The sequence below is a fragment of the Natator depressus genome, chromosome 3 (assembly GCF_965152275.1).
Source record: "Natator depressus isolate rNatDep1 chromosome 3, rNatDep2.hap1, whole genome shotgun sequence".
Classification (NCBI taxonomy): domain Eukaryota; kingdom Metazoa; phylum Chordata; order Testudines; family Cheloniidae; genus Natator; species Natator depressus.
Window position 1 is genome coordinate 4,103,864 of NC_134236.1, and position 141,879 is coordinate 4,245,742.

A 141,879-nucleotide genomic window follows, 5' to 3' on the forward strand; every position below is an offset into this window, starting at 1 on the left:
AGAGTCAGAATGGGGATAACACCCGAGCAGTCTCGTCGGAGGTTCAGAGCCCTAAGGTGGAAACCAGACGTGTCATTTACCCGACATGCCTACCACATTGTGAAACATTGGGATGCCTGGATATCCGGAGCAAGTGTTGAATCTCCAGTAGATTTGCCCTTCCTAATGCAAATGGAACAATTCTTAGAGGGTGTTCCTGAGGAAATAGAAAGATACATCCTAGATGGGAAGCCCAAAACTGTAATCGAGGCAGGAGAGATTGGAGCCAGATGGGTGGAGGTGGCAGAGAAGAAGAAAACTGGTCGCAGTTGGAGCGGAGACCAGAAGGGACAACCCCAGACCACACCCTATTACCAGGGGCCGCCCAAAGCCCCACCTACCTCCCAAAGAACCCTCCAGACCCCTTATCGTCCCACCACCCCGTTCTCCAGCAACCCTCCTCGCCCCAGTGACCCGTCAGCTGGACGATGTTTTAAATGTAACGAGCTGGGGCATGTAAAGGCCAACTGCCCCAAGAACCCCAACAGATTACAGTTCATTGCACCGGAATCGCACCAGAGGTCCACAGGCCCAGATACCTCCCAGATACCCTTGGAGCGGAGGGAAACTGTGAGTGTGGGCGGGAAGAAGGTCACCGCGTGGAGGGACACCGGAGCACAAGTGTCAGCTATCCATGCTTCCTTAGTGGACCCCAATTTAATCAACCCAGAGATCCAAGTGACGATTCAACCCTTCAAGTCCAACTCTTTCGATTTGCCTACAGCCAAGTTGCCTGTCCAGTACAAGGGCTGGTCAGGAATGTGGACTTTTGCAGTCTATGATGATTATCCCATCCCCATGCTGTTGGGGGAAGACTTGGCCAATCATGTGAAGCAGGCCAAGAGGGTGGGAACGGTCACCCGCAGCCAGGCTAAACAAGCCGTGAGGCCTAGCTCTGTTCCGGAAACTTCTATCAGGACCCGGTCAGAGGTGATGGACCCGGACCCCAGGCCAATGTCTGCAACAGCAGTAGTGGATCCAGTCCCAGAGACCCAGATGGAACCAGTCCCAGAACCGGAACCAGCCGAACAACCAACACCAGACCCATTGTCAGCACTGAATCCAGTACTTGCAACCTCAACACCAGAGGGCCCCACCGAACCTGAACTGGCAGCAGCCGGTAACCCGACACAAGAGGCTCAGCCGGAGCCTGAATCCCAACATAGTGCACCAGCGGAGAGCGGTTCACAGTCAACAGAAACAGCTCCATCCCCTATATCGCTTCCAGAGGGACCAAGCCTAGGTCCACAATCCAATGAGGAACTGATGTCTCCAGCATCGAGGGAACAGTTCCAGACCGAACAGGAAGCAGATGAAAGCCTCCAGAGAGCTTGGACGGCGGCACGGAGCAACCCACCGCCTCTCAGCTCTTCTAATCGATCCAGGTTTGTTGTAGAAAGAGGACTTTTATACAAGGAAACTCTTTCTGGTGGACACCAGGAAGACTGGCATCCTCAGAGACAGTTGGTAGTTCCAACTAAATACCGGGCCAAGCTCTTGAGCTTAGCCCATGATCACCCTAGTGGTCATGCTGGGGTGAACCGGACCAAAGACCGTTTGGGGGGGTCATTCCACTGGGAGGGAATGGGCAAGGATGTTTCTACCTATGTCCAGTCTTGTGAGGTGTGCCAAAGAGTGGGAAAGCCCCAAGACCAGGTCAAAGCCCCTCTCCAGCCACTCCCCATCATTGAAGTTCCATTTCAGCGAGTAGCTGTGGATATTCTGGGTCCTTTTCCGAAAAAGACACCCAGAGGAAAGCGGTACATACTGACTTTCATGGATTTTGCCACCCGATGGCCGGAAGCAGTAGCTCTAAGCAACACCAGGGCTAACAGTGTGTGCCAGGCACTAGCAGACATTTTTGCCAGGGTAGGTTGGCCCTCCGACATCCTCACAGATGCAGGGACTAATTTCCTGGCAGGAACTATGAAAAACCTTTGGGAAGCTCATGGGGTAAATCACTTGGTTGCCACTCCTTACCACCATCAAACAAATGGCATGGTGGAGAAGTTTAATGGAACTTTGGGGGCCATGATACGTAAATTCGTAAATGAGCACTCCAATGATTGGGACCTAGTGTTGCAGCAGTTGCTCTTTGCCTACAGAGCTGTACCACACCCCAGTTTAGGGTTTTCCCCATTTGAACTTGTATATGGCCGTGAGGTTAAGGGGCCATTGCAGTTGGTGAAGCAGCAATGGGAGGGATTTACACCTTCTCCAGGAACTAACATTCTGGACTTTGTAACCAACCTACAAAACACCCTCCGAACCTCTTTAGCCCTTGCTAAAGAAAACTTACAGGATGCTCAAAAAGAGCAAAAAGCCTGGTATGATAAACATGCCAGAGAGCGTTCCTTCAAAGTAGGGGACCAGGTCATGGTCTTAAAGGCGCTCCAGGCCCATAAAATGGAAGCATCGTGGGAAGGGCCATTCACGGTCCAGGAGCGCCTGGGAGCTGTTAATTATCTCATAGCATTCCCCACCTTCAACCGAAAGCCTAAGGTGTACCATATTAATTCTCTAAAGCCCTTTTATTCCAGAGAATTAAAGGTTTGTCAGTTTACAGCCCAGGGAGGAGACGACGCTGAGTGGCCTGAAGGTGTCTACTACGAAGGGAAATGTGCTGGTGGTGTGGAAGAGGTGAACCTCTCCATGACCCTTGGGCGTATGCAGCGACAGCAGATCCAGGAGCTGTGCACTAGCTACGCGCCAACGTTCTCAGCCACCCCAGGACTGACTGAACGGGCATACCACTCCATTGACACAGGTAATGCTCGCCCAATTAGAGTCCAACCTTACCGAGTGTCTCCTCAAGCTAAAACTGCTATAGAACGGGAGATCCAGGATATGTTACAGATGGGTGTAATCCGCCCCTCTGAAAGTGCATGGGCATCTCCAGTGGTTCTAGTTCCCAAACCAGATGGGGAAATACGTTTTTGCGTGGACTACCGTAAGCTAAATGCTGTAACTCGCCCAGACAACTATCCAATGCCACGCACAGATGAACTATTAGAGAAACTGGGACGGGCCCAGTTCATCTCTACCTTGGACTTAACCAAGGGGTACTGGCAGGTACCGCTAGATGAATCTGCCAAGGAAAGGTCAGCCTTCACCACACATCTCGGGCTGTATGAATTTAATGTACTCCCTTTCGGGCTGCGAAATGCACCCGCCACCTTCCAAAGACTTGTAGATGGTCTCCTAGCGGGATTAGGAGAATATGCAGTCGCCTACCTTGACGATGTGGCCATATTTTCGGATTCCTGGGCAGACCACCTGGAACATCTACAAAAAGTCCTTGAGCGCATAAGGAAGGCAGGACTAACTGTTAAGGCTAAGAAGTGTCAAATAGGCCTAAACAGAGTGACTTACCTTGGACACCAGGTGGGTCAAGGAACTATCAGCCCCCTACAGGCCAAAGTGGATGCTATCCAAAAGTGGCCTGTCCCAAAGTCAAAGAAACAGGTTCAATCCTTTTTAGGCTTGGCCGGTTATTACAGACGATTTGTACCGCACTACAGCCAAATTGCCGCCCCACTGACAGACCTAACCAAAAAGAAACAGCCAAATGCTGTGCAGTGGACCGAAAAGTGTCAGAAGGCCTTTAACAAGCTTAAAGCGACACTCATGTCTGACCCTGTACTAAGGGCCCCAGACTTTGACAAACCGTTCCTAGTAACCACAGATGCGTCCGAGCGTGGTGTGGGAGCAGTTTTAATGCAGAAAGGACCTGATCAAGAATTCCACCCTGTAGTGTTTCTCAGCAAAAAACTGTCTGAGAGGGAAAGCAACTGGTCAATCACTGAAAAAGAATGTTACGCCATTGTCTACGCTCTGGAAAAGCTACGCCCATATGTTTGGGGACGGCGTTTCCACCTGCAAACCGACCATGCTGCACTGAAGTGGCTTCACACCGTCAAAGAAACTAACAAAAAACTTCTTCGGTGGAGTTTAGCTCTCCAAGATTTTGATTTCGACATCCAACACATCTCAGGAGCTTCTAACAAAGTGGCTGATGCACTCTCACGTGAAAGTTTCCCAGAATCAACTGGTTAAAATCGTCCTTGAGATGTGGAAAATATTGTTAGTCTTTATGTACTTGGTAGTATATTTAGAGATGCATGTGTCTTATTAACTCTGTTTTCCTAGAGCTCCAGGAAGAAATCCCAGCCAGTGTTTCACCCTAGCTGAGATTTGGGGGGCGTGTCATAAATAGAAAGGGAAGGGTAAACCCCTTTAAAATCCCTCCTGGCCAGAGGAAATCTCCTCTCACCTGTAAAGGGTTAAGAAGCTAAAGGTAACCTCGCTGGCACCTGACCAAAATGACCAATGAGGAGACAAGATACTTTCAAAACCTGGGAGGAGGGAGAGAAACAAAGGGTTTGTGTGTCTGTCTACATTTTGTCTTTGCCGGAGATAGACCAGGAATGAAGCCTTAGAACTTTTAGTAAGTAATCTAGCTAGGTATGTGTTAGATTATGATTTCTTTAAATGGCTGAGAAAAGAATTGTGCTGAATAGAATAACTATTTCTGTCTGTGTATCTTTTTTGTAACTTAAGGTTTTTGCCTAGAGGGGTTCTCTATGTTTTGAATCTAATTACCCTGTAAGGTATTTACCATCCTGATTTTACAGGGGGGATTTCTTATTTCTAATTACTTCTATTTTTATTAAAAGTCTTCTTGTAAGAAAACTGAATGCTTTTTCATTGTTCTCAGATCCAGGGGTTTGGGTCTGTGGTCACCTATGCAAATTGGTGAGGCTTTTTATCCAACATTTCCCAGGAAAGGGAGGGTGCAAGTGTTGGGAGGATTGTTCATTGTTCTTAAGATCCAAGGGTCTGGGTCTGTAGTCACCTAGGCAAATTGGTGAGGCTTTTTACCAAACCTTGTCCAGGAAGTGGGGTGCAAGGTTTTGGGAAGTATTTTGGGGGGAAAGACGTGTCCAAACAGCTCTTCCCCAGTAACCAGTATTTGTTTGGTGGTGGTAGCGGCCAATCCAAGGACAAAAGGGTGGAATATTTTGTACCTTGGGGAAGTTTTGACCTAAGCTGGTAAAGATAAGCTTAGGAGGTTTTTCATGCAGGTCCCCACATCTGTACCCTAGAGTTCAGAGTGGGGGAGGAACCTTGACACACCCCTTTATGCCAACAGGCAAGGGGGTGCTGGAATCTCCTGAGTCTGCTGTGTGCATTCTGGTGCACCAAGGAATGTCTTGTGACACCTCTAATGAAAGCCGGTGTCACACTGGTCATCAATACTATTGTGAAAGATACGCACAGATACTATGTAAGGAGTTGCGAAAATATTCTTGAAGTCTGCATCAAGGTCAGCAGCAGAGGTGACAAACAGGTTTTCTGTCACACGGGAGATGTCCATCCATCTACCTGTTTACATGTAAATTGACTATTGTCTGGTTCGTAGTGGGGCCCCTTATCACCAGCTTGAACTGACTGCAAATAAAGGAGCGTGAGGACTTCAGAAAGAAACTAACAGGATGAGAAAAGCAGCTGGGGGGGGAAGCCCTACGTGGAGGGTACATCAACGGTTTGCTTGAGTATATTTGGGGGGACAAAAGGGAGACCCAGGCAGCCTTCACTGAGGAAGTAAAAGGGCAGTAATTTTGCTTAATGAGAAAGGGGTCTCAGCCAGGCTTGGTTGAGAACACTGGAGAGAACTTTGGGTGCGATAAGCTTCTTTAGACAAGAGCGTGACTTGTTAGTTAAGTCTGGTGTCTAGAAAGCATGGTCTGATTTTGTTTCACATGTAGCCATTTGTTTCCAATATCCTTATTCACTATTCCTTGGATCTCCAGTCTTTGATAATAAACCTGTTCTTCTTTTCACTATCCGTCTATCTCAGTGCTGTGGTGTGAGGCAAGGTGCTGGTGCTGACTTGGACCTTAGAAGCTGGTGTGTCCTATGCCGTTGGGAACAGCAGGCCTGGCAGTTCTGTGAGTGTCCAGTGGAGAAAGGACAGAGACGCTCCAAGGACTTGGGGGCTGGTGGGGGCCTGTTGCTGCCCGCACAGAGAACGAGGCAAAGCTTATGCTGCCAGAGGCTGCGGTTTCAGAGAGATGGTCCACAGCAGGCACAGACAAGCCTGCTTCACACTAAGGGAGGTGACCTCAGGGGAGCGTCACAACCCCTTTAACCAGTGGGGACTGTGTGCCTTCAGTGGAAGGTGGAGCCAGCTCTGCCCGGCTTTTCCCCTCTCCAGCCAGCATCACTTCGGTCTTGCCTGGCCCATCGGCTCTCCAGCCACTAGCCAGGCTCCCCGGGGCAGTCTGACATTTGAGGAGCGGCGGAGAATGAGCCGTCGAGTTGAGTGTCATCAGCATCCCGTTGGCAGCTAAGCCCTTGGCTTCTCAGGATCTCTCCCTGTGGTGTCACATAGACATTGAAGAGAAGCAGGGTAGCATGGAGCCATGTGGGGCCTGGTGAGAGCCTTGGGCAAGGAGGAGCAGTTACCCATCGTCACTCACTGAGTTCTGCTGGAGGGGCATGATTAAAGCCCCTGTCACACTGGGCCACCTACTCCTGCTGTGCCATGCAGGCGGGTTAGCTGGGCCTTGTTGTATATCCTCAACGGCTGTGTCATAACTCTAAAGGGAAGGGTAACCACCTTTCTGTATACAGTGCTATAAAATCCCTCCTGGCCAGAGGCAAAACCCTTTCACCTGTAAAAGGGTGAAGAAGCTAGGATAACCTCGCTGGCACCTGACCAAAATAACCAATGAGACAAGATACTTTCAAATCTGGAGGTGGGGAACAAAGGGTTCGTCTGTCTGTGGCATGGTTTTGCTGGGAACAGATCAGGAATGCAGCCTTACAACTGTTAGTAAATAATCTAGCTAGAAATGCATTTGATTTCCTTTTCTTTCATGGCTGGTAAAATAAGCTGTGGTGGATGGAATGTATATTCCTGTTTTTGTGTCTTTTTGTAACTTAAGGTTTTGCCTAGAGGGATTCTCTATGTTTTGAATCTGATTACCCTGTAAGGTATTTACCATCCTGATTTTACAGAGCTGATTCTTTTACCTTTTCTTTAATTAAAATTCTTCTTTTAAAAACTTGATTGATTTTTCATTGTTCTTAAGATCCAAGGGTTTGGGTGTGTGTTCACCTGAACAGATTGGTGAGGATTCTTATCAAGCCTTCCCCAGGAAAGAGGGTGTAGGGCTTGGGGGGATATTTTGGGGGAAGACATCTCCAAGTGGGCTCTTTCCCTGGTCTTTGTGTAAGACGCTTGGTGGTGGCAGCATACGGTTCAAGGACAAGGCAAAGTTTGTACCTTGGGGAAGTTTTAACCTAAGCTGGTAAGAATAAGCTTAGGGGGTCTTTCATGCAGGTCCCCACATCTGTACCCTAGAGTTCAGAGTGGGGAAGGAACCTTGACAGGCTGCAGAGAAGCCCAGCAGTGGGAGCATGGAGATCTCAGCTGTGTCCATGGCTCTGAGGAGTTCGGGTTTTAGTGCCACCAGGGTGGTCTCTGTGCTGTGCCTGGTCTGGACCCTGGTTGTGAGGCATCCAGGATGTTGGCTGCTGTCATGTGTTGTTGGCGCTTAATGGTTGCTACTTTCTCAAAAAAAGAAAAGGAGGACTTGTGGCACCTTAGAGACTAAAATTTATTTGAGCATAAGCTTTCGTGAGCTACAGCTCAGTTATTTTGCACAGGAGTAAGAGGCTGGAGATGGGCCAGTAGTCGGAGAGGTCTTCAGGGAGATCTGGGTTTGATTCCTGGCTCTGCCACAGACTTCCTGGGTGACCTTGGGCGAGTCACTTAATCTCTCTAGGCCTCATTTCCCGGTCTGTAATACAGTGATAATTCTTCCCTACCTCACAGCAGTTGTGCGAGTTGCTCAGATACTAAGGTGACTGGGGCCACATAGGTACCTAGAGAGGAGGCCAGAGCTGGGAGAGGAAACACTTCGTCTATCTTGCCACTCAGATTTCTCTCCGGGGTCTTGCTCCTCAGTTACTGCTGATGGTGCCAGCTGTGCCCAGGTGGAACGGTGCCACTCTGGAGCCAGCTGTGCCACAGAGATTGCACCTGCTCAGACGCTGACAGGACCAGGTCACACAGGCTGGGCTGCCCGTTGCAGCAGGGACAACCGCACCCACTGGGCGTGCTGTGCTGCCATGGGGGCTGGGTGCCCGCAGACAGAAAACCCCAGGGCTGCTGCCAGCATATCCCCATTAACGTCCCATCGATTCCAGCCCCTCCATCTCCCGAGCCATGGGGAACGGAGAGCCCATTGCTGCACGGCTGACCCGGTGCAGACACAGAACTCTGCCTCTGTCATGCCGGGACGAAAGATCCGTTCCGATCACTGTTCTGCCTAAACACCACCGCCGAGGAACACACGCCTGGCCTGGCGATCCTTGCAGTTTGCTGGCAGGCTCTCTGTGCTCAGCTGTTCCCTGAAAAGTCAGTGATGTAAATAGCCCATCCTGGGAGTGTGAAGCTCCCAGCCCCTGCCAACAAACCTGGCCACAGGGCCACAATTGAAAATAACCACCTGCTCTTTTGACTTTCCCTGCTCTAGCCTAAGCTGATAAGCTAAGCAGGGTCGGGCTGGTTCAGAACATGGATGGGAGATCTCCTGGGGCTTCTGGAAATGCTGGAGCTGGCCCTCCAAGGGAATGCCCCAGTGTGGAGTTAGGGGGTGCAGTGCAATAGGAGGGAAGTCTTTCAAATGCGAGCACCTCTGGTCATTAAGGTCCAGATCCTCATGGGTGCCTAACTCCTATTGGAGTCAATGGGCGTTAGGTGCACACATCCCTGAGAAGATTTGGGCCTATGCCCCTTCGAATCAGGATACGGGTATTAAATGTGGGGTGCTGGCTACGTTCTAGCTCAGAGAATGACATTCTGCTGCTTTCCATGCCCCCTGCCATTTTAATTCCACACCTCCTGTCTGGCGGCATTGCTGTGCGTTGTGCAACAGCTGCCGTGTCCCACCCCAGCCGCGGTGGCTGCATCTCAGTGGCTGCTGAGCTGACCGGGATGGGTAGTTTGTCGAGCTCATCTGGCATTGTGAGGCCCTGTGGGTTGAGAAGTGCAGGAGCCATGGCATGCCCTTGACGGGGATTGCCCGTCTGCAGCGTGGTTATAAGGGAACCCATAGATGCTCCCCAAAATGAGATCATCCTGGTTCACCCCAGATTCAGGCTCTTCTGAATTTCCCAGCACACTCTCTGGCTCTAGCATGAGTGCGGGTCCTCAGGGCAGGAGCTACCTTGAACTGTGTTTCCTTGGCGTCTCTCTTGACTCCCCTTCTCCACCCGCCATCGTCACATGGGTGACCGACTCTCCGACCTGCTCTCCCCTGCGGACCCCTCTCCCTCCAGCCAGACCCACCGCCTGGCCTGTCTCCCTGCCGTCTCTGTCAGCCTGGCCCACACTGAACCCCTCCCCTTCCCTTGCCAGCTGGGAGCCTGGCAAATCCTTGCCTCCACCCTCTCGTGTGCTGCCCCCCAAGCCAGATCCAAATGCTGCCCCATCTTTCTTTGTGACAACGCTAAGATCTGCTCTGCTCTGTTCCAACCCATTGCTATCCTGTCCTCATCAGTGTGGTGTCTGGGTGCCTTCCTGCCGTGCTCTGAGTGACGTGACTGACACTTGTCCTGTGCGGTTCTATCTTGCCCCTCTTCTGTCCCCAAGCTGCTGAGAAATAGGGCAGACACACCCCAAAACTGGTGGTTATTCTTCTATAAGATATACCCAACCAGCAAGAAATGTCAACTTCTGTCTCACCACACTGGCTAACAAGAAATCAGAAATGCACCCTGCTTAGGTATTCCGGTCCTGGATTCAACACCCAGACACTAGACTTAATGAGGAGTGGTTATTTAAAACCAATTTAATCAACCAAAGGGTTCTTCTGATCCCAAAGGACCAGCCACAAAGCCCGGTCAATATATAACTCAGATCTTACCCAATAATCACACTGTTGCCAATCCTTTAGTAGCTAATAACTAGAGGTTTATTTATAAAAAGAAAGAAAGGTGAGAGTTTAAATTGGTTAAAGGAATCAAATACACACAATAATTGCAAAGTTCTTGGATCAGGCTTGAAGCAGTGATGAAATAAACTCTGGCTTGTTCAGTCTCTGGTTGCTTCCAAATGATTTGGAAGGTCCTCAGTCCCTTGGTTAGAATGCTCCCATTAGTATAAATCCATAATCCAGAGATCAGAGCAGGAAAAAGGCAAAATGGAGGTGTTTCCAGGGCCTTTTATAGCTTCTGCCCTGTAGAGGGAAACCCATTGTTCTAGCTTGTGGAAAATTACAGGTAACAAGATGGAGTTTGGGGTCACATGGACTAGTCACATGTCCTTGCATGCTTCGCTGAGTCATAGCCATATTCTAGCTAGAATGTCCACAGCTCATCGGCCGTGGATAGGCGTCTTCCGTGGCCCAGTGCGAGTGAACTGTTCTTTGATGGACCATGCAACTTGAATAGTCCCTTCACACTGTGCTGGCTAAATACCTCGTGGGTGTTAGCCAGAAGCAAACACATTTCAAATACAGGTATAGAGCCAATATCCATAACTTTAGATATACAAATGATGCATGCATACCAACAGGATAATCATATAAAGCAAATCATAACTTTCCCATTGGCACCTTACTTGACACACTTTGAACAAGATTTGTTGCGAGGGTATAACAGTGGTAGCAACCATGATCCGCATGGTCATATTTTAACCATATAATGCCATGGGGGTTCTTTGGAGCTCTTGCATTTTGTCTTGATTTTCTGGCTGCTCCATTCTGTGTGTGATTGACGGCGTCTGGGGCTCGGAACAGAAGGTGGGGAGGTCAGGACTGTTTTTAGTTCCTGGCGAAGTTCGTTCCACAGGTTCGGACCAGCCCCAGAGGAAGTTGTGCTCAAATGGACTTTCCCCAGATGGCAGAAAGCTCCCTGAGGCCTAAGAAGCGAAACTGTTGCCCACAGCCCCCTCTGGATGCTCTGGTCTCTTTTCGGTACCCTGGGCATCATCAGAGCTCCCCCCTCTGCGCTGTCCCTGGGGGCACGGAGCGCCACTCCTGCACTGCCCTGTCCTTCTGCCAGTCCCGTGAGGCGATGGCTGCCTTGCAATTGCTGCTCAGCAAATGCTTGGAAAAGGGGCATGCATCAAAGAGTCCATGTTGCCAGTGACTGGGGCCCTAGACTGGTGCTCAGTAGCACCGGGTTCTATTCCTGCCTCTGCCATGATCTCTTACGCGACCTTGGCCAGTCACCTTCCCGCTCTGTACCCGTTTCCCCTCCTACCCATTGTCGGTGTAGACCATGACTTTCCCAGGACAGCGAGTGTCTCTCACGATGCGTCTGTGTAGCGCCCAGAACAATGGGGGCCTGTGACTGGTTGGTGCGACTGGGCTACACATAACAATAAACGGGGCTGCTAATTTTGGGAGCCCAACCTGAGACACTTGGGGTTTGATTTTTCCCAGGTGCCCAGAGCCAACGATTTCAAACCAAGTTAGCGGGGGTTACGGATGCTCAGAAATCTTAAGATGGGCACTGAGAGGTCCAAAATCTGCGGTCCCTTTAAAAGCACCAGGGTTCAGATCCTTGACAATATATAGACACCTAATTCCCTTTGAACAGCTGGAGCCATGTGCCTTAGCGCCCTGTGTTTGGAGTGCGATTTGGATGACATGAGATGGATTACCAACTCACTCTCTTGAGCAAAATCGAGGGTAACTAGGGGGCCATCTGATATATTCCAAGAGTCATGGGCTGCTTGACTTCTGCCAACTTGCAGAATACAGGCCTGTAGGTTCCTTGTGTTACTGCTAAGAACAATAAAAGGCAAAGCTACCTCTATGGGCTACAAGTCGCCCCCCTACCCATGCCCCAGCCTTGGCATTCTCTGGGCTAGAAATCGCACAAGCAGCTCACAACTGCAGTCCGTGTGGGTGTGTTAAAAATGGCACCAACTAACCTGGGCATTCCCGCTGTACACTCCTCTCGCATTTCTGCACACGTCCTGGTGCCTCAGGGACTGTTACTCTAAACACCTGCTCCCCACTTGAGAGGGGTACGGCCGAGGTCCTCACCACTCATGCTCATTAAAAACCCCACGGCCCATTTCCTCAGAGCAGTGGTGCGTTAACCCCAGTGTCTCGGCTTAATTCCACGGTGACCAGTTGCATTCTGCCACCCTACGCTGCACCTGCAGTTTCAGCCGGACACAGGAGTCTTCTTCACTTCCATTCCTGAACTGTTCCTGCGTGCAGTTAAACAGCTGCCGTGCTTCTCCCCAGAGGTGGCTGCATTTCCAGGGGCGGGCAAACGGATTTCTGCCTGTTTGTGGCGAAAAGCACTTTGGCATCTGTCGGGATGCAACGGATGGGGATAAGCATCGTTAATGAGTCTTGCTCGTTGCTAATCAACGTGGCCCTCGGTAATGAGCATGGCATTGCCTATTCATGTCCAGTGCGAGTTGTGGTTCATGGGCTGAAACTACCTTACGCTGGCACAGCTCGCCTGGGCTAAAGAGCTTGAGGAAACAATGCAGTGGAGAGGGAGGAAGAGGAACATGGGGGGGGGGAATAAATGGCCTTGCTTGAGTGCAAATACATTTGTGGCTTTCAAGCTGCAGCCATACCTGGATCTGGACTGGGAGCACTGTGCTGGCTGGCACCACAGTTCAGAGGGCTCCCACGCATCGGTAATGCACATCTGGGCTGGGACAGGCCGGCGGCCGGAGCAGGAATCACGGGACGGGGAGACTCGGCAAAGCTCTAAGAGTTGCTGTGCAAAACATTGGGTTGGAGCAATGTTTGCAATCATGGCAGATCAAATGCACTTTGTTCCATGGGAGTGGGGCAGGCAGACTAGGGACTGGGAGGGGAGCTGGTGGCTGGGATTGGGGGTGGATGTAGGGGATGGGGGGGCATGCTTTCTGAGCAGATCCCTCGCTTGTGTCCTTCCGCCTGAGTGAACCCCTCCAACCCTGAGCCTGCATGAACACCTCAGTGGCTGAACGAGCCCCCATCTCTTCTCTCCCACCCGTTTGGAGCATCAGCTGGAGATCAGGGGACAGCACTTGGCGAAAACGCCAGCAGGAGATTTTGCTGAGTCAACGTCCCTGCTCCTTGCTCACCCTTAACCCAAAATGCTGACTCACCAGCTCAGTGCTCCACTCTCTGACCACGGGCCCATGGACACTGCTGGGCATTTTGACTGAGGGAGGACCGAGCAGGGAGCTATCGTGGTGCCCCGGGAGATAGGTTTTACAGCTGGGTAAACTGAGGCCCAAGATGGTTGCAGCCACACAGTGACTCAGTGGCAGGGTCAGGCTCAGACCGGAGCAGCCCCATGCTGGTGTCCGGTGGGGAGGCACATACTGGAATTCCTGTCTCCGTTCCCTTCGAGGGCTGCCCGGGGGGGGGGGGGTTGCCGTTTCCCCCCTGCTCTGCCCTGGACTGCAGCCTCCTCTCAGATAGCAACAGGAGCAGGGAGCCTCCAGCCCTGCAACATGTAATCCAGATCAGCTGCCATCTACCCATCCCACACCGTTACTGCTACTGTCATAGAATCATAGAATATCAGGGTTGGAAGGGACCTCAGGAGGTCATCTAGTCCAATCCCCTGCTCAAAGCAGGACCAATCCCCAATTTTTGCCCCAGATCCCTAAATGGCCCCCTCAAGGATTGAACTCACAATCCTGGGTTTAGCAGGCCAATGCTCAAACCATTGAGCTATCCCTCCCCCGGCTGGGTCCCCTGATTGCACTGAGGGCTTCTGCAAGTCCTAAGGCCTCAGCCAGTGCCACCAGGGAGGAAAGGGGAGACATTGGCAGAGCTGTAGGGGGCGGGTGAAGCCCAGCACTGGGATAGCAGGGGGCTGTGGGTTGGGATCGGGGGACGTTGGCAGAGCTGTAGGGGGCGGGGGAAGCCCAGGACTGGGATAGCAGGGGGCTATGGGTCAGGATTGGGGGGCATTGGCAGAACTATAGGGGGCAGGGGAAGCCCAGCACTAGGATAGCAGGGGGCTGTGGGTCGGGATCGGGTGGCGTCGGCAGAGCTGTAGGGGGCGGGGGAAGCCCAGCACTGGGATAGCAGGGGGCTGTGGGTCGGGATTGGGGGGCGTCGGCAGAGCTGTAGGGGGCGGGGGAAGCCCAAGACTGGGATAGCAGGGGGCTGTGGGTCGGGACTGGGGGGAGTTGGCAGAGCTGTAGGGGGCGGATGAAGCCCAGGACTGGGATAGCAGGGGGCTGTGGGTCGGGATTGGGGGACATCGGCAGAGCTATAGGGGGCGGGGGAAGCCCAGCACTGGTATCGCAGTGGGGTGGCGGGTCAGAGCTGAGATGTGTCGTCGTGCAGAAGCCTGGCTCGATGGTGTCAAAGGCCCCTCAGGCTTTTCTTTCGCGTGTGAAGAGACCCCTTGCCCCGCACACACAGGGCTGGACTTGCTCAGCTCACTGGGCTGACACTTCCCGGGGGCCCAGTACTGGCCATTCATTACGTGGATGACAACACAGCAGAACACAGCAGAGCCTGAGGGCGGCCTGCCCAGCACCATAACTCTGCCTGTGGGGTCGCGCTGCCTTGTGCCGTGCGGAGCAGGATCCTAAACACCTGCGTCCTGACCCACCCTGACCATGGGCCCTCTGTTGGAGGAAGCATCCGAAGAAACCTGTCGATCTCAATACGCTGAGGACCTAGATGGAGAGAGAACTAAATGAAATGCAGGCAGTGTCTGTTCAAAATATCAGACCTGGTTCTGACATTTGGGATGGTTAATTTCCTTGTTTCATTGCAGAAGATACATCTATGAAATTATTTCAGTCTGAGAGAGACCAAGGCAGAAGATATTTAGGTGACTTACTCCTAGCACCTGCCATGTACATACTTTTGAGAATCTGGGCCAAGCTGGCTGCTGGTGATAATGCTTAGCTTCTCATCTGAACTGCACCACAGCTGACAATAAGCATCTCTCCAAGATCTAGCTGCCTATACATTCAGAGAAGTAACAGTGTCTGTTCTATCCTTACCTTGTGACTTCCAGTAACGTTACACCACTGTGCTCAGACGATAAGAAATCGCCATCAGCTCCAGCTGTTCGCTCAGCTTTAGCGCCCTGCAATAAGAATAGGATCTTACTTGCCTTATGTTTATCAGGGCCTTCTATCCCAAAGGAGCTCTAGACTGGGACTCAGGAGACCTGGGTTCTATCCCTGACTCAGCCCCTGGCCTGCTGGGTGAGCTCAGGCAAGTCACTTCACCACTCTGTGCCTCAGTGTCCCCATCGGCAAAATGGGGATAGTGATGCTGACCTCCTTTGTAGAGGGCTTTGAGCTCTATGGGTGTAAAGTGCTATGTAAGCGCTCGATGTTATTCGTGTGGCTCACACTCAAATGAGCAGTCTCAGCTGCTAGATTAAAGCTGTGGAGAAGTGGGAATTTTGGGTAATATTTTTATGAGGGCTATGTGTGCCTCAGTTTCCCCTATATGCTGCATTGTTACCCAGTGGGATGGGAAAGGACCGCTTGGTTTCAAGGCAGGCTAAGACAGGTGTGAATGTAGCTTGGCTGTCTGGGACTACGTGAGTCACTGGAAAAGGCCAGCTGAGGCCGACCCCAGAGCAATGGAGAATCCATGAAGACGGGGGCAGATCCAATCACCAAGCAACCAATGGCCACAGATTGCTCCACCTCTCTGCGGGAAGCCGAGCAGTGTGTCCCCAGGACTGGGAAGGCGGGAGGTGGGGGAGAAGCACTGGCTGCTGGAAGGAGTCAGGGCTCGCATGTGGCCAAGGTCGGAGGTCAGAGGGATGGAGAGACGAAGCTTCCCTGCAGCTTGGCTGGGTCTGGGTCACCAGCCCAGACAAGGCTTTAGCCTTCAGTTCTCTGACTACCCAACGCACGGCCTGGGCTGCGTGCCAGGTAACGAACAGTCCCTGAGGAGCAGACACAGCCTCAATGGGCCACGTAGAGAGGAGTTCCCGGGGTGAAGCAGGGGTGCTGAAGGCCCAGAGGTCCCATCTAAGGAGGCCATGAAGCCGCGTGGCTCACCCTGGAGGAAGAGAGAGACCCTGGGGTCTGGCACGCTGAAGGCGTTCCTCCTCTGAGCCTTCAGTTCTCCTGCGTCACCCCGTGAGTGCCGCTCAGCGGATCCAACTGAGACAGACCCTGATGGAGACTTGGCGGCTCTGCAGGGACGAATGCACCTCTCCCAGCATTTGCAGTGACCCTCACACAGCATTGTCACAGCTGTCCGGTTTATGCATTAAATGGGACAGCCACTTGGCCGCTTGGCTTCCTGCAGAGGTGGCTGGGTATGTGCGGGGCGTGCCAGGGAGCCGGGGGTGGCTGGAAGTGGGGTTGGCCAGCATGGTCTCTGGGTGCGGAGGCAGCCTTAGCTGTTGGTTTCCTTGGCCCAATTCTGCTCTAAGTTGCAGTGGTGTAAATCAGTCGTGATTCCCTCCAAAGCGGTGGCTAACTCCGGATGCACTTTGCTGTGGCTCAGAGCGGAATCTGGCCCCTTGGGTTTTGATGACTGTCCTGGGGACATTGAGCATGTGAGCAATCCTAACTCTAAACTAACAACCGGGGGGGATTTCCCAGGCAGAGGTGTTGGGGGGGGCAAGCAGGGTCTCGTGCCCTCCAACCCCAGATTTCTACTAGGGTTTATATTTTTATTTCTTTTTTTGCGGAGAGTTTCGCCCACAGAACCTTGAAATTGTCCATCAGCAGTTACGCATCGCCTCTGGCCCCAGGTGTTTGGCTACGTACCTGCATGGACCCTGGTCATTATTCACTTGGCCGTGAACATCACTGATCAGCATGGCCCTCCCCATGCCCTCGAAGAGCCCCCAGCCTTGGCTCCCAGCAGAGCTTCCCCTCAGTCTCCCATTGCCCCCCATTCATAGCCCGTGCAGCCCCAAAATACTCCATCCCACCCCGCCCTTCTCCCCCACTCCCTCCCAAAGCTCACGGCTCAGCATCGTCCCCTCCCACATGCCCATTCCTGCCCCACTCAGCCCCCCAGCCCAGCCCCTCTCCCTGCACCTCCACATCCCCCTGTGCCGCCACGTGGGCTCCCTGGGGCGCTGCTGCCTGATGCACAAGCTGCAGCACTGGGCCTTGCCCCCCCAATCCTCCATCTATCCCCAGTGACCCCCACCCAGACCCCCTCCCGCCACTGCCCAGTCACCCCCACTGGCTGCCCACGGGCTCGGTGCAGGGCAGAGCCGGAGGAGCAAAGAAGCGGTGCTGGGGAATGGCTGTAGCCAGCAGAACGACTCGCGTCTCCTAGTAGATTGCAGCAGCCAAGGGGAAGGGCTGCTCCTGCTTCCGTGTAAACAGTGGTGAAGCTGGAATGGGAGTGGAATGGGAGCTCACGGCTGCTCTGTCTCCTCTTTCAATGGTTTCTCTGCCTCCGCTAGGGAGGGAAAAACACATGGTAGAAAATGCAAGTGGCCACGAACCCCCGTTCCCTGTTGTGCCCCGGATAGCTCCTCCCAGCCTCCCCTTCCCCCCAGGACTCCGGCAGCCTGGCACAGGGTAGAGCAGCCAGCAGGTGGCCCTGATTTGCGCCATGTGGCAGAGTCAGTCTCGGGCTGCCGGCAGAAGGGCATTGAGGCGGCTCAAAGCCCCTGTCCCCAACTTGCTGGACCCAGCAGGGCATGGGGAGGGGAGATCCAATCCTTAAAGTGAGAAACCAGGATTTTTGGAGCTGCTTCGAGGGCACCCGTTGCCATGGAGCCTCTACCAGCCCCTCCCTAGGCTCCCTGAGACGGGCTGCGGTCCCGGCCAGGTGTCTTTGCCATCGGCACCACCCCAGCCCGCTTCGCTCTGCACAGAGAGCCAGCCTGCTCCTGGCAGGGCTGTGACAGATGGGCAGCGAGGAGCTTAAGGCCGGGCCGGGAGTGGGTTTAATGCTGTTACAGGGCCGATGACGATCGCACAGGAGCGGCCTGATCCCTCTCCCCATGGCAGGCTCAGATGGCTGGGAAGTGTGTCCCCCACACGTGCCCCTAACCCCAGCCTGGCACAGGGGCCTCTGCCTTAGCCCACGGGAGCAGGGAGGTGGACCCCAGGTCTAGATGCATTCCTTCTGCCCAGTGTTGTTGGCAGCAGCAAGGGCCGGGTTCAAATCTCTAGGGGGTCCCCTTGAATGTTGCAAACACAGTGGTTCGAGCCCCAGCCCAGAAACCGGGGCAAGACCTAGACACCTCTCCTGGGGGTAGCGCTTCCCCTCTGCCACGAGCACCGAGTCTGGCCAGGAAACAATGACACTTTGGTAAGGGGGAAAGGAACAATGCCCTAACTTGGGAAAACTCAGCACCAATAAATCCGCCAGTGACTCCCCCTTTGCCTCAGTTTCCCCAGCTGCCGGTGTGAATGTCTGATGGACAAATATCCCTTTAACACCCCACTCCTCCCACTGCACTCATGGGGCCTGTTGGGTGGCTTCCATGAACAGCCCCTGGCTGCCACCTATGTCCTGTCCCTCACCATGCTGCTGCCCCTCACCATGACGCCAGGTCCGGTCAATAGGCTCCACCCTGTAACCCAGCACTGGTGATTTCAGCTCCAGGGACTGCCAGGTGAAGGGCCCGCAGTCCCAGGTCTCTAGCCCCCCGTTGTCACACTCTAGGGAGAATAGCATTGGGTGATCCCAGCGCTTACACAAAACCTAACCAGAAGGTCAACACTGGGATGGTGCCTTTGAAACACGCAAACAAGGTCTGAGTCTTTCTGTCTCTCCCTCCAGTTCACCAGTAGATGACGGCAGAGAGCACCCTTGCCATGCATGCCCCTCGATTTACGGAGCAGATCCAGGACATGACCAGCATGCGCTGCACTGCAGCTGTTCTCTGCTTCCCAGTGCTGTGAGAGGCAGACTGTATGTTAGAGCAGCTGTGAGATTGCTCTAAATTACACCAGGGGCTGGGCAGGGTCTTGCATTGTTCTAGAGTACAGGGACAGCCAGGATGACTAATAATAATACCTGGCTTTTATATAGCACTTTTCATCTGTAGATCTCAAAGGTAGGTTGGTATCATTACTGCCAATTTACAAATAGGGAAACTGAGGCACGGGGAGGGATGTGACTTGCTGAAGGTCACCCAGCAGCAGAGGTGGGAATAGATCCCAGGAGGGTGGTTATTTGACCTCTGTTTTTGGCAGTGATGCGACCACTGCTGGAATCCCGTGTCCAGTCCCAGTGCCCACCGTTCAAGAAGGATGTTGATTAAATTGGAGCGGGGTCAGAGAAGAGCTACGAGAATGATTAAAGGATTAGAAACCTGCCTTATAGTGACAGACCCATGGAGCTCAATCCTTTTAAAGGCCCACTGTACATGAAGAAGGTTGAGTGGTGGCTTGATCACAGTTTATCTGTACCTACAAACACTAGATAATATAGGGCTGTTCAATCTAGCAGACAAAGATCTAACAAGATCAAATGGCTGGAAGTTGAAGCTAGACAAATTCAGACTGAAAATTAGCCAGGATGGGCAGAGATGGGGTGCCCCTAGCCTCTCTTTGCCGGAAGCTGGGAATGAGCGACAGGATGAATCACTTGATAATTTCCCTGTTCATTCCCTCTGGGGCACCTGGCATTGGCCACTGTCAGAAAACAGGTTTCAGAGTAGCAGCCGTGTTTGTCTGTATTCGCAAAAAGAAAAGGAGGACTTGTGGCACCTTAGAGACTAACCAATTTATTTGAGCATAAGCTTTTGTGAGCTATAGCTCACTTCATCGGATGCATTCAGTGGAAAATACAGTGGGGAGATTTATATACACAGAGAACATGAAACAATGGGTGTTACCATACACACTGTAAGGAGAGTGATCACTTAAGGTGAGCTATTCAAGGTGGATATAAATCTCCCCACTGTATTTTCCACTGCATGCATCTGATGAAGTGAGCTGTAGCTCACGAAAGCTTATGCTCAAATAAATTGGTTAGTCTCTAAGGTGCCACAAGTCCTCCTGTTCTTTCTGTCAGAAAACAGGATTCTGGGCTAGATGGACCCTTGGTCTGACCCTCTATGGCTGCTCTTAAAATAAGGGGCAAATATTTAACAGGGAGGGTAATTAACCATTGGAGTAATTTACCAAGGGCCATGATGGATCCTCCATCCCTGAAACTTTTTAAATAAAGACTGGATGTTTTTTTTCTAAAATATCTGCTCTGGTTCAAACTGGAATTAATTCCAGGGCAGCCCTATGGCCCTGTTCACACTAAATGATCGAAGTCATCCCTTCTGGCTTTATTATCTACTAATCTATGGGGGAGACTGTTTTCCCACATAGATTTGTAGATAACCCACTATCCACTAGGCCACACTGCCTCCGGGTGGCTTAAAGCCATCTCCCAGCCTGCCCCTCTTGCCAGCATAGGAGCAGGGTAACTGAGCGTCAGGCCCACGTATTTTCCGAGCAGAGATTCCCACTGAACTCAATGAGAGTTTTGCTGAGCAGAGGACCCCAGGCTATGGTTTGAGCTCCTGGCTGCTTGTTCCTAAGCCAGCCGGAGAGCCGCGGCGGTGGGGGCGGTGGCAGCTGGCAGGGACAGATTGTGTTGCTTTCTGTTCTGTAACGCTGCCCGGCGCCGTCTGGCAAACAGCAAGGTGTTTGTGGTAAGCAAAAACAGAGCTGCATGGGGCCAAAACCTGCTCTCAGGCGAGCTCCAGAGTGAACAGCAATGGGCGGCTTAACCACCTTGCTGGGGACTCAGCCTCCCGTCCCAAGATCATCCCCACACCCTGACCAGGGAGCAACTGGTTATTCCCCCAGAGAGGGACCCAATCTTGGCCTGGCACGCCACACTCTCTCCTGCCAAAGGAACAGTCGGGGGCCACGTACCACAGCTTTCACTCAGTCCTCGCCTGGGCAAAACTCCCATTCATGCCGTGATGGTTTTGGCAAAGCAGGAACCAGCTGAGGACTTTGGGCTTTGCAATGGGTCTTACGACAGTGAGGTAAAGGCCCCAGCTGAGATCAGGGCCCCGGTGCACAAGGGCCTGCCCAGATACACAGTCAGAGATGGTGCTTTTCCCAACGCATTCACCATCCGGCAAGAAGAGACCCAGAAACTCACCTGAGGTTAGTGCTGGAGCCGGGATTCAAACCCACTGACTCACTTGATAACAAAAGCAGCGTGCCCAGAGCTGTACATTTACATGGGCTTGTCCAGGCGTGGGGCTCAGTCCCACTTCCATCCAAGTCAACAGCCACTTAGCCGTCGGCTCGACCGGCTAGATCCTTGGCTTGTCGCGCTTGCAGAGCTCCCGGAGTGACTGAGAGCAGCCCCGAGGCTGTCCACCCTGTTCCCATTCCCCAGCCCCCGGCGCTGGGTTTGTATCGCTGCCGTGGGACTTGAAGAGTTGCAGCCAAAGGACCGGATTCAGAGGGGAGGCTAAGTTGGGGGCAACAGACATCGGCTTCCTCAGCCAGCAGCCTCCAGCCCCACAGCACCTCAGACCCCTTGTGCAGGGCCTAGCTCTGCCCCTTCCACGGCCCGACCCAGTCTGGCCCACTGACTCTGAGCTGGTGTGACTCACTCAGCGAGGGGCTGTGAAGGGAGGGGGGCAGAGGAAAGGTCCGAACCGGAGGGAGTGAGAAGCTGAGCGTTAAATCTGGGCATGCCCCACGGGAGCCTGCCCCTGCTCACACTCCCGCCTCTTGCCCTTGGTGCGTGAGTTATGCCCACAAACGTCCTCAGCAGGCTCCGATGGACAGTGGTGCCCGCACTGGGCCGGCCTGGCGACCCACGGGGCAGCGCTCTGAGGTGGGGGCTGTCTTTGCTGTTTGATGGGACCGCGGCAGTGACTGGAGCCGGCACTAGGTGCTCCGGCACCCTGCGCCGTTGCTAAGCAGTGCGGGAGAGGCGGGGTGGATGCAGGGTATCACCTCCCAAAAGGCACAGAGGCCCTGGTTGGGAGGGAGCAGCTGGGCCTCAGACAGGTTAGTTCAGAGGTTCCCAGCCCTGGCAGGGCTGCAAACCCCTCAGGCCAGCCCTGGGCATCACCTTGGACTAGCCTAGGAGAATCCTCTCTTCTGCTCTGCCTGAGACTTGCAAGCCCAGGGATACTGAGGGTCCCAGCAGGCATGCGGAGGGCAGGACAAGGTGCCCCCCAGTGACAGGGCTGGGAGCAAAGCATGGGACCTGCTAGGGAGAGCAGGCAACCCCCAAACAGCCATTTCCCCTGCTGCAAAGCACCTTGGTTCCTTTGATCCTGCTGATCGGGGTGCTGGCTGCATGGCTAGAGGAAGGGGTGCAGCCCCATCGTCTCCCTAGGGACACAACAGGCTGCGCCCTGACAAATCCGTTTGGAGCATTTGAGCAGACAGGGGCCAGCTGTTTGCTGCGAGCTGCCCTTCATCCATTCTGCCTCGCGCTGCTTGTAACCACTTTGCAAACAGCCGGCTCTTTCCAGCTGCCACGGCAGGGGGCAGGTATCTTGCACTGGCGCAGATCAGGTTAGATCTGGGCCCCCCGTCACTGGCTTCTACAGGCTGGAATGTTTAGCATCATGTTATTGCAGCAGGTCGGCTTTTTCTCCTGGGGTATAACTCACCCCTTGCTCACCTGAGCTCTGTGTGCATCACACAAGCCCAGACTGAGTCCTCAAAATAGGGTGGTCAACTGACTTAGGCTCCCACTGCAGGGCTGAAAAGAGCAGCTTAGCTCATTGGGCTTGGGCTTGGAGCCTGAGCTATGAAACCCAGCGAAGGGGGAGGGTCTCGGACCCGGAATGTCTCCACTGCCAGTTTAGCCCTGCAGCATGAGCCTTGCAAGTTTGAGTCAGTCGACCTGGGCTCTGAGACTCACGGCCATGGGGGTTTGTTTGCTGTGCAGATGTACCCTTTGTTAAGCTAAAGCTCCTTGACTCTGTCACAACAAGGCAGGTTTCTAATCCTTTAAACATTGTCATGGCTCTTCTCTGGCTCCTCTCCAATTTATCAACATCCTCCTTCAATTGTGGGCACCAGAACTGGACCCAGGACTCCAGCAGGGTTGCACCAAGGCCAAATAGAGAGGTCAAATAACCTCTCTGCTGTTACTCCAGATTCCCCTGTTTATACATCCCAGGATCGCATTAGCCCACAGGGAGCTCATCTTTGGCTGATTATCCACCATGACCTGCAAATTTTTGTCAGAGTCCCTGCTGCTCAGGATCGAGTCCCCCACCCTGTAAGTGCGGCCTGCAGTCTTTGTTCCCAGATATACACGTTTACATTTAGCTGCATTAAAACCCATATTCGTTTGCATTACATTTAGCCATGCTAAAATATCTGATTAATTAGCCTCGTGAGGAACCTGCTCTACAGGGGCAAATTTCAATTCAGCCAGACACAGCGCAGGCAGACACCTGTAATGCAGCCCTGATCGTAACAGGCCTCTTCTGCTGCCCCCCAGAGTCAGTAGCTGGATGGCCAGGGAGCTCACTGAGACAGCTAGAAGCTGGGGAGTGGCCAAGAAGAGAATCCCTTTCTGTTACATTCAGATTTATTAAATATTAATAGTCAATTGTTGCCGAATTTCACAGTTTCAATGCGCCACTCAGGCTGTAACAGGTACATCCGTGGCTCACTTCCTCGAGTATGCATAGCCCTCATTAGTGCTAACGGGGGCTTGTGTCCTCGATCCCTTGATGTCAGGAGTCTGGTGGCCACGCAGAAGTGCCACAATTCCTCACCTGTGTGTCATAGCTCCTGTACCAGCAGCAGCTTGGGGGAGATTCCCCTATCGTGCAAGCGGGTGGCAGCAGCGTGGGCTTTTGGAGCAAGAGGACCTGGATCCGATCCCCACTGGCAATGGGGAAGCTCTGAGCGATTGCAGTGTGCCGCATGGCGACAGCTCAGAGCTCCTGGGTCACTGCAGTAATGCATTCACTCAGCGTTTCCTTAGCAAGAGCGGGCTAGGCTAGCAATAGTGATTGATAATCTTCAGTGGCTGGCAGCCAAAGCCAGATGAATTAAGGTGGGGAATAAGGTGCGAATGTTTAACTATGAGGGTGATTAACCTTTGGAACAGCTCAGTATGTGGGGGCGGTGATGGGGGGGGGTACGTTCTCCACCACTGGCCCTGTCAGCTCGCAGCTGGAGGACGTGCTAAAAGATATGCTCTAGATCAAAGTGGGATGGCGTGGAAGCAAACCAGGGCGTTGTGTCGGTCCAGGACTCCAGATGTCTGGGGATGGATCTGGCTTCCTCCAGACACGGGAGGAGTTTGGTAAGTCTCCAGCCTGGATTTCTCTCCGTCTCAGAATGCGGTAACCCTAAGGCAGCGCTGAGGGTGACACTGCCTATGGGGCATTCTGCAGTGCTGGCCCTTGCTGTGTGCCAGTCACCCCCTTGGCACTGAGTGGGGGCAAATCTCACCCACAGGGCATTTGCCTTGGTCCATGCTGGGCAACTCTCCATGCCTCTGTGCCAGGCTGCTCAGCTGTGTGCTGTTGAGACAGGCAGGCTCAGTGGAGGAGCTATGGCTGACAGCCCCCACACATCAGGACCAGGAGGCTCAGGGGCCCCTCAGCTAGGCTCTGAGCTCACTCACATGGGAGTCAGTGAAGTTGCTGCCTATTTACACCAGTGTACATGAGAGCAGGGTCTGACCCTAGGACTTGACCCCTAAGGGCAGCGAGGTGGCTGGCTGCCGGGGAGCTCTGCGGCTGCTTCAGGGCAGGAAATCCATTCTGGCTGATTTGATTCCGGTGCCAGATTCCCAGCTGGGGTAAATCAGCAGCGCTTGCTGCTACGCTGCTCTATGCCAGCTGGGAAGCTGGCCATGCGTGCCTGGAGCCTGTCAAACGAGTGGATTTTACATGTCGAAAAATACATCGATTTTTTTAAAGTGAGATGTAAACGCTAATTGTTCCCTCTGTGGGCCAGGGAAGCTCCCCGAGGAGGGACAGATCACGGTTAATTTACTGTGACCATGTAGCATACCCGTTGGTGCCCTGTTCTGGTCCAGGAGCGATGGTGGCATTAAATCATTCTCCTGCTTTTCCATCCCCATGAGCCCTGGTCGCATCTGTTCAGGGGAATTTTCACACTCGGCATTATTTGCATTCAAACCGTGTTCAAGCAATGTCTAAATGCGGTTTTAAAAGGGAGCTGCTTGTCTGTGAGTGGAGTCGCCCGATGAGTGGAGCAGAACCGTAGGAGCCAGGACTCCTGGGTTCTAGTCCCAATATTGCCACAGACTTTGGACTCTGTGGGTGACAATGCTGTCCTGAATTGCACATGTTCAGGTATTTAAAGTACTGCTATCTGCAGGCTGTACAATTGTAATAGATTTCTGGTGTTGGCAGCTGGTTACCTATGTGCTTAAGCCCACTATTTGTAATTTATCCTTTTCTTTGTCCCCGATGTTTGGCTGCTAATAACATTCCTTCCAGCTTTAACAAAGATGTTTTCATTTCAGATCATGCGATGTTGTCGAGAATACCGATCAGCTCATCTGTATTATGATGAAGAGACACCAACAGCGTAGCTGTCTTAAACCCAGCTATGTATATAGATCAATGACACACAACCCCCGCCCCCCAGTAAAGGAACATTCAGGTTGCAAAGTCAAGCACTCAAAAGTTGGGAAAGGCCAGAATTAAGGTGCCCTCCCCCTCCCCCCCGGCCGCCTCTCCTCAGGGATCTGATCTCCGTTTCCTACACTACCAACTGATTCCCAGTCCCCTCCCCGCCCCAGCTTCCAGTCTTAGCCTCCATCCCTAGTCCCAGTCTCTTTGCCCTGCAAGTTCCAGTCTCCACCCCAGACCATGGCTTTTCCTTCCCCCGTTCCACTCTCACCAGGCCCCTTGTCCCATCTACTCCTTTCCCTCCCACCTCTTGGCTGGCTCTTTTCCTCTCTGCATTCGGCTCAGGTGGCTTCCACCTCCACACCGTGTGGACACCAGGGAGCGGAGCAGGGCGGGGTGGGGGCCTGGGAGCACAGGAGAGCGAGCTCCGGGGTTGGATCACGCTCAGTCACCCTATGGGGATGGCACACGCACAGTGCCCTCAGCACTAGGGCTGTGGGAGGATGGAGCATGCTCAGTGAAAACTGAATCATCAGAGATGGTAACCGTGAAATTCTAAGAGGTCTCCACCGAGCGTGTGTGAACTTGCAATTTTTCGAAGGCTTAGGTTGCTCTGATTTTGGTGGATTTTCACAGGGATGGCAAAAGGCATGTTCCTGACACCAAGGCCAAATTTCAAGTCCCTGCTCCGAAGGAGGGGGGTGCTACCGCATTTTAAAGAAAAGGTGGCTCGTCCGTTTTTTTTAAATGGCACACTCGCCCGTTGTGTTGCTTCCCTTGTTCTCAGACACAGCTGATCCATTTCGGCTGAAAAATTCCCCCAAACTTCAGCCCGAGGCAGGCACCCAGCCTGGCATATTTCAGCCCAGCTAAAGTTTGGCAAAATTATAAGCAACACAAGGTGTTAAGATGGGAAGAGTTGAACAACCGTAATTACAGGTACTGCTACCAGATCCACCTATCATAAATGCCTGTCACACTCTGGGAGATTTCAGATCTTGATCTGGTTCTGGACTTTGCAAGATGTGCCCATTTCCAGTCTAAACAGGCATAAATGATCGTTGTTTGCTTGCCAATGACAATGTGCTTGGTGCTGTATACGAAACAGATCAGAAAGGCATGTAGAGTCCCGAAGAATTTACAGTCTGTAGCCTGGTCCGTGCTAGTAGAATGATGCGCTGCCGAGAACGGGGGGTCAGCTAGACCTAGGCTGACTGCAAGAGTCGAGAGAGCCAGACTGATTTGCACCAGTTCAGGAACTGTGTGCAACATGATAGACCTGCTCCGGAGGGGGTGTGAAAAGAGCCCAGCCCAGCAGCCCTCTCTCTTACAAAAATCCCATTCAAGTCAGTGGGAGCTTAGCGTGAGAGAGGACTGGGGACCTGCTTTTACGCTCACTTAAGCTGCTGGAAAACCATATGATTCCAAAAAGAACAGGAGGACTTGTGGCACCTTAGAGACTAACAAATTTATTTGAGCATAAGCTTTCGTGAGCTACAGCTCACTTCATTGGATGCATTCCAGTTTTCTATCCATGTAGGTGCTTGTCTGGCCCCATTACCGTAGTATCGGAGCCCCCTACTGTCTTTAATGTATGTATCCTGACAATACTCCTGCAAGGCATTATCACCATTTTACAGATGGGAAACTGAGGCACAGATACCGCCCCCCCCGAAAAAAAGGACAGTCTGTGGCTGAGCCAGAAACAGAGCCCAGATCTCCAAGCCAGTGCCCTGTGCGCTAGCCCAGCCTTCCTCCCACCCCTGCTGCTTTAGTGACTCTGACCCAAAGCTTCCCGGCCAGAGCCCAGGAATCAAACTGCTTGAAAACCAAATCTGCCCTGGCACCCAGAGTGTTACAAAGAGCCGGATCCTCCTGCCGGGATCCCTGCCAGGCCCCTCCCCAGAGCAGCTCCCGCTGCCCTCACCCCATTCTCTGGCCAGCTCTCTGGCTCTCCCTGCCCTGCCTGCTTTCAGCCACCAAGGAAGCGTTCGGTGGGCCGAGCCCCTGAGCCCGGTGGCTGCATTTTGACTGGAGTCAGACTCCCCTGGGGGTCTCTGTGACTAGTGGCAGCCGTGGCCCCACACCAGATACAGGCCAGAGGCAGTGGGGGGGTGGGAGGGAGGGGGCTGGGATGTTAGATGCATGTAATAGACACTCAGCTGTCTCCCTTGGCATCCCCCTCTACCCACCCCCCGTGTGTGTCCTTGTATGTGTGTGATCTCCCCCCCCATGTGTGAACTCCCCCTCCTTGTGTATGTGTGAGCTCCCCCGTATGTGTGAGCTCCTCCTCCCTGTGTGTGTGTGATCACCCCACTCTGTGTGTGTCTCCCTGCTCTCTGTGTGTGATTTCCCCCTGTGTGTCCTTCTGTGTGTGTGATCTCCACCTCCTTGTGTGTGTGTGATCTCCCTGCTCTGTGTGTGTCTCTCCCTATGTGTGTGTGTGTGATCTCCCCACTCTGTGTGTGTGTGTCTCCCCGCTCCGTGTGTGTGTGTGTCTGCATGATCTCCCCGCTCTATGTGTGATCTCCCTGCTCTGTGTGTGTCTCTCCCCACTCTGTGTTTGTGTGTGTGTGTGTATGTATGTCTCTGGAGGTGTGTGTGATCTCCCTACTGTGTATGTGTGTGTGTGTGTGTTCTCTCTCTGCTCCGTGTGTGTGTGTCTCCCTGCTCCAAGTGTGTCTGTGTCTCTCCCTGCTCTCTGTGTGTGTTTGTGTGTCTGTCTCTCCCGGCTCTGTGTGTCTCTCTCCCTGCTCTGTGTGTGTCTCTCCTGGCTCCCTGTGTGTGTGTGTCCGTGTGTGTCTCCTCCCGCTCCGTGTGTGTGTCTCTCCCCGCTCTGTGTGTGTGTTCCTGTGTGTGTCTCTCCCCGCTCTGTGTGTGTGTGTGTCTCTTCCTGCTCTGTGTCTGCGTGTGTGTGTGTGTCTCCCCGCCCCATGTGTGTGTGTCTCTCCTAGCTCCGTGTGTGTGTGTGTCTCCCCGCCCCGTGTGTGTCCGTGTGTGTGTGTCTCTCTCTCGGCTCTGTGTGTGTGATCTCCCCACTCTGTGTGTGTGTGTCTGCCCGCTCCGTGTGTGTGTGTGTCTGTGTGATCTCCCCGCTCTATGTGTGATCTCCCTGCTCTGTGTGTGTCTCTCCCCACTCTGTGTTTGTGTGTGTGTGTGTGTGTATGTATGTCTCTGCAGGTGTGTGTGATCTCCCTACTGTGTATGTGTGTGTGTGTGTGTGTTCTCTGCTCCGTGTGTGTGTGTCTCCCTGCTCCAAGTGTGTCTGTGTCTCTCCCTGCTCTCTGTGTGTGTTTGTGTGTCTGTCTCTCCCGGCTCTGTGTGTCTCTCTCCCTGCTCTGTGTGTGTCTCTCCCGGCTCCCTGTGTGTGTGTCCGTGTGTGTCTCCTCCCGCTCCATGTGTGTGTCTCTCCCCGCTCTCTGTGTGTGTTCCTGTGTGTGTCTCTCCCCGCTCTGTGTGTGTGTGTGTCTCTTCCTGCTCTGTGTCTGTGTGTGTGTGTGTCTCCCCGCCCCGTGTGTGTCCGTGTGTGTGTGTCTCTCTCCTGGCTCTGTGTGTGTGTCTCCCCGCCGCGCGTGTGTGTGTGTGTGTATGTGTGTGTGTCTTCCCGCCCCGTGTGTGTCTGTGTGTCTCTCCCCACTCTGTGTGTGTCTCTCCCGGCTCCGTGTGTGTGTGTGTCTCCCCGCCCCGTGTGTGTCTCTGTGTGTGTGTCTCTCCTGGCTCCGTGTGTGTCTCCCCGCCCCGTGTGTGTCCGTGTGTGTGTGTCTCTCTCCCGGCTCCGTGTGTGTCTGTGTGTCTCTCCCTGCTCTCTGTGTGTGTCTCTCCCGGCTCCGTGTGTGTATGTGTGTGTCTCTCCCCGCCCCGTGTGTGTGTGTGTCTCTCCCCACTCTGTGTGTGCCTCTCCCGGCTCCGTGTGTGTCTGTGTGTGTCTCCCCGCCCTGTGTGTGTCTGTGTGTCTCCCCGCCCCGTGTGTGTCCGTGTGTGTGTGTGTCTCTCTCCACTCTGTGTGTGTCTCTCCCGGCTCCGTGTGTGTCTGTGTGTCTCTCTCCACTCTGTGTGTGTCTCTCCCGGCTCCGTGTGTGTGTGTGTGCGTGTCTCTCCCCGCTCTCTGTGTGTGTCTCTCCCCGCCCCGCGTGTGTGTGTCTCTCCCCGCCCCGTGTGTGTGTGAGCCTCTCCCCGCTCCGCGTGTCTCCCCGCGTGTGCCCCTGCCCTTATATGGCCGGCCGGGGCGCCGCGGCGGGGCGAGCGGGCTCTCCTGGGGGTGGTGCTGAACGAACAGCTCCCCGCGGCGCCCGCCCACCCCGCGCCAGTCGGCGGCGAGCGCAGCCCGGGCCCCAGCGCCGCTGCTCGCGGGGTGCCTCGGCGCAGCCATGACCCAGGCCAGCCCCGCTCCAGCCGCCGCCGGACCCTCGCCCTCCGCCCGGGCGCCGCCGCCGCCCGCCCGCCGCGCCCCGGCCGCAGCATGAAGCGGCAGAACGTGCGGACCTTGGCCCTCATCATCTGCACCTTCACCTACCTGCTGGTGGGCGCCGCCGTCTTCGACGCCCTGGAGTCGGAGCAGGAGACCTCGGAGCGGCGGCGGCTGGAGGAGAAGCAGCGGGAGCTGCGGGGCAAATACAACCTGAGCAGCGACGGGTACAAGGAGCTGGAGTGGGTGGTGCTCAAGCTCAAGCCCCACAAGGCCGGCGTGCAGTGGAAGTTCGCCGGCTCCTTCTACTTCGCCATCACCGTCATCACCACCATCGGTAAGGCTGGCGCGCCCATCCCCGTGGCGTCCGGGCGGCGGGCGGGTCGTCCCCCCTCCCCAGCGGCTCCCCCCCCTCCCCAGCGGCTTTTATTGGGGGGGGTGAGGTTATTGGCCGGAGAAAGGAGGCTGTGACTGCTTCCGCGTGGTGGGACCCCCCTGTGACGCCCCCCACACACACTCTCTCTCCATCCCCTTTTAATCCCCGTCCTTAAAAGCCCGGGTTAGTTCGCTTTGCACCGGGGTGGGGGAGGGATAGCTCGGTGGTCTGAGCATTGGCCTGCTCAACCCAGGGCTGTGACTTCAATCCTTGAGGGGGGCCCGTTAGGGATCTGGGGCAAAAAGTGGGGGATGGGTCCCGCTTGGAGCAGGGGGTTGGACTAGATGACCTCCTGAGGTCCCTTCCAACCCTGATCTTCTATGATTGGACCCCTTCGGAGTCAGCCCCAGTCCTGGGCTACTTCCAATTCCCGGAGGTCTCCCCCGGCAAAGGGGCCCGGAGCAGGAGTTCTGGCCGTGCTGGAGGGAAGTCGAGTTGATTGCAGGGAAGGCGGCGCGGGGTTTGGTTGATCTGGGTAATGAAGGGGGGTGATTAGCGGGGAAGAACTGGAAAGCGCCCTGCAGCCGGTCAGTCCGCTTGTGGGGTGTGCCGAGGGCATGGGGCAGGCACAGACGGGAGCGCCCGAGCCATGGCGCCGGGCCTGACTTGGAGGGTTTGCAAGCTGCTGGCAACGGACTGTTCCTCCCCGAGAAGCGGTCGGGGACCCCCTGGGAAACTCCAGGCTGTGTTTTGCCCTGGGGCTGGTTTTGCTGCACGGTGACAACACACACACACACACACACACACACACACACACACACTTGTTTTGCAATTTGCAAGCGTGCAAAAAGGGGAGGGGGGCGGATTGTTTGCAAATTCGCCGCTTGTTTTGCCATTCAACAAGGCATGAAAACAAAGGCGGGGGGGGGGCGGGTTTCCACTCCCCGGGGCTTGGCTTTTGTTGTTGTTGCTGGGGCTGCGGAGGGTTCCTCCCTCCTGGGTATTTTTAAAAGGTGTCGTGTGGAAGCAGAAGCGATTCCCAAAGTGGCACCTCGCGCCCTCCCCCACCCGGGCATGGCTCTTCTCAGCCGGGGAAGTTAGCAGGCAAGAGCCCCAACCCCCAACCCAGCACTGATTTGGCCCAGTTGCTGCCGGGCAGGCTTGAATGGGATCTCACGCCTGTTTTAGGCTCCTGTAGCGCCTCTGGGCTCCCGTGCAGTTGCTCCTGATGTACCGCGGCGTCAGTCCGAACAGAATCCGGTGCAAGACCGCTTCTGAACCAGATGCAGATTGGTGCAGTTTTATGCAGCGAGGAAGGGCCAATTCCAGCGTCCGGATTCATTTCTGACCCCCATTTTTACACCGGTGTGACTCCGGTCGAGCCACTCCTGATTTACACCGCTGCAAAATCTGGAGTAGAATCAGGTGCCAGGCGCCTGGGGTGTTAGTGAGCAAACTGGATCCAGAGCCGGGAGCAAGTCCCTTCCGGATTCCAGATGATGTTGCTGCAACCCAGGCCTGGTCTAGTCTCGTCTACTCTAAACCGCTCTTTTTTAAAGACTCCATTGGCCGCTCTTTGTGAGCTCCTGTGTTGAAGCAAATCTCCCTGTTGTGGGGTTGATTTAGGACATCCCTTTGGCTGAGGACGCGTTGTCTGCCCGGCTCGTCTTGGTTGCAGAACCTCATTAAGCGCCATTTGAAAATGACCTCACATTCGCCTTGTTCCACCGAGGGTTATCTCTGCAAACGGCTCCAAGGAGTTCGAAGATGATCATCCCTTAGAATAAAGTCACCTTGGCCGTCACTCGCGCAAGGGTCTTGTTTCGCTACCAACCCCCGTAAAAAAACAACCCACTTCTGATGTTTTCCCTCCCACTGATGTAGTCTTCGATCTTCCTTTGGTCCCAGGAAAGGGAGGGATTCGTGGCAGACCCAGCGGCCCCGTCCGCACTAGGGAAGTTGCCTGAGTGTTCCCCCCTTTGGCTACCCCCTGCTGAACTCCACCAGCGTTAGCAGCCCCGTGAGCCCTGGTGTAGACAGGAGGCTGGTGTTTCTAACCCTCTGTCATGGAATCCGGCTCAGAGCAGGATTCTTCGATGTGGTGTTTAAACCCCCGGAGGTGGTGGGTGGCTCCTAGCTCTGCTGACACCGGAGCAGGTGGGCTGGCATGCAGCCATCGTGCAGACAGGGACAGTGAGGTCAGACACGGGGCAGGCCTCAATCAGGAGCTGGAATAGCACCTGCTCTGGCTCCAAACCAACCTGCCAGGGCACCTCAACCCTTAGCTGCAGCGCCCCCTGCTGGCCCAGTGCCACCCCGCTGTGCCAATGCCCTGCAATCCTGACCCACAGCCCACCCCGTTCCAGTCCTGTACCCCTCCACACACACGCCCTGACGATGCCCCTTAGCCCTGCCCCAGCCTACTGAGCGGGCAGCCAGTTGTCCCAAATCCTGCTAAGCTGTGTCGTGTTCTCCTCTGGAGTGGGAGCACACGGGGATGGACTCACACTAATTATCAGCCCTGCATCTGGACTCCACACTGCGGCTGCCTGAGCTCCTCCCTCCTGGCTGGCTTCGTTCTTTCCTTCTCCCACTTCCCTCTTTCCCCCTGCCAGCCCCTTCCCTGCCCTCTGCTTCCCTCTCCTCATTCACCCCGCTCCACTGACACACATGCCCTCTGGGGGGCCTTTCCAGCCTGGCTATGTGGGGGGTAGGGCAGGTGGAGAGCCAGGCTGGCTGATTTGTGGCTCTGCAAATATACTGCCTCCCCCCCCCACGCTGAAGTGCAGCAGCCATGGGGCGGCTGGTGGCTTAGGGTGCCAGAGTGGCTCTGTTCCGATCTATGGGGTGGGGACAGGATCCCTCCTGTAGCAAGCCTGGCTATTCAGGGTTGGGTCCCAAGTCTACTCTAGACAGTCTTTTCCCTAGTGGTTTCCATCGTTACAATATCTAACCCTGGGGCAACCCAAGCCAAGGAGTTCAATGCACAGACCCCGCAGGGCCATGACTTCCATCCAGTACCTCACAGGGCTGGGCGGCTCCTTCCTTCCGGCGGGCAACAGAAGCCAGGGCGCCCAGCATCTTGCAGGAAGCAGATGGTAGCTTGCAGCATGGGGCCTCTAATTTGCATTAAACAGAGCAGGTTGCAGCTGGCCTCCTCTTGGGTACAGAGGTGCAGGCCGCAGCATGCACAGTGTTGCCTGGATCCAAGTGGCTAGGCGTGTCTTGGCTCCCAGTGGAGCATTGCGTGCTGGGAACCATAGCTCTCACCGGCTGCACATCTGTGTTGTTCATCTGTGTGGTTAACACCCAGGGGCTGTGTTTAGCTGTCCGTTGGCCTCCCCCTCTCCAGCCCATCCTGGAGATCTGGGGTCCTGCCATCCTCTCCCCTCACCCTCGGGACAGTGTCTACAGAGGTTTGACAAATCTGCCCATCTTCCCCCCACGACCGTCCTCCACTGTCTCAGCTGCCTGGTTTTCCGTTTCCTCCTTGGCCAGCTGGGAATACGCTCCGGCAGCCTTCGACTGTTAGCAGGAGTCATCTGTGCAGCTGGGCGCTGCATGCGTTCCCTCCTCCTCTAATTACCCTTTTAAATTGCTTACATTTATTACCGTTACTGATCTTGCAATCCATTTCTCCCTACCAGGGAGACTTCCCATAAACGCTCCACTGACAGCGTCTGTTCCTTCCTGTGGTAGATTTCTTTTGCCTGACACACTTCTCTCTGGACCAGCATTTCTTGTCCCTTGGAAATCAGCTTCCTGAAAGAACTGGCAGAAACTTGTGCGGCTTTGATAGGAACCATCGGACAGGAGCAGATCCCAGGTCCCTCGGTTCCATGCCCTGTGCAGCACTCAGTGGCTCAGAGGAAGGTGCAAAGATCTCTGCAATGGGTTGTTAGGGAGTAACCACTGGGAAAGTTTCTTTCTGCCACACAATAGTGAGAGGTCTCGGCTTATGCCCTGAAGCAGGGAGGTTGATAACTAACCCTTCCAAATTCTTGGTTGTGGTTGAATTCTTCTAACTCTAGATGTTCTCAGTACCCACATAAATGCCCAATCCCTTGTTTAAATCCTGCTAAGCATTTGGCCATAGTGCTGTCCTATGGCAGTGGGTTCCACGGGCCCGCTCAGTGTTGTGTCCTTTGCTCTGTGTTGAACGTGACACATTTTGGTTACTTTGAGAGCCCCTTGTTTTTGTGTTATGAGCCAAGGCAACTGGCAGTACTCATTCACTTCTCCTGTCCCATTCATTACTTGCTATATATCATGTCTCCTCTTGTTCATCTCGGGTAAGATTTATGCTCACCCACCACTGAAACGCAGCCACCTCTGGGGTGGGGCACAGCAGCTCTTCAACAGTCACCCAGCTGTGCTGCACAGAGACCACTTGCCACCACTGAAATGCAGCCACCTCTGGGGTGGGGCACAGCAGCTGTTCAACAGTCACCCAGCTGTGCTGCACAGAGACCACTTGCCACCACTGAAATGCAGCCACCTCTGGGGTGGGGCACAGCAGCTGTTCAACAGTCACCCAGCTGTGCTGCACAGAGACCACTTGCCACCACTGAAATGCAGCCACCTCTGGGGTGGGGCACAGCAGGTTTTTTAAAGGGCTAAGACCAGCATTCTTTACACACCAAGAGCTCCCGTTGAAGCCAGTGGGAGCTTTTTGTGCACCCAGAATACAGGCTAAGCTCTAAATAATGGTACACCATTGTGGTAGCTGCACTATCATTGAGGTTGAGTTGGTTTAAAACTGTTTGTGTGGCCCAATGGGTCTGACACCAGACTGGGAGTCTGGAGAACCGAGCATTGTTTGTCTCTGCCACTGACTCACTGTGTGTCCTTCAGCAAGTCACTTTCCCCTTTCTGTGCCTCAGTTTCCCCACTTGTAACGTGGGGGTAATGACACTGAATAGAGGTGGTTGGAAGTCAGACGTGCTGCCATTTTGAAATTTGTTTTCTTTCCAAACTGGAAGAAAACCAAAACATTTCAAAATTTCCCACAAAATGGAATTTTCGGAAAAAGAATTCATGTCAGGACAACTGACACACTTTGTTCTGTGAAGATCAAACAGCTTTGTTCTGATTAGGACATTTAAAAACTGTATTATAATTTATCAACTAAAATCAAGTTTTAAATAACAACCAGGGGCAACGTTCCATTCTGATCAGCTGGAAAGGGCATTGGAACATTCTGTTTCAATTTTTTTTTTTTTATTTAATTTTCAAAATGAAACTGACCCATTCCCCTGGAAAGTTTTGGCTGCCATGAAATGGCATTTCCTGATGGAAAACCAGAAAATTTCCAGCCAGCGCCAACACTTACCCTTCTTTGAAAAACACTTTGAGATCGAGGGATGAAATCTGTGCAGATGCTAAATTCTAGCCTAGTGCCATCCATTTACAGTGTCCTCAAAGAGTAAAGTGTGGCATACTGGGACTTGTAGTCTCAAACCTTTAAGAATAATCATCGTCGTCAATGACCTTTGCAGAGGAAAATTTTCATGAAGTTTGGAAAAAGCTAGCTGGTGCTTTTGAGTTACGTCCTTTTGCAGAATGAGGAGTTTTCAGTTGTTGAGGGATCTCATTCCCACGTGTTTTGTGCTGTGCTGATTACAGAACAAATTCTGACCTTCTTTAGTACGTGTTCTTTTGGTCCTGCAGGGAAAGAATGTTTGGCCTTGATTAAAGAAATCTAGCTTTCAAAGAACACTGTTTTTTTTTTAATACCTCATATGCTGCTCATGCCTAGTCTGTGATGATTTAACATGGCTCTGTGGCACGATGCTTGCACTGGACCACATGGGGTGTCCTAGGCTTCAGGATTGGCTCTGGTTTTTGCCACTGTAGATATCTGACTGTGACCTCTGGAGATGGATGAAAGGAGTTGGGGACACGGCCGCATTTCAGACGTAGAGATCTGGATTTGTCTTACCACACGAGTCTAGCCCCTTTAAGGAACCGGTGCCTGTTTGAAGAGACCACTACCCAGCACCCTTTCTCTGGAAGTAATACCCCTCCTTGCCTTGTCTTTTGCCTCGTAGCATTGTAAAACTGAAGATCGAGCAAAATCAAGCAGAAGAGCCATCATTCCATCCTGGGGCAGAAAGAATACCCCCTTCCTAGTCGGTTGCAATTGATGAAGCAATGGGTAGCTAAGTAGCAGTGACTATGAAAAAGATTTGTGGGACATGGTGACTAATCAGCTGAACCTGGGCTCCCAGTGTGATGCTGTGGCCAAAAATGTTAATGTGATCAGGGGATGCCTAAGCAGGGGAGTCTCAAGTAGGAGCGGAGAGGTTATTTGACCTCTCTATTTGGCATTGGTGCGACCCCTGCTGGAATCCTGTGTCCAGTGCTGGTGCCCACAATCAATGTTCCCTCTAATTTTTGACAGGCCGTGCGTGCAAAAAATTTCTTCTGTGCAAATTTTTGTGCATGCGGTGTTTCGCCGTGTGCGCGGCCTTTAGGATCTGTGTGCGCGCACACACGCACACAGCTTAGAGGGAACAGTGCCCACAATTCAAGAAGGATGTTGAGAAATTGGAGACAGTTCAGAGAAGAGCCACAAGAATGATTAAAAGATTAGCAAACATACCTTATAGTGACAGACTCAAGGAGCTCACTGTATTTAGCTTAACAAGGAGAAGGTTAAGGGGTGACCTGATCACAGTTTTTAAGTACCTACATGGAGAACAAATATTTAGTAATGGGCTCTTCGGTCTAGCAGAGGAAGGTCTAACAGGATCCAATCGCTGGAAGCTGAAGCTAGACATGTTCAGGATATAAGGCGTCCACTTTTAACAGTGAGAGCAATTAACCATTGGAACAATTCCCCAAGGGTCGTGGTGGATTCTCCATCACTGACAATGTTGAACTCAAGACTGGCTGTTTTTCTAAAAGCTCTGCCCTAGGACTTACTGTGGGGCAGGTCTCTGGCCCGTGTTATACAGCAGGTCAGACGAGATGATCACAATGGTCCCTTCCAGCCCTGGAATCTATTAACCTATTGCAAACCACTGCTCTGGTGCCCCATGTCTCTGCTGTTTTAAAAACAACGCCATGCTGAGCCAGGTCAGCATTTGGTTGGACGACTCCAGTGGTAAAGGAATAATTTAGGATCCGTCTTCTGTGCATCAGGCTCTGACAGACAAAGCTGGCATCTCCTGGGGGAGGCGAGGGTCAGCTGCTCGTGTTGGACATCAAGGGCTCTCGTTCAATGAATGCTTTGTTGAGATGATGGAATTGGGATCCCCAACACGTTGACGCTTTGGGCTTTGCGGCTTGTACTTCTCTGTGCAATACTCCACTCCTACTAACAGAGGTGGCTGGGACAACACTTGTATTTTCAGTGGGTTACGTTTTGTAACTGTCTCAAACCATTGCTCTCTGGGGTGAGTTTTAGCAGTTTGGTCTATAGAGGTGCCATTTTCCTGGTGGCTTTAATTCAAGAATATGGAGGGGAGGCAAAATTTAAATTAAACGCAAGGAGTTGTGAAGACTTAGAACATAAAAACATAGGAATGGCCATCCTGGGTCAGACCAATGGTCCATCTAACCCAGTATCCTGTCTTCCAATGGTGGCCTATGCCAGGTGCTTCAGAGGAAGTGAACAAAACAGGTCATCTTATCAAGTGATCCAACCCCTGTCCTCCATTCCCAGGTTCTGGCAATAAGAGGTTTAGGGACACCAAGAGGATGAGGTTGCATCCCTGCCCATCCTGGCTAATAACCATCAATGGACCCGTCCTCCATGAACTGATCTAGTTTGTTTTTGAATCCAGTTACACTTTCACAACATCCCCTGGCAACAAGTTTCACAGGCTGACTGTGCGTTGTGTGATGAAATAATCCCTTCTGTTTGTTTTCAACCTGTTGCCTATTCATTTCCTTGTGTGACCCCTGGTTCTTGTGTTATGAGAAGGGGTAAATAACACTTCGTTATTCCCTTTCTCCACACCAGTCATGATTTTACAGACCTCTAGCATATTCCCCCTTAATCGTCTCTTTTCCAAGTTGAAAAGTCCCAGTCTTATTAATCTCTCCTCATACGGAAGCCTTTCCATCCCCCTACTCATTTGTGTTGCCCTTTTCTGAACCTTTTCCAGTTCCAATATCTCTTTTCAGAGACATGGCACCAATAAGTGCGCACAGTATTCAAGCTGTGGGCGTCCCATGGATTTACACAGAGGCAATATGATATTTTCTCTTTTATTATCTCTCCCTTTCTTAATGATTCCCAACTTTCAGTTCGCTTTTTGGACTGCCGCAGCACATCGAGTGGATGTTTTCTGAGAACTATCCACAATGACTCCTAGATCTCCTTCTTGAGTGATAACAGCTCATTTAGACCCCATCATTTTATATGTCTAGTTTGGATTATGTTTTCCAATGTTCATTCCTTTGCATTTATCCACATTGAATTTCATCTGCCATTTTGTTGCCCAGTCACCTGGTTTTGTGAGATCCCTTTGTAACTCTTCGCAGTCTGCTTTGGCCCTAACTATCTTAAGTAATTTTTCCCATCTGCAAACCTTGCTTCCTCACTGTTTACCCCTTTTTCCAGATCATTTATGAATATGTTTTACAGTACTGGGCCCAGAACAGACCCCTGGGAGACTCCACTGTGAAAACTGACCATTTATTCCTACCCTTTGTTTCCTGTCTTTTAACCAGTTACTGATCCATGAGAGCACCTTCCCTCTTATCCCAGGATGTGCTGTTGAGAGGGGATCAGGTGGGTAGTATAAATGGGATAAACCCGGATTGGGCTAGCCATTGTAAAAAAAGCTTTCACTTTGATCTGACAATCTGCACTCTAAAGTCCCTGATCATCCTGCCATTAGCACAGCCAATCCAGGAGACAGAAAAATTGGGAAAGAAGGCTATGTGGGTTAAAAACACATCTTGGCTTAGAGAGGAAGTGAAAGCAGCTATATATATATATATTGCGATCCGGCATGGCCAGAGGGCAGCAGGAGGGTGATGGAGGGGAGATATGTAAGCCCCAGGATGATGAGAGCCTTATTCCCTGTAGAGGGAAGAGAGGTTGCTATAGATTCATTAGAGCACCTGAAGCCAGTCACCTGATAAAACCCCCCTGCTTCAGTCAGACAGTTGGAGGAGCTGAAGCAGGGTGGTTGGTGCTGGAGCAGAGAGCAGTCTGAAGGAGAGCAGTTTGGAGGGAAGCAGAGGAGAGTTTGGAGAAGTGCTGTGGCGGGCCAGAAGACCAAGACCCGAGGTAAAGGGAAACCCGGCTTGTGCAGAGCAGAGGGACTCCACAGACACAAGGGGTTGGGAGAAACCTGGCCCAAGCAGAGAGAGGGCAGGAAGCCCTACAAGCTGAAGGGCCGGAGAGGGAAGTAGCCCAGGGGAAGGAATCGCTAGTTCAAGTGGTTTGCCGCTGTCCCTAGGGCCCCTGGGCTGGGACCCGGAGCAGAGGGTGGGCCTGGGTCCCTCCCTCTCCACTCCCCTTCTCTGGGATACCAGTGGGGCAGCTGATAGCAATTGTCATGGACTCACAGGACTTGTGCTCTCTCCTGGCTCTGTACGGTCCCTGGGAGGAACCCCCTTCAGTGCGATTGTCCTTCTCTGGGGTTAAGCTGTTGGCCCCTCCACCTCCTGGAACCTCACCTCTCTAAGCCTTTGCAAGCCTGTCTCTCTCCGTGGGCCCCCTCAGGGAGTCCACTCACTCTGGACCCCCGGGCCTCTACACCCAGAGGGAATAATGCCCCCCTGTTCTCTAGCCCGGAGCGACTCTCAGCCAGCGTAACACAGGAGGGCTTATTGAGCGTCCGAACCCAGCACAGCCTCAGGCCTGGCATCCCTCAGCACAGTACATCTAGGTCTCCCCAGACCTCCAGGTGGGCTCTGGCTGCTCTCTCCTCCCAGCCCAGAACCCCCTCCTTCTAGCTGGGCATCTGATATTACCGTCCCCCAAGTCCTGCCTCCGTCCTTTGTCTCCTGTCCCAGGTAAACAGGCCGCCTGGGCCTCCTCTCCTCTCAGCCTCTCCTCTGATCCATCCTTTGTTTCCCCTCTGGCTGGAACTGGCTGGTCAGGTCACCAGGGTCCTCTCTCCACAGCCCATTGTTCTCCCACCGGCCAGAACCGGCTGTTGCTTCCGAGCGGGGCCTCCCAGTCACCAGGTCACCAGTCGCTGGGGTACCCATTCTCCAGGCCGTTCACTGGCCCTCTGTAACAGCAAACTCCCTCTCCTACCACCTCGTTAAACCAGTAACATACAGGGAAACTGAGTCCCATGCCCTCTGCATGCAAACCATTGAAAACAACAAGAAAGCCCCCTGCTTCATCACAGTAATGAATACAAATTAGAAGCTAGGAACTGCAGAAAATTGATCAGGGAAGCAAAAGGACACAATGAGAAATGAATGGCCACCAGAGTTAAGGACGACAAGGCGTTTTTTTAAGAATATTAGGAATAAAAGAAATCCCAACGATGGTATTAGTCCATGACTAGAAGGAAATGGTAGAATTGTCGATAATAATGCAGAAGAGGCAGAAGTGTTCACGAAATATTTCTGTCCTATATTTGGGGAAAAAGTAGGACAATGTATTCCTAGCATATGATGATGAAATATTTTCCATTACAACAGTAATTCAGGAAGATTCAGATTCAGTAATTCAGCTACTAAAGTTAGACCTTTTTTAATCCGCAGCTCAAAAGTTTTAAAAGAGCTGGAGATCTCTGGGCAGTTCGTGTCGATTTTCAATCCGTCTTGGAGCACCGGGGAAGTTTCCGAAGACGGGAAGAAAGCTAACGTTGTTGCCAATAGTTTAAAAGAGTGTAGGGGATGACCCAGGTAATGATAGGCTTGTCAGCTTGATGTCAATCCTGGGCAAAACACTGGTACAGGACTCAATAAAGAATTACAATCGGGTTCTGTAGCTAATGCCAACCAGCATGGGTTTATAGAACATAGATCTTGTCAAACTAACTTGGTATCTTTTCTGGATGAGGTGACAGGTTTGGCTGCTAGAGGTAGCAGCGCGGATGTAATACGCTTAGACGTCTGTAAGGCATTTGACTCGGTACCACGCGGCATTTTGATGAAGAAGCTAGAACAATACACAGTCAACACGGCACATATTAAATGGATTAAAAGGTGGCGAACCGATAGGTCTCAAAATGTAACTGTAAACGGGGAATCCTCGTAGAATGGGTGTGTTTCTAGTGAGGTCCCGCGTGGCTCGGTTCTTGGCTCTACGCTATTTAACATTTTTATCAATGACCTGGAGGAAAATCATCACTGATAAAGTTTGCAGATGACCCAGAGGGTAGGGGGGATGGTAAATAATGAAGTGGACAGGTCACCGATACAGAGCAATCTGGTAAACTGGGGGCAGGCAAACCCCATGTGTTTGAATATGGCCAAATGTAGAGTCCTGCATCTCAGACCAGAGCATGTGGCTGTGTTCACAGGATGGGGGACTATGCTGGGAAGCAGTGACGGTGCCACGGATCTGGGGCTGGGGGTGGATAATCAGCTGAACATGAGCTCCCACTGCAACGCTACAGTAAAGGGGGTTAATGCCACCCTGGGATGAACAGAAGACTACTGAGCAGGAGTAGAGAGGTTATCGTAACAGGGTAGCCTGCCCCTTTAAGAGCCCAGAGGTCTTGGGCCAGCCATCTCTGTTCACCTAGCCCTGGCTGTGCCATAATTAGCTGATTCTCAGCCTGAGAACCTCTGGGCCTCCTAACAAAGCTTGAAAGGTCCCAGCTAGGAGGAGGAAGCTCGGAGAGCAGAAGCTCGGAGAGCAGACGGCTCCTGCAGGGAGAGGGAACTGCAGAGCTGTGGAGGGTCTGGAAGAGTCAGGGAGGTCCCCAGGAGAAGCTGCCAGAGTCCCTGGAGGGGAAGCAATGGGGAAGCATGTTAGGATGGAAAGAGCATCCCAGGAGAAATCTCTGGGACTGGAGGTTCAGTCAAAGGGAGCTACGCAGGCCCACAGGGACAGGGTGGAGAGCAGGGAACTCGAGGGAGCAGTAAGCCATGAGAAAGTCCAGGGATACTAGCCTGGGAGCCGGCTCTCTCTGAAGGACCCAGGAAGTCCTTAAAGGTAGCCCAGAAGGGGGCTGAGAACTGAGCCGGCAAGACACACGGAAGAGAAGCCCAAGAGGGGCCAAAGGACTATTTGTTTGGATGCTTGGTCAGATTGTTGAGTCGGACATTTTGTTACCCGGGATGGGGGCTGAGCGTGAAAGGTGACTTGGCCGGAGAGCCGGGCCGGGGAAGAGGCAGAATGCTGCAGAACTAGATCGCCCGACACCAGGGGCCACTGGGATAGGAGGACCCCTTCAATGCCGCGTCCTGCCACTAGGGGTGCTCTAGTGGTGTGGGCGCCACATAAGAGTTCTGTGACCTCTGTAGGTGGCCCTGGTGCGACCGCTGCTGGAATCCTGTGTCCAGTGCTGGTGGCCACCGTTCAAGAAGGGGGTTGATACATTGGAGAGGGGTCAAGGAAGAGCCACAAGAATGATTAAAGTCTTAGAAAACCTGCCTTATAGCAGTAGACTCAAGGAGCTCGATCTATTTAATTTAACAAAGAGACAGCTAAGGGGTGACTTGATCCCAGTCTGTAAGTACCTATATGGGACACAAATACTTAGTCATTGGCTCTTCAATCTAGCTGAGACAGGTCTAACACGGTCCAGGGGCTGGAAGTTGAAGCTGGACAGATTTGGACTGGAAACAAAGTGCAAATATTGAACAGGGACGGTCACTAACCATTGGAACAATTCCCCAAGAGCTGTGGTGGATTCTCCACCCATGACAATTTTAAAATCAAGGCTGGGTGTTTTTCTAAGAGATCAGCTCTCATTCCAAGAGAAATTAATTCAGAGAAGGTCTCTGGCCTTGGTCATGCAGGAGGTCAGAGAAGATGCTCACCGTGGTCCCTTCTAGCCTTGGAATCTAGGGAATATAACATAAGAGCGGCCAGACTGGGTCAGACCAAGGGCCCATCTAGCCCAGTATCCGGTCTTCCGACAGTGGCCAATGCCAGGTGCTTCAGAGTTAATGAACAGAACAGGGAATCATCAAGTGATCCATCCCCTGTCGCCCATTCCCAGCTTCTGGCAAAGAGGCTAGGGACACTTCAGAGCATGGGGTTGCATCCCTGCCCATCCTGGCTAATAGCCATTGATGGACCTATCCTCCATGATAGTTCTGTGATTTCACATTTGAGTTCCTTCAGAACTCTTGGGTGAATACCATCAGGTCCTGATGACTTATTTCTGTTCAGTTTATCAATTTGTTCTAAAACCTCCTCTAATGACACCTTAATCTGGGACAGTTCCTCACATTTGTCACCTAAAAAGACTGGCTCAGGTTGCGGAATCTCCCTCACATCCTCAGCCGTGAAGACCGATGCAAAGAATTCATTTCGTTTCTCCGCAATGGCCTTGTCCTCCTTGAGTGCTCCTTTCGCATCTCGACCATCCAGTGGCCCCACTGGCTGTTTAGCAGGCTTCCTGCTTCGGATGTACTTTAAAAAAAATTTTTTTTGCTGTTACTCTTTGAGTCTCTGGCTAGCTGTTCTTCAAATTATTTTTTGGCCTTCCTAATTATATTTTTACACTTTCTTTGCCAGAGTTTATGCTCTTTTCTATTTTCCTCCATAGGATTTAACTTCCACTTTTTAAAGGATGCCTTTTTGCCTCTAATGATGAAAATGGTGCAATTTACGCCCCAAAAGGTAGCACCAGGCCCAGGCTGGAAAGTTGACAGACTCTGGGACATTAAGGCAGGAAACGACCACGGTGTCCGTCCCGTTCATCTCCATGGGTTAGTGAATGCTTGCCTGGGTGCAGAGCAAGTGCCCCGATCCTTGGGTGTGTTTAGATCCAGGCACTAGGGCAGCACTGCTCTTAAGCTCTGTTTTCTCCTGCTCCTTGCTCACTTGTTTGCCACAGGGAGGTGCCACTCGCAGCCTTCAAACCTGACGTGGGGCTAAGCCAGTCCCTGGCAAACCCCGGACCAGTCCATAGGCCCAGCAGATGAGAGACCCTGCACGAGAAATTCTCCATTGGCCCTCTCGGTCACTACCGAATTTAAAACCAATAGCACGTCTCTTCTGAGAGCACCGCCTTCCCGGCGTGAGCTGGGGCATTGCCTGGTGCCCGGGGCTGCCTGCGTACTGCCAGCTCCATCCCCAGTGTAACTTCAGCGGAGTCGCACGACAAGTTAACTTGGCCCCAGACGCCATCACGTCAGCTGTCCCCCGCATCTCAATTGCTGTTAGCTCTGAGCCCGAATGGCGAAAGACCTGTTCGAATGTCTTTGCTCTTTCACTGCTGAGCCTTTCAGCAGAAGCTTGTGGCTGCGCTGGGATTGCAGCTGGAGCTGGGTAAAATATCACTGCTCCGTCCTTTCCCTGGTCCAGCCGCTGCTCCAAACTCTGCTCAGATGGGGTGCTTAAGTTAACTGTATGGGGCCAGATCCCCAAGTGACTTCCCTACAGTGATGTTGATTTAGGTCAGCTGAGGATCTGGCCTGTAAAGTCCAAGAAAGTTTAACGGAGCTGAAGTGATCAAACGCCATCTCCGAAAAGCTTGCTGCTCTGCTGACTCTCTCTCTCCTGCACACACTTGGAGGTGGTATTGTCTTCGCACACTGTTTTATCTGTCTACACGACGTGGGCCTGCTGCTGCTCTCCCGCTGGTTTTAGGCAGGTGGTACTGCACTGACGTGCATTGACGCCCCCGCTGAGTCCAACCCATGGGGTTTGGAGCATGGATCTGGGGTATTGTCACTTGTTCATATGCCTCTGAGCCTTTGCCCAGCACCAGTTGCATCTGTGGCCCTGCACGTCAGGGGGCTTGGTGAAGCCACGCTGCGCGAGCAGCTCTTTGCCTGACTGCGCTGTGGGGCAGGGAGGGAAGGTGAGCACAGCATCGGGTGCGTCCGCACAGCCAGGTTCTGAGTCTCTGGTGCGTTGCAGCCCCATAAAGCTTCCGTGCACTGTACAGAATGTACGGCATTCCCGGTATCCCTGCGCCTGGCATTAGCATTGCAGCTCTGCTCACTGCAGGCAATTACCCCGATCAAAGTCCTGGCTTTCCCGCAGGGCCACCCTTATCTCTGTAACCACTTCCTAATCTGCTTCTTCGGTGGCCCCGGAGATCTCTATAATAGCTTCTAATGGCCACCTTATTACGCGGCTTGTGTTTGCTCCGAGCCCCGTCTGAACTGCCAGCGAACACGGAGATGTTTATTTTCGAAGCAGGAGGCATCGGTCCCGTGACAATGGCTCTGTCCCAGGGGGTTTGTTTCTTGTCCCAGCGCCGGGCTCCTGGAAGTTCAGTCATCCGAGTTGGTGGTTTCATGCCCACGCTCAAGTGACAGGTGCTCGGATTTCCTCATTCGGATTGGTGCAGAGTGCAGACTTGCTGGGTGTTTTCTAGCCAACCAGAGGAAGGCTGTTGATCTTAAAGGCAGTGTTACCTAGTGATCAGAGCAGGGGGGCGGGGATTCAGCACTCCTAGGTTCTGTTCCTACATTTCCGTGCCTCGGTTTCCCCATCTATAAAACAGGGACAATAGAGGAATTATCAACATCCCTTAGCAGGGCTGGGTGAGCGGGGCTTAGGGAGAGCAAAGGGCTCCACTTGGAAAGCTCTTTGAATGGGGAAAAGGGCTAAAACAATGGAAGACAAGGCCCTTTGCTAAGTTTTATAAGGCCCCCAAGGGATTATTTGGACAGTCCCAATCTGCGAGTGAATAGCCTCCCAGCTCTGCCTCTCCCCACTGCGAAACCGATGCTTTGCCCACGATCACCGGACGCGCTTCCAAATGAGCGTCCCGTGAAGCTTCTCAGGTGAGTCGCTCGTGGGATGAGCCGCAGCGTACCCGCCTTTGATGAATTTTAAAACCGAGATTCAACCTGGTTTCTCCCAAGTCCTGCATCGGAACACAGGTCTGCTGGAATTGCCTTGAATTTGGGCACCACTTTCTCTGCTGGCAACAAGCCCCAGGTGCAAAATGGCTTGGTTTGGGCGGTTCACAGGCAGGCTTATACTGGAAATCAAGGGCCTGAGCCCTTACTGCATCACTGCAACCGAACACCAGTGCAATGGTGCTGAAATCAGTGGAATGACACCTACGTACAACTGGTCTGATGCAGGAAGGCTGACCAGACAGCTAGCGTGAAAAATCGGGATGGAGGTGGAGGGGGGGTAATAGGAACCTATAGAAGAAAAAGCCCCAAATATCGGGACTGTCCCTATAAAATCGGGACATCTGGTCACCCAAGATGCAGGGATGAAGCTAGGCCCAGTTCTTGACCTTCACCCCGCAGATGGGGCTTGAGGAACGTTCACATGATTGCCAAGCCCAGGTGTTCAAAAATCGTGAGGCAGACCCTCCCTCCGTCCCCTCCTCCCACCCCAAAAAAACCCCTGGTGAGATCAGCTTGAAAAAATCATCCTGTTAAAAATAACACATCACTGGTTCATCGTACTGATCTTCTGGCCTGGTACAGCCCAGGAGTCAGATCCTCAGGCTTTGCTCCGCAGCCCTGGCTTCCTTACACATGGAAGCTGAGATTTTCACATCCTCCCGCGTCCCGGAGCTGAGCCTTTAAGGAAAACAGCGAAGAGCATGAGATGCGAGAACACCGAGAGAGCTGGCAGCACTGAGCTGCGTCACAACCTGGCCACCACCACCGGTGTCCGGCTGGCTGGCAATCAATAGACTGGGGAGTTTTGCTGGCAGGTTTTGGAAGAGGGAATCTCTTCCTTCAGCTGCTTATTCTTCAAGTGCTTTCGCAACCAGGCTTCTTTCTGTCCAGCTAAGGGTTTGTTTTCAATGTATTTATTACACTGAACTTTGCTCCGTTATTAAGGGATGTGTGACTGGCTGCCCTTGTTCCAGCTGGGCCGGAAATCAGACCTGTGCACGGTGTATCCAGTGGAAGGGGATTTAATTCATGGGCTGGCTCGTTGAAAGGCGCTTCTGAGCTGCTTGCAGTGGGTTTTCCTGGGCTCTGCAGGGACAGACTTCCAGTTGGAATGGGGAGAGGGGGGTGAATGGGCAGCAGAGTGGGGCGATGGGGCTGACATAAATTGAGTATCCCACCCCCGCTTCGCACGCTCACGGGCACAGAGATTTGCAAGGTGCGCCTGGGCAGCATTTCGCTGCCTTTGCACCTGGTGAAAGTGGGACTGGGTTACCCATTCAGGTGTAGTTAACAATGAACTGGATTCTGGTCTCATTTAATCTGGTGTCAGTCCAGAGCAATCTTGTGAACGTCCACAGAGCTGGGCAAGCCACTGGTGGGTGCCGCTGAGCGTCCCTGCACGGAAAAGGAAGACTGGCCAAGTGGTTAGAGCACTAGGCTGGGCGAAGGGAGACCTGGGTCCAACTCCCAGCTCGGCCTCAGACTGATCCTGGGCAAGTCACTTAGCCTCTCAATGCCTCAGTTTCCCCTTCTGTGCAATGCGGATGGCAGCCAGGATAAATATGGTAAAGCCTGCAAGGTGCTCAGACACGACAGCGGTGGGGACAGGTAATGCCCTGAGATGCAGAAGGGTCCCCGAGCAGCCTTGGGAGGGAGGGCTGACCACTCTGCAACCCCTCACTCCTAAGTCTAAGATAGAATCTAGGCTAGCCCAGGCTGGTTATTCCCCCACAACTTGCAGTGGTGGAGAGGGGCTTTGCCTGCCTAATAGCTCTGGGCGCCAGCCCTGAGAGAAGGGGAGTCTTGTCTCTGCCATCTTCCCCCTGCAACTTCCTGTGCGCCCCCCCTCGCCTCCCCAATCTTCTCTGCTGCACAGAGGCAGAATTGACGTAGGTCCCAGCACCTCCCAGCTCTGGTTCTCCACAGGGTCTAGCATGCTGCAGAGCTGAGATCCTCCCCACAGCTGGAACAGATCTGTGGGGGCCACATCCCCTCCTCCCCTGAATGCACAGAGGCAGGGAGCCACCTGTGGGTGTCTGCCAGGTGCCGGGTGCCCCTGCGGAAGGCACGGGCTGAATCAGAGGGATGGGGCAGGGCTGAGCGCTTTGGGAAAATTGGCTTGGCAGGAGACCGTCCCAAGAACCCACAAGTTGGGGGAAATCCTCACCAGCCCCTAGCCAGGAGGGGCGAGGGAGGCAGCTCCGCCATGTGCAGGTTATTCATGAATTACTGAGCGGCTGTAGCAGCTCGTGCCTCTGAAGCAGCTGATGCTGGTCAGTGTCCGAGACGGGCCACTGGGCTACATGGGCCCTTGGTCCCATCCTGCCTGGCAGCTCCCTGTGAGCTCAGGCTTGGGATCGCGGTGCTGCAAACCGCTCCAAGCGGCTGACAGTCCGGCTGGCGTGCTCTTCTTTGGGGCAGGTGGCGTGTGGCTCCCAGCCTGTGGCAGGAGCAGGCAGTGAATACAAAGGACAGCGTCACCATCTGCTGTGTCCTTCCCCAGCCAGTGGGTTCCTTACTGCCCTAGTCACTGCTAACAAGGGGCCCGGGCTGCCTCTTCCAGCCACGGGGCTCGTTTTGAGCAAAGGAATTAACTCCCTGTGTTTTGCGCTGGCTTGTCGTTTGATCTGAGTTGTGGCTAAGAGAAGGAGCTTTCTGAGACCTCTGTGGGGCAGACCCCAATGGGTAACGGCCCTGCTAGGTAGCGTGGCTGCCCCTTTGCTAATTGCAAAGCTTTGCCTCAAGCTCCCGCGTCTCCAGGAGACGTGACGGTCCATAGTGCGCATGCATGCAGGGTGCGTGTACGGAGGGGGTGCGGGCACTCGAGGGCCCCTCTCCCTGCGTGAGCATGCATGTGAGTTTACAGGTGCACATGCCAGGGCACCAATGCACGACAAGTGTGAGCAAAGCAGCACGTGCCTGGGGCATGACTGCATGGCTGGGTCCGAACCGGGCACTGACCACATGGCCTCCAGCCGCACATGAAGGGGGCGAGCAGGTGCATCTCCAGGAGAGCGCCCGCATTTCCTGCTGGGGGCATGCACCTGGGCCACGGCCTCCCTGCGACTGGCTTGCTGGGTGACAAGCCAGTTTTCACTCTGGCTGCATGGGGCCGGCAGCCCCTCGTGCCGCTGCAGCCGGGAGATGAGGGGGAAGAGCAGGGAATCAAGCCGCAGACAGAGCAACCGCGGAGCTGCTGCTAAAGGGTGCGAGATCCTCTTCTGTGGGTGGATCCCTCCCAGCCCCCGCAGCGCATATCCCGCCCCGCCCCCTGGTGGCTCCTTCACACGGGAGATCCCTCTGCCCCTGGGCACTTCGTCTGACGTGCCCCCACCCCTGTCCATACTCTTCCCCCTCTTGCCACCCCCCCAAAAAGGCCCAGCTCCCATCGTCCCCCACCCCAGGTGGCTTTCCTACCGCACCCCTACTCCTGCATAGCTCAGTCAGAGACAGGGGGGTCCCCTGGCTCCGTGCACTGTTTGGGAGCGACCAGGTCCCTGCCCCAAGGCGCTTGCAGTTGGACCCGTTGGTGCCCAGGGGGAGGTGCAGAGACTTGGGAATCGGCCGTGGTTTGGGTCGGAGCCCACTCAGGGGTGGTTCTCCACAGACATTCTGGAGCCTCATTCCCTGGCCAGGAAGATGCAGGCCCCACATGAAAGGGCCCGGGTGCAAATCTGGCTTGTGGGGATCTGGCCCGGAAGAGCCAGGCTGGGCTGAACCCAAGTCCCTGTGAGCTGTCTCTGCTGAGTAACCTCTGTGGCACTGCTGAAGGGGATTTGGGAGCAGCTGTCCTCTCTGCATCACGCCAGTGTTTATCATTCCAGGCCTGCTATTTGAGCCGGGCCACATGCCTGGATCTCGCTGGCCGAGCGTCATCAGTCCTGAATATCCCTGGCCTTGGGTCATCTCCAGCGACAGCCACATGTTCCTCTTTCCTGATTGCGTCTGAGCCCGGAGAGGCCAGCAGCTCTCTGGTGTCTCCCCTGGGGTCAGACACCCCCCTCTTCTACCTCTCGGGGCAGATCCTCAGCCGTCAGCCAGCAGAGCTACCCTGGTTTACACCTGCCGGGGATCCGGCCCATTATCCTAGGCACGGATCCGACCTGCGGAGTCTGCAGCGAGATCCTAGCGCTTTGGTGGCTGCAGAGCTGAGGTTTTGGTTCCGGCCCGTCGTTAATGGCTCGCTTGCAAAGCACACGGCACAACACCCATTGCACCTGATGGATAGCGCCCGGTTAGGGTGAGTCCTTTCAGGCCTAGATCCGGCCCCCCTGCAGTGACTGAGTCTGTACGGCACGGCCCAGCCTCTGGGGCGGCAGGTCTGATGTTCTTAGACTCCTAGGGATTGGAGATGGAAAGCAGCTATGGTTCATCTCCGTGCCCATGCCCCTCCCCTGGGTATCTGGGCAGCACCGTTCCCTACGCTGTATTCTCCAAGGATGTGGCCAGTCTGTGGAGTTGTAAGGGAGAGGGCTCAGGTGAGGGCCGCACGGCTCAGGGAGATCGCTGGACGGCGTGTGTATGGAGTATCTTCCCCTGAGCATGGGCTTAAGGGGGAAGGGTGTGTCTCCATCTCGCGTCCAGAGCGTCTGTCACGGAGCAGATGCGACACAATCGCCTGCCAGCTGTGTAGTGCTGGGTAAAGCCAGAGCCCCCGCGGCTCTGGGTGCCAGCTGCCCCCCAGAGGGACTTGCTGGCTCAGGGGAGCCTCCCACACTCAGCCGGCAATCCGAATGCCCCTCTCCTCTGCTTTGCCGAATTTCCCTTTGCCAGGTTTGCTCAGGGCTTGACAGGTTTGTCACTCAGGCCTTCCACCAGCTCCCCAGCTCTGCCCCCCGCCCCCCGCCAGTCTCATACCCTGCTCCAAGGGGCAAAGTAATGACACCACAAGCAAAGGCTTATCAGCCTAGTGTAATGATGGTTGGCATGCACACATTTCATAGAATCATAGAATATCAGGGTTGGAAGGGACGTCAGGAGGTCATCTAGTCCCACCCCCTGCTCAAAGCAGGACCAACCCCCAATTAAATCATCCCAGCCAGGGCTTTGTCAAGCCTGACTTTAAAAACTTCCAAGGAAGGAGATTCCACCACCTCCCTAGAGGGAACCCATTCCAGTGCTTCCCCACTCTCCTAGTGAAAACGATTTTCCTAATATCCAACCTAGACCTCCCCCACTGCAACTTGAGACCATTGCTCCTCGTTCTGTCATCTGCTACCACTGAGAACAGCCGAGCTCCATCCTCTTGGGAACCCCCTTTCAGGTCGTTGAAAGCAGCTATCAAATGCCCCCTCATTCTTCTCTTCCGCAGATGAAATAATCCCAGTTCCCTCAGCCTCTCCTCATAAGTCATGTGTTCCAGTCCCCTAATCATTTTTGTTGCCCTCCGCTGGACGTTTTCCAATTTTTCCACATCCTTCTTGTAGTGTGGGGCCCAAAACTGGACACAGTACTCCAGATGAGGCCTCACCAATGTCGAATAGAGGGGAACGATCACGTTCCTTGATCTGCTGGCAATGCTCCTACATATACATCCCAAAATGCCATTGGCCTTCTTGGCAACAAGGGCACCCTGTTGACTCATATCCAGCTTCTCGTCCACTGTAACCCCTAGGTCCTTTTCTGCAGAACTGCTGCCGAGCCATTCGGTCCCTAGTCTGTAGCGGTGCATGGGATTCTTCCATCCTAAGTGCAGGACTCTGCACTTGTCCTTGTTGAACCTCATCAGATTTGCACTGCACTATTTGTGTTTGTTTCCTGCATGGCTCTGCTGTGTTTCATAGTCACTATACTGAGCAGAGCTGGTGGGGATTCTCCTTTCACCCAGCTGGCAGGAGCCTGTGCTGTTTGCAACAGGAGGAGCTAAATTCCATCCCTGCTGCAGTATAAGGGCAGCTGTGAAGTCCTAGGGAGTAATATTGTTTCTGGCACTGTTTATGTGGGACCCATCACGGTGGTGCTGGTCACGCGTCATACAGATTAGAGCAGTGCCAAGCAATGCGAGTTATGATTTCATGTCCCGAAGGGGCAAAAGCCCGAAAAGGGGGAGGTCTAGAGCGGTCTGGGAAAGGAGGTGTTAGCAGTGAGCACTGGGAGCTAGGTCTGCCACTGACTTGCCGTGCGGTTTTGGACAAGTCCCTTCTCTGGATACTTCTCGCACGGGGACACTGGCCGTTGCTGAACAGTAAAGCACTTGGCAAGCCTTCAGCGTGAGGAGCTAGCAGAGGGCAGCGTTTCACTGGGGCATCCAAGGGCCAGGGAATAAAAACGTGCAAAGGGAACTGGAGGTGGACCCTCAGGAGGTGTTTTCTGCCAGTGATCTGTTGCATGGGGAAAGAGTCACCGAGGTGTAGGGTGGGAACCCCATCACTTGGGACTGGCCACCCCCCTGGGGAATGCAGCGTAGGGAACAGTGCTGCCCTGATACCCAGGTGAGGGGCTTGGGCAAGGCGATGAACCTCCTCTCCTGAGGTCTCTTCCAACCCTAATCTTCTATGATTCTATGAATAGCTTCATTCCATCTCTAGGCATCTAAGAACACCAGACCCACCTGGCTGCCCTGAGACACACCCCGACCCCCTCCCTCTAGGAGCTCCTGCTTCTTTCACCAGCCTCTCCCAGGAACAAACCTGAGCCTCTTCTCTCTCTCAGTATCCCGGGTCCCAGAGCGAGAGGGAGGATGTTGCAGGGGATAAGGCCAAGGCCTAGAGCCAGCTTCCATCAGTGTGTCTGCAGCTGACTTGCTGTATGACCTCAGGGCATGGCTGTCCCGCCTGGGTGCCTCCAGACAGGCCCCTAAATTCACGTTTGGACCCTTAAACAAAGGACCTGATGTCCAGAAGTGCTGCCAGCTCCCCCAGTGTGACCTCGGGTGAGTGCCCATGCCTCAGTTTTCCCATCTGGCGCTGGAGCAGAGAGCAGTTTGGAGGAGGTGAAGCAGAGCGGATTGGTGCTGGAGCAGAGGGCAATTTGGAGGAGGTGAAGTGGAGCGGATTGGTGCTGGAGCAGAGAGCAGTTTGGAGGAGTTGAAGCGGAGCGGATTGGCGCTGGAGCAGAGAGCAGTTTGGAGGAGTTGAAGCGGAGCGGATTGGTGCTGGAGCAGAGAGCAGTTCGGAGGAGTTGAAGCGGAGCGGATTGGTGCTGGAGCAGAGAGCAGTTTGGAGGAGTTGAAGCGGAGCGGATTGGCGTTGGAGCAGAGAGCGGTTTGGAGGAGTTGAAGCGGAGCGGATTGGCGTTGGAGCAGAGAGCAGTTTGGAGGAGTTGAAGCGGAGCGGATTGGCGTTGGAGCAGAGAGCGGTTTGGAGGAGTTGAAGCGGAGCGGATTGGCGTTGGAGCAGAGAGCGGTTTGGAGGAGTTGCAGCGGAGCGGATTGGCGCTGGAGCAGAGAGCAGTTTGGAGGAGTTGAAGCGGAGCGGATTGGCGCTGGAGCAGAGAGCAGTTTGGAGGAGTTGAAGCGGAGCGGATTGGTGCTGGAGCAGAGGGCAATTTGGAGGAGGTGAATGCGTTACCTAGGGAGGTGGTAGAATCTCCTTCCTTAGAGGTTTTTAAGGTCAGGCTTGACAAAGCCCTGGCTGGGATGATTTAACTGGGAACTGGTCCTGCTTCGAGCAGGGGGTTGGACTAGATGACCTTCTGGGGTCCCTTCCAACCCTGATATTCTATGATTCTGTGATTCTATGGAGCAGAGAGCAGTTTGGAGGAGGTGAAGCAGAGCGGATTGGTGCTGGAGCAGAGAGCGGTTTGGAGGAGTTGAAGCGGAGCGGATTGGCGTTGGAGCAGAGAGCAGTTTGGAGGAGTTGCAGCGGAGCGGATTGGTGCTGGAGCAGAGAGCAGTTTGGAGGAGTTGAAGCGGAGCGGATTGGCATTGGAGCAGAGAGCAGTTTGGAGGAGTTGAAGCGGAGCGGATTGGCGCTGGAGCAGAGAGCAGTTTGGAGGAGTTGAAGCGGAGCGGATTGGCGCTGGAGCAGAGAGCAGTTTGGAGGAGTTGAAGCGGAGCGGATTGGCGCTGGAGCAGAGGGCAATTTGGAGGAGGTGAAGCGGAGCGGATTGGCGCTGGAGCAGAGAGCGGTTTGGAGGAGTTGAAGCGGAGCGGATTGGCGCTGGAGCAGAGGGCAATTTGGAGGAGGTGAAGCAGAGCGGATTGGCGCTGGAGCAGAGAGCAGTTTGGAGGAGTTGAAGTGGAGCGGATTGGCGTTGGAGCAGAGAGCAGTTTGGAGGAGTTGAAGCGGAGCAGATTGGCGCTGGAGCAGAGAGCAGTTTGGAGGAGTTGAAGCGGAGCGGATTGGCGCTGGAGCAGAGAGCAGTTTGGAGGAGTTGAAGCGTGTGGATTGGCGTTGGAGCAGAGAGCAGTTTGGAGGAGTTGCAGCGGAGCGGATTGGCGCTGGAGCAGAGAGCAGTTTGGAGGAATTGAAGCGGAGCGGATTGGCGCTGGAGTAGAGAGCAGTTTGGAGGAGTTGAAGCGGAGCGGATTGGCGCTGGAGCAGAGAGCAGTTTGGAGGAGTTGAAGCGGAGCGGATTGGCGCTGGAGTAGAGAGCAGTTTGGAGGAGTTGAAGCGGAGCGGATTGGCGTTGAAGCAGAGAGCAGTTTGGAGGGAAGCAGAGGAGAGTTTGGAGAAGTGCGGTGGAGTAGAGGGCGGGCCCGGGTCCGTCCCTCTCCACTCCCCTCCTCTAGGACACTAGTGGGGCAGTTAATACCCCAGTTCAGGGGCGAGAAACGGTGCCCTGAACCCCCCCCCAAGAAGAGAGAGCACGAGACCCATCAAAGTAGTGCCGGCAATTTTCCACAATGGAAAGGCAACTGTTGCGGATTTGGCTTGTCTCCACCAGGCTGGGCAGGAACGGCCTTGCCTTGCGGGGTGAGAGAAGGGGCTGAACCGGCCCCTGGCCCAGCTTGGGTAACAATCCCCCGACCTCAGTGCAGGTTCTAAACCTGGAGCTGTACTTTCCAGCTGGTACCTGCCCCGCTTTGAGAGCTCCCTGAGCAGGGATCGTCAGGACCTTTGAAATCAAGCCCCTGGCATAAACAGGGGCCTTCCTCTTCCCAGCGGGGAGGGTCTGTAAGGGAGGCAGGTTGTACCCCACCCCAAGAGACAGCAATGGCAGAACCAGTGCCGTTCAGATCTGCCTTCTGCCAGCTGTGCGCATACACGCACACTCACAAATACAGAGACATTCACACGCATCCCACGTGTGTGCACGCACCCCCATATATACCTGGGGTGCACGTGTCCTGCACCCGTCCCCTTCCCTCCATACCCATGTGCCCTGCGGCAAACGCATCCTAACTCCAGCTACTCCCCAGTGCAGCAGAGCAAGAATTCTGGGACAGACTCAGGTAATTGGAAAAGCTGGAGGGGTTTTTATTAAGTTAAATATGAAAATGAATAATACACTCGGCACAGCTCCCCTTGAGCAATTCATTTTGCTCTTCAATTTCATTTATTTTACCCCTGCTCCTGCATTTTTCATCTGCCGCTGACTTTTGTATCGACAGCACAGAGCTGCGTTGTAGCAGCTGTCAGGGGAGCAGGCCGGTGCGTTCTGGTAGCTTTGGTAAGGGGCAACGGGGCCAAGCAGCCTCAGATGGTGAGATAAAAGTGGAGGCTGGCTGCTTCCGCTAAAATATTCAGCAGTGAAAGAGTGAACACTGGTGTCATTTAACAGGACATCATTAGGTTTCAGAGTCAACACCCTCCTGAGATGAACAGGGCCCTTCATACCTTTCTGAGCGACTGTTCCAGTCTGGCTGCAGACTGAACAATTTACATTTGGTGCGTGGCTTTTCGGAGAGTCTTCCCATCCTCAAGGGCTGAAAACAGCCTTTATATTTGTGAAATGAAAGCCTAATTCTGTGGCCAAGGCCTCAGAAACAGACATGTGGCCTTCACAGCGTCCTGGGTGGTTAGGTGTGGGAGCAGCCCTCTGAGCCTGTTATAGGCTAAGCAGGGGCTGCTGTGGGTCAGCCCTTGGATAGGAGACCTCGAGGGGGGGCCTGGTGCTTCAGGAAGTGGTAGAAATGACTCCCTAGGTTGTCCTCTCCTTGGGAAGTCAGGCCTGAACCAATGTCAGAGGAGCTGTTTTCCACTCAGCTGTGAGACCAGGGGTCTGATTTCCTGGTGTCACTGAAATCCTTTTGCATGAAGAGGGTTCAGCCCGGCCTCCTGGGTCACGTCTGACTGGTGGTAAATTGCCTTGTGCCTCCCTACAATTCCCCTTGCCAGAGGGTCCTTCACTTCCAGAACTATCGGGGGGGCCATTGCTGTGCACTGTTAAGCAGCTGCCATGCTCACCCCCGAGGTGGCTGCATTTCAGAGGCAGGTGAGGCGATCCATACGTTTCCTTGTGTACTTTGGGCTCCTTCGCGACGGAAAAGTGTCACGGTGTCCCCAGGCGATGCTCTGAAACTGCTCCCTACGAAGCTAGTCAGGACTCTGGGGGAGCCTCCTCTCTGGGAGCAGCCTGTCTGCAGGACACACAGCTCACGCAGCTTCCACCTTCCTGGGTCTGACCTCGGAGCATTCAGCCTCCTCTGCCCCTCTGTGTGCTTCCCACAGCGAGTCCGCCCAGGTGGGGTCCTGGGGAAGCCAGAGGGTCCTGCCCCCCAACTTCGCAGTCAGACGGGACTCTCAGCCAGCCAGTAAAACAAAGATTTATTAGACGACAGGAACATGGTCTAAAACAGAGCTTGTAGGTACAGAAAACAGAACCCCTCAGTCAGGTCCATCTTTGGGGGGCAGGGAGGCCAGAGGTCCATCTGGCCCTCCCTCCATTTCCCCAGCCAGATCTAAACTGACTCACTCTCCAGCCCCTCCTCCTCTGGGCTTTGTCCCTTTCCCAGCCAGGAGGTCACCGGATTCCTTTGTTCTCCAACCCTTTAGCTCTCACCAGGGGGAAGGGCCCAGGCCGTCAGCTGCCAGGAGACAGAGTGTCTGCCATTTATGTACACTGGCCCTTTGCTCTGCAACCATTAAACTCCCTTATCCCACCACCTAGAGACTTAAGAAATGCATAGGGGAAACTGAGGCATCCCTACAGTATTCAGAGGAAACATTAAGAACAATCCCACTTCATCACAAAATGTACGATGTTATTATTTACACAGCAATGCCCAGTGGCCTCAGTGGAGATCGGGGCCTCACTGTGCTAGGCGCCGCGCAGATGCACTGTCCCTGCAAGCTAAAGAGACCAAGGAAGCCCCATTATGCCCATGTTACAGAGGCAGGTCTGAGGCACCGAGAGATGAGTGTTTTTCCCTGTGGTTATGCTGTGAGTCTGTGACAGGGCAGGGACTAGCGCTCAGTGCTCCTGTGGCCCAGCCCAGCCCACTATCCGCCAGGCCAAGCTCCCGGCTTGGTGCTGCTAAGCTGTGAATTAAACAAGAGCTCTTTCGGCCACCGTAGGATCCCAAGCAGTGCAATGCCCCGCTGGCTAGCTCTCTGCCTGCAGCTCTGCGCACACGCACACGGATGCAGACTGGACTTTGCACACACATGTTGGAACGCACACGGATGCAGACTGGACCTTGCACACAGATGCTCCCTCACTGCCTCTACCCCCTGCTGCAGACAGCTGTCCCGCCCCCCTTAGCTATGCCAGACAGCTTCAGCTCTTAATCCCCCCAGCCCCAAGTGCTGATCTCCCTCCGTGGTGGCAGCATCTCCTGGCGAGTACAGCACCTGGCCTTGCCCCAGCGCCATTCCACGTGCCTAGCAGCAGCCTCTGGTGAGGGAAAGACTCGTGCCCTCCCTCCGCAGGGCTGGCAGTGTGGCTGGTCCCCCTCATGTGCCATCCCCCCGGGGCACATTCCCTGGCCTGTGCCCAGTAAGGAGCTTTCCTCCTCGGGGTGCAGCTAATGCAGCGTCAGTGGGGCCGTCAGCCGGAACCAGGGCTGGAATCGCAGGGATCGGGTCTCTCGCTCCCCCGCTTCCAGACGTGGGACGTTTTCTCTCCGGGCCCTTGAGGCTTTTTTTTCTCCAGCCCGCGTCAAGCCCTTGGCGTGGGGCGTGAAGAGTGGGGGGCTCCCCAGGGCAGTAGAAAGGTGGCCCACAAATCTGCGGATGGCCCAGGAGAGCTGCGGGGGGAGGGGTGTCATCCCTGCGATATCCCATCACAAGCCTCTTCTGTCAGCCTTTCCAGTGCTGATCGGTCCCTCGGCCAAAGCCGGGCTCTGGGAAACACTCCGAGTGCAGCTTGGCCCTGGTCCACGCCCAAGCCGGGGAGAAACTGGCCTGGCTGGGGCTGTGTTACAGGCCCCTGGAGACGGGACTTCAGGGGAGCGGGTACCAGTGGAGGCTGCAGAGGGAGCGGGCAGGGATATAGAGGAGATGGGCGCAGAGGTGCAGGCCTGGATTTCAAACCCCCGAAATGTCAGGGGGGGCAGATTGGGAGCAGGGAGCTCACCTTGACAAAACTTTGCTTTGTTCGGGGCTTAGCTCCCAGCGGCAGGGCTCGCAACCCCTCTGAACTTGGGGGGGGGGCGCGTTTCAGATCTGCCCTTGGTGTGAAGCCAGCACTCCCCTTCCCCCCTCCCGCACTGCCTCGTGCGGTGATCCTGGCTGTTGACGGCCTGCAGGCCGGGGAAGTCATTTTTGTCTCAAGGAGGCGAAGGAGAAATCCTGGCTCTGGCCGGGCTTCCTGCACCAGGCTGGGCCTGGATCCATGCTCCACCCCCCGACAGCCAGTGTGAACGCAGCCCTGGGGTGCATGTGCTGGGGGAGAGAGGGAATGGAGACCGAAGACAGAAAAGGGGAGAGGCAGCGACATGAAGGGAAAGAGAGGGAGTTGGGGAGGAGGACAAAGGAAAATGCCAGAGACGGATGATGAAATCTAGAGAGACTACGGAGGAGGCTGATGGAGAGGAAAGACAGTCCAGTGGTTAGAGGCTTCAGAGGCCTGTAGTCAGGTCCCTGCTCTGCTAGAGACGCCGTGTGTATAATTCACACCCGAGAGATGCCGTGAGCCCCACTGTAGACCGTGCTGGGTCTTTTTCATACCCCGGAGTGACGTAGCTGCGTCAAGTTTAGACCACACCTCAGACAGCCGGCTCGCCCCGCTAGCCTGGTCTAGATCACAGCCCCCTTGGCGACAAGGATGTGAACAGGAACTTCCCCACCCCTCAAATGTTCCACTCTTCGGTTCTGGAGCAGTTCCCGGGCGAACGGTTTTGCTGGGTGTTCAGTTTTCGCTGCAACCTGCCAAACCCAGCCTGCGTTAAAAGGACCTTTCGGGCGCTGGTGTTTTGTTGCGAAGGTTTCACTAGAAATGAGGATCCTGTTTGTGCAGCCCTGCCAAATTTTACAGGTTGGGTCACCAGAGTTGGGCCGGTTTGGCGAAATCAAAACGAAAGGTGCGAAACCCAGCTGACGAGAGAGTCCCGTGTCCCTGGTCTCCTGCAGTGGGATGTGCAAAACATGGGCCAGGCCCTCCGTTAGCACCGCATTGCGGATCACAGGCTGGAAATGGGAAGTGGGAAACAGGAGGCCCTGCTGGAAGCTGAAATAGGAACTGTGCCAGTTAGTGAGAGGCAGCGTGGCCTAATGAATAGAGCACTGGTGTGAGACTCAGGAGAGCTGGTGTCTATTCCTGGATCGGCCACTAACCCGGTGGGTGACTTTGGGCAAGTCAATGCTGTGCCTCAGTTTCCCCTCCTGATATTGTCTAAACTCTTTGGGACAGGCACTGTATCTATCAGCACTGAGAGGCCCCCATTGAGCTCAAGACCCTGCTGTGCAAGGTACTGTACAAGCTCCACCCAGCTACTGATGTAATCCAGCCTGTCCGGCCTGCCACCAAATCAGAAATAGACAGTGATGGAGAGACGGGCTGCATCAGAGACTATTACTCTGGAGAAAGATGTGTGAAGGCTACCCTGGGTAACACCAGTCTCCCTTGCTGTTCCTCCAAAGTTAGTGAAGCTGCATGTCTGGGGGGCGGGAGGGCATGTAATGCTCTCGCCACCTCTGCCAACAGCAGTCTCCATAGGGCAAAGGAGACCCGGAAAGTTTCTGGGGCATGATTCGGTCAGGTTTTGTTTGGCCAAGGGACGTGTGGATCTGTGAACAGGGCCTCCCTGACCCCGGCCAGTGGGGAGGAATTACTAATGGTAAAAAACCAACAGGAATTCAGCGAGCTACCCCCTGCACTAAGCAACGGGGCCATGATCTATCCTCCAGGAACTTATCTCATTCTTTTTTGAATCCAGTTATACTTTTTGCCTTCACAACATCCCCTGGCAAGGAGTTCCACAGGTTGACTGTGCACTGTGTGAAAAAATATTTCCTTATGCTTGTTTGAAACCTGCTGCCTGTTAATATCATTGGGTGAGCCCTAGTTCTTGTGTTATGAGAAGGAGTAAATAACATTTCCGTATTCACTTTCTCCACACCAGTCGTGATTTTATGGACCTTTGTCATATCCCCCCTTAGCTGTCTCTTTTCCAAGCTAAACAGTCCCTGTCTTTTTAATCTCTCCTCATACGGAAGCTGTTCCAGACCCCTCATCATTTCTGTTGCCCTTTTCTGTACCTTTGCCAATTCCAATATATCTTTTTTGAGATGGGGCGACCAGATCTTCACGCAGTACTCAAGATGTGGGCGTACCATGGATTTCAATAGAGGCAATATGATATTTTCTGACCTATTATCTATCCCTTTCCTAATGGCCCCTAATATGCTGTTCGGTTTTTCGAGCTCATGAAAGCTTATGCTCAAATAAATTGGTTAGTCTCTAAGGTCTACAAGTCCTCCTTTTCTTTTTGCGAATACAGACTAACACGGCTGCTACTCTGAAAACTGCACATTGAGTGGATGTGTTCAAAGAACTATCCACAAGATCTCTTTCTTGAGTGGGAACAGCTAATTTAGACCCCATCATTTGGTATGTATAGTTAGATTATGTTTTCCAATGTGCATCACTTTGCATTTGTCAACATTGAATTTCATCTGCTGTTTCACCTTCCCTTTGTTAAACTAAAAGGATTAAGCTCCTGGCGTCTATCACTGTAATACGTGTTTTCTAATCCTTTAATCATTCTCGTGGCTCTTCTCTGAGCTCCACCTATGTTGCTGGCAGACCAGATGCCCGCTCATGCCAGGGCCCCTAGGCTTCACTGAACTCTGAGAAATGCATAGCTGGAAACCAGTCTGGCTCGCTTGTGTGTTAGCATTGTTAAAACAGCTGTTAAGTGGATCAGAATAAGTTGAGTGCTTAGACTTGCTGAAGTGCTTGTATGGTGCTGCATGTATTGATCTCACACTTACAACACTGGGAGCCGGTGGTATAAAGTTACACTGAGTGTGTGGATTGGAAACCTCTGTAATTGTGTTGGAACGGAAAGAAGCAGTAATTCATATACAGTGCTTGGCCTGCCCCAAGCAGGGCCAGTGAAAGCAAATGAGCCATTGGGAAACATCAAAGGACAAAGACTTTGTTGATTGACACCCCCCTCCCCACCGCCCCAACCATGGAGAGGAGACAGGCTCAGACGCTTGACCCATAAGTTTGAACTGTGGGAGAAGGGAATAAAAATATGTGACCTGAAAGAACTGGGTCCCTGAGCTGCTTGGCTCTGGAGAGGGCAGTATTTCTAAGCATAAGCTACGGTGCAGGTTCGCTCTAGAGGACATGGAAAGTTTGCACTTCCTAGCCCCGCTCGGAACCTAAGACTGTCACTCCCTGGTGTATCTCTGTTTACCTGCTTTAACCTTGGGAAGAACTCTCTTTCTTCTTGTCTCAGTGAAGAAACCTTTACTTAGTTTATTAGAGGGTTTGCCACAAGCGTGGTCGTTGGTGGGAGGTCCAAGTACATTTGACCTGGCGTAAGTGACTGGTCCTTTGGGACTGGGAGTAACCTGAATACTGAACATAAGAACGGCCACCCTGGGTCCATCCAGCCCAGTCTCCGGTCTTCCGACAGTGGCCAGTGCCAGGTGCCCCAGAGGGAATGAACAGAACAGGGAATCACCCAGTGATCCATCCCGTCGCCATTTCTAGCTTCCAGCAAACAGAGGCTAGAGACACCATCTCTGCCCATCCTGGCTAATAGCCATGGATGGACCTATTCTCCATGAACTTATCTAGTTCTTTTTTGAACCCTGTTATAGTCTTGGCCTGAGGAGTCTGGCTCGACCACCTGTGGAGCCGACCGAATTGATCTGGACCCCTGTGCTAGGGGCTGGAGCCTGGGAACAGACAGGGACAAAGGCCCTTTGGCTGGATGCAGACACCCACCTCCAGAGGGGAGGTGTCAGGAGTGAGGACTTCCCGCTGCGCCTGGCCAGTCTCTGGGCAGCCTAGGAGCACAGCAGGGCTGCCCGAGGGACCGCTCTGCCTGACTGGGTGGGATCAGCCAGCCTGAGCGGGAGCCCAACTGGCTGCTCACTGTTCACGCCCGCAGCTGGGCTCGCTCCTGGGCCTGCCCTGCTCATACCTTCCTCCAGCCCTGCTCCCCACCCTGCTCCCTACTCTGCTCCTGCCTTCCTCCAGCCCTGCTCCCCACGCTGCTCCCCACCCTGCTCCTGCCTTTCTCTAGCCCTGCTCCCCACCCTGCTCCTGCCTTTCTCTAGCCCTGCTCGCTACCCTCCCCCAGCCCTGCTCCCGCCTTCCTCCAGCCCTGCTCCCTACCCTGCTCCCTTCCCTGCTCCTGCCTTTCTCTAGCCCTGCTCCCCATCCTGCTCCCTACCCTGCTCCTGCTTTTCTTTAGCCCTGCTCGCTACCCTGCCCCAGCCCTGCTCCCGCCTTCCTCCAGCCCTGCTCCCCACCCTGCTCCCGCCTTTCTCCAGCCCTGCTCGCTACCCTGCTCCCCACCCGGCTTCCTACCCTTCTCCTGCCTTTCTCCAGCCCTGCTCGCTACCCTTCCCCAGCCCTGCTCCTGCCTTCCTCCAGACTGACAGACAGTGACTGTACTCTGCCCCAGTGCAGTATCTTCAGCCCAAGGATCCCAAAGAAGTTTAGAAACTCCTGAGAGGGTCAGGCTACAGATGGGGAAACTGAGGCATGGGGAACACAAAGTGACTTGCCCAAGGTCATCCACCAGATCAGTGTCAGAGCTGGGAGGTTTTGTGATGCCTCTAACCACTAAGCCATGCTACTGCTGTATCTTTCTGAACAGATGGCTTGTAGATCTCACTGGAGAAAAGGAGGGGGGAGGGGCTACCGGCGGTCCCAAGGAGTAAAGGCAGCCTCCAAAATACCTTTAGGTTGAAGGCAAAGCTGAGCCTCTAGCCGGGGAGGCAGAAATGCACTCAAGCCTGGTGGCCGGGCATGCTTTGGTGTGGGGTTCTGCGACCCATGCTAACGCCGATCAGACTTACCCTTTGGGCTGGCAGTGAGCTGCCAATGCAGCCCTTGCTGTTGCAAAGTCTGGGCACCCGGAGGCTGAGTTCTCCTCTTCCCGGCTTTGTGCCAAGGGGCGGGAGGGGGGTGTTGGCGCAGCTCATGAATAATGGAAAGAGTGTGGCTGTACGGGAGAAAGATTAGGAGCACAGTGCGTGTGCGCGTCTGGCTCTCTCTGGGGGTCTAGATCTCTGTGTGTACGTAATCCCTCCAGGTACCTGTCTGAGTCTCCCAGTGCTTCTGTGATCCTCCGCTCTGCAATATCGGGGAGCCTGCCTCTCTCCTTCTATCAGATCCCTCTCTACTCTGTATTTCTACTGCACCTCGGGCCCACCTCCCTGGTCTCTGATCTCTCTAGTTTCTGCCTCTAAACTCCCTCTCCGTCTAATCTCTCTAACACTTGCTGGTCTCTCGCCCTCTCCAGCCTCTCTCCTCTGTGTGGGCCTTTATCCCATTCTCCTCCCACGGTGTCCGCGTCCCCTACAGAAATAGGCAGACACCCCCAGGAGCCTCATAGCAGCTGATACATGCTTTCTTGCTCCTCCAATCCTCCTCCTGCAGGTTGCATCACTCCGGGAGCTCGATGCGGGCTTCTTGTCACTTCTGCTCCCGAGGTCCCCTGAACGTCATGCCCCCCACAGTCAGAGCCCCATCCGGCTGGTTAGCCACACCCACCCCACAGCAGATGTGTTGGGGGTTCGAAGGGCTTGGCACGGTCCCTGGTGGCGACGTCCAGCCGACACTCTGGCTGGTGACTTCCACCAGCGCCCACGCCCCCGGAAAGGATGTGTTGCTGGACCGTGATGGGTCACGCAGCTCACCCGAGGCTACTCCACTCCCTTGCTCTCTCTCAGTGCCCGGCGTGCGCCTCATTAGCGGCTCCTTCAGGGGGTCTGGGTCTGAGCAGGCCCTGGGCTCTTCGCTTTACATCGATGCTACGGCCCTGAGTTATGCAGGAGATCAGATTAGATTATCACATCGGTCCCTTCCTCTGGAGCATCTTCGCCACATCTCGGTGCCCCCTCTAGCTCCAAACCTCCCCTCGTGACACAGCCCTGGCTGTGCCCCCCCCCGGCTGGGATCCACTTTGCAGGGAAACCCTTCCCGAAACAAAAGCCTCTTGAATTTGCTTTGAAACCTGTCAGCGTTCTGGGCTTGTCCTGCCCGGTCTATAAAACTTCTCCTCCCCTGTGTCCCAAAGAGATAACACCCATTAATGACAACAGAGACTCCAGCCTGCCCCGGCCTTGGCTTTCCAGGCCTCTGCCTCTTTAAACTTGCCAGGAAAAGGCTGACTAAGCGGGACGCATAAACAGCACGTGCCCAGGGAACAGAAATGCCAAGGGGGGGGGTGATTTATTTGCTGATGTCAAATTGAAAAAACAAGGGTCACTACAGATTCAGAGGGCTCCGGCGGCCGGGGCTGGCAGTGGAAACCTACGGCACATTCCGGCGTGGCGATCGCTCCCCGCGCCCTGATTTATGCCGCCAATTAACTATTTATCAAGCGGCTTTCATGCTGAAGTGATGGCAGCTCGCTGGATTTACAGCGGGCGCTGGCTCCTCGAATAAATCCCCGCGTGCCTCATGGGGAGTTTAATATCACAAACGGTAGATGAGAGCGTTCATTTGGTTACCTGGGTTTGAATAAAATTTGGAGGGGAGGGGAGGAGAGGGGAGGAGTCTCTTGTGAAGGACAAAAAGAAGAACACGGCCCATCGTGCTGACCAATATTGTTTCCTTGTACTCGCCCATCTGTCTGTCACTATCCATCATCTCTTGTCTTAGTCTTCAGTTCTCAGCTCTTTGGTGTCTTTTTGTGCTGTGTTTGTACAGCACCTAGCGCGACAGAGGCCTGATCCAGTGATACCAAAGCACAACAATAATGATCGACAAAGACACAATTGCCACCAAAGTATTCGTTACAACTGCGATCAGAGTGTGTTTGTGGTAGGTCAGGGGTCAGCAACCCATGGCACGCGTGTCAAAGGCAGCACGTGAGCTGATTTTCAGTGGCACTCTGCTGCCGGCCTGGGGTCCCAGCCCCTGGCCCGCTCAACCCGCTGCCAGTCTGGGGTCCCGGCCGCTGGCCCTGCTCAACCCACTGCCTCTCTGGGGACACTGGAAAACTCAGCAAGGAAAAGCAAGGGCAAGGATAAGATCAGCATTTTAATTTAATTTTAAATGAAGCTTCTTAAACATTTTAAAAACCTTGTTTACTTTACATACGACAATAGTTTAGTTATATAATATAGTCTTATAGAGAGAGACCTTCTAAAAAGGTTAAAATGTATCACTGGCATGCGAAACCTTAAATTACAGTGAATAAATGAAGACTTGGCACACCACTTCTGAAAGGTTGCCGACCCTGTGCTAGGTACTGTCCAGAAGGCAAATCCTAACAGACAGTCCCTGCCTTTGAGAACTTAGCATCTGCATAGATAGCACAAGCCCAGGGTGGGAGAAAGAAAGGGTTATTGTTCCCATTTCGCCGATGGGGAAACTGAGGCAAAGTGAGATTTTTTTTTTCTATTTTTTTTTTTTTGGAAGGGGCAGTTTCACAAAGGCACCCATGGGAGTGACCCCCTTTGGAAAGCTCTCCCCTGTGTCCCTGGCCGATGACGCAGCCAAGAACTGATTCCCAGTTCTCCTGCGTCCCAGTCCACAGCCTTCCTAAAAGAGAACGACCAAGGGAGAGGTGTGAGCAGGGCTGCCGATCATAGTCCTGGGAGAGGGAACACCGGCATTCGCTCCCTGGCTTTGCCACCGACTTGCTGTGGGACCTGAGGCAGGTCATTTCCTCTCGCTGTGCCTAAGGCTTGTCCGCGCTGGAAACAACGGAGCAGCTAGAGCAGCGCTATTGTGCGTAGTGGAGACTGGTCCTCTGATTTGGGGATCGTGATAACCACCGGCTCTACGTCCCAGGAAATCTTCTCCGTTTATTCAGCAGCAGTCACTTTAACAGGTTGGCGAGAGCCACTTACCCGGCTCTTGGGGAATAAATTAATTAATGAGGGGTGTGAAACAATTGGAAATGCTGCACATTGTTATTTGCTCTTCCCTTCTGTAACAGGAGTGATCGTTTAGACCTGGTTGACCTGCGGGTATTGTACAGTGAGCGATTTATAGAGCTCAGTCTGGGGGTTGGGGGACAATTTGATCTGGGTTTATAAGTACCCATGTGGTGGAGAGGGCTCTTCAGTCTAGCAGACAAAGGCAGAGCAAGAGCCAATGGCTGGAAAATGAAAAGCGACAATTTCAGACTGGAAATAAGGTGCCATTTTTTATCAGGTTCATTAACCGTTGGCACAGCTCAGCATGAAGCCTTTAAATCAAGACTGGCTGCCTTTCAAAAAGGTGCCCGTGAGTTCAGCCAGCTGTTATTGGGATAGATATGGGAATAAATGAAATCTCATGCCCAGTGTTGTGCTGGAGGTCAACGTAGATGATTGTAAAGGTCCTTCTCTCTGGCCTTAAACCCTAGGGATAATATATGATAGGGGATGTTTGAAGTTTTTAATCTGAGGGCTGTGGCAGGGTTGTGCTCCTGGGACACAAACAGGAAATTAAAAGGTAACCAATTCAGAAACAGATAAATGAGATTCATGTAGTATGTTAACCTGTGGAACTCATTGCCACATGATACAACTTAGCAATATTTTCTTAAAGGGTTGGGTCAGTTGGCTGAATGAGAGCAGACTCTCCAGAGGATCAAACTGCAAAGGCTGGAAATCCTTATTCTTCAGGGCACAAACAGGTCACTAGCTGGGGTCAGGAAGAAAATTGATCTTCTTGGTGCTGCATGGTGGGGTGTCACGCTTCCCTCTCATGCAGCTGACATGGGCGACTCTTGGGGGTAAGCTCTGAGACAGTTGGACCACGGGTTTTTTTCTGGAACTGGAAGGGTGATTGTCCTGTGTTCAGCTATTATTTGAGTTGCAGCGCACCCAGAACTCCCAGCCAGAGCTGCGTGCATAACCCATTGTTCCAAAAATTGGGGGGCGGGGAAGGGAATCATTTCAGGTTGAACCAAAACCAAAATGTTCCCAAATTTTCCGTGAATTGAAAAGTAAAAAAAAAAATTAAAATGTTTTGGGTTGGACGAAACGTTTTGTTTGGCCCAAACTGAAACGTTTCCTTTGGATTTTGAGCATTTTTGACTGGTTTTTAAAAATCGAACTGACATGGAAAGTTGTTCTGCACCCAAAAATCAGAACGTTTTGACTTTTTTTGGAATCCGGGGCTGTGTGGTGGTTTCCACCAACAGTTTGGTGAAATGAACACCCGTCTGCAAAATGTTTCCGCCTCACTGAATCTGCGGGGGGTTTTTTTGCCCAAAAAAAGGTTTCAAGCTGAAAAAATTCTCCCATCTCTATGCCCTACCAAGACCAGTGGGCTGGCTGCTGTACGAACGCATCCAGCCAGCCCTTCCCAGAAAACTTACAGTCTAGCTAGACAAGATAGACACAGGGCGGAAGGGGAAACAGAGTCGCCGAGCAAAGAGATGACTTCACTGAGCTCATCCATCAGAGCCAGCAATAGACCTCAGGTGTCCTGAGTCCCGGGTGGGTGTCCTTGGCGCTAGACTACACTGCCTGCCTGGAAAGTCAATGAGCTAACCAGCCTGCTGATCGAGTCTGTGTCATTGTATCACCGGGGCCATGGTTTGGACAAACTGCTTGTTGTTAAATATAAAGTTGTTGTGGGTGAGGATGGAATGGCTGAGTCTGGCGAGGTATTTGAGGTGGATTTCCGAGCGTTGTCCATCATCTTACCATGGAATCATAGAAGGGTAAGACAGGAAGGGACCTCGAGAGGTCGTCTAGTCCAGTCCCCCGCACTCAAGGCAGAACTACGTAATAACTAGACCATCCCCGCCAGGTGTTTGTCTGACCTGTTCTTAAAAACCTGGAGATGGAGATTCCACCACCTCCCTTGGCAATTTATTCCAGTTCTTAACCACCTGGCCAGTTAGGAAGTTTTTCCTAATGTCCAACCTAAACCTCCCTTGCTGCAATTTAGGCCCATTGCTTCCTGTCCTATCCTCAGAGGTTAAAAAGAACAATTTTTGTAACAATGTTTTATGTACCTGAAAGCTGTTATCATGTCCCCGGCTCAGTCTCTCTTCTCCCGACTGGAAGATGTTGGAGGCAGGCAGCAATGTTGTCATGGTGAGGGATGTTGGTGTATAGGGGAGGTGATATCCATGGCGGTGAGGATGGGGTTCTGAGGGAGGTTGTTAATGTTTTAGAGTTTCTGGAAGAAGTTGGTTGTGTCCTGGAGGAAACTGACCCTTTGTGTGGTGAGTGATTTGAGGATGGATTCTATGAGTCCTGATATTCCTTCAGTAAGAGTGCTATAGCCTGATAGGATGGGTCTGCCTGGGTTCCCTGGCTTGTGTCTCTTGGGAGCATGTAGAAGGTCCCTGGGGTGGGTTTGTGGGGGATGAGGATGTAGAGTTTCTTGTGGAGTTTTTTGGTGCGATCCTTAAATTCCTATGTGGATTGTGGCACAGGGTCTTCTTTGCGTTCTGTAGAATAGGTGTTGTCGGAGAGTTGTCAGTTGGCCTCATTAACATAGTCACTACAGTTGAGGACTACGATGGTTCTCCTTTTGTCTGCTGCTTTGATCACTCTGTGGGGGTTGAATTTCAGGGACTGTATGGTTGTCCTCTCGCTGGAGGAAAGATTGAATGGATGTGACGTTTGTGAAGGATTTCTGAGACAATTTTTTTCCTGAAGCAATCCATGTAACGGTCAAGTGGGTGGTTCCGGCTGCTATGGAGTGTCCAGTCAGATGGTTCTCTTTTCTTATGACTGTTGGTGGGGATGGGGTAGTTGTGGGTGGTGTCATCTTCGTTGTGAACGAATTCTTTGAGAAAGAGTCGGCAAAAGAATTCTTCTAATTCTCCACCTGTTAGCACGGTACCGGGTTCTGTGGTGGGGCAGAAGCTCCGTCCCTTGGAGAGGACAGATAATTCAGTCCAGTGAGGAGTACTCTTGACAGGTTGATGACGCTGGGGGGTTGTGTAGTGTCCATGTGGTGGGCTGGGTGCCCTGGTTTCTCCTGGAGGTGGTGCTCTGTGGCATTGTTATAGCTGGTTCCACTTTTTGTCTTTGTGTTGGATGGGTGTCATCAGGAGTGTTGATCCTTGTTTTGGGTTTCTTGCATCGTTTCCAGGTAGGGTGACCAGATAGCAAGTGTGAAAAACCAGGGCTCTTTTTGGGGGTGTTGGGGAGGGGCGGGGGGGGGGGGGAAATAGTAGCGTATATAAAACAAAGCCCCTAATATCGGGATGATACCGATCGTATTGAGACATCTGGTCACCCTATCTCCAGGTTGGTTTCCTAATCCTTTTTTTCTTACAATGGGTGGGAGCATATGATGATTTCTGGTTTTGAAGTAATTATTTAATCTAATCTATCTATTGGTCTGTCTGTGTGTCTATCTATCGCCATACACCCCATCTATCTATCTATCTATCTATCTATCTATCTATCTATCCCCATACACACACACCCTGCTCCCTCTCTCTATCTGTCTATGTCTGTGTGTCTGTCTGTCTGCCTACCCACACTCCTTAGGGAATGGGTACAGCCCTGGGTAGGCTAAAGAATTGACCCAGTCTATCAGCCCCGTATTTCAGGGTGGGATATGCAGGGGGAGCAGGGTGGGGGGCGCAGGTCTCCCGGTGGCCATGGGGAGGGAGTTCCAGCATGGAAGGAGGCGTGAAGACAAGAGCGGGAGGAGACAGGAGGAGCAGCTGCCTGGGGGCGAGGTGTTCGTGACCAGGTCACAAGGTACAGCCCTGACTCCTGGCCTGCAGGGTGCCCAGTGCAACTATGCCTGGGGGTGAGCAGAAAGCTGAGCACCCAGGGGTGAATGCAGCATACGAAAGAGCAGCTACCAGCCCTGCTCAGGCCACACAGCTCTGCCCACGTCCCGGGCTCAGTAGCTCAGAAACAGGAGGCGATCAGACAGCGGAAGGTAGTTCGTGGGGCTGAGGAGGGTTAGGAGCTCTTGTGTCTTGGGCAGGAGTTTGGATTGCTGGTAGCGTAGCCAGAACGGGCCACACTCTGGGAAGGAGAGTGCCGTGCCTCCAGGGCTGAAATAGGGCAATTTGGGGCCCTCGGCACAACTCTCATCCCCATGTTATGCCTCGCCCCTTTTTGGGGTGGTGGCAAGTTTCAGGATCACTACAAATGGGGCCGCTCACACATCTCAGAGCTCTTGTTTCAGGCTCTCTGCTGACTCAGGCAGACATTGGTTACCCTTGTGAAGTTTCCAAGCTTTTCTTTGCATCCATGAAGGCTGGAAACAGAATCTTTTTAAAAGAAAGTTAAGATTCTGACCTTGTCTTGCTCCAGGAGCTGGCACCCAAAGCATGGGGCTAGGATCCCTTTTGTTTTACTCCAGCCCTGTGGGCCACCTATTTGGATCATCTGCATCCAGATTCCAAGATCCAGAGAGCCCATCTCTGGGGTGGGGGCGTGTCTCTGAGAAGTAGGGTGACGGTCCCTTGCAGCAGATGCTGCTGGATACTGGAAGAGATGGGAGGCAGCCCAGTGTGCTGAGAGAGAGACAGAAGGAGACCTGGGTTCTCTCCGGAGGTTAATCACTGAGCTGCTTTCTCAAGTCAGGTCTCTGCTCTGTGCCTCAGTTTCCCCATCTGTAAAAGGGGGGTCATGTCTGGCTGGAAAGTGCACTCTCACTGTTGACGGGAGGCAGGCTGGGCTGACCCAAATGGACAAGCATCGCTGGAGGAGAAGGATCGCTTGGCTTCCCCGTCCCAGGGGGTGTAGAACGTGAGTGTAGACACCAGCTGCCTTTCAGCCCTCCTGGAACTGGGCCGCAGAGCGAGTCTGTGTCCCCACCTCTGAACTAGCCTGGCCCGGGGATTAAAAGGGAAACGCCTGGCTCCCAGACGTCAGACACACTCTCCTGCCCTGGCCCAGCGGCAAGACACCGGGAACTAACCACGCCCTTCCACGCCTTCGTCAGCGCTCCCCTGGCAGGCGGGCAAAGCCTGGTTAATTAGCAGATAATTAGGTTGCTCACCAACTGCTTGTGTAAATAAGCAGCAGGAGGTCTATGACGAATGGCAGTTTCCTCCAGTCGCTTGTGTGAGACAGCAGCATGTTGGGCCCTGGTTCTTCACTCACCTCCCCAGGGAGAACTCCCCTCCGGGCTAGTGGGAAAGCAGCTGCCAGCAACCAAACCTGGGACTCCCAGAGCTCAGAGCATGAACCACTTGTGCTAAAGGCCTGGTCCTCCTGTGCCAGACCGGGGACGTGACACACACTGAGTAGTGCCACCCGGCTTGCGGCCCAGAGTGTTCTGAATGGGGATGTTGCATGTCAGGTGACCCAGGCCACTGTCACAAAAGCACTGGGGGCTCCCGGTCCAACGCCATCCCTGTTTCAGCCGGGTAGGCTCTTCTGCTCTCCGTCCTAAACTGTTGCGTGTGCAGGTAAACAGCTGCCTCGTTGCAGCTCAGAGGTGGCTGCATGTCAGTGAGGGGTGAGTTTGCACCGGGTGTGGTTTGCTGCTCCCCTCTCAGGATGAGAGGGGCTGTGTGATGTACTGTTGGCTGACGAGGCGCTCACTGCCCCCTGCCTTGCAAAGCTGCTTTCAGTCCCTTGGGGGTTGCCTGGATTTTCCCCATCCCCGGAGCTCTTCTCCAGGGTCAGGACCGGAGACACCGTCCGGCCCCCCTGTCAGGCAGACAGGCTTGCAGGGACCCTCTTTACTGTGAGTTTAGTTGTTCAGCCAAACTCTGCTTCCCTGATCATTCCACAAGGAGATGTCGCCAGGTGCCCACCCAAAGGGGGGGGGCGCCCTGGGGGTTTGAAGGGGTGGATAACCAAGGGGCACAGTGGGGATGATGCCAGGAGGACGGGGGTGTGGGGGAACAACTCGGAGGCGATGCAGGGAGCAGGAGAGGCGGCTCGGGGCATTGATAATGGGGTTTCTGGGGACACGCTACCCACAAAATTCCTGGAATTCAGGGCCGGGTGGGGGTGTCTCGTGGCATTATTGGGCCAGGGGCAGGGAGACAGGTCTGGCCCCATGGTCAGGGGCCTGGAGTGAGGGGGGCCTGTTTTGGGAATGGGGGGGGGTTCAGCCATAGCTGGGGATTTCTTTAAACTGGGGGGGGGGGCTGCAGGAAGGGCAGCAGGTTCTATCCATCAAAAGGTGGCCACCCCCAGCAGCACAGCACCCCTGCTTGCCAGGCAAGGGGAGAGTGTTCACCCACTTCCCGCAGCACCCGGGGGTGTCATTGGTGGTCTTCCACCCAAGCACTCTCCCGGCTTCTCTCCTTTATGGGTCCCTGACACCCTCTAGCTCTGTCTCCCCTGCGTGAGCACCCCCTAGCTTTACGGGGCCTCCAGCTCTGGCCCCTTTGGCCGGGCCGTGACATTGGCTGCTGGCCAGGAGCCCTTTCGGCCAGCGACTGCAGGCCAGAGCTGTCCTCAGCCGCTGGGTCAGTCATTATCTCCGGCCGTGGCTTAGCTGAGCCACGCGGGAGGTCACCCAATCCCGTCAAAATCCTCCTGGGGAGGCGGGGTGGCAAGGCGGGGGGCGGATTGTCACGGTTTCTATTATGTAACCCGCCGTCCCTGTCAGCTGGAGTGGGAGGGCTGGTGGCAGGTTCGGGGCAAACGGCTGAGCACCCAGACATGGGCACCTGCACCTGTGCAAATGCACATACGTGCAAACCTGGACGCACGTGGGGGGGTGGGAGGGCTCAACAGCCTCCAGGATCCCTTCTGAGCAGCGCTTAAATTCTTAAAGATTATTTCCTAGAGGTCCCCCCCACCCAATTCAGTGCTCTGGGCTTTAGTTCCGGGGGGGGGGGGGAGGCTTGGGGCTTTAGCCCCATCGGGGGAAGTAAGGGGGCTTGGGGCTTTAGCCCAGCGGGAGGGGGAGGGGCTTAGGGCATTAGCCCTGCAGTTTGTGGGGAAGGGGGCTTGAGGCTTTAGTCCCGCAAGGGGGCTTGGGGCTTTAGCCCTGTCGGGGAGAAGGGGAAGGGGGCTTGGGGCTTTAGCCCCATGGGGGAGAGGAGGAAGGGGGCTTGGGGTTTTAGCCCTGCAGGGAGGGAAGGGGGCACTGGGGCTCTGAGCTTCAGCCCTGTGACATGTGCTGGGACTCGGGACTGACGTCTCATAGCAAGTGCCGGGGCTGAAGCCCCAAGTCCCGGCGTCTCCCGTGGGGATGAAGTCCTGAGTCCCAGCGCCTCCCTAGAACCTCATGCCTCAGGGTTTCAGCTAATTACTGGCAGGGGTCAGGAAGGATTCTCCGCCCCGCTCCCCCCGGCTTGTGTGTGTTTGTTTTTCTCCTTCTGAAGCATCAGGGATGTCACTGGCTGGAGACGGGACGTTGGCCGGGGTGGGCCAGGGCTGTCACTGAGGTGCCCGGCTGGCTGGTTTTTGCTCACAGGCTCAGGGCCGAGCTGATCCCCGTATGTGGAGTCAGGAAGGAATTTTCCCCCAGCTCAGATGGGCAGTGACCTTGGGATGTTTTCAGCTTCCTCTGCAGTGTGAAGTGCGGGTCGCTGGCTGGGATCAGCTGGCTGGATCTCACGTCATTTCCCTGCTATCATGAGGCCTCGGGCACTGCTGCACCCTCCTCTTCTCCCCCCGGGGCATGTCACGGTCAAGTCTCCGGGGGGCTGTAATACCGTGGCCCAGGGTCGGTTGGCCTCGGGCAGCAGGGCCAGCTTGGGCACCCCGTTCTCTGCCTGTGGCCCTGAAATCCCCTAAGCACTGACGTGCTTTGGTCTCACTGGCATCTTTGGGCTCCATAGAGGGGCAATTGCCCGTGCTAGCCGGGAGGTCAGGCTTGGGGGGTCTCACAGCATCTTCTGGCCTTAAACGCTGTGGACAGATGTTCTAACCCAGAAGGGGGCAGGATCTGAGCAACTGGGAAAGAGGGAAGAATGGCAGAGCCCCTTGGGAGGCTGCTGGGGGGAGAGGAGTAAAAGCCACCACGGGCCTGGGAGACAGAGAGCTGGATGTGGGGGTTCGAGGCCGCTGACTTGCTGCCCTTTTCTCATTTCGTTGGGTGCGTTTCCAATGTGCCCATTCTCATGGTCTCCCGCCGAGCCCATTAGTAACCCAGAGCCCCCATGGCACTCTCAACCCGGCTCCCCTTTGGGGCTGAAGTCCCCATCCTTGCACTGCCCAAGTCGCCTTCCCAGCCCCTGGCTCCTGGTGGCTGCGCAGAGCAAGCTGGCTCGGGGGAGAGCCGTGGTCGCAGTGACCCTGTTGCATTAACAAGAGGGGGAGGCACCCGGCGAGCGGGGTGGGGGTGTGATTCGAGGAATGTTTGCCTGGAGCTGGGGAGAAGGGCTTGGAACGAGACCCACACAGGACGGGCCTGGCCAGGCTCCAACACAAAGCGAAAAATTGCCAGTTTCTGTTGGCACAAACACTCCCCTTGGCTGCCGCTGAGATTTTCCATGACACTGGCCGCTCCCGTGTTTGCTTGGCTGGCCCCCAGCTCGTGAAGGGTTCCATCTCCCTAGCAGACGACGGATCCGAGCTGACAGCAGGCGCGGGGCTGCAGGACGGACCCTGGAGGAACAGGGCGGGCGGGAGGACAAGAGGAGAAGGAGGAGGAGGGTGGGAAGGAGCGTCTCTGTGGACATGCATGCAGCCTGGTGCCGAGGGTGAGGCTGGGCCCGGGGAACCGATCCACCGACCCACACGTGACACAAGGCTCTGCCCGCGCATCTCCCAAGCTGCCTGGTTCGCTGTCCGCAGATCCGACTCAGACTCCCGCCCCGGGCTATCCACGCAGCTCCCTGCCCGGTCTGGCTGTTGCTCACCAGACCCCTGGCTACGCGGGAAGCAGATGGTGCTGGACCCTGGCTATCAGGGGCGTTCCAAGCAATTGAAATGGAAAGTGCTAGTCCACGCCTGCGTTCCCATCGTCCCGTCCCAAGGCCATTGAATAACACTGAGTTCCTGTATCTAAAGAGCCTCCTTTTGTGTGGGACAGGTGGGATTTTAGGGCGTCCTCATTTCTGGGGGCTGGGATCTGGGCAGATCTAAGTGAAGCATGGTCAGGCCTAGCAGTGTTTGGCTAGGAGAAACGCAGGGTGTTGCAGTGAGTGGGGAGGATCTACAGGGGGTGCTCTCCAGGGCTTAATTTGTAATGAAAGGGGTGCCATTTTTTTTTACATTCATAACTGACGTGGCAAGCCCAGAGGTGCCCGGGGCTCTGAACTGCTGGGCCCAGAGGTGCCCAGGGCTCTGAACTGACAGGCCCAGAGGTGCCGGGGCTCTGAACTGCTGGGCCCAGAGGTGCCCGGGGCTCTGAACTGCCAGGCCCAGAGGTGCCGGGGCTCTGAACTGCCGGGCCCAGAGGTGCCCGGGGCTCTGAACTGCCAGGCCCAGAGGTGCCTGGGGCTCAGCCCTGGCAAGCTGTGGCACAAATGAAGCACTGGCAGTCTCCCCTCACAGTCAGCGCTGCCCCAATGCAGCACAAATGGGCCCGGTGTTTCAGGGTGTACGGTGGGAGACTCGATAGCATGTGCTCCTCCAGGGGACTCAGTGTGGACTCGGGTGCCCCGGCACCACGCTAAGGGGTGCTGTGCTGCCAATGGGTCACGCTGCAGGGGGCGCTCTCCCCTCTGAGCCTGATGCCCCCTAGGGGGCGCTGTTCTGCGGTATGGAATCTGTCCCGCGAGGTGGAAAAATGAGGCCCTGAGCATTCGTGGCCCTCTCCTTAGAGTCAGCGCGTTAGACCCCAGTGTCTCGGGCAAATGCCTACAAGGAGAATTACCTCCTGCCTGACAAGGGCTCCTGTCCTATCCCGTTGTGCTAGGTCGCCATCGTGTTCCACCCCAGAGGTGGCTGCCTTTTGTGTGGCCAGTCTGTGGAGCCCCCTGGGGCGGGAAACCTTGTCCAAATGTCAGCTCGTTGTCGTTGCGAGTGGGGCGGCTCCCGGGGTCCTGGGCGGCGGGTGCAGAGGGCAGAACGGGGAAGGGCGGGCTGCTGCTGGGTGGCTCTCCAGGGGCTAGCTGGGAATGTCTCTGCCTCCCAAGCCGCCCCCCGTGCGTTATGAATGAAGCCCTCAGGCACGCGCTGAGACCAGCTGCTGGCCACGGCGTGGGCCTGTGAGAAGGAGAGCCTGGAGCACCCCCAAATCCCTCCAATTAGAGCCCTGGCGTCCTGCCGGCGCCTCGCAGGGAAATGGGGGGATTACCGGGGAATCAGGCGTTCCGGGACTGGAGGATTACGAATGTTTCCAATTCCACTCCCAGCGGCCCCAGCCGCCCGTTGGGCCTCGGCAGCCCCCGCCTTCCCTCGCTCTGGTCCAATGCCTCAGCCCCCCCGGCTCTGCCCCCCCAAGCCCCAGGCTTAGCTGCTCCAGCCCTGCACTGTGGCTTGTGCTGGGGGAAGCTGTCTGCGATATCCTCACTCCCTCAGCCCCCAAGCTGTGTACCAGCCCCTACATCCCCCCCACTACCCTCTTGCAGGAGGGGGAGGAGCCACAGCTGGCCACCAAACCCATAGCAAGGACCCTCACTCCTGGGCACCTCCAGGGAGCGGAGGGTGAAGTTATGGCAGAAGCGTTCATTCTCAGATGGGGGGTTCCCCATTTTCTGTGGTGGGGAGAGGGTCAGGTCTCATACCCATCTGCCGTGATGTAAGGGATGTTATGCCAGGTACCCACAGAAGCTGGCACGGCATTACATTAGGTTCCCACACGCCAGGGACCAAGCAGACCCCTGCCCTCCCCCCCTCCTTGCCAGCTTCCCCCCCCCCCCCCCGGCATCTGAGCCAGCCGTGCGTCCCTCACCAAGTGGTGCCACCAGCCTGGACACAGAGAGGCTGCTGAGCGCTGGTGGTCATGGGCCATGGGACCTTTGTATAAGTCGGCGTGTTAGCCCAGGCGTGCCAGCTCCCCTCGCTCGCAGCCCTGGAACACCTGGTGGCTAAAGCCCATCATTATAAGAACACCAGTGATACTGCCAAGAATGACCTTGAGGGGGGTCACTGCAGACTACGTGGCCTCTCTGGGCCCCATTCCCTCTCCACCCCAAGGCCAGCTCAGCCAGCTGCAAAGAGCACCTGAGTCACTGGCCATGCTGCAGTGATTACCTGTCTAATATTAGGTCTATCGCAGCAGCCTCGGCCAAGATTGAGCCTTCGTTGCGCTGGGCACTGTACAAATGCTGAGACGGCCACTGCCCCAAGAGGCACTTCAGTCACCTGCGTTTGGCGAAGGGATTGGCCCAAGGCCACCCAGGGAGTCGGTGGCGGAGCCGAGGGCGGAACACAGCCCTCCAGGGTGGACTCTCTGTCACCAGCCCAGCACCCATGACGTGCAGTGCATCACAGTGGGCAACCAGCCCCTGCGTCCTCTCCGCCTCAAGCCCTTCCCGGCACATAGGATGCAGAGGAGACAAAGTCCCTTGACCGATGCCTTCTCTCCAGAGGGCAGATAAATCGGAGTTCGATCTTAGTTTCTGCAGATAAACGTCTGCATCTCAGTTCAGAGGGAGCGTCTCCCTTTCATCTCGGGTCCCGCCACGCCTTTCATTGCATTCAGTCTTGTAAAGGACGTTGTTTGTATGAAAGAGACAGAACCCTGGCAGGAGCCGGGCTGGTTCCTCATGAGTTCGTTCCGAAGACGTGTGCTGCGTGACGTTCAGCGCTTAGCCCTCCGAGCGTCTAATCGGGGCTCTGCAGGGAGCCAGCTGGCTACATGGGGCTCAGCGCCGCTAACATAGCTCCCCCTAATCCCTCCTTTCTCCCCAGCTTAGATCCTCACCCCAGACAGCCTTCACCTCCCAGCCTCACCCCAGAGCCTGCTTCCACTCCTGAGTCATTCATCTCCTCTTCCAAGCCCGGGCTAGGTCTAGCCAGAGCAGAGTCGGAAGTGGCAGACAGCTTGGTGCTGGCTAGGGCTGGCTTTAGAGATAGGCGGATGCAGGTGATTAAATTAGCTAATTGGCATTTTTAATGCGAGATAAATGATTCTCCTCCCTCCTTTACTTACATGCCACGTCCCTGGCCAGCCGCTCAGAGCTGTGATTAAAGCGACCCTAGCAATGGCCACCCGTGCTGGATGCTGCGTGTGTCCCAGCACCCTGACTGCAGCCGTGGCTGCTAGGTCCCTCTGCATACAGGGCTGTCCCGCAGGTGCGTAGTCTGTGAGGGTGGGAGGCGCTCGGCCGTACCGTCCATCAGCAACGCTCAGAAATGCCAAGTTCAGCACGGCAAACGTGCTGGCACAGAAGGAATCTCAAGGTTACTCTGCAAGGCTTGGGGTTATTTTTGCCTTTGGGTTTTTGCCGGGGCCCAGCTGCAACAGGCCTGCGCTTCACAGCTGGCTGCAGATCCGGAGGCCGTCCTTGCTTCCCCTCAGGGTGCCTCGCTGGGCCAGCACCAGGGGGCTTCGTTAGCCCAGTGCACTAGGATGTTGGAGCTGCGTTGGCCCCAGATGGTGATAGCATAAGGGGTGAGATGGGACAGCAGAGTGACTGGACCAAAAGGACCATTATATGAAGTGGCTGGACATGCTCACCTGGCTACTGTGTTCGTTCTGCTTGCTCACCTTGCTTCAAACAGGAGATTGCAGAAATAGGCGTGGTTTAGAGATGGGCAACAAGATGGAGTCAAGACCTAAAGCGCCATCCATCCCATGGAGAGACTGAAAAGCCCAGGCTGGTTCGGTTCAGAGAAGAGGCGAATAACAAGGGACGTGACACACAACAATGAAGGGTGGAGAGAAGGCCCACGGGCTGCTCCTGTTTGCACTCTCATCATCACAAAGCCAGGGGTTGGCCAATGGAACACTGCAAGTGGTAAAAGGAAATGCTTTTTTACTCAGGTGCAGAAGGAACCTGTGGAACTCATTGCCACAAGAGAGCGTTGGGACTAAGAGCTTAGCAGGATTCCAAAAAGGACAGGACATTGATAGAGAGAACATCCAGAGTTCTGTTAGAGGAATAGACCTGCATGCTTTTAGCTACGGTCTTTATCTGGCCCCAGCACTGAAGTAGCTTGTGAAACCCTATTGGACAGATGGGGAACTGAAGCACATCAAGTCTAAGTAACTTGCCCAAGGTCACGGAGAACTTCTGTAGCAAAGCAGGAAATTGAGCCTACATCTCCTGAGTCCAAGGCGAGTGCTGTAGCCACTGGACCATTTTGCCACCACTCCAGGGTATTGACCAACCTCTTCCTGGTAGGGGTTAGAAGGAAAGATTCCCTTGGTGCAGGCTATGCCGTCACCGCAGGGTTTCTTTCGCTTTCCTCTGCAGCAGCCGTCAGAGGCAGGGGGCTTGGCTAGATGGCCCCCGGGCTGGCGATTCCTAGGGTTGCTATTATATTCTTTACTAAAGCAGAGCAGAGTTTGACTTGGGTCACGCTGCCGTTTCTCAAAAGACTCCCCAAGCCCCAGCCATTCGTTTTTAGTATCACGCATTCTGACGAGCTGTTTTTCCTCTCTATTTAGTGTCAAGTGACACCAAAACCTGACAACTTAGAGGGGAAAAAATAGCCTATATGCTATTAATAGTCAGCCGAGGAAACGTACCATGTGCTAAAGATACAACTGAACAGAATCTGGTTATGTATTATTCAGCAGAGGCAGAATTTATAACCCAGAGTGGCATTTAATTCTACTGTGCTGGCTGAGACGTTAATGATTCTGCTGGGCTGGTTGGTTGGTTTTAATTTTTGCACTGAAAATCAATGGCGCTAAATGGGCAGCTCACTGAAATAGCCGCTGGGAGGGTCAAAATGCAGCCTGCAGGCCAGATACAGCCCACGCGGCTGGTCTCACCTTCACACAGTCACCTGCAGACACTGCAGAGCCGAGCATGCAAGGCACCAGCTTGCCATAAGGAACCAATGCCCCCGCAACTCCTATTCAGAGCGAGAATTCCTGCAGCGGCCCTTACCACACTGGGCTTTGTCCCAGGTACAGCTCCTACAGCTACCTGGATAGAGACCCCCATGGAGGTCAGGACCCCATTGCGCGAGGCACTGTTCATAGATGTGGCGAGAGACAGCCCCTGGCCCAACGAGCTCATAATCTAAACAGAGAAGACAGGCAGACAAAAGGGGAGGGAAACGATGCAGACAGGAAGGGTAGGCAGTGACTGACTTCCTTGCAGGGGCCGTGTTTCTCTGCTTTCCCTTAGCTCCTCATTCCCAATATCTCATCCCACTCCCTGAAGTCGCTCCTCCCCGGATCTGGCGCTCCCTCTTAGTGCCGCGGGTTTGTTGCGTGTCGTGCATGTCACGTTTCACGAAGAGGCCTGCCATGCTGAAAGGTGCAGCCCGTGTGAGAGCGGGGCTGGGACGGATCAGCCCCGGCACGCTGGGGTCTGTCTTTGGTGGCAGGGCTGCCACGCTGCAGCGTCCTCAGAGCCAGCAGCGGCTGCCCTTGGCAGAAGGACACCCCCGCCCATGCTGCTGATGCGGGTTGGATTAGCACCCCTTAGCGCTGCAGCTCTGTCAATTTCAGGCCGAAGGTCACTGGGACGTGATGCCATCGCCAAAGAACATGAAGCCTTTTGGCTACAAGGCTAAACCGGCTCCTAATTCCCCACTGGCTGCCCAGCTCACTGCACGGACCGTCACTAGCCCGAATCAGCATCTCGCATCGGCCCCCTCTCGCGAAATGTGCCGTGGTAGGAGTCTGGCTGGAGCGCAGGGATTTCTACTCACCCTGCCCCTGGGGCTTCTGGGAGAGAGACAGCCTGGTCTCAGCCTGGGCATGGCCTCTACTGCCTCTGGAGCACCCAGCCCACCCCCCAGCTGACCCACTGCCACTGAGAGTCTGTCTTCTCCATCCAGGGCCGGCCCACAACATTTTGGCCCCTGAGGCGGGGAGCTCAAATGCCCCCTCGCTTGGGCCAAACCTTCGAAAGGCTCTCTTCAAAACTTTGAAGGCTCACCGTGGACATTCGTGTCTATGTGTCTCAGGAGAGCTCCTTCCTGCTTAGACAGGAAAGCTTCCTTTGCTTGCTTGCTTTTTCCGAATGCTGCCCCCGAGGGGCGTTTTCTTCTTTCACTCCTGGCTGCTGTTCTGTGCCCACGATAGTGGCTCTCAACACTCAGTTGAAGGGGACAAATAGGCAGGCTGGGAGCAGGGCCTGAGCGAGGGAAGATGTCAGCGTCTTAAGGGCCTAACTGGCTCCTACTACTTCAGCTGACGGCCTGTTCTCCTCAAGTGGGTCCAGGGAAGCAGCAGGACACAGGAAGCTCCCTGAGAAGCTGGAGTTAACAGTCCAGGCTCCTGGGGGGCTAGCGAGGTACAGAAGAGGCTCCTCCTCCTCTCTCTCCCTGCAGCTCCTGCTGCTTTCTGTGATTCCCTCTCCCCTCTTCTCCTGCCTGCCCGTTCTGGCTCTTGTGCCCTCCTTCCTCCAGCCCAGCACTCCCCCCTCTCTGTGCGTCTTGAGCAGAGAGAATCCAGATGCACCAGCAGCAAACACAATTTTCTACACTCCTAGTGGCGCCGGAAGTTGAGACTGAGCATTGAGGGCTGGGTTTCAGGGCCTGCTGTTCCCAGGCTCCACATCCGGAGCTGGGCTTGCCAAAGATCGCTCCAGCAGGTTTTCAAAGGACCTGCCCCCCCAGCGTGCATCCAGTGCGCAGAGCTGCCCTGCAAAGCTGGCCCCACGTGTGAGCCCGGGGGGCCTCTGGCCTTCATGCCACACCTGGAGCAGCCGAGGCCCGGGGAGGGAGATGGAGAGGAAGGATGACGGAGCATAGGGGTGCGAACAGCAGCTAGACGCAGTGCTTCTCAAGCTATCTGATGTGGGGGACGGGCATTTTTTTTTTCTAATGTGCGTACAGACCGGCTGCTGGTGGCTCGCGGACCAGCACCGGTCCACAGACCACCACTTTGAGTAGCACTGAGTTAGAGAACAGGCCAGGGGTAACGCAGGGCACGCTGGGAAGTTAGCTCAGCAGGGCTGAAGCGTAACCGGGCGAAGTAGGCAGAGCGTGGAGAAACGCGTGGGGGTTTGGGTCTCTGGGCAGCGAGCGCGTTCCAGGCTCTGCACACAGAACTGGAGAGCCCTGTCGTAACAAGGAAAAATGCCGGCCAAAGAGTCTGACCTGAGGAATGCGGCCCGGCCCAGGGAGCTGTGAATCTATCAGGGGATTCAGCTATAAAGTGTGCGTCTTTTATTTTACCAGGCCGCGGATGAAGCAAAGCCGTCTGTTTGGCTTGGCAGGGAAGGCGGCTTTGTCACATTCCCAATATCTTCCCAGAAGCATGGAGGGGCCCCACGGGATGCAGCCAGCCTCTCCATCACATCCCCAAAGCCATGTCGACTTTTTGAGAGCAGCCGGCTCTCCCCCTCCTCCAGCCCACAATAACCTCTGGGCCTTGGACGCAATCACACTGTGCCAGGCCCACTAACTCCCGCAGGACTATTCTGAGATGACACTGGACGTCACGCCGGGCCTGCCCCTGGCGCTAGCAACAGTCTCTTGTAGCACCGACACAGACCAACCCCGTGGTTCTCTCGAGCTCCCAAGCTGATTAACACGGCACGAGGGTCCAAAGGTAGAACGTAGCTGGAATCTGACCCACACTGATGCCCCCTATTCTGCAAAAAGTGCCAGGCGATGCACAACCGGGCAGGATCCAGTAGAAAGGTGGCACCAGGCTAGGGACGACTTGGGGGAACTGCCACTTCCTGCAGGCCCCTGGATTTTCCCCTCCAGGAGCTGACCTGTCCCACCAATGCTCTGCTCGTGCAATCACAGCAGCTGGTAGCTGTTCCCACAGCAGCGCTGGATCTGGCCTGGCATTAAGGAAAGCTGTCAGCTCCCGTCTCGCTGCCCAGAGGAGCCCCATGCACAGGAGAGGACAGCGCAGCCAGGACATTCTCCTGGCCAGCTGGGGCCAGGCCGGCAGACTGTGCCGTGGGGATGCGCAATGGGCCACCGAGCAATGCACTGTTACATTGATCATTCGCCCAGTAACAGGGGGTCAGTCCAGTTCGGTACCTCTGCACCTCGCCTGCTGGCTTTAGCCAGGTGTTCCACCCCGACCCCACCTCTCCAGGCCGTCAATCAGATAGCATCAGTGCTGCTGGTGCATCGTACAGTCAGTTGTTTGACCGCTCTTTGGTTCATTATGACGTATGCTCAAGAGACCAAATAGCCAGTAACAGCATGGTACAGAAAACCAGTTCTGTACGATACCGTCTGCGGGAAGCGGCCCACACAGCGTTGTTAGGTGCAGCATACACTGCAGGTGTGCTCCCAGCGTCACACGTCAGCTAGGAGGAGTTATGGGATGATTTCACAAGCTACAAAACTCCTTGCACATCATTCACATCCGACCCATCAGTTCACGCCAGTTCCTGACCTTGTTGTTCTGTGCCTTGTCTGGGGTGCGAGTGTTCCAGGGACTGGTCCGGGCAGGCCCCTCTTGAGCTTGTGCTGAGACACAGAACGACTGGAACTTGGTTTTGATAAGTTTTCTATCGGCTTTTTACCAGCTGCTGCGTTGTGGAATCGCAGGGTATTGTGGGACGGAGTTTAGCAGGAGTGAACAGGATTCTGGAGAAACCTAAGCCAGTTCAGTTCTTATCGCAGCCAGGCATTGGTATAGCGTGGTCCGTACTAGCCGAACCTAACTGTTCTCGAACAAAGAGCCCCACTTTGCGTCACGTGCTTAGTATATCTCGGAGGAACAGAGCAGGCGACAAAGTCCCGGACTCCTGGGTTCTGTCTGTCCTTACATATGGCAGCGACTTGATGTGTGAGCTTGGCCAAGTCCTTCAGTCCAAGTGTTTCAAACTGAGGTGCCTAAATTTAGTATTTAGGTGCTTGAAGAATCTTATGTAGGTGACTAAATGCATTCCTTGGGGTTAAGCCCCAGAGGGAGCGCTATGCCCAGCCAGTCTGGCCTCCCTTAGAGCACAGGGCAGGGACTTCACCCAAGTGATTCCTGCACCCAGTGAAGCACGGCCAGTTGAGCTAGAGTGTCTCTTTACCAAAGAGCCGCCCTACTGTGATTTAAAGCCTCCAGGTGACCGCGAAGCTGCTCCATGCCACAGGAATCTGTTCCAGGAGTTAACTTCCCAAAAGGGTTTCGTTGCTTTTCTTTCAAGACACTTTTTGGCCTTAGCTGCTCTGTGCCTCAGTTTACCCACCTGCCCAGTGGGGATAATGTTCTTTACTCCCCAGGTGTCCTATCTGTAGAGTCCTCTTAGGTGGCAGAAGAGGTCCCTAAACGAAATGGGAGATGCCCCAACAGACGGTCCTGGGGGAGAACAGACTGCAGGCAACAACCCAGCATTGGCTGACTGTCAGACTGATGCCCTAGCAGGACTTTTCCATGCGCCTAGGACCTGCAGATGGAAGGAGCAGCAAGTCGGGCTGGCTCTAGCTCTGGCCCAGCACCGAGCGGTACCGGCCCTTTAACAAGCCCAGCTGAACTCAGCAGTAGTAGTTTCCTGCTCCGCACGTGCCTCTTCTTTCCCATAAATAAGCCGGGCATGTGGGCATCGGGGGCGGGAGTTGGCTGGGGGGAGGGGATTAATTGAGACTCCTCGTCTGTAAGAAATAACTTGCTTGAGGGAGGGGGGAGCTGCTCCTTCTTCCAAGCGTCTCTGTTGGCCTCTGGCTCAGGATTTACGATGCTACGGCGCCCGGGTGCATGAGCCGAGTCTTAAGAGGCTTAAGAATTCGGGAAGGAAAGCAGGCCCTTGGCTGCAGATTAAAGGCCCCGCCGTGGTCCCAGCTGGGGGCTCGGTGCGCTCCAGTAACAGCTGCGTCCCATTCCTGACGCGTTTTTGCTGTCAAGGTACAGAGGAGAGCGGGCAGGGTGGCTGCGGAATACTTCAGACTCAGGGGCCTGGTTCCCCTCTCCGCCCGGCTGCGAGGGACCCAGAGAAATCTGTGCAAACTCTAAGCCGCCGGCTCCTGGCCTGATTGCTGCAGCCGGATCCTCTCTGGCCTCCCTGCATGGGGTTAGCGTTAAGCCACCGGGCTAGGACTCTGGAGTTGGCTTTGCCCCATGTAACAAGCCTGTGACTTAGATCGCAGCTCCTCAAAGGTACTTAGCCTCCTAACTCCCATTGAGTTCAATGGAGGTAAGGCCCCTAATGACCATTGAGTCTTTGTACCTCAGTTTCCCCATCTGTAAAAGGGGAGTAATGACCCTTCCTTTCTCCCAGCCATTGTCTGTCCTTCCCCAGCTCCGGCCTTGACACTTGCAAACCTACAGCCCTAGAGAGACAAATGCCCATGAATACTAACATTCATCCACAGCACTTTGGCTCAGATTTGCAGACGCGATTAGTGATTTTTGGTGCCTCCAGGGCTTTCTGCTGGCTTCAGATCAGGCTGGATGGGCAGAAGGCAGGCTCGGTGGGCAAGGCACTGAACTGGGCCTGGATTCAGGAGAGGATCAGGTGTTCATTGGCACTGTGAGAACATCCAGGATGGCGTGAGCAAGGATCAAAATTCAGGAGGGAGGGGCCCCTCAGGCCGGGGCCTACCTCCAAGTGACAGGACGGGGCACTTCCAGTGTCCTCAGCAGAACCAGGACAGGGAGTGGATGATGCCCTGGTCTGATGCCCTCTGGCAATGCCCAGGTTCCTCTGCACAGGGCCGGTTGCAGCTGGGTTAGAGACTCAGGGGTGGCATCTGTCCATAGATTCAGATTCAGATACCTTTGCCAAGAAAAAGTCTGAAAACTTAATTTTAACTGGAAGCTGAGATTTGTCTCCTTGGGGACCTAGTAACAGGAGGCTCGCATGACCCTCCTCTAGCGCCTCAGGGCTTTGGATCAGCCTATATGGATAGCAGTGTGGATTAGTGGTTAGAGCACCAGACAGCCATTTGGCAGATCTGGGCTCTATTCCCAGCTCTGGCCTACTGGGCGAGACCTTGGCAAATCACCTCGTTGCTCTGTGCCTTGGTTTCCCCCCACTGTAAACTGGGGATAATGATCCCAAACTCTTTTGTAAAGTACTTTGAAGTCTACTGATGAGAAGCATTCCTTAAGTGCTAGGTTTCAGGGATCGTGTTTTACTCCGAGCCAGAGAGAACGTCCAAAGCTCGAGTCTGAGGCTGAGTTCAGAGAAGTGCTCGAAACTCCTGAATTACCAAAACTGGCCTCCTATCCCATCAGGAAATCTCAGGAGGGCCCCTGGGTGGCCCGGCAGAGCTGGAGGAATGGGAATCTGGAAGATTTCAACAAAACCTCTTCTGAGTGACGTTCTAGGGCCGTTCTTATTTTACCCTAATTCTGAGACCACCTAAATCTCGGCCACATTAGATATGTCTAGACTGCACACTAACCCTGTGCTCTGGCTCAGGTTTGACCCCCCCAGCCCTCTTTATGTCAACACACACATTGCTCTGACTGGGGTCAGGAAGTGCTCAGGACCCAGGTCCGAAGACCCTGCTAGGGAGGTGGGTCGGAGCCTAAGTCCCGCTGTGACTCAGGTCCAAAGCCTGTCAGTTTGAAGTGTGGACACAGCTCAAGCCGCAGACTCAAGCCAGAAGGTCTACACAGTGCAATGTGGATGCATGAGCATGGCTATAAGACCCGGGGCCAGCAATTGTAAGCCCAGGTTTACAATGCAGTGTGGATGCTCAAACATGGACTCAGACAGGCTCCCACAGACCCACGTTTACAATGCAGTGTAGACGCATCCATTGAGGCTGCTGGATTTACAGAGCAGGGATTATTCAAAGTAGAGAAACGAGCATTGTCCCCCGGGTGCTTCCATTGAGGAAGGAAAGCCTATGGGTTAGGATGCTACCCTAGGACTTGAGAGATCTGGGTTCAATTTGCTTCTCTGCAACAGACGTTCCGGGTGACCCTGGGCAAGTCACTTGGCCTCTCTGTGCCTCAGTTTCCCATCTGTACAAGGGGGATAATCGCCCTGCCCTGCCCCACAGGGCTGCTAGGAGGATAAACACACTGCAGATTGGGAGGTGTTCAGATACTGCGGCAAAGGAGGCCATCCAAGTACCTACGATAGACTGGCCAGATGGGAAACGGGACCTCCCCCAGGCTGGTCCCCCACGCTAGCTACTCACAGAGCCACTGGGGAGGAGGATCTGATCCCGAGTCAGAGTCAATTCCCGGCACTTGGTAAAGACTCTAGTGCACCTCATTCAACCCAAGGCAGGCTGGGCCTTAGGGGGTAGGAAGGGCTGGGGCAGCAAGAAGCTCCCCCCCAAGAGTGGCCCCTGGGCGGATGTAGCCAGCCAAGCAGGGGATGTGTTTGTGGGAGCCCCATGCAAGGGCCGGGCAGTCACCTCCGCAGAAAGAGGAGCAGGAAGCCCCTCGTGGCCTGCCTCAGTTGCCTGCCTCTCCCTGGGGTCGGGAACTCGGCCGCCCCCAGGTGCTGGGGTCTGTGACACCGCCTCGATGGCCGGATGGTTCGTAGCCAGGGATTAGGGGCAGGGAGCAGCTGCCGGAGGCTCTCGCCAGGGTCTTTTCAAAGGCTGCGCGGTTCTCAGTGGCACTCGCAGGGCCGTGAGCCGGGAGGGCAGGGACAGGGCTGGCGGAACAGCAGCCAGAGCGACGGGGTGAATGGGGCGGGCACAGCAAGCACTGGGGCCCGAGACTGGGGTGGGCACGAGCCAGAAAACTTGCCCTGGGCAAGTGGAGATGATTGGAGTGGCCAAGGGGAGGTGGTACCCCTAGGTCCATGGCACTAGGCCACCTCCTTGCCTGAGGGGGTCATTCCCATGGCGCGGGACTTGCCAGGCCCCCCTTAGACTCCCAGCAGGAGGGCTGGAAATTCAGTGCCGCCTGGGGAGCAATCTGTCCCCCTCCGGCACAGACTGGATGGGACCCTGTGGGGGATCTGCCCTCTCTTTCTCCCCCAAAATGGCTCCTCCCACCCTCAGAGCTGGCAGCACAGCAATCCCCCCAGCCACTGCCTGCCGGCTCAGTGCCAAGCAGCTCTCACCTGGCAGCCCGTCTCTCGTCTCATTAGAGCGAGAGGGATTAAGGAAGGAGACAAAGTGACCCCAAGGCAGAGGACCGGGAGGGGGCTGAGCTGCTCCTGGGAGTGCAGCAGGGACGCCCGGGGGGGGGGGCAAGTGGGGCAATTTGCTCCAGGCCCCGGGCCCCACAGGGGCCCCCACGAGAGTTTTTGGTGGCAATTTGGCGGCAGGGGGTCCTTCCGCTCCATGTCTTCAGTGAAGTGCCCCGAAGACCCGGAGTGGAAGGACCCCCGCCGCCAAAGACCCCAGGTCCCCTGAATCCTCTGGGCTGCCCTGGAGTGCAGCCCCCCGGATGGGGCGGAGGGGAGAACACCACCCTTGGATTTCTGCCTGGGGGCCGGCATGGATGGGAGGGGTGTGCCCCTAAAGCAAGCTGGCACCTCCTGCCCCTTCCCCACCCTGCGTCTCCTCCCACCCCTGGCCTTCAGCACAAAGGCCCAGCAGAGTAGGGCTCACCTCCTAGCATCTGGAGACGGGACAGGTCCCATCTATACCAGCTCCCCAGGGCTAGTGCAGCATGGGTCCCTCTTCTCCAGGGCTCTGGGCAGTCTGGGTAGACATGTCCCTGCATTTCCCCAGTTGAGGAGACTATTCCACAGCCTCAGGGCTCTCGCTGGCAGGCGGCTTTCTGTGACTCTGTCCCATCCCTCAACCCTGCCTGGCAGGCGCCACCTCCGGGGCAAGATTGGTCTCCAGGGACCATCCCACCCTTGGCCTGTCGACTGAGGCCGGCCCGTTAGTGCTGGTCCTGGTTTGCAGGTCACCAGGGGTTAGGTGACGTGGGCACCAGCCCATTAGGAAATGGACAGAGCCCCCTCCGCCCCCCAACACACACACACACCACCAAACAGTGCCCAGGGCAGTAACAGCTGCTGGGTGCTACTCGCTGGGGCTAGATTTGCATGGGGCCGCCACCCGATTGAATCCAGTGGAGCAAAAGGGTGTACAACAGGCAGTCATGGATTGTGTTATACAGGAGGTCAGACCAGATCTACTGGTCCCTTCTGGCCTTGGACTTGAGGAATCTACCTGTGACCTCGATAAGTCAGAGAACTTCAGGTGTCCTGTACCCCCAATTCTTACTGAAGGTAGCAATCCGTGCAGTGCTGGCCCCTTTGCTGAGTGTCTCAAGGGAAGGTTGGTTTTATGGCTAAAGCAAAAGACCTGTGGGTCCTATTCCTGGCCCTGCCACCAACGCCCTGTACAACCGTAGACAAGTCACTTATGCCCGGAGTCACCATGATATTTAGGTGCCTAACTCCCACTGATTTTAGGTGCCTTAGGTGATTAAGGTGCCTTAATCACTACCTGCCTCGGTTTCCCCTTATGCAAAATGAGGATTTCAGCTTGTTTGGGTCTGACTCTTTAACTTTTTCAAAGAACTGCAAGAGGTGCAGAGTATTGTCAAAATTGGACAGCCGGGGTTATCTTAGGTTTCCTACCATTTCTTTTCTAGTGCCTGAGAGAGAGAGAGAGAGTTCAGCTCTTTCAGGGTTAAATAAGATGAAACAATGGGTTAGGGAACATGGAAGCTGGATAGACTGGGGTGGAGGAGTTACCTGTGCAGATTGCAGTTTCAAAAAGAGAGGTTGCTAATTATCTCAGGGCCCTTGTTTGCAAATAATGATGTCACGTCGAAATGGTTTTCACACGTAGGTGAACGTGACTTCATCTTTGATTCCAACATATTTGTCGAGGTATTTAACAATTGAGCAACGCAGCACTATAAATAACGTGGCAGGAAGCGCGCCAGACTGCATTCTCCACTAACAGCTCACACAGGAATTGCCAGAGCCCTGCACAGCTCCAAGCGCTCTGGGGAGGGACGGTTCCTCCGGCCAGGCAGCGGGGGAACTGGCCGAGGTGTCAGGGGGTTGGAGAAGAAAGATGAATTCAATATTGGGCAGGCTGGGGATTGGGGCTGGCCCGAAGTCAGATTGCTGGTTAGTAGCAGAGGTGGGAATAGAACCCAGGTTGCAGGGAAGCAAATCTGGTGTCTTAGCCACTGGACAGTGCTACCCGTTAGTTGCACAGTGTATTATGTATTTTTCCTTGTAGCTCCTAGAGGGCCCAATGGAGATCACAGTCCCGTTGGTGCTAGGTGCTGTCCATACATACAATAGGCGATAGTCCCTGCCCCAAAGAATTTACAATCTAATGATCCCATTGTACAGTTTAGGCACAGAGACATTAAGGGTACATTTACACTTTCTTAGAGTCCAAGGCCAGAAGGAGCCACTGTGATCATCTAGTCTGACCTGTATAGCACAGCCCAGAGACCTGCCCCACAATCCTTCTAGAGCAGATCTTTTAGAAAAAGAGCTGGTCTTGAATTAAAGGTAGCTAGTGATGCAAGTCACGGGCAGTGATGGCACCTCTCTGCTCGGCACTGGGCCGGCCTCAGCTGGAGGACTGTGTCCAGTTTTGGTCACCGATGTAAAGAAAGGATGGAGAGGAACTGGAAAGGCTCCAGAGGTGAGCGACAAAGATGATCAGAGGGTTGGAATGAAAGCCATGCGAGCAAAGGCTGAAGGAACTAGGTATGTGTAGTTTGGGAAAGAGGAGATTAAGGAGGGGCATGACAGCTGGAAAGCTGCCCTAAAAAAGATGGAGAAAAGCTGTTCTCTCTTGCCACAGAGGGCAGGGCGAGAGGCAGGGGGTCAAGCTCCAGCCGAGCAGATTTAAATTAAATCTCAAGAAAAACTTCCTCACTTTAAGAACAGCAGGACACGGAGCAGACGCTTGGGGAGGTCGTGGAAGCTCCTTCCATGGAGGTTTTCAAAAGGAGGCTGGAGCCATCTGCCTTGGATGGTTTAGACACAACAAATCCTGCGTCTTGGCAGGGGTTAGACTCACGGTCCCTGCTAACCCTATGATAAATTGTTCCAATGATTAATGACCCTCCCTGTTACAAACCTATCCCTTATTTCCCGTCTGAATTTGTCTAGCTTCAATTTATTGGATCGTGTTAGACCTGTGCTAGATTGAAGAGCCGATTATCAAATATTTGTTCCCCACGTAGGTACTTAGAGACTGATCAAGTCACCCCTTAAACTTCCCTTTGTTAAGCTAAATAGATCAAGCTCCTTGAGTCTATCGCTATATGGCAGGTTTTCTAATCCTTTAATCGTTCTCACAGCTCTTCTCTGGACCCTCTGCAATTTGTCAACATCCTTCTTGAAAAAGCCAAGGCAGGTTTAGGATTGGAACCCAGAACCCCCCACACCCAAAGCAAAAATCACACCCTTAGATCCTCCCCCAAAGCCAGCCGCTGTGTAAGCTAGAAATCAAACCCAGGTCAGCTGGTTGGAAGGCAGCGAGGCTCACCACTAAGCCATCACCTTTTTGAGCCAGAGGGGTAAGTTCAAACTTGAGGAGACATACCCACGCTAGTTCTGATCAAGCTAATGTGCTAAAACTAGCCCGAAGCCCCAAGCGGCTAGCCACCCCGAGTGCTCCGGACCGATCAGAAGTGCCAGGTGCACACTCAGGTGGTGAGTCCCCCAGCCACTCGCACCCCCATGGCTCCACGTCTGGTTTCAGCATGCTAGCTCGAGGAATGCCAGTGCAGGAAGTACACCTTCAGCATAGGCCTACCCCACGTGACCTGCCCAGCATCCCATGGGGAGCCAAGAGCCGAGCTGGGAAACGGGCCCAGCTTTCGTGAGTGCAGTGTCTTAGCTCTGAGACCATCCTTCCTCGTCACAGGAGACAGGCTTGTTTCTCCTCTTGAGTGTCCCTCCAACTCAACAGGACAAAGACTGAATTCCTCCTCCCAAAAGCCTCCTGTCCCTCACGTTTCTCTGTCCACAGCTCCAGCCTCCTCCCCTTCAAATCCTCTCGCCTCCCCACAGATTCAGTCACTAAACCCGGCCCCTCACTCTCTGGCGCCTCCTCTAGGCCTTGACCACCTTGTGCCTCAGCTCCGGCCACTTCTTCCTTTCCAGCCTGACCTACCCTTAGCTCCCTCCTCTCCACCCAGCGCACCAGCCAGCGCATTTCAGCAAACATCTCTACTTCATCTGATGCTGCAGCCACGTCCAGTCCTGCTCAGACCACCTTTGGTGGCTTCCTACCATCTCTGGAATCACAAAGAGGTACCCGGGCACATCTCTGGCAGTGCACAAGTGAGGAATGGCTCATGGTGGCGGGAGTCCTATCATGCAAAATGTTATAGAAGCAGCATCTGTTGGACACTTGTGGTCCTGGACTGAAATGCCAACGGGAAAGGGAAGCAAGGCCTGCAAATGTCCATAGAGATCCACCCTCTGGCTCTGAATTTTCCCCTGGTTAGCGGGTGCCCAGTGCTAGGATGTTGGTTTATCCCATTAGAGAGAGAGGCAAACCAAACCACAGAGCAGTACTTCCCCGGCACTCGGGGTGTAGAACTGGCCAATTCTGTGGCACTGGAGTCCTTGGGAGTCTTTGCATCAGCTTCAACAAACCAGGCCCCGTTTGTAGGATGCTAGCACCCAGAAGTCCAGGTCAGGCCCCATTGTGCTGGGTGCTGCACAGACACCTCAATCGAATCATCTTGAGGGCCACTCCGGGAGGGACGGGGGTTGGGGGCAAAAGAGGCAGTTTGACCCTGGCCCCCCTTTTCCAAGTGGCATTGTGACTTGGTCACAGCACCACTCAGGTTTGGCCCAGCTGCCCCTCTGTCATGACGGGGGGTGGCCAGGCCAGATTGGAGTGAGCCGTGCTGGGACCCCATGCGCCAGAGCACAGCCCACAGAGCGGGGAGCCAGGCCCAGCCCCGCAAGACAGGAGCCATCCCTGGAGAATGAGCATGGGCCGGGCTCGATCTCCAAATCATCCCCCTCCCCACGGTGGACATTTTTTTGGAAGGGTGCGGGACGAAGTCTATAAATCAAGACTGGGGGTCTCTTTCTAAAAGCTACACTCTGGCTTAGCCAGAAGTCCTGGGCCAGGTGCAGGCAGCTCATTCTGCAGGTCAGACTAGATGGGCGTACTGGTCCCTGCTGGCCTGCAGATGTAGGCATAAAAGGCAGCCCCTCCTGCTCTGAGAGCTTCCAGTCTCCCTCGAGACACAAGTCAACCGGTGGGTGCAGAAGTACAAAGAGAAGAGGAGGGAACAGGGCAACAAGCAGTGCCAGGACAGGGTACCCAGGGCTGGAGAGATTAGCTCTGTGGATACGTTCCAGGCTGTTTTATTTCAGGCCACAAAGAAGTGAAGAATAAATCTTGATGGACCCATAAGGGACCACTCGTGTAGCCGAGTTTGCTGGGGAAGTTAGGATAGAAGCGAGGCTGTGATTGCCATCTGCTGTAGCAATGGTTTGTTGGAGGTTTGGTGGTGGGGGCAGTTAGATAGATATTTAGGTCAGAAGGGACCATTATGATCATCTAGTCTGGCCTCCTGCACAACGCAGGCCACAGAATTTCACCCACCCACCCCTACAAAAAAAGCCTCACACCTATATCTGTGTTACTGAAGTCCTCAAATCGTAGTTTAAAGACTTCAAGGAGCAGAGAATCCTCCAGCAAGTGACCTGTGCCCCATGCTACAGAGAAAGGTGAAAAACCTCCAGGGCCTCTTCCAATCTGCCCTGGAGGAAAATTCCTTCCCGACCCCAAATATGGTGATCAGCTAAACCCTGAGCATATGGGCAAGATTCATCAGCCAGATACTACAGAAAATTCTTTCCTGGGTAACTCGGATCTCACGCCATGTAATAGCCCATCACAGGCCATTGGGCCTATTTACCATGAATATTTAATTACCAAAACCATGTTATCCCATCACACCATCTCCTCCATAAACTTATCGAGTTTAATCTTAAAGCCAGATAGCTCTTTTGCCCCCACTGCTTCCCTTGGAAGGCTATTCCAAAACTTCACTCCTCTGATGGTTAAAAACCTTCATCTAATTTCTAGTCTCAATTTCCTAGTGGCCAGTTTATATCCATTTGTTCTTGTGTCCACATTGGTACTGAGCTTAAATAATTCCCTCCTCTCCAGTTGGGTCGTATCCCAGCTGGGATCCTTGCTGTTCAATTTTCTCGGGGCTTTTTTTCACACAACACACAGTTTTTCACACAACGCACAGTCAACCTGTGGAACTCCTTGCCTGAGGATGTTGTGAAGGCCTAGACTATAACAGGGTTCAAAAAATAACTAGATAAGTTCATGTAGGACAGGTCCATCAATGGCTATTAGCCAGGATGGGCAGGGATGGAGTCCCTAGCCTCTGTTTGCCAGAAGCTGGGAATGGGCGACAGGGGATGGATCACTTGATGATTCCCTGTTCTGTTCATTCCCTCTGGGGCACATGGCATTGGCCATAGTCGAAAGACCGGATACTGGGCTAGATGGACCTTTGGCCTGACCCAGTCTGGCCGTTCTTATGTTAAATGTCACTGAGGTGTTCCCCTAACAACTGGGGCGTCCGTTGAATGGGTGTTGATCGCTGTGTGAACTCCGATGCTGTTGTATAGATGGCAGGTTACCAATGTTATGCTCACGGGAAAGCGTGGGGGACGGGGATGGAAGTGCTGTCAACATCTGCAGGCCCTGAAGAATTTATTTGGCCTCCTATTACAGTCCTGAGGCCTAAGTCTGATTTAAGATACTGTTTTGTCCTGGGCCCTGCCTCGTTGCCGCTGCATATGCCCGCCGCCTCGCTTGGTCGGCCACCAAGGAGCAGCCAACCTTGGGCAAAGATCCCGCGGGTGAAGTGTCAAGCGACTCGGGTCCCTTGTGGGGAAGTTAGTGAAGGGATTGGAAGAAAACCCAGGAAACTTTGATCCTAACTGAGCTGAGACTAGAGCCGACTGGGAAATTCCCCATGGAAAGGGTTGGCTGAGGGACCAGTGCTTTTCGACAGAGTGGCCATTTTGGCCAATAAAACTCCAAAAGTTTTTCTTGAATAATTGTGAGGTTGTGTCGAAAAGCCAAGCTCAAGAATTGTCAAGCTGGGGGGCTTTGGCCCAAATTTGGACAAAAGCAAAAAGACTCACAGGGAAAATCATCCTCCCCCAGCCAATTCTGTGCAGCATCTTTGCCTGCAGGGTCGGGCTGGGCTGAGGGCAGGCTACCAGGCTGCATTTTCAGCAGCTCCCTGCCCCTGTGGGGTGCAGGAGATTCCCCTTGCAAAGCGGGCTGCGACCATCGCGGAGTAGGATGCCAGGAAGGCGTGGGGGGCTGCAGAGACCCGACAGGCCGACATGCAAAGCTTGGCTGGTCTTTAACCAGCCGTCTCTGTCGGTGACTTACGTGTTCCCTGCTTCTCTGCAGTGAAGCAAACTGACAGAGCTCCCTGCAGACTGGGGACTCATGAGGACAAGCTGCCTGTGGGAGGGGGAGGCGAGCACTGGCATTCGCGTCCCCTCCCTCCCCACAGCTTCCCCGCCTCAGCTCGCAGGGTGATGCATCAGGACGTGGCAGCTGGGAAGGGGGATGGGGAGAGGGGGAGTGCTGTGTACTTCCCAGCAGCTGCCTTTGCAGCATCTCCCTGAGCCACAGGTGTCTTTTGGGGACCCCCGGGCTGCACCGTGGGGATCCTGAGCTGAATCAGGCCTCCTGAGAGCGGTGCCGGAGGGACCGCCTGCAGAGCTCTCCCAGAGCACGCTGGGCCACGTGGCGGAGAGCTGAGATTTCTAGGGATGGGGGGCATCCTTGTGTCTTATTCAACCCACCTGGGTGGCCTTAGAAGCCACTGCCATGAGATGGGGGCATGCAGTGAGGAGGGGCCCCACCCAGCAGCAGCGGGCCAAAGGTCTGCCCGCAGAGTGCTGAGGACGGCAGATGCAACATCTGTTCTCCACCCGCGCACAAGGCTCCTGCCACCTTCCCGTAGAAGGATGGGGCAGGGTTGTGGCCACCCACCCTCTGGCTGGATGCACCCCAAGGCGGCCCTCACACTCCACCAAGAGGTGCAAGGAACAGGATTCAATCAAAGGCGATTGAGAGGTGACGTGATCAGTGTAGCAGGGCCTGCATGGGAAGACACTGCTGGTTATAAAAAGGCTCTTTAGCCTAGCAGAGACAGGCAGAACAAAGGACCAAAGCTGGACATTAAAGCAAGACATTCGAATCAGAAAGAAGCCGCAAATCGTTCCCAGTGCAGGCGATTAGCCATGGGAGCAAGGTACCAAGGGAAGTGGTGGATTCTCATCTCTTGACGTCTGCAGATCCAGACGGGATAGCTTTCTGCATGGGCGGCGGATACAATAGGCCAGGGCAAGCTAAGCCTCCCCTAACCCAGGCCGTGGCCCCGCCCTCACTCCCCCGAGGCTTGTGCCAGCTTGTGCCAGCAGCCTGGAGCTCGGGGCAGCTGGGGCAGGAGGGTGGGTGCTCGGGGCGGTTCAGCCAGGGCTCCTCTGGCCACGGGATGGGGCGGGAGGGCTCGGTGCTCCAGCGGGTGAGGAGAGGCAGAAGGGGCAGGGTATGGGCAGGGCCGCGGGGGAGAAGGGGCGGGGCTCCCCGAAGTTGGGGGGGTTCACGTGCCGCCCAGTCTTTTCCAGAAGCCGCTTTAGCCAAGCGCAATCTGTTGGGCTCAACGCAGGCGTGCAATTTGGTGAAATTTAATGGCCTGTGCTATGCAGGTGATCAGACTGGATGAGTGGCTGGTCCTTCCCTGCCTAAGAATCCAGGACCCAATAGACAATGGTGGGATCTGGATTTAGAGCAGACCTTGAAACTTTCTAGCTCCTTTTGGCTCTAGGGAAACTGTGTGGGGAGCCATGCAGGGCTGGGGCAGAAGCCAGATGCCAGGCTGTTGATTTCAGTCGAGGGCCAACCACTCTGAGGTTGGCTTGGGTTCCACACTGCTGCCGTGGTTGTCCTAAAGCCCTGGCACGAAGGGCTTTCAGGCAGGAGTCTTCAAGGTTCACAAAGCTCAGGAGAAGCAGCTTGTCCATTCGTGTGCCCTCGCGAGCAACGCTCGCCCATCGCGCTAGAGCCAGGCCCAAGTCTAGAACCTCCCACCCGAACGCCGGAGCTTGGGGTATAAAATCAAGCCCAGCTACAAGCAAGCCCTTGCTTTGGTTCCGCACACCCGCATCCCTGTCTGCCCAGATCCGGGGGAAAATACGTCGCCGGACGCCACATTTTGCAACGATACAGCTTTGTAGACGTTGCCCAGAACCGGAGAGTCAGCTGCACCCCCCCACACACCGTCCCGGATCATTTATAGTCCTGATCCAGAGCCGGGTTGAGCTGCCCAAGCACCTCATTCAGGGCAACAGGACCTGTGGGTGCTCAGCACCTCTCCAGATCAGGCCCCGAGAGCAACTGAGAGTCCAGCCGTGACAAATCTCCTGCTGATTTCAACGACAGTAGGATCAGAGCCCAGGAGCTGCAGAAGCAGGAAGGGGTTATTTTAGCCCCAGCCTAGAGGTGCCGTAATGGGTACACAATTCCCTCCCCGCACGTGGTGAGTCGTCGTTCCCGCCACCGCAGGACCTAGCCAGATGGACAGGGTTAGTGCCCTGACCCAGCACTGCCCGTCATGAGTTTGGTGTGCTTCCACCCTTCCCCTCCTGGGCTGCTGCCATAGGGGTAGCTGTTGGGATTCGAGGCGAGGCATTGCTGGTGGGTGTTACGAAAGGTTTCCGCACAGAGGTATTTAAGGAAGCAAAAGGGAACGGCCTTTTGATCTGGTTAGCAAAGCTCCATCTGCAGTTCCCGGAGCTTTGCAATAAATAAATACAACGTTTTGAAGAGAGAAATCAGGGTCTCGCTGCAAGGCTCATTTAGGCACCAAGAGCTGGATCCTCCGCTGGCAGATCTCTGCATAGCTCCGCTGAAGCCACGGGGGTGACACCCCGGAGACGTCAGCTGAGGTTCCAGGCCTCAGACCAGATCAGACTATCTGGTATCTCACCCCTTGCCACACTGCCTCAGATCATTGGCCCAGCCCGTCCAGTCTTCTGGCATACCGGAGCAGATGATTGGCCTACCTGAGCTGTCACACCAGATCCGATCATGGTCCCATCTAGTCTGGTATGTGGTCTTTGGTAGGGACAGGGCTGCGTGGGAGATACCAGTAATGAGGGCAACCCTGTCAGATGCGGGAGAAGTTTTCCTGATCCGAACTGGTTGCGATCTTATGCCCTGAGGCAGGTGAGCCATAACCCACCACAGTTGGGCTGTTCTGTTAATGACACTTTCAAGGCACCTACAGCCTGATTTTCAAACCACTTGGAGTCAGTTTCAATGGGAGTTTGGGAGCTCAGCACCGCCGATAACTCGCCCCGTAGAACCTTCCATCTCAGCACCACTCAGGAGCTACATATGCACAGCACCACGGAAATGCAGCCAACTCTGGGGTGGGAGACAGCCGCCAGCTCACTGTAAACAAATCCACTCACCGCTAGCCACCCCCTCGTGGCCAGGCATGGCATGGCAGCTCTGTCCTTTCCGTAGGGCCGCCCGGTGGATGGGTGCTCTGGGGCTGTGACTTCTGGTGACTCAGCCCCCCTGGTCGGGTCACCATCTCACGTCCACTGCTTCTGGCCCATCCTCTACTCTGGGTCCCTATACTGAACAGCTAACTCCACTCCTCCATCCTTTGCGGATGACACTAAGCTGGGGAGAGAGATAGATACGTTGGAGGGTAGGGATAAGGTCCAGAGTGACCGAGACAAATTGGAGGATGGGACCAAAAGAAATCTGATGAGGTTCGACAAGGACAAGTGCAGAGTCCTGCACTTAGGACAGAAGAATCCCATGCACTACTATAGACTAGGGACCAAATGGCTCGGCAGCAGTTCTGCAGAAAAGGACCTAGGGGTGACAGTGGACGAGAAGCTGGATATGAGTCAGCAGTGTGCCCTTGTTGCCAAGAAGGCCAATGGCATAATGGGCTGTATTAGTAGGAGCATTGCCAGCAGATTGAGGGAAGTGATTATTCCCCTCTATTCGGCACTGGTGAGGCCACTTCTGGAGTATTGCATCCAGTTTTGGGGCCCCCACTACAGAAAGGATGTGGACAAATTTGAAAGAGTCCAGCAGAGGGCAATGAAAATGATTAGGGGATTGGGGCACATGACTTACAAGGACAGGCTGAGGGAACTGGGCTTATTTCATCTGCAGAAGAGAAGAGTGAGGGGGGATTTGATAGCAGCCTTCAACTACCTGAAGGGGGTTCCAAAGAGGATGGAGCTCGGCTGTTCTCAGTGGTGGCAGATGACAGAACGAGGAGTAATGGTCTCAAGTTGCAGTGGGGGAGGTTTAGGTTGGATATTAGGAAACACTATTTCACTAGGAGGGTGGTGAAGCACTGGAATGCATTACCTAGGTAGGTGGTGGAATCTCCACCCTTAGAGGTTTTTAAGGCCCAGCTTGACAAAGTCCTGGCTGGGATGATTTAGTCGGGGATCGGTCCTGCTTTGAGCAGGGGGTGGGACTAGATGACCTCCTGAGGTCCCTTCCAACCCTGATATTCTATGACTCTATGATTCCTCCACCTGTTCTGCAGTTCACCCAGGTCCCTTTCTACTGAGACTCTCAGCTTCCTCTTCCTTCTCCTCCTTTCTTGGTCAGGGTCTCCCCCAGGGCACTGTGCCTGGAGACCTTGTCCTCGCTCGGCTTGGAGTCCCCCCCAGCTTCCATTCTTGTGCTGAGCTTCTGCCTGGATAAGAGCCTCCCTCCTGGGCTTTATCACCACTTAGCCTGGCTCTCCCTCGTTAGTGCAGCCACCTGCTTCTCTTAATGACCAAGTGCCTGATTCCCCTCAGGGTGGCGGGCTCAGGTTGGCCTAGCCCCAGGCTGTCCAGCACATGGGGCAAGCCACCTCGTGGCTCCAAGAGTTCAAACCTGCAGCTCAGACCCCTAAGTCGCCCCCTCCAACCTGCCCTTGCTAGCTGTGACGTAATGAGAAAGCTGAAAGACCGACAAGGTATGATATGGGCGCAGGAAACCCCCTGTTAAATTGCAGCTCCCTCTCTGCGTGCATGGTGTCCACACAGCATTATAAACGGGGAGGAGGCGTATCATGGGCTTCTGCAGAGACCAATGGCCAGGATACTCAGTCAGGAAGGAGCAGACTGTTACCAGGTTTCTTTGATCCCTGCCAAATCTCTGAGTCAAGCACCTTTCCCACAAAGGCTCTGCCGAGCCCGCAGGCTCCACTGGATACAGATAATCGGGTGGAAGTCATAAGGAATAAGGCCTTTTACCAGAATTTGGCACGTGGTTTGTATCGTGGAGAAAACAGATTAATTGAAATCTGGATGGATTCAGGGGCTTTGCGTGAACATTATATCCCCAGGGGCACTGCACAGGTGCCCCCGACTGCTCCACATTCTCACCGAGGCAGTGCCTAGGAACCCCAGCCCAGGGCAGAGCTCCCATGCATTGGAGGCTGGGTGGGCAAGTAACAAAGATGCCCGTCCCCGCTCCAGAGAGCTCACCCTCAGAGGAATTGATGGGCATTTCAAGGGAGCCAGGATGCAGGCAGGAGAAGGGGAGATGGAGAGAGAACATGCTGGGCTGATGGAGTTTTTCCCCACCCTTGTCTTACCCCTTGGCTAAATTCGAGGACTCATAGGCTTTAAGGTCAGAGGGGACCATCGGGATCATCAGAAGGGACCATTGGTTGTCTCTTTGCCTTCATCAGTTTAACCTTCTCTCTGGCTTTTCTGCCTGGCCACCCACCCTGTTGGTGCCTTTCTCACCACTGCTACAACCCTAGACTCTCTTCGTCTCCAGCTCTTCGGCCTCACCTTGAAGACTGTCACCCCACCCCAACCCCCGCTCTACGTCACCCATCTCATTTCCTCCCGCTCCTACCCTTGCTCGGTTTGCACCTCTCCATCCCTTCCTCTCACACACACTTTCACGCCTTCGCTCATGCCTGGGGGAAGTCTACCTTTTCCCTTTGCACTTGCCTTCAAACTCCACCTCCTCCACTAGCCCTCCTCCCACCTCCTCAGAAACAGGCAACTCAATGGCCCGCTCAGTTCTTGGCTTTGTTCTGCCATAACTTATGTGCGTTGTAAGAATCTCGGGGTGACAGTGGATCATAAACTGAACATGCGCCAACCATGTGATGCAGGTGTGTAAAAGGCTCCATCTTGGGTGTATTAACAGGTGTGTCGTATGTTAGATGAGTGTGGTAAGTGTCCTGCCCTACTCAGCACTGGGGAGGCCTCAGCTGGAGCACTGTGTCCAGTTCTGGGTGCCACACTTTAGGAAAGATGTGGGCAAATTGGAGAGAGTCCAGAGGAGAGCACAAAACTGATCCAAGGTTTAGCAAACCTGACTTATGAGGAAAGGTTAAAAACACTGGACCTGGTTAGTCTTGAGACAAGAGGATTGAGGGGGGACCTGATAACAGTCTTCACATCTGTTCTGGGCTGTTTTAGAGAGAATGGTGATCAACTGTTCGACATGTCCACTGAAGGTAGGACAAGAAGTACATTAGAACGGCCATATTGGGGCAGACCTATGGCCCCTCTAGCCCAGTATCCTGTCTTCTGAAAGTGGCCAATGCCAGGTGCTACGGGGGAATGAACAGAACAGGGTAATAAGCGAGTGATCCATCCCCAGTCATCTGGATGGGCCCTTCTCCAGCATTTTGAGGGACGTTTAGATCCAGGGGTTCGGTTCAGCATTAGATAAGGGGTGAAATGTCAAGTTCAGACCCAAATTTGGATCCAATCTCCTGCTTGTCTTCACTAGATAATGAGGCCATGACCTTCAAAAGTCACGTTACCTAAGAGGTTAAACATGACTTCGTTGTCAGTGTAGACGGGCACCGTGATGTTTAACACTGTGTCAGCTGCTCGTGGGTAAAGCCTACTAGAACCATAGAGTTAACCTGACCACCACCCACTGACATGATGTTAAATGCCCCGGCACCCATCCACACTGAGTGCCAGTCGTGTGGGTGAAATCCTGGCCCTACTGAAGTCAGTGGGAGTTCTGCCTTTGACTTCAGCCGGGCCAGTGCTTCACCCCAGGTTAGAATCATAGAACCATAGGGCTAGAAGAGACCACAAGGGCCATCTAGTCTAACCCCCTGCCGAGATGCAAGGTTTGTTGTGTCTAAAGTTAGTTAACGTGATTCCTCAAGGCTGTGTTCTAAGACAACCTAGTATTCAAACAAAGGTAGGGGACGGTGAGCTTCGAGGGTTTGGTCCTGGCCCATCTCTCGGATCAGAGCAACTGATTACTAGCAAACCTTTTCCTCCAAGCCAGAGGCAGCTGTACAGTCCCTAAAGGCCCGTGAATCTCTTGGAACCCAGGTCTTCTGATCCTCTGCTGGCTTTTTGATCATGCCAGGGGCTTTATATGTTCTTCCTTTTTCTTTTCCTTTTTTGTTTGTTTGTTTGTTGAGGTCATGCTATCCTCTTAGTCTGTAAAACCATCTGTAATTATTTCTTGTAACTGCAGGATGAAGATAAAGCTGATCAGCTGCAGGTTTTTATTGCTGTTGGACTCAGTCCAGAAGCAATTTCTAATCATCCCTTGAAGAAGCTGCAAGTACCGCAGCAGCAGATGTCTTAGGCACTGTGCATTTGTCTTTTCTCCCACCCTTTGTCTTGTCTGTGTAGACTGTAATCTCTCTGGGACAGGGACTGCCTCTTTCTGTGTATCTGTGCAGTGCCCAGCACAATGGGGTCCTGATCTTGGTTGAGGTCTCAAGGAGCTACCATAATAAAGATAAATAATAGTAATATCCTGCAGAAAGGATTCATAGAGTCACAGAGTTTAAGACCAGAAGGGACCGTTAGATCCTCTAGTCTGAGCTGTATATCAAGACCAGAGAATTTCACCCAGTTATGTCTTCATTGAGCCCAGTAACTTGTGTTTGACTTACAGCATCTTCCAGAAAGGCAGCCATGAAGCCATCAAGATATGGAGAATCCACCACTTCCATTGGTAGTTTGTTCCATAGGGGTATCCATTGGTATGGCCAATCTGGGTACCCCTAAACAATAGCTTAGGAAGGGGAAGATGGGAAGAGAGTAGGGTTTGGCGTGTACTAACCAGGCAATGTGCTTTGTATTTATGGTCCGTAGGGTACGGCCATGCGGCCCCAAGCACAGACGGTGGGAAAGTCTTCTGCATGTTCTACGCCCTGCTGGGGATCCCGCTCACACTCGTCATGTTCCAGAGCCTGGGTGAGAGGATCAACACCTTCGTCAAATACCTTCTGCACCGCATCAAGAAGTGCCTTGGCATGAGACGGACGGAGGTGTCCATGGCCAACATGGTCACTATTGGGTTCTTCTCCTGCATCAGCACCCTGTGCATTGGGGCCGCGGCATTTTCCTACTACGAGCACTGGAGTTTCTTCCACGCCTACTACTATTGCTTCATCACCCTCACCACCATCGGCTTCGGGGACTACGTGGCGCTCCAGAAGGACGAGGCGCTGCAGACCAAACCCCAGTATGTGGCCTTCAGCTTCGTCTACATCCTGACGGGGCTGACCGTCATCGGGGCCTTCCTCAACCTGGTGGTGCTGCGCTTCATGACCATGAACGCCGAGGACGAGAAGCGGGATGCCGAGCACCGAGCGCTGCTCACCCACAACGGGCAGGCCAGCAGCGTGCACACCACGGACACCACCTCGTCCACCACCGCGGTGGGAGGGGGCGGCGGGGGCGGGGGCGGATTCCGCAACGTCTACGCGGAGGTGCTCCACTTCCAGTCCATGTGCTCGTGCCTGTGGTACAAGAGCCGGGAGAAGCTGCAGTACTCCATCCCGATGATCATCCCCAGGGACCTGTCCACCTCGGACACGTGCGTGGAGCAGAGCCACTCCCCGCCTAGCCGCTACCCCGACACCCCCTCCAACAGATGCTTCTGCAACGCCCAGCGCTCGGCCATCAGCTCCGTCTCCACGGGACTCCACAGCCTCTCGGCCTTGCAGGGACTCATGAAGCGCCGCAGCTCTGTGTAACTCCCCCGCCCCTCGCCCCCCCGCCCCCACCATGCACACACAACACTGAGGACCCTTCGTTTTTAATATAGAGAGGAAACTTATGGAGACCAGCAGAACCAGGTGAAGGAAAACCATCAGATTTTATTGAGATTCAACAGACCGATTCCAAAAGGGGCAGCCCGAGAGACGGGGAGTATGTTGGCTGCACAAATGTGCGTGCAGACGAGTGTGTCTGTGCGTGAGTATATGGACGTACAGCTACAGATGTAGACACATGTGGAAGCTGGTAAGCTGTCTCTAATGCTCCTTTCATTGAGAAACTCTTTTGCATCATTTTGCAACAACTCCATGAAATGTGAAACTTGAAGCGAATACACGGATAGCTTTTGAAACAGCCGACGGGGGGGTGCGCATCGGATCGGCTCTGGTACAGGCAGATCCCGTCTACGTTTGCATCTCTCTATTTATACCTCTCTGGACTGACAGGTGGACCTAGTGTCCTCTTAGCACATCTCCCTGCCCACGCCCTGCCCTAGATAAATACCTGGGCTATGCACCCCGCTGCACTTCTAACCTCACCCCACGCTGTCCCGGTGAGCCGGACGCGCCGGTATGTCATACACTTTGGGGGTAGCTTTGCAGCTGCACTGGAGGTTAAGAGAGAGTAGACGTGCGTGTGTGTTCGTGCACACGCCCAACTTTGTACCTTTCATGCAGGTCGGTCAGTTACACACACAAAATATTCCCAGCCAAAGAAGCAAGTAGGGGTCTTGGACAGGGGCTTTCTTCCTGTTTCCATCTCCTCCTCCCCAGGATCTTCGGTGTGTTTCTCTGAAAGATGCACTGCCAGTTTCCCAGCATCTGCCGCATACCGGCTCACAAAGTGGCCATGCAGTCATGTCTGCCTCTTAACATCACGCCATGGCCTCGGCGCTTGGCTGCATCGTTGTTACATGGCATGACGTCAATGGCGTTGTGACATGACTCCCAACATAATCCTTCGGTAATCCCAGGGGCTGGTCCCAAATCCCATGGGACGCAGGACTGTGCTGCGACCTGCGGGGAGGTCTGGCACCATCAGTCTGCACCAGGGACGAGTCTCTGCTCTTAGGCCAGCTGGAAAGGATTGTATGTTTTCTACTGGGGGATCAAAGCCAGAGGTGATATAAACACTGGGATCATTGACACATTGATAAGGCAGAGTGGGTCATAACTTACACGCCATAGGGGGAGACTTAGTTGATTCTATGTCTCCGACTAGAATGGTGCCACCCTTGCTGACACCCTTTCCACCCTATCCGCGGGTAAGTTACATCAAGTTACTCCCACTTCTTGATGGTTCCCACCTTTGACTTTCGGATCTAAGAGCATTAATAGCCACGGCCCATCTGCTCATTCCTCCTCCAATAGTAGTTCCTGTCCCCTCGACATCATTTGCTAACATCGGTTCAGAAAAAAAAAAGGGGGGATTCCAGGGCAGCAAAGCCTCCTGGTTAAAAGTCGTGGCTGCATCACCGAGCAAATCAGGCTAAGAGGGTCTTAGGCAGAAGCTTTGTATATTCCTATGCACGTGATCCTGCCACCGTGCCTGAGACAACAAGCTGGGTGTCACGTAGCCGGCTCTCTGATTCCGGCAGGACTGGGATGGAAATCAGATCTGGGCCAGGAGGAGTCCTTTTTTAACTGGTTCTTATTCACCAAACCGCAGGTTTGTGGCTTCTTATATATCGCAGCTGAGAGGTGGTTGAAAGCTACAACAATCCTTGAAGATGAGGAGATAGGCACCTCCTCTTGCATTTGGGCCAGCACCCCCTAAACCAAACCAGTGTATCCATCCATGTCAGGAAAGCGTAGACACCCGCCCTAGACAGTGCAAGATGAGCCTGGGAAATAAAAGCGACCGACCCGTTCTGTTTATTATTTAATACAACCCTATTGTGTTCTGAAGAAGGGTGTGTCTAGTGTCTAGGTCTCGTCCATGGTGAGCAATAATGAAATGGGAGTGGGTGTTATGGACAAGTTTCTGTATCTAGCCATTTACGCACGGGTGGCTAACGAAACCATCTGTCTTCCCGAGGCTTAGCCACAAAGGGATAGGAATTGCACGTCGCTGGGCTGGGGAGACTTTCCTCCTAAGACGCTTGACGTTGAGTCCGGAGAAGCTGCTGCTGTGGCCTCCCCTTACATTTGGTTCTGCTCCGAAAAGGGACGGTCCAAAAGCGCTCACTTCAGTACTGCTCTTCCTCATGGGATCTGGGTTCTTTCCTTCTCCCACATCAACGACCGCAATAGTTCAAGCGTTCGGTTGATGGTGAAAGAACAAATTCCAACCCCGCTCCTCGACAGCTGTATTCGCTCTGCTGGGCTCATGGGAATAAAGCATATATTTCCCACCATCTACCGCAGATAGGACTCTGGGCTACCCCGGTGGAGCAAATCTGATGGGTAAGAAGGGGCTGTTTTTACATAGCTATACTCCTTTTCAAGACCACAACTGCACTTTCATACGAACTCTGAGCAAGGGATCTGCAGGTAAGATCTGCTGCTACTTTGTGGCTGGCGGGGAAGAGTCGGGACTCGAGTGGGTGGGGCTACCACACTGCACTGCCATCACACAGAGGGTTGCCACGTCCCCTTTTCTCCTCCCACACCCGCATCTGGGGAGTACCTCCCCGGTGCCTTTTTCAGCACATCGCCTCTCGATATGCAACTTGTGCGGGGAAGCGGCTGCCGCGGGGGTGAGGCTGGGGCAGGCAGGGCTCTGGTCATTGTTTGTGGGCGCCCCATGGCGTTGGGTGCCTTTGTTTCCCTTTCACAAGAAGAAGAGTTGATCAGAAATTCTGTACCTAGGTCATTTCTTCAGTTCAGTTGCCGATCTCCTGCTCAGCTTTTGTCCCCGTTGCTCCGTCCGTCAGTGGCAACGCGAGACGTCTGGGTAGGGAGGACCGCAATGGACAAACGCAGCACAGGGCAGGTGAGGCGGGAACCATCCCAAACACGACCCCAAGAGCTGATCCCCCGCAACAGGTAGAAGGCTCCATCCAAGTGCCAAGGAGTGCGATGGGGGGGATGGGTGGGGCGGAGAGGGAGGACTGCTTCGGTTACCGCCTGTCTCCTATGGCTAAGGAGCTAATGAAAGGCACCCTGGCTTTGGGGAGAAGCAGCCTGCCCTCCCCTCAGGCAGGTTCGCCCACCCTTGCCTCTCCTTTCTGCACTCTGATCTCGATCCCATCGTCAGCATAACCCAGGGGAGATCTTAGCCTCAGGGGTAGCCGCTGCTGGGCTGGAGAGGGCTCCGTGCAGGCGGGGGAGGGAATCATAATGTCAGTCGTTCCCAGGGACAGAGTCTGGCATGGGATCAAAGGCCCGTGGCGGGACAGGAAGCTGTGAAGACGCCAGGAGAAGCCCGCAGCCTCGCCCAGGATTTACCACCCCCCTGCACATCTCAAAGCAAGGTGGGGGCTGCAGTGACACCCCGCCCCTCCCAGTGAGCCGAGAGCTTAAAGAGGCAGCAGTAAAGACGGTTGGGCCCCAAATTTGACCTGCCTTTCCCCCTTCCCCTGATTTGTTTCTCTCTTTGCACGTTTCTCTTCCTGCTGAGGATCTCAAAGAGCTTCACAGATGTTAATGGGCTGAGCCTGCCAGCCCCACTCCGGGGCGGGGACAGGTCATTTGCCCCATTCGACCCAAGGGAAACGCGAGGGGGCAGAGCGAGGTTATGTGGCTTGCCCAAGGCTGCAGGGGAGGTCAAGTAATAATGTGGAAACATACCCCAGCAGGTCTGAACAGCTGGTTCCCTGCCTGACCAGGGCCCAGCACCCGTCCATGGGCCCTTGGCACACGGAGCACCCATTAACATCTCTGTGTCAGCACTGAGGCTGGCTCAGGGATGGAGGGAAGGTGGCTTACGCTCTCCCAGTCCTGGGGCAGTCGTGGCCCCCAGTGCAAGCTGGGACAGCCCTGAGGGGGTGCTACCCTGTGCCCCTCCCTCAGTGGCTCCTATCGGTCACAAAATACCCACGACATAAGAATCCCCAGGCCAAACCTCCACTTGCATTTGTCCGCTCCCCACCCCTGACATGCTCCTATCCTGGGGCTCCCATGGAGGTGGTGTAGAGATGGTGGAACCAGCTCTGCATCGGGCACGTGGAGACCACTTGCATGGGGGAATTCCCTGGGAGGCAGTTCACCCCTGGCCCCCAGCCCCTTTGTGCCAAGCCAGCTGTTGGGCAGGTATGACTGCAGCCTCCAGGGTGCTGAGAACATGCAGGTCCCATGGCTCCTTTTGCCAGATCTGGGGAATTCCTTCTTCCAGTTCCGTTGCTCAGCTTTTCCCGAACGAAAACTGTGAAATAGACGCGTCAAATGAGAGAAAGCCTTGGCTCCAGACAGGCCATTTTTGATACGTCGCACAAATGAGAAACTTTATTTTCCTCAATAAAAAAATAATAAGGTTCCGCAATACAAACGATCCCCCCCGCCCCGCCCGAGTTAGGGGAGAGAGATTGCCCACGAGATTCATTTCAAAACGCAGCCAAATAATATGTCCCCAAAAGTTCCAGGGTGAAATCCTGGCCCTCCCTGACATCAGTGGGCTTTTTGCCGTTGATTTCAATGGTGCCAGCATTTTACCCCACATTGGGCCAGTCTTCATATCTTCTTCTTTCGACACAGATGCTTCCACTGAGGTTTCATCCCAGAGTGTGTCTGTTTGTCCCATGTACTGCAGCACAGAAGGCCAAAAACAAAACCAATTCCCCAAGTCATAATCAAGGGGAGCAAGGCAACAAAAAATCTGTCTCAGTTCTCTGCCAGGCACTGCCCAAATGCACTGCTGCATCACAGAGACCTCTCTGTCCAGGACGTGCATTAAAGAGCTAGCAAGCCATGCTTCAGTGCACTTGCTAAACTAAAATTGACAACAAGCAGTCAAGTCCTAGCAACCCTACATCGGCAAACAAGAGTGCACAGCCCAGCACTCCTGTGCAACTCCAGTCTAAACAAGTGTGTATGGCCCAGTGCTCAGGAGCAACCCTGCAATAACAATCCATAAGGAGAGGGAAACAATCCTGAAAGGAAACAAGCTTCTGTTTTGTGTTCCCTGTGCCAATGCATTATCCATGCATCTTGCTGCAGAGAAAAGGAGGGGGGAGATACCAAGTCCACAGCTGGACCAGAAGTGCCCAGAGTTGAGGGTGGATTTAGACCTGAGGGGCTGGTTCAGCCCATTCTAAACTTAAGAGTTCAAGCACAAAGTTCAGACCCAGATCTCAGGGCTATTAGGATCCCAGGTTTTGGTCCAGCAATGGGGGTGGCCTTTCGGGGTATGTCTATACTGCAATGTAAGCCCATACTTGAGCCCTGGCTCCAGGCTAACCCCCTTTGGGTCTATACTGCAACTGTGCTAACCCAGGGCTCGGACCCAGGGCATGGCAGCTCCCAGCAAATGCAGACAAGATCAGCTTGTAGGTAAGAATGTATGGGCTGGCCCTAGGGTAGACAGAGATCGTCTATCAGAGGGGTCGCCGTGTTAGTCTGGATCTGTAAAAGCGGCAAAGAGTCCTGTGGCACCTTATAGACTAACAGACGTATTGGAGCGTGCGCTTTCGTGGGTGAATCCCCACTTCGTCGGAGGCCTGTAGTGGACATTTCCAGAGGCAAGTATAAATATGCAGGCAAGAATCAGGCTCGGGATAACGAGGTTAGTTCAATCAGGGAGGTTGAGGCCCTCTTCTAGCAGTGGAGGTGTGAACACCAAGGGAGGAGAAACTGCTTGTGTAGTTGGGAGCCAGTCACAGTCTTTGTTTAATCCTGAGCTGATGGGGTCAAATTTGCAAATGAACTGAAGCTCGGCAGTTTCTCTTTGAAGTCTGGTCCTGAAGTCTTTTTGCTGTAGGATGGCTACCTTTAAATCTGCTATTGTGTGTCCAGCGAGGTTGAAGTGTTCTCCTACAGGTTTTTGTATATTGCCGTTCCTAACATCTGCTTTGTGTCCATTTATCCCTAACATCTGCTTTGGGTCCATTTATCCTTTTACGTAGGGCAATTTATCAAGTGATCTATCCCCTGTCATCCGCTCCCAGGTTCTGGCAGTCAGAGGTTTAGGGAAACCCAGAGCATAGGGTTGTGTCCCTGATAATCTTAGCTACAGATTTTCTTATAGACAATAGCTATAGACAATCTTAGCTGTAGCCACTGATGCACTGATCCTCCATGAACTTATCTTGTGTCACTGGAATCTGGTATGCAGCTTGCCCTTAAAAGCAAGATGCAGTCAAACAGGCTGATGTACTGCATAAACCCTGACTATAAGGGTGCGGTCGGAGGGGGGACAGCAGGCAGAGGTGGAAACCCTCATCGGTAAAGGTGCATATTTATGGAAAAGGTAAAGGAGGGGGAGGGAGATCAGTGGCACTTGGCTTCCTGGGGGAAATTGGTTTTTGCCTAAAAAATGGAAGCTACTGCTTTACACACACACACACGGACGGACAGACGGACGGGGAGAGCACACACAAAGCTCAAATTATGGAGGGGAAAAGGGAAACATTTTGGACACAACTTTTTAACAACAACAAAAAAGAAAAGAAATCTAGACTGGTTTTCACCAAACCACCTGAAAAACTGTCACTGGGGGAGCCCAGGCTCTGCCCGGATAAGAAGCTCCATGGGCAATGAGACAAGGCAGAAGTAGTTTGTGCCCAGGGCTCCAACCCCCAGCGCGGTGCAAGGCAGCTGCAGAGCATTTGGGCGTTCTACGTGGGTGCACGTAGAGAGCCGTCTGGTTTCATTTTCATGCCAAGTGTTTTGCAAAGCAAAAGCAAAATCTCTCGTCCCTCTCACCTTCCCTGACCCCTTCTTCCCAATCGGTAGACTCCCGAGTTCCATCCCTCCACAGACACCAAAGCCATGAGTGGAGATCATATTCGGGACCTTCTGCACCCAAAGCACAGCGCTCTGTCTCCTTGGGCAAAGGCGCCCCTCCGCTAGCTGCGAGTCCCTAGCAGGCTCTTATACCTGTTGGCACCTCCGGGGCGGGACACGGTAACGCACTGAGCAGCGGATTCCCCACACGGGTGATTTTATAACTTGATGTAGTTGGGTTAGCGGTGACAAACAATGTAACACAACTGTTCCCAGAGCAGCATTTTCAAAGCACGAGCCAAACCCATGTCTCACCTTTTAATGAATGAAAAATGTGTTTCTAATACTTGATGACATGTACATACTGTTAGATATGAGAAGATATTTATTATAGATGAAGGTATATTCATCATATCTCTATAAATATATAAATATCGATCGTAAAGGAGCATTTGGGGGGAATTTGGAACAGGGTTTTGATGACTCTGGGACGTTTTCTCTTAGCATCTTTCTCATCTTTAGACATGGAGAGAGTTAAACACCGTCAGACAAAGGTTATCTGTTTCTCATGCCAAAGCATATTTGTACTGCTGTTTTACTTTCATTATAGAGAGAAATAAAGTCTGATTCAAAGCTCAGCGTTGCTTCTGCCTTTTCTTCTCAAGGGACAATCTGGATTATATTCAGATTACTTATGAGTCTTTGCACTACTGTTGCAGCCCTAATTGAGATCACAGCCTCATTGTGCTAGGTCAGGGTGTGCAAACTTTTTGGCCCAAGGGCCACATCTGGGTATGGAAATTGTATGGCGGGCCATGAATGCTCACAGGATGGGGAGGTGGGGAGGGCTCTGGCTGGGGGTGCGGTCTCAGGGGTGGGGCCGGAAATGAGGCGTTCACTGTGTGGGAGGGGGCTCCAGGTTGGGGCAGGGGTTTGGAGTGCGGGGGGGAGGAGAGGGGAGGGCTCCAGCTGGGGGTGTGGGCTCTGGGGTGGGCCTGGGGATGAGGGGTTGCGGGTGCAGGAGGTTGCGCTCGGCTGGGACAGAGGGGTTCGGAGGGCAGGAGGGGGATCAGGGCTTGGGCAGGGGGTTGGAGTGCAGGAGGGGTGCAGGCTCCAGGCGGTGCTTACCTCAAGCAGCTCCCAGAACCAACGGCATGTCCCTCCCCCAGCTCCTATGTGGAGGCACAGTCAGATGACTCTGCACTCTGCCCTGTCTGCAGGCGCTGCCCCTGCAGCTCCCATTGGCCTCAGTTCCCGGCCAATGGGCGCTTTGGGGGCAGCGCTTGGGGCGGGGGCAGCATGTCGAGCCCCCTGGCTGCCCCTATGTGTAGGAGCCAAAGGCAGGACATGCCACTGCTTCCGGGAGCTACATGGAGCGGGGCAAGCCCCCAACCCCACTCCCTGGCTGGAGCACCGGAGAAGGGCAAGCCCCAGACCCTGCTCACTGCCGGGAGCTTGAGGGCCAGATTAAAATGTCTGGAGGGCTGGATGCAGCCCCCGGGCCGGAGTTTACCCACCCCTGTGCGAGGTCCTGTAAATGCCCATAGCAAGAGATAGCCCTTACCACAAAGAGCTAAATAGACAAGGAAGAGAGGGGAAGGGACTTGCCCTAGGTCACCGGCAGACATGGGACTAGAAACTAGGAGTCCTGAGGCCCATGCCCTGCCTACTGGACTACACTGCTTCTCAGGATCAAACTGGAGCCGAATTTTATCTTCACAGTCAGCAGATAAGTCTATGAGAACTATCTGCTACACGCAACCAAGCTGCAAGATGCTGGCCTGGTCCCTTACCTGAACTCCCCCTTCCAATACCTTCTGCAGTACTGCACCCAGATTTTTAATTAGCTGTTCCCTTCCTGAAATTGTTTCCTTCCCTGGCTTGTTGTTGCAGAGCTGCCTGCAAGGACTGGGCTGCACACGCTGCACGGGAGAAGGAACAAGGGCCAGGAGAGATGGGAATTCAGGGAGAGACTAGGAGCAGCTGGATAGAGAAACTGGGGCGTCACTCCGCAAGCTGCGAGTCCATAGCGGAGGGGGAGCCAGCAGAGCAAGGGGCCCCTCAGCAGTTAGAGAGAAGTCTGGGAGCAGAAAAAGAACCCTAGAAGAGATGGAGAACAAAGGGGATGGGAGCAGACGGGACTAAGGGTATGGCAACGAAGCAAGCAAGGAGTGTGGGGGCCTGGGAACCTAGATCTCGGAGACCAGGGATCTAATCCTAAACCAGCTGTCTGCCAGTGGGGTCCAGGCATCTGCCATTTCTTTGCACTTGTATTTATTTTTGCATCTCTGAAATGTGAAGGTTTCTTAATTAGAAGAGCCTGTTCTCCTGCCTCCTGACATTTCCCACGGAAAAAGCTGCAGCCTTGTGTTTTTCCAGGACTTCTGCCTCGTTTGATCAGCCCCTGGATCTTCTCAGAAAGTCCTGGGGCTGCTTGTGACGGCAGAAGCCTTCAGAGTTATTGCCGTCGGAGCCTGTCACCACAGTAACACTGCGACACAAGGGGACACGTGATGGCAGGGGCAGCATAGGCCACATCATGCAGGCCTCACTCTGATCACCTCCCTCTGAGGAGCTGAGATCTAGCTAGCTAACGTCTTCTACTGCTGTCCATCAGTGGAGCAGGTCAGCACTTATGATCTGATGGGAAATACCAGAATTTGCCAGATAAATTTGATCTCATCTTTCCTCCCCGCCTCTGCTTTGTTTGCAACAGCACTTTTTTCTTCTTATTGTTGTTATTTGTCTTACCATAGTGCCTTGGAGTCATGAACCAGGACTCCATTGTGCCAGGTGCTGTACAAACACAGAACAATAAGGCAATCTGGACCGGCTCTTATTCTGTGTTAATAGCACACCCTAGCTATCTATCTTCAGTACCTACACAGCACCTATTACCCTAGTTTCTGAGCACCTCACAGTCTTTATTGTGTTTATCCTGATAACTCTGCTGTGAAGTGGAGCAGTGCTATACTCCCATGGTGAAGATGGGAAACTGAGGCACGGGGTGGATAACTGACTTGCCCAGGGTCATGCAGGAGACAGAACAGGAAACTGAGCCATCACTCAGCCATCCTTTTCCTCCACCCTGTTCCTGACTCGGGGTTCTGCGTCTGACTGTAACATGGTTATTAATAAAGCACAATAGTATCTGAGGGGCTGATCCAAAGCCCACTGAAGTCAAGGGAAAGATACCAAGGACCAGCTAAGTTCTCACTCCTGCTTCCTGGCAAGGGTGCTGCAAGGTGCAATGCTAATGTCCCTGGACCTTCCAGTGACTGAGCTCCAGCTCAGATCCCGTCATCCCCAAGTCTACCAGAGAAAGCTAAAGACGGGCTGGAGCCCACCAAACAGGCGGGCGGATCAACGAAGCTCAGGGCAGTGGCAGGCATCACTGAGGCAGAGAGAGCCTCTCTTGATGACGTGGTTGGCAAAATGGGTCCAAGTGCCTTTTGGGGAGGAGGGGGAATACCTGGGGACTGGCTGTCCTACAGCACTGCATGTGCTCCTCCACCAGGGCCACCTGTGGGGAGGGTACGGGGGACCCTCCGACAAGCCACCAGGTGAGGAATCCCTGCTCCTGCCCCTCGCAAAACATTTCCTCTTCTGGGCCGTGCGGGGTCCCAGTCAGCTGAGTCAACTTAGAGGGGAAAGCAGGTGTCCCGTTGCAGAGCAAGGCTCTAAGAACTTCCTACCCACCTTCTTCCTGCGGCCACCCTCCTAACGCAGCTGAGCTGCCCGGTTGTCACCCCACCCTCCATGTCTGATCAATCCAAACAAACTGATGCAGTAAATCCATAACTTCCACAGATCCTTTGATAAAACAGCCTTCCACTCACAGTTCCTCAGCCACCCCCCAACTGCCACAAAACCTTCAGAGCCCCAACTTTCCACTGACAGCCCCTCAGCCACCCCCCAATGGCCACGATATCGTCAGAGCCCCAGCTTTCCACTCACAGTTCCTCAGCCACCCCCCAACTGCCACAAAACCTTCAGAGCCCCAACTTTCCACTGACAGCCCCTCAGCCACCCCCCAACTGCCACGATACCGTCAGAGCCCCAACTTTCCACTGACAGCCCCTCAGCCACCCCCCAATGGCCACGATACCGTCAGAGCCCCAGCTTTCCACAGTTCCTCAGCCACCCCCCAACTGCCACAATACCATCAGAGCCCCAACTTTCCACTGACAGCCCCTCAGCCACCCCGCAACAGCCACAATACCGTCAGAGCCCCAACTTTCCACTGACAGCCCCTCAGCCACCCCCCAACTGCCACGATACCGTCAGAGCCCCAACTTTCCACTGACAGCCCCTCAGCCACCCCCCAACTGCCACGATACCGTCAGAGCCCCAACTTTCCACTGACAGCCCCTCAGCCACCCCCCAATGGCCACAATACCGTCAGAGCCCCAACTTTCCACTGACAGCCCCTCAGCCACCCCGCAACGGCCACGATACCGTCAGAGCCCCAACTTTCCACTGACAACCCCTCAGCCACCCCCCAACTGCCACAAAACCTTCAGAGTCCTAATGTTCCACCCAACGGTCCTAGGCCCCCAACTCTCATGGGTCCTTTGGGGCCTGAGCCTTCCACCAGACAGACCCACAAATAACCTCAGCTGCCAAGAACCTTGTGGGAAGGTCAGGGGGACCCCAGGGCCTGTTCAGGGGGCGAGGACATGTGCCCCTGCCCATGCTGTACCTTTTCTGTGGCTGAAGCAGACTGATCTTCTTTCCGAGAAGATTGTGCACAGGCCCTCACCAGGTCCACGCCGAGAGACGTAAGCTCCTTGCTCCGTGCCCTAATAGGCCCAGCTGCTCGTTTTTTTGAGCCCACTCACCGGAATTCGTTTTCCAACATTAAGTAACATTAGGAGATATTAGGATATTTTTGCTTCAGTACCCAATCCCTGCTTAGCAGGCATCCAGCTGTCAATTGGGAACGTATGGAGGTGCCACCCCGTTTCCGGCGTGGAGAGGGAGACACACTGGGGCAAGAAATCAAACACATCCTGGCAGTGGGGGTGATTTTAACCTCTGTATTCCAAAGGAGGGGAGGGGAAGAAAGGAAGTGAATTGCCTGCGATGGGATTTGGCCAAGACCTGGAGGCTAGCACCTCTTCTTGGAGAGCAAACAGCACAAGCTCTGTAATGACCGTGTGTGGTCAGGAGCTCAGTTTTACGTCTCATCCAAATGAGAGCACCTCCCGCAGGCCCAGCACAGCACCCTCTGGGTCATGTGCCCTATTGATTGAGCAGCAGCCGCACTTCCCACCGCATCCTGGGAGGTCTCCCACTCCAATACTGACCAAATCCCATCCCGTTTAACTAGTGAGACATGGTGGGTTCCCAGTCCATGGCGCTTGTCCCCTGGCTCCTTGCCTGGGCCAGGTTTCAGAGCCCGCTGAGCCACGCACCAACACACCTGGCAATAATCTTTCAAATAATTGCCCTTTTCTGCCAGTTTCGCAATTGCTTTTCTTTTTACGTGGATAATACGTGCTCAGTTCACACCAAGTCGATAGCAGCCCTGAGACGCCCTCTAATCTAATAACATTAAGCCCTGAAAGGAAGAAATCTGCCCTGGCTTACTGAAAGAGCTGCTTATCTCATGAGCCGCTCCATCCCCAGCGCATACAAGGTTCAGGCCCGACCAGGCTCGGGTATCAGACGCTCCCTGAAAGGTATATGCCAGCAAAGGATTTTTCTCCCCGGTTGCTGCCCTTGTACCTCTCTGAATTGCAGCAATCCACCATCCACTCTGCCATAAGAGCCCTCCCAACACATTCAGAGTGGGACGCTCAAGGGCAACATTAGCTATTGACTTCAAGGCAGCAGCTGCTCCTTTTGCCCACCGCCGTAGCTCCCAAAGCAACAGAACATTGGATCCCAAGGTCCCAGCTCACCTCTGAGCTGCCATAGACATAGCACCCCTGTGACGCTGGCAGGCCGGGTGCCAGCTCATGCCCAGGTCCCCAGGTCTTCGTGGGACACTGACAGATACCTAGCTAGACTCACCCCTGTGTGTTAGCGCTGCTGAAATGGGTATCAGAGTGATCAAAAAGTGTTTAGAGTTCAGACTTTGTTGAATACTTGGTGAGTTGCTGCATCTCACTTACTGGCATCCCACCTTGTAAGGTCAGATCTGAACAGTTGTATTGTGAGCCCAGACAGAAGAGAGAGGTAACTAGCAGGAAGGGTGATCTTCGGCAGTAGGTGTTACGCCCTTCCCAAAAGGAAAGGTCCGTTGATACCAGAGGAGCTATTGTGGGACATTGCAACTGGAATTTCTCTACGTACCATCAACAAGAGGACAACAGACTTTTTTGTTGTTATTCTGCCTCCTCCCATGATGATGAGTCACGCAGGGGATGCTCCCATCAGCCAGAAGAGACTAAAACGCCTAAGAAGAAGGAATTGCTGAGCTCGCTGCTGCTTGGACTCTACGGGGCAAAGGTTTCTAGGTATAAATAAGAGATCCCAGCTGCTTAGCCTGGGTTAGCCCTAAAGGACATCTAGAGCTTGCTGATTATAGAAGCGTCTATTACCTTTTAAAACTTAAGAGTATAACTCATTGGTGTATCTATTTTTACCTGCTTTAACCTTGTCAATAACTCTCTGGTTTTCTTTTCAATCAACCTTTATATAGTTTATTATAGGATTGGCTACAAGCATTGACTTTGGTGTGAGACCAAAGGTGCAATTGACCTGGGATAAGTGACTGGTTCTTTGAGACTGGGAGTAACCTGAATATAGCTAAAAGAACAGGAGGACTTGTGGCACCTTAGAGACTAACAAATTTATTTGAACATAAGCTTTCGTGAGCTTCCGCTCACTATTTGTTAGTCTCTAAGGTGCCACAAGTCCTCCTTTTCTTTTTGTGGATACAGACTAACACGGCTGCTACTCTGAAACCTGAATATAGCTGTGATTCTTGGTATCAGGGACCATCTATCACAAAGGCAGGTTCACCTGGGTGGCAAGACAGGTCGGTGTACCCAAGGGGACTGTCTGGGACTCCATGTGAGGGCTGTTATAGTGCCTGGAGACTTTACACTTGACCACTGGTTGGTGAGATCTAAGTGTAGAACTCACAGCCAATGTGGGGTTTGTGCCCTGGTTCCTACCGGTCTGACCTGAGATAGGCACCCATGCTTTTGAGTCACTGCAGGCAGTGTTACCAGTGCCTCTCTTCTATCTCTGCAGCACCTTTCCATCCTAGATCACTTCATAAACTCAGTACAGGGACCATATCACTCGCTGCTGAAATGCAGCCACAGAGATCAAGAACAGCAGGAGTTTGACAGCACCCAGCAACCTCCTGCCCTGCTTTCCTGTCCAGGGCCTTACGAGACTCTAAGGGTATGTCTACATTGCAATTAAACGTCCATGGCTGGCCCAGGTCAACTGACTCAGACGTGTGACGCTCAGGCTGTGGGGTTGTTTGTGATGGAGGTGTTTGGGCTTAGGCTGGGGCCTGGGCTGTAGAGGGGAGGGTCTCAGAGCGCAGGCTCCAGCCCGAGTCCGAACATCTACAATTAAACAGCCCCGTAGCCCAAGTCAGTTGACACAGGCCAGCCACCAGGGTTTAACTGCAGTGCAGACATACCCTAAGACACTGCTGTGGTGAACACAGGTCTCGCCCCTCTCCTGTGCATTTCTTACCAGCTAGCTTAGCTACCAGCTAGCTACCAGCCCCTCAGCCACCCCCCAACCAGCTAGCTACCAACTCCCCACTCAGCTTGCTGGCTTCTGTGACGCCCTTTCTCAGGGCCTGTCTGCACTTGAAAAGCTACAGCCGTAGACACTACCTATGCCAACAGGAGGGGTTCTCCCGTAGGCAATCCACCTCCCCAAGACGCGGTAGCTAGGTCGATGGAAGAATTCTTCCACCAACCTAGCCCTGTCTACAGGGGAGGCTAGGTTGGCTTCGCTACACTGCTCAGGGAGGTAGAGATTTTATATCCCTGAGTGACGTAGCTTTTGAAGGTAGACCAGGCCTCCGGCACCGAGCTCTTCCACACAACGCATGGGGAGCCAAGGCTGAGGATTCCCAGCCAGCCCAGTCCTGGTTTCCGGAGCGAGAGCATTGGCTTCTGATCACCGCAGGAAATCCAGCACAAGACCTAGGCACCCACTAAGTCCTATTTTAGCCCTGTGGGCTGAAGTGGGACTTTAATGCTGCCTATGCATCACATGCAGTCCCCTGGACAGGGATGAATTTCACCCCGTGAGCGCTCCCATTTCTTTGTATATCCCTGTACAAATATTTACAATCCACTGTAACTATTTAAAATTCTTCCCTGTGATTAGGGAGCACGGCGGCCTTCCTGCAGCGCATTAGCTGCCTTGTAGGAGAATTAGTGGTTATTTATGCCACTGGCTTAATTTGGGAACAAGATGCAAATGATCCCAGGAAAATAAGAAAGGAGAAGTCTTGCCATCCCCTTTCCTGCTGGGGTAACTGTCTGGTTCTCGTCACCAGCTCGCGGTGCAAACGAAAATGCTCCTGAGAAACCTGTGCTGGCAACGAATCTCGTGGTGACTTGCTAACCAGAGACGCACAGGAGCAAGGGACGGGGTGGGGAATGTGTGTCACCTGCAGTGTGGGTCTGTCTACATGCATTGTGACCTGGGCTCCGACTCAGGTTTGAGCCCAACACCCCCTACCGTCCCCACACAAATCTGCCTGACTCAGGCCAGGAAGCACTAAGACCCAGCCCAAGCCCTGTGGTGAGCCAGAAGTGTGCCGTGGCGTTCTGCAGTGTGGACGCAGCTCAAGCCACAGACCCGAGTCAGAAGGGGAGCGCCATACAGACGTGTTAGCAAGGCTGTGAGGCCCGTGTCCAGCAATTTGTAAACCCAGGGTTACAATGCAGTGTGGACAATCACGTGCAAGCCCACGAGCCCATTCAAGTCTCTAAGCCTGGGTCCCACAGACACAGGTTTACAATGCAACGTAGACATACCCTGTATCACTAATCTAGTCTAGCGATGGGATTTCCCAAATATTTGCCACTTGGGAATCTAAGCACTGGCCCTCCATTGAGAGAGAAACGGTTGTCTAGTGACTACTGCACTGAACAGGGACACAGGAGATCTGTTTTCGGTTCCTGATTTAGCCACAGGCTCCTTGTCTGCCCTTCGGCCACTCACTTCACTACGCCCCTGTCTGATAGGAGAGAACAACCTAACGATTGCGAGCTTTACAGGTAGAGACCATCTCCCACTATCTCTCCGTCTGTGCAGCGCCCGGGCATTCGGCAGCTTCTGCCTTCGGGCATGGGGTTTAGGCAATGGAACTAGACCGGGTCACTTCCCCCTTTCAGCTTTAGTGAGCTGCTCCAAAAACGCCAAGTAAGGTTTGTGGGAGACTTGGGGGCTGGGGAGGGGGTATTTGTTTGGTTTTTTAATTTTCCAGGGGGGAAAAAGCAGGTTTTTTTAAATGAAAAAACAAAAGTGAAAACCAAACTTTCTGGTTTTTCAAAGCAATTTCCAGTAAATATGTTAGGGTTTGGGTTTTAAAAAAAGCTTTTCATTGAAAATTTTGACCAAAATGCTTTTGTTGAAAAGCCACGTTTTTGTTGAAAAAAATGATTGGATGAAAACTTTTCTCCCAGCTCTGGTCAGTTCCATTTTCAGCTTCTCATGCATTGTTACAGTGTGGCGGAAATTCTGATTTCTTAAGACCTACTTTTGTTGGGGGAGTTTTTAACACCCCTGGAAATCATGGAATCATAGAAATGTCTGGCTGGAGGGGACCTTAAGAGACCACGTAGTCTGACCCTCTGCGCTGAGAGGACCAAGCAAACCTAGACAGTCCCTGACAAGTGTGTTTTTCCAACCTGCTCTTGAAAAGCTCCAGTGAGGGGGATTCCACAACCTCCCTTCGAAGCCTATTCCAGAGCTGAACTCTCCTCAGAGTTAACAAGCTTTTCCTAATATCTAATCTAACTCTCCATTGCTGCAGAGTAAGCCCATTACTTCTCCTCCTACCTTCAGCGGAGATGGAGAACAACTGATCCCTATTCTCTTTATGACAGCCCCTGACACATCTGGAGACTGTTATCAGGTCCCTCAGGTGTTTTTTATCTTTAAACTAAACATGCCCAATGTTTCTCCTGGTCCCGAGGTGTGTGAAAACAAGGTCAAATTGCAACTACCTCAGCAACAAGATTTGAACTTGGAAACTTCGCCACTACACAACAGACCACTACTAGCTGGGCTAAGGAAGAAGCTGGAACAAGCTGTTGTGTGTTGGCCCCTTAAAGGGCCAACACACAACCCTGCCAAAACCAGTGTCTCTTTCATTAAAACTGTCGAAAATTTGCTTGATTGTGGCATTGTCCCTTTAAGAAACATACCGGAGGTACAGCTAGACATATTCTGATCTTGTTCTCTAGGCTGTCTTGTAGGTTCATATTTGGTCAGGAAGATAATTAAAATACTCAAATACCTTTAATTAAGGGAGTTAATTGACTCTAAATCCTTCCACATGGCTGCAGAGAAGCCATCGCAGGAGGGGTAATTGATCAAGTTTGTTTTTAACAGGATGTGTCCATAAGGCTTAGCTAATAAAGAGAGGGTGACGTGAGGCCTGTGTGTTTTGGATGCCGCAGTCTCTCTGCCTGCAAACATTAATCTTTCATGGAGCCTTTGCTTTGCTGCTCTCGGCACGACTGCTTATACGTTGTGACATGTCTCGAAGCTCTGCTCCGGTGGTGCCTTCCACGGCCTCTGTCTAATAGAAATTCCTTTCAGAGCGCCAATTCCTTCACGCTCCTGATCAGCCCTTGTCCATGCCCCCCTCTCTCTCTCTCTGTCTCTCTCTCTCTGTCTCTCTCACACACACACACACACACACTGTCTAGGTCGCAGCTGGTGCTTTCAGTACGTTTTCATATTGGTGCACAAACAAGCATGGGACTTTTGCAACTTTAAAAATGGCTGATTATTTAGGGTGCCCTGTACCACAGGAATCCAGAGGCCAAATGAATTTAAATGTTCCTAATAATGTCTACCCTGGACCCTGACCTGACCTCTCACTTTTCAGGATGATCAGACTTTGGGAGCAGAATTTAGAGAGGGTGGAAAATTCAGCTTTCCACAGCTTCAAATTCATCTCTCGAGAAGGTACCATGTCTCCATAATAAAAGCAACACAGCTCTTAAGATGAGAACCTACTCTCAGAGCTGAGGAATGACATGATCTGTTCCCATCTCCCTGTCTCTCTTCCTTCAGTCTGTTTATGGCCCTAATTCAGGTCATTTTCCCTATAGATTATAAGCTCTGTATGTCTTGTACTTGTTAGCAATATAGGACTTATGACACACAGTACGGAGGTTCTGATTCCAACCACTAGAGGGCAGTGGTACATAAGAACATAAGAACAGCCATACTGGGTCAGACCAAAGGTCCATCCAGCCCAGTATCCTGTCTGCCGACAGTGGCCAATGCCAGGTGCCCCAGAGGGAGTAAACCTAACAGGTAATGATCAAGTGATCTTTCTCCTGCCATCCATCTCCACCCTCTGACAAACAGAGGCTAGGGACACCATTCCTTACCCATCCTGGCTAATAGCCATTAATGGACTTAACCTCCATGAATTTATCTAGTTCTCTTTTAAATCCTGTTATAGTCCTAGCCTTCAAGTCTTGCCCCCCTCCCCCCACGCACACACACACACCAGTTCATTACAACCCCTTGCACTTCTGTAGTGCCTTCCATCCCAGGATCTCAAAGCACTTTACAAGGCCAATTAAATTAGCTTTGCAATGAGCCTGTGCACTAGGGATCATTAGCATCAGTTTATAGATGAGCAAAGCAAGAGGCTAAGTGATTTCCCCAAAGTCAGACAGGATATTAGCTGCAGAGATGGGAAACGAAACCCCATTTCCTGACACCCTCTCCTGCGTCTTAACCACAAAGGCCATAATTTTGCCTGCCTGCTTTTTCTCCTCCGGATGAAGGCTTCAGAGACTGCAGCTTAACAGTTTGTGCCAGTGCAAAGTGATCTAGATGTTAGCGTCTGAAGTAGCAGCCTCCCAGTCCCCATTTCCAAGCTGCAGATCTCCCACCTCCTTTTGAAGAGCCCCGAGAGCTGTTTGCAAAGCTCTCTGCATGCAGCCAACCCACGGTGCATCATGCCAGAAGCATCAGCTACAGAGATGTCTCGGTGATGTGGTCTAATTGCTAATTGTGCTCAGGAAACAGCAGCCTGCCTCCATCCGCGTTGTCACCCATCCCAGAGAGCATCTATGTCATCGTCCTAGGAGTGAGCCAGGCTCGGGCGTCAGACGCGGGATCTGCGTGCCGTATGGCGCCGTTTAAGCAGCAGTGATCCTCTGCCAGGCAGATCGGCCTGGGGACTGAATGCGTTTGCACAAGCTGAGTAGACAAGGTAGCTTAGCTTTCCCAGATATAGAAACCGGAGGGTGGGAGCAGTCAGCAGGTGAGAAGCCAGCTTGCAGTGTGACACGGCAGCTAATGAGGAAAGCGAATGCTCCCGACTCATCCATTGAAGTCAATGGAGATGAATTGGGCCCAGTGCGTTTTGGGCTCCATAGAGCAGGGACGTGATAGTCTCTCTAACGCCATCCAGTGGCTGGAGGCTGAAGCTAGACACATTCAGCCTAGAAGCCAGGCATGGGTTTTTTTACCCCAAGGGTAATTAATCATTGGCACAATTTACTTAGGGACAGGATGGATTTCCCATCACTTGGAGTCTTTAAATCAAGACTGGGTGTGTCTTTCTAATCCACCTGCTCTAGGCAAGCACAAGTTCTGGGTTTGATGCAGGAATCACAGGGTGACACCCCCTGGCCTGAGCTCAGCCGGAGATCAGGGGAGGGTAAACACGGGTGTAGTGGGGTGGCTGCCCCACTCCTGCAGAACAGGGGATAAAGGCAGCCCTGGAGAGGGCTGCAGCTGGGAAAAGCAAGGCTGACTGGGGGCCGCAGCCACAGCTGGGGCCACGCCCCAATCAGGCCACAGCTGGCCCTATGAAAGGGCTGTGAGCCCTGGAGGGAGAGGGCCTAGCTGCTGGGGAACATACGGTACCTGAAACTGGAGCAGTGCTGGGGATTAGGGCAAGAGGAGCTGGGGCACTCCAGCCTGGTAAACCCCCAGGCTGCAGGCCTTGGTGAAGGCCTACAGAGGTACTGGGGCTGCAGAGGGGCAGCCCAGGGATAGGCAAAGGCAGCAGGTCCTACCCCCTTGCTGGTGATGGGTGGCCATTACTGACTGCAGTCTGCCCCAGTGAGCGGGGGCTAGATGAGGACTGGCAATAGCCACTGAGGCAAGGTGCGTTTAGAGGGGAGACCCAAGAGTGTGGGGGTACTGCTGGGGCAGAACCCCGAGGTAAAGGGCACCGGGGTCCAGGAGGGACACGGGGCCAGAGGCAGGCGAGACACCGGCCTGCAGAGGGCGTGCCCTACGCTGGAAAAGAGCTAATTCCCAGACGACCAGCAGGAGATGCCGTGCCAGTGGGTCTTCGCTTTGCTACAACGGGTAAACAGTTTACTCATCTGGGGAATATGGCACTTTACCCACCTCTCCTTCACGGAATAAAGCATTTACTCATTCCCACTCTGCTGTGACAAGCAAATCCGAGCCGCACAACCCCCACAGCTGACGTGCGTGTTACGTACTGGCTGGTTACACTCAGCCAGAAATATATTTTAATGGCACATCTGGTTTTTGCCCCGCTGTCGTCCTAGCCTAAACCCAATTCAGCATAAAGGCATCGCTGCACAGCTTTCCTGCCTATCATGCCACTGCCTAAAGGTTAGTCTGCCCTCTTCTTTGTTTACCGCTACGGCCCTGCCCAGGCTGGGTGGGCGTGACCGTCCCTTCTGGCCTTAACATCTATGGATCTGCTGCAGGCTCCAGTGAAAGCAGCTCTGCAGTCGTACCTGTGTGGTAGGGGCAGAAACGCACGTGGGGGGGAAATCAGAGAAGAGCAACAAAAAGGAGGAAGGAGGCGGCAGATAGTTCAGCGAGACATTCACCAGGCAAAGAAGTCACATGTTTTTTTTTTTTTCTGTTCACTGATTGGATAAGCGAAGTATGGTTCCAGGTAATGGTTCTCAGGGTACTCCAGACCACGTTACCCCCGGCCTCACCTTGTTACTCCCGGCCTCCCCCAGGAGAGAATCTGGTTTGGGTTTAGCTAGCTGTCCGCTTCCTAACACCCCCAGCCTGTCAGCCACCCAAGCACTCTCCTCTGGGCTCTGCCAGTTTTACTCTGCCTTGCAGGTTAAGAATAGGTGCACCCCAAGCCCGAGTACCTTTGAAGTGTTCGATATCCAGCCCCTGACGTTGGCTACTCACAAAACTACCAGGTCTGCTTTTCCCACAGGAACAGGACACGTCAGCTTGTAAGAGTCAGGTCAGGACCAGCACTTTGCTGAACACCAGAGCACTGAGGTATATTGATAGTGACATTTGATAGAGTTTAAAACATATTTCCAGTATATATACATAACGTGAAGGACCAGTGAGCCACTGCCTTTCATTTGAGCCCCCATATGACATTCTTTAGTGAACTAGAATGTACATACCAGAATCAGGCCCTGGCCCTGGCCAATTGGTATTAAGAGGTTCTTGGGTCTCATCAAGGGTTGGTGATCGAACCCATGACCTCTCAAGTTAAGAGCGTGAGCCTTTCTAGGTTGAGCTAAAAGACAAAATCTCCTAGCCCGATCCTGTAGCTGACTTGCATCCCCTGTGGAGGAGACAGAGAGGGGGTATGTGAGAGGGCGCTTGGAAGGCCAGGTGGCCTAGCAATTAGTGCATCTGTCCTCCAGCCCCTTGGCTCTCTGTCGGGGGAAGTAGAGGTGCCTGGTTTCTGCCCCTGGATGGAAGTATTTTGGCCCAACCTGCATCTGGACCTTTGCCCTTGGGTAGGGTGTGGTAGAGGAACCCAGATCCTCCCTCTTCATCAGGTCCCACTGGTAGAGTCCTTCCTGCTAGGGTGACCAGATGTCCCAATTTTATAGGGACAGTCCCGATATTTGGGGCTTTTTCTTATATAGGCACCTATTACCCCCCAGCCCCTGTCTCGATTTTTCACACTTACTATCCAGTCACCCTACTTCCTGCAGAGAGTCTAAGTCTGCTACCCTGGGCTACTTTTCAGAGTAACAGCCATGTTAGTCTGTATTCGCAAAAAGAAAAGGAGTACTTGTGGCACCTTAGAGATTAACCAATTTATTTGAGCATAAGCTTTCGTGAGCTACAGCTCACTTCAGCGGATGCATACTGTGGAAAGTGTAGAAGATCTTTTTATATACACACAAAACATGAAACAATACCTCCTCCCACCCCACTCTCCTGCTGCTATTATGTGATCCTTCAGATAAGGTCTAAAACAGCCAGCTGTTCTTTTCTTTTCTTTTCTTTTCTTTTCTTTTCTTTTCTTTTCTTTTCTTTTCTTTTCTTTTCTTGGTTAAAACTAAGGAGCAGGGCGCTGCAGGACCTGCTGGTTCTCAAAGCAGGTCCTGGTTGGAGAAGGCTCAGCCTGTGGGCCTCACCCACTCTGTGTTCCCCTCTTCAAGCTCAACCATCTGTCTGGCTTTCCAAAGGAGTCCTCTCTCCTGCAGCATGTCCAGCACCTTTACCTGGGCTTCTGAGCTCCCTTTAACCCGCTCCTCCAGCTGGAGCATGCGCATCAGGACCAGAGGGACGGGGCTACCTGAGCCCATTTAACCCCCTTCAGGCCCAGTTCAGGGTCTGTATACTTCCTAACTCAGACTATTAACACTTTGAGGCAGGGACTGTCTTTTTGTTCTGAATTTGTACAGCACCTAGAACAATGTGCCCTGCTCCATGACTGGGGCTCCTAGGTGCAAACACAACAATATTATAATAATACAAACTGGGCAGATACATATACCTCTCACAATCCGTGTCCCCAGTACAAAGGCAAATTTGAATTTCACTTCCCATGAATATTCCCCACTCTTCGTTCAAAACCCACCGTTTTCCCTGGCTCTCTTGACAGCAAACTCATTCAGCAGGAAGTTTATGGGCAATGAACACAAAGGGGGCAGGGACACAGGCAAAGCAAACTCATTTACAAATTCAAACCAAAGTCTGCAAATCACTTTTTTTCTCCAACTAAGCTGGACTCACACTGCAGAGATGGGCTGGGTCAAAATGCTAATCTCAGTGAGCACACATCAGTCAATGCTATTACCCCATTTCACAGGTGGGGAAACTGAGGCACAGAGAGAGGAAGTGAATTGTGCAAGGTAGCACAGCATATTAATAACAGATCTTGAAATAAACCCCAGGGCTCCTAACCTCTGGGCCCCTGTTCTCTGGACCACAGTGTCTCAGATAACACCCCCACTAGGAAAGGAGTTCATGAAGTGGCGTCTTTATTCCCAGTGTGACCAATACGCTAGACCCCAGCCCTGATTCTGATCTCACATCAATTTTATCTACCGATCAAGGTTCTTATGTGGCTCTGATCGCTGTTAGCACCTCACAAAACACCCCTTTGTGGTAGGGAGGTATTATCAGCCCCATTTCAGTGTAATACTTTGGTCTAATTTTGATTGTTGGGTTCCCTGTGCGGGTGTTGGGTGGTGTTGGTGGCCTTTGATCTACAGGAGGTCAGAGGAGATGTCCTGATGGTTCCTTCTGGCCTTAAACTCCATGACACACAGTTGGGGACTATGGGACCCAGGACGATTAAATAACTTGCTTAAGGCCACACAAGAAGTGTGTAGCAGAGCTGGGAATTGCCACCAGCTTTCCTAGTCCCCCTTCAGTCCCATAAGATCAATCCCATCCTCTGTCCAATGGAACCATTCTAATTTCAGTGGAGTTAATCCTGAGGCACGTGAGCAGAAAGTCAAACCCTGGTGCTTTTATGGTCACCTCCCAGAGTCCTTGCTCTCAGAACCTCCCTCCTGGAGACCTGCAGGGTTGTCCTGCTTGGAGGGGCTCTGTGGGAATGTCCTATTTCGGAGGCAGCTGTGAGAATGGAGGGACCTTGCGATGGACAGGGCAATTTCTTGCAATATCCTTGAAACAACCTTATCAAATTATGTCTAAGTGTGGCTGGAGTCCACTGTATTCAATGCAATGGTCATGTATGATGGTGGGCCTGGATGGTGAAAGGACTGTATTGACCAGTGTGGTGGACAAGAACGGTCTTATGGGATAATGTGTGTGAAGTGGATTTCTTGGGAAACATCTAGTGGGAGGTGAATGCAAATCCCACTCCCACCCCCAGTCATTCAAAACCCCAGCCTTTTGAAGCTATGCCCTATGGGGGCACCATGGTCTGCTGATTACCTGTTCCTGGAATCTGAAGATCAAAAGCCCAGGCTGTATAAAGGAAACACTGAGCTATTCAAGAGGGCCCTGAGCTAAGGTTGTTATGGGCTTGTCATGACAGGAAAAGCCCCTTGGTGGGATTGGAAGGACCAACTCCTCCTAGAGCCCTTATTGAAGCTGGGGTGCCCTCTGGTAAGCCTGTTAGCAGGCAGTGTCGGTTCTTTTATTGTTTTTAAGATGTTTTCTCTTTCATGCTTTCACCTTAAGAATAAATGTGCTTGCTTAGAAAGGGCTGGGTGGTAACTGACAACTGCTGGCAAGTGCAGCTGTTCACAGCCTTTGGAGAGAGAGCAAAGCACGGACTGTGGCCTGTTTAGGCAGTCTGGCTTGCTGGGGATATCGCAGTGTCAGCCAGGAAGTGGGAAGCCTGGGAAAGCCCCAGTGAGGAGGGAGAGAGATGCGAGTCTCTACCCAAGAGAGGTGGTGGCAGAGGAGCCTGGGGTTTAGGGACCCTGGGCGGATCATGAAGGGGAAATACAGGTGCCGTGTAGGGTCTCTGGGATTGCTCAGCCCTGAGGTACCTATAACATAACCGCTGGGACTTGCATGGATCTTCTGCTCCGAAGGACTCTGTAGGAATGTTCTGCCTCCGGATGAGCCGCTGGAAACTGCGAAAGATGAATCATAGAATCATAGAATATCAGGGTTGGAAGGGACCCCAGAAGGTCATCTAGTCCAACCCCCTGCTCGAAGCAGGACCAATTCCCAGTTAAATCATCCCAGCCAGGGCTTTGTCAAGCCTGACCTTAAAAACCTCTAAGGAAGGAGATTCTACCACCTCCCTAGGTAACGCATTCCAGTGTTTCACCACCCTCTTAGTGAAAAAGCTTTTCCTAATATCCAATCTAAACCTCCCCCATTGCAACTTGAGACCATTACTCCTCGTTCTGTCATCTGCTACCATTGAGAACAGTCTAGAGCCATCCTCTTTGGAACCCCCTTTCAGGTAGTTGAAAGCAGCTATCAAATCCCCCCTCATTCTTCTCTTCTGCAGACTAAACAATCCCAGCTCCCTCAGCCTCTCCTCATAAGTCATGTGCTCTAGACCCCTAATCATTTTTGTTGCCCTTCGCTGGACTCTCTCCAATTTATCCACATCCTTCTTGTAGTGTGGGGCCCAAAACTGGACACAGTACTCCAGATGAGGCCTCACCAGTGTCGAATAGAGGGGAACGATCACGTCCCTCGATCTGCTCGCTATGCCCCTACTTATACATCCCAAAATGCCATTGGCCTTCTTGGCAACAAAGGCCAATATGCGTCAGGGAATGTGCCGCATAAGGGATCCCTTGGCCCCGCAGGTAGGCTGTGAATTGAGGGGGCCTGGGGCATTACTCCCCACAGAAGGAACCACTGGGAACTGGTGGGATGTTCTGCTGTGAAGGACCCATGGGAGCGAAGGAAAGCTCCATACAAGGGCCCCGTAGGAACTGCACGAACACACTGAAGTGGGAGGTCCCTAGGAGCCGCCCAGCATCACGGGAACCTGCAGGAAAGCTTTGCAAGTTTACAGCTGTCTCTGGAGGATAATCAGACAATTTTAAGCAACCGGAATCAAGCCAGTTTTGACATCTGCGGAAAAACCTCCCTTGATCTCCTGCCGCGTTTCTCCTCTCGGGCAGGGTGACAGGATGGATTTGAGTCCATTTGTCAGACGAGGATTCTGGCTTGTCTGGAGAGATAAATGTCTGGTTTGACCCACACACTGCATACATGGGGAGGAGCCTGGACTGGACAGGGCCCTGTTATTGCTAAGGCAGCTGTGTAACATCTCCAAGTAACAGCTGGAATCTGAGCCCGGTCTCTGTATGGCAAAAAGATCGCTAGGAACTGGCACTATAAAACTCCGGGTGCAAGTAATCCCCATGCAGAGGGCTGGCAGTGCAGTTTAATCAGTGCCTGGGGTGAATTTCACCCCCGAGACCCACCGGAATAACAACACATGCTTCCTCAAATCCAGCCGCAAATCTAGTGGGCTTCACGGCTAACACCTTCAAGGCACCTGCATCCACACATGTGCAGCCCTCGCCCTCAGCCAGCCTCGGGCAATGATTAGCAATTAGGACAAACTGGGCCAGGCCGCACAAAACATGTTGTGTGTGCTGGTTTGTTATTGTAGGATTGCTCATGAGCACTGGGCTAAGCACACCGGTTAGTGATTATAAGGTTGTTCACTTGAGGTGGGTTGCGTACGTTGGTTTGTTATTGTAGGGTTGCTCAGCTGGGACAACCTGCATGCAGGGGATTGTTATTGTAGGGTTGTTCAGTTAAGAAGGTCTAAATGCATGGATTTGTTATAGGTTTGCTTATTTAGAGTGGGCTGATTTCTCCAATTTGTTATTATAGGGTTGTTCAATTAAGGTGGGCTGCGTACATTGGTTTGTTATTGTAGGGTTGCCTGTGAACTCTGGCCTGCATGCACATGAGTTCTGTTGGTTTGCTTTCTTTTCTTTTCTTTTCTTTTCTTTTCTTTTCTTTTCTAAGAAATAAGCATTGATGCATTAAAGGAATGGGAATCAAAGAAACTGCACAGACTTTGCAAACAGATCGAAAATGTGGAGGTGATATTCTGAGCCTTCCAACCCTGACTAAGGTCCTGGATCGTTACTTTACTACTTGTTTGGTTGCTTCAGACAAGAACCAGAAAATGCTGGCTTTGTGTCTCTCTGGTTCCCCATCACCCAGCACAAATATCAACTTCCAATTCACGCCCAGTGTCTTGGGGTGAGCCTGTGCAGAGCTGCAAGCTAAGGAAAAGATCCAGCATGCAAATGATCATGGAAACACCAGATTCTGTACCCCACCTCCTCCCTTGTGGGTAGCAATGACAAAACTGCAATTCATACAATGCCCATTTACAGACAAACAGTTGCAGATGCAGCCACCTCTGGGGTGGAACACAGCAGTGTAGAGCAGCATGTAGAATGATTCTCTCGCCAGTGGACAATGTGAAGGGAATTGTAGATAGGCAGTATTATTACCCAAATGTGACTCTGGCCAGGACACCAGAGTTAACACCCCTCCTCAGGAGATCAGGCGGAGTCAGGACTTTGGTTTTAGTTGCCCTCTGGGCATCGCTCACGAGCACCATCCTAGCGTTTGACCCAGATTGGTTCATGGCTCAGTCCCTGCAGCAGTCTGCTGCATAACCCATAGCAGTCTCTTATCCACACACTAATCCAACCTGACCCTGCTTCGCTTGCAGGGTCTAAACCGATCCGCATGACAGACAAGGGCGCTGTCCCCTGATGTGGTCAGAGGCAGACCACTGCACCCCGGTGACCCTGCGGAAGTTAGACCGGCAGCTTCCAGACTCTGCTGCTGGCCCGTGCCCCGGCTCAGAGCTGCCCTTCCAGGCGTGAAACCAACATTCCGCTTTCTAGCGGATCAGGTCCAGGGAAGAGCGGCTGTTGGCGTCCTCGAAAGAGATGCTGACGGGCCAACAACCGAAGAGGGCGCCTAATGCATTTATGAACAGCATTCTGTGCCTGCAATAGCAGGAGACTGGGTTTGATGACCTAGGAGGTGCCTTCCGGTGCTATGCTCATGGTCCCCGGCTGATCCCCTTCCCCTTCACAAAGCCGACATGCGTTCCAAGCTGGGAGCTGGATTTTTCAGCCCCATCAGTGTATGGGTTTAGATGTTTGTAGGTTGGAGTCTGCCCTGCTGTGACCATGCAGCTCTGCCCCCTTGGCCTGTGTCCATCTCCGGGTCAAATCAGCTGACTCTACGGACCAAAACAAGAGCTCGCTGCCTTCTAGGACTGCTGGCCCTGCACAGCTCGGGGAGAGCAAGCCGGATTTCACTCTGGCCCGGGCATCAGCAACAGATTCCCAAGCCGAACTGCAAACGCAGAGCCAGATGGTGCCCTCGGTTACACGGGTACCCCTGGGTAATTGGTTTCCCCATGAAACCAAGGGGATTGCCCGGGTATCGTGGAAACCAATGGCTTCCCAGGGCAGCACTGGACCTGAAAAATCTCTGTGACTGGGGTGAGGCCTGAGAAGGAAAAAACCCAGCTTGACTCTTAGCCAGATCCTCAGCTGGGGCTGCGGCGTCTCCATCTCCTCCCCGTCCTTTTGCTGGTAAACCAAGCGAACTGGCTGTCGAGTCGCTGACAGAAACGAAACAGCGCTCTTTCTGAGGCCAGAGAGCCGCCCGCCACGGGCTGGGACTGGCTAATCCAGGAGGAAAAGGAAGCTATGTAACCCAGTTCAGTCCTCCTCGTTAAGCTAACTGGCACACTCCACTTAGGAATAAGGCCAAATGGGAGGGGATTCAACCCCCAGCTCTGGCTGGGGATTTGGCCCGTCTCTGGTCGGAAGGAGCACGATGATCCTTGTGCCTCATCTAGTGTGGCCCTTTCCAAAGCCAATAAGGACCTGTCCAACAAAGGCAGCTCCTGAAGGCCAGGGCGGCGCAGTGCTGCTCAGCGGAGAAGTGGAGGGGGCTGGGGAAGGGTGGCGGGGTGCCCCGCTTAGCCCACCTTGCCCGTGCAGCCATGGTGGCCCCCCGGCAGAACTAGGGGCGACTGGGAGTCCATGTTGCGGCTGAGTCCATTGAAGAGGACTGCTCTTCTCTTCCAGAGCTCAGCCCCCTCGCACGGCGTTGCCACTCATCGCCAGAGAGGGCCTGAATCTGAGGAAGGGAAGGGCTCCTGTTATCTGGGGCTCCCGCCCACTGCCCATGCCCCTAGCCCCCAGAACACCCATGGCCAGCATCACACCTTGGCCTGCTGGATGGGCCTCATCTTTGGAGGCCTCTCCTAGAGGAGACTGGGGCTCCCGCCCACCCGTTGAGGGCAATGCACGTTGTGTTAGCACCACCACTTGGGGTGGGAGGTGGGAATCTCCGGCCTGGCAACGCAGAGCCCTGCCCCCCACATCACTGTTTTGCCCACTGTCCTGCTTCCGAGCCTCTGCCCCCTTCTTGGGCCCATCTGTCTCCTCTTGGGATCACAGGGTAACTCCATCAGCTGACCAGCTCTTCAGCTCCAAACCTACAGGCAGGGCTTAATTTGTGCCAGGACTTGCCAGGGCTGAGCCCCGGCCCCTCTGGGCCTGGCGGTTCGTAGCCCCGGCACCTCTGGATTTGCCACATGTAGCCCACAGGATTACTTTGCTAGCTATTATATCCTACTAATCCAGCCAGCTGTATCAAATAATATGTTTCTCTTTCTGAATTAATCCATTTCATATATGATTCTTATATTTTATTAGTATTAATTCCTATGAAATTAGGATGTGTTGAGGCATACAATATGTGTTTCCTAATAATTATACATAGAATAAATTTTGCTGAAATGCAAGAAGCCTCCCAGCCTGTATCTGGTAAGATCAGCTAAATAGCTAAAAGTATGATCAGTTAAGAGTAAGTCAGCATAAAAGCTGGCAACCTTTGACACAGATAAAAATGGTCCCTGAACTTTGGGGAACTACACACAACACTGAATAGGTTTATCCGACATCTGCAACCGGTTGGTAACTGCAGGGTACATCACAAACCTGGAAGTCACCAAGAGAGCCTAGGCTGGCAGTTTTCGGAGTGAGACAATCCTTAATATGTAGAGAGTAAAGGTCAGAATCCACTAACCATAGGATACGGAAATAAGATTTGGGTATAGTAGATTGGGCCTGAATTACATAGTGTCAGGACCCTATAAAATACCATGTAAGGATATCTTAGGGAGCTTTTTCTTTTCTTTGTTCTCCTATATTCTGTAGACTATCTTTTTATCGACCCGTCATTCTATCTTCCATCACGCTATCCGCTCAGCTCGTGCAGTACAGTATAATTACTCAACATTCCCAACTACTGGGGAAGCCAGCACCATCGTGTTATCGGGCATGCCAGGAGTAAGGCTGGTCCTTCACCTCCTATTACCGGGCCCTCAAGGAAGGGTGTGAATATTTTAGGTTAAAGTACTTATAATAGGAATGTTACCACCAGGAGTTTTGGAATTCTTTTACTGTTTTGCAGTCATAAATTTCATAGCATTTATTATTCTTTTGTTAATCTCAATAAAGCTTTTATCAGTTTGGTATTGTCCTCAGTGTAAGTGTTTTTGCCAAGCACCCCAAGAGTCCTCTCCCGATATAGAACTCTCTGAGTTCTTGGACCCTGTAGTTGGCATTGGACAAAAACCTATAAATCTTCTGGTTGGATGCGATCAGTAGCGAGCCATAACAACTAACCCATACAATTCAGGTCAACACAGATCAGTTATGAAATTAAATAAAAGTGCTTGGCCCCCAGCACCTCTTCCATGACAAATCAAGCCCTGCCTATGGGAAAGGGGGAGCAGGCTCTCAGCAAGGTACTGGCAGCTGGGGTACACCAAGAGGGGGATTTGGGGCAGGTAGAGACAGTTCCCGCTCCTCAGTGCCTTACAAGAAGTGAGGCTGGACCCTGGAAATCAGCAGAGCTGTGACTTCGAGGAATATGTGATCAAGGTGCCGGAGATCCAGTAGCGGGCACTCTCCCTTCTGAGTCAACACCCCGGCATCATGCTCTCTTTTGAATGAGAGGTGAAACAGAAGCCCTCCTCACTTGTGCTGGATAAAGAGTCCACAGTGCTTTACAGGTGAGTAGAGGGGTTACCCTGGGTACTCAAAGCAAAATTTCAACTCTAGCACATACATTCTGCATCCCTACATGCCCCCTGAAGTGTCAGTGTGACATCTTCTTCTTCCCTTCCTGCCCTGAACTCTTGTGCGGTGTTGCTGTGAGCTGTTAAACGGGTGCTGCATCTCGCCCCCGAGGTGGCTGCATTTCAGCCATGGCAAAGTGTTTCCTCTACAGGTGTGGTTTCCGGTCTGCGGAGCCTGGATCACAGTAGGGGTCTGCAGAGGTGGGGTCCACGGAGAGCTGGCTGGTCACATGGGGCTGGTGCCTGCTTGTATCCAGCTGCCCAATCACATGCAAAGAAGCAGAAAACACTAGCATCACTTTTACCATGGCCAGCAGCCACTGTGGTAACCCCAGGATGTCATGGAATCAGGAACTGATGGGGAAGGTGGGTCCAGGGAAGAATCTCTCCATGGACAGGAGGTCAGCCCTAGGCCAAGGTTTGGGAAGCTCTGCTCTGAAGAGTAGCTTACAACAACATGGAAATACAACAGCATTTCTGAAGTGTTTTTCATCCCTAGATCTCAGAGCGTGTTAGAAAGGGAGAAACAGGATAATTATTCCTTATTCACAGATGGGAAAACTGAGGCACAAGACCATTATGACCCAAATTTCCAAAAGTGGCCACTGATTTTGGGGTGCCTAACCTGAGACACAGCCCATATTTCTACCCACGCACCCCAGAACAGGGGATCACCAGGGCTGATGTGCTGAGCTTCTCTGACTCCAACGGCAGCAGCAGATATGTGGCCTTCTGCAGATCAGACCCTACCAGAGAGAACAGGAGGAGAAAGGCTGGAGAATTGCTCCAACACCAAGAATAGGCAGGCCTATGTGACTGAGACCTCCATACTAAGAACAGACGGGCCTGATCCGGAGAACAGAAGGGTGTCCTGTCTGACAGGAGCTAAGATACGGGATGTGGACCTGAGGCTGAAGAGGATCCTAACGGGGAAGGGAAGACTCCACTGATTGTCCTTCACGTGGGAACAAACGATCCTGCTAGATTCTCACTGGAACACATCAAGGGAGACTGTACCAGGCTGGGGAAGATGCTTAAGGAAATGGAGGCTCAGGTGATCGTCAGTGGGATTCTACCTGTCCCTGGAGGGGAAGAATGAAGGCGAGACAATGATGAACAGGAGAACTTTGGGATGTTTGACCACTGGGAGGCATTCACGGACAGAGAACTGTTCCCTTGGGATGGACTCCACCTGAGTAGGGAGGGAAATTGACTTCTGGGAGGTTGGCGCAACTGATTATAAGAGCTTTAAAACGAGGAACTCGGGGGAAATGGCTGGGAGATACTCATGTAATCTCCACGCCTGATTCTAATAGAGAGCCGGAGGCAAATCAAGTAAGAGAGGGCACAGCAATGGAGAAAGGGCCAGCGGAGGGCAGGAGAATGGACAAGAGGAAAGGTAGCGCTGATACCAGTGACACTAACAGTCTGGTGGGTGATGCTGGCAGTAGAATGACTGGACCTAATCGGGGAGGAGGCTGGGCAAAGCCGAGCAGAAACAACGAAGAAGTCTGCACACCAACACAAGGAGCCCGGGTAACAACATGGGGGAGCTCGAATTCCGGGTGCAGGAAGTGAACCCAGATATTTTAGGGATAACAGAAACAAGGTGGAACTGTAGTCACGACTGGCGTGCAGGGATTGAAGGGTACGTGCTGTTCAGGAAAGACAGAACTCAGGTAAAGGTGGCGGAGCAGCCGTGTATATTAACGATGCGGCAGACTGCAAAGAAATGGGACGTGATGGAATGGGTAAAACAGAATCCGTCTGGGTCAGAATCACTTGGGGAAGAAAGCCACCGGAGGCTGCACTGGGACACTGCTGGCAGGATCCAATCTGGGTGTGGATAGAGACCTCTTTAATGTCTCTAATTAAATAAATACTACTGGAAATTGTGTGATTATGGGAGACTTCAATTTCCCAGCTACAGATTGGAGGACAGGTGCTACTAACAGTGGTAGGATCCAGATTTTCCTAGATGTGATGGCTCACAGATTTCTTCACCAAATAGTCAGTGAATCAACAAGAGGTGAGGCCATTTTAGATTTGGTATTGGTGTGTATTGAGGCCCTCACAGAAGAACTGGTGGTAGAGGACAGCCTTGGTTCGAGTGATCATGAGCTAATTCAGTTTAAACTAAATGCAGGAAAAGCCAGTAATAGGTTTGTCACTAGGGTTCTTGATTTCAAAGGTGCAAATTTTAAAAAAGTCAAGGAATTAATTAGTGAAGTGGATTGGACTGAAGAACTCAAGGATCTGAACATGGAGGAGGCTTGGAATTATTTGAAGTCAAAGTTGCAGAAGCTAGCTGAAGCCTGCATCCCAGCAAGGGGAATAAATTCATAGGGAAGGGTTGCAGACCAGGCTAGATGATCAAGCATCTCAAGCCGGTTATTAAAAGGAAGCAGAAAGCCTACAAGGAATGGAAGAAGGGATGGATTGATGTAATGAGGTAGGGTGGCCTCATTCTGGCACAGAGGGGCAGGGATTTCCCTACACACACCCCCTATAGGGGGTGTATACCTCCCTGAATTTCCCCAACAACCCCCCACCCCCCGTTTTGGGAACTAGTTACATGCAGTATTGCCGATGAAGTGATTGTTTAGATATTTGAATTGAAATTGAAACATTAATACACACTTTAAAAGCATATACAGTATATGATAAAATACATGTATCTGAAAAAGTATCATAGATTTGAAAAGTATGAACATTGACTAGCTTCCTTATACAGCTCTTGTTTTTTATGACAGTGTCAGTGCATTCATTTTGGTGATGTTGGCCAAACTAATAATTTCAAATGATGATTTGTAAGCAAAGTCTAAATGAGCTCTCCCTGACAACCAGTGATGAGCTGGGGCTGCGGGGAAAGGCTTCAGGACCAGATTGTATTTACATTCCCACCTAATCTACCCAGGTATCCAGCAAACAGAGCTGTGTTGCCCAAGTGATAGAGTTTGGCTGGGGTTGGGTTACAAATCACTTGAATGCCGGGGGGAGGGGGTAATGAAATGTTGTTGTTTATATTGTAGGAGTAAAGGGCAGTAGAAAGGTACTTAGCCTCCACTGACTGAGGGCATCAAGAGAGGGTGGGGACAGGTGTTTTGCTTGGTGGTCTGCCGGAGGCACAAGTACGATTTGACCTGCCCCTCTCCACTGTTTAAAGACAGAGCTGATTAGGCTCCATAGATCCTCTCTTGTTTTGTTAAGTGACCACTACAGCTGAAATCACTGATAATCAGGTCTACGTGCTTAGACCTGCTGGGGGACAGTGCTTCTGTGGAAGAGATGGCCCCGTCTGCTCTAGCAGCGAGGTTCCCCCACTGAGAGCTCCGCTGAAATCACGGAGAGCGGGTGGAACCTCCAGAGACCCACTCGCAGGGGTCACAGTGGCAGGTGGCAGCTGAAGGTGACGGCGCAGGGCCATTGGCAACAGAGCGATGGCGTGAACGCTGGCACAACGAACAACAGTGGCCAGAGTGAGCTGGAGGAACGAGCAAGGCGCCTTCTTGCCCCCCACCTGGGAGCTGAACTCATGTGAAAGCACCTCTGAACTCCGAGTCTCCACTGACCAAGGACAACACTGGTGAGTGTTAATGAGGCTGTTACACAACACAGTTCATGCGAACCAACATGGCTGTGGCATCCTACTTTCTATTTAAGCAAGAGATACCACACACTGCAAACTGGAGGCCAATGTTAAGTGCATTGTCACTTGTTCATCCTGAAGCTGAACACTGGTTCCGAACAAGACCAGCAAATGCTCACTGTCTTTCTGCAAGAAACTCAACTGACTGGCTAGAAGCGTGCCGTGCAACAGTGAAAGACTCAACAGTTGAAAAAGTGAAGACCTCTCTCCTCACATTCAAAAAAATTGCATACATGGCTGATGAATGCACCGATGTAAATGGTCATCAAGTATTAAGTCATTGTGTATGTCAGCGGTAGGCCAGTAGATGCATTTCTAGATATTCAAGTTATAGAAGACACATCGGCTGCATCTGTGACAACCCACATCTTAGAAGAGTTAAATGCTTGTCAAGTAGACCCCAAACAGATGGCTGCTTGTGCATTTGATGGAGCTGCAAACTTCTCTGGAAGACATGGTGGAATACAAGCTTTGCTCAGAGAAAAGTGTAACCGTAGTCTCTCCTATACACATTGCAGAGGCCATCTACTCCAACTAGCGCTAGTACGAGCTGCAGACTCTTCAAAAGACATTAAAAAAAGCTATAAATTTAATGTCTTCATTATGTTCTTTTTTCAGCAAGAGTGAAAAAAGACTGAATATCTTAGAAAATATAGAAGATACACTGGGACTGAAGTTCAAATGAGTCCAACCTGGAAAAACCCTCTGGCTTTCTCATGAGCGATCCTTGGCTGTTGTATTAAAATTACTCCAGCTGTTAGTACTGGCTTTAGAAAGTATCTACCAAGATGGGATGGATCTAAGTAGTGAGGCTGGTGGATTACTTTTGCTACTAAGTTCACAGAAGACTATCGCCATTCTCTCTCTTGTAAGTCTACTGTTGAAACCACTTGGGTCATTAACCAATGCCATCCAGGCATCTGCTCCAACAGTGGTAGATCTTTGGCCAGCAATGGAAGCTACGTTTGGATCAATCAGAGAGCTATCCATTAAAAAAGTACTGGAAGAAACAAAGACTTCAGTCCAGAAGCTGACTAATGAAGGCATTTATATTGAATCCTTAAGTGAATAGGATAAGAGGTGTTTGTAAAGACAACTGGAAAAGTCCACAGACTTGATTCTTAAAAATCTACAACAGTGACTTCTAGATTCTACTCAACCTCTCTGTAGCTTTTACAGATCCCTGTCCTATAAAACACAGACAGCTGAGCGGAGTGAGGCTCTACCAGCAACGGGGCTGCCATGTGCTCAGGACAGAACAGAGAATTTGAACACGCAGTGGAATATCGTATGACGAATGAATGAAGATGTGACTTCAACTTCTTTTTTATCATCACTAGTGGCTCGACCTGATCTTTGTGCTCTGTTTCCTGGGATGAAAGAAGTAGGAATTCATCTCTTGCTACTCCCAGTCACAATAGCTACAGCTGAGCGTTCTTTTTCATCACTGAATAGAATTTTATGTTCTGAAAGAAGTCGCCTTCTGCCTGTTCATGAACTAATGAGCATATCAATTGAAGGAATGGAAGTCCTGGACACACGAGAAGCCACCAAAGATGAACACATTGCATTGAAGAAGTTCATTAACAGAGTTGTACAAATTTAAAACAAGAAACCAAGAAGGATGTAGACGTAGTGCTTCATAGAAGGCTTGAGTAGCCAACTTTAATTTGTGTGATGATTTTAAAACATGAGTTAAATCTAATAAAATGGTCATGAAACATTTTTCAGTTTTTACTATGGTGCCATACAGCCCACCTTCACCCTCACGGTCTCACCCCTCATCGGCCCTGACCCCACCCCTGTAAATTTGAACACCCCCCTAATTTCAATTCCTGGGGAAAACACTGCTCTCAGAGGGGGCTAAGTCACTCTCTTGGGCTCAGCTAACTCCGTCCCATCCCCCTGGCAGGAAGTGTGGGGGCAGGGCCCTGCAGTGCAGTTGCAGCCAGATCAGGGAAGGATCCAGACGTCCTTCCAGGGAGCCGAGCCACCAGCAGAGCCCATGACCAGCTGTGGCAGGTGACGTCTCTCCTGAGCCGGCCTGGAGAGAAGGCCAGACGCTGCCCCGGGAGACTGAACAACCTGAAAAGGGAGTGGAGAATGAGCCTCCCGGCAAGGAGACTGGGAACCAGGCCCCAGTGCCACTAGACGCTGGTAGGAAGAAGCCCAGGGAAATGAGACATTGGTCTGGTTCCATTGCCAGGAGGCGAGGCCGTGACCTCACATTTCCCCGCCAACCCCATGACGGGGTCACCTGTTCCATCGAGGGCCCTGGGCTGGGAGCTGGTGAAGCAGGGTGGACCCAGATCCCCCTACCCCTGGTCTCGCACTGTTACGTCTTCAGCTGCCTAGCCGCAGGCCAGAATGCCCAATAGATTAATCCAGGTGAGTACTGACTCCCCGACGCCACCGAAGCAGGGAGATCCCTGGCCTTGAGACGCAGGAACAGAACAATCAGCAAGGAGAGCTGCCTCTTGGAGGTCAGAACGTGTAGGGGAAAAGTGAGAACTGCTCAAAGCCAAGCGGAGCTGGACCTTGCAAAGGAAATTAAAACCAATAGTAAAAGGTTCTGTAGTCATGCAAATAAAAAGAAAACAAGAGAAGAAGGGGGACCGCTCAACACTGAGGATGGGGTGGAGATTAAAGATAATCTAGGCATGGCCCAACACCTAAACAAATATTTTCCTCCGTTTTTTAATAAGGCTAATGAAGAGCTTAGAGGTAGTGGCAGGGTAGCTAATGGGAGTGGATATGGAGGTCGAAATTACCACATCCGAGGTGGAAGTCAAACTCAAACAGCTTAACGGGACCAAATCGGGGGCCCGGATAATCTCCATCCAAGAATATTAAAGGAACTGGCACATGACACTGTAAGACCAATAGCAAGAATTTGTAATGGATCTGTAAACTCGAGGGTTGTTCCCTAGGGCTGGAGAATTGCTCATATTGTAGTACCCATTCTT

General features: G+C 53.3%; 1 protein-coding gene and 1 long non-coding RNA gene across 2 annotated transcripts; one reads left to right on the top strand and one right to left on the bottom strand.

The window, feature by feature from the left end:
• Positions 1 to 14,215: 14,215 nt before the first annotated feature.
• Positions 14,216 to 30,333, bottom strand: LOC141984350 (uncharacterized). Its single transcript, XR_012638723.1, has 3 exons — positions 30,062 to 30,333; positions 15,050 to 15,135; positions 14,216 to 14,716 (listed from the first exon to the last, which is right to left on the bottom strand). It is a non-coding gene; the product is annotated as an uncharacterized LOC141984350 (long non-coding RNA).
• KCNK3 (potassium two pore domain channel subfamily K member 3) lies at positions 30,008 to 104,442 on the top strand. Its single transcript, XM_074947337.1, has 2 exons — positions 30,008 to 30,290; positions 103,537 to 104,442. The coding sequence occupies exons 1-2, from the start codon at positions 30,008 to 30,010 to the stop codon at positions 104,421 to 104,423; spliced, it is 1,170 nt and encodes a 389-aa protein (XP_074803438.1). The 3' UTR covers positions 104,424 to 104,442.
• Positions 104,443 to 141,879: the final 37,437 nt, after the last annotated feature.

What these genes read in the sequence shown, in the direction of transcription:
- KCNK3 (XM_074947337.1), top strand. Translation starts at nt 30,008, where the DNA reads ATGAAGCGGCAGAACGTGCGGACCTTGGCCCTCATCATCTGCACCTTC. An exon ending in CACCGTCATCACCACCATCG is followed by an intron (nt 30,291 to 103,536) that starts GTAAGGCTGGCG and finishes TATGGTCCGTAG; the next exon opens with GGTACGGCCATGCGGCCCCA.